The sequence below is a fragment of the Ochlerotatus camptorhynchus genome, unplaced genomic scaffold, assembly GCF_037179485.1.
Source record: "Ochlerotatus camptorhynchus isolate MF236.1 unplaced genomic scaffold, CSIRO-AGI_Acam_v1.1 ptg000257l, whole genome shotgun sequence".
NCBI lineage: Eukaryota > Metazoa > Arthropoda > Insecta > Diptera > Culicidae > Ochlerotatus > Ochlerotatus camptorhynchus.
In genome coordinates, this window is record NW_027040747.1 from 1,643,437 (window position 1) to 1,787,615 (window position 144,179).

The 144,179-nt window shown below is 39.3% G+C and overlaps 4 protein-coding genes, 1 non-coding gene and 1 pseudogene across 7 annotated transcripts; 5 read left to right on the plus strand and 1 right to left on the minus strand.

Moving 5' to 3' along the window:
* Window positions 1-1,339: 1,339 nt before the first annotated feature.
* Window positions 1,340-1,411, plus strand: LOC135705124 (U4 spliceosomal RNA; annotated as a pseudogene).
* Window positions 1,412-7,881: 6,470 nt separating this feature from the next.
* Window positions 7,882-8,959, minus strand: LOC135705100 (clavesin-2-like). Its single transcript, XM_065226674.1, has 2 exons — window positions 8,240-8,959; window positions 7,882-8,169 (listed from the first exon to the last, which is right to left on the minus strand). Exons 1-2 carry the CDS (start codon window positions 8,957-8,959, stop codon window positions 7,915-7,917), a joined length of 975 nt encoding a protein of 324 aa, XP_065082746.1. The 3' UTR covers window positions 7,882-7,914.
* A 1,012-nt stretch (window positions 8,960-9,971) lies between these two features.
* On the plus strand, window positions 9,972-11,117 carry LOC135705042 (retinaldehyde-binding protein 1-like). The gene is made up of 2 exons (XM_065226595.1): window positions 9,972-10,736; window positions 10,809-11,117. Exons 1-2 carry the CDS (start codon window positions 9,996-9,998, stop codon window positions 11,061-11,063), a joined length of 996 nt encoding a protein of 331 aa, XP_065082667.1. The 5' UTR covers window positions 9,972-9,995; the 3' UTR covers window positions 11,064-11,117.
* Window positions 11,118-33,425: 22,308 nt separating this feature from the next.
* LOC135705081 (clavesin-2-like) lies at window positions 33,426-62,646 on the plus strand. Of its 3 annotated transcripts, none has more exons than XM_065226653.1 (3): window positions 33,426-33,514; window positions 53,391-54,133; window positions 62,155-62,646. In XM_065226653.1, exons 2-3 carry the CDS (start codon window positions 53,405-53,407, stop codon window positions 62,410-62,412), a joined length of 987 nt encoding a protein of 328 aa, XP_065082725.1. In that variant the 5' UTR covers window positions 33,426-33,514; window positions 53,391-53,404; the 3' UTR covers window positions 62,413-62,646. The 3 variants fall into 3 exon arrangements, with proteins under 3 accessions (XP_065082725.1, XP_065082728.1, XP_065082727.1); XM_065226656.1 differs by lacking the exon at window positions 33,426-33,514 and adding an exon at window positions 34,216-34,225; XM_065226655.1 differs by lacking the exon at window positions 33,426-33,514 and adding an exon at window positions 34,257-34,307.
* Window positions 62,647-91,024: 28,378 nt separating this feature from the next.
* LOC135705082 (clavesin-1-like) lies at window positions 91,025-116,106 on the plus strand. The gene is made up of 2 exons (XM_065226657.1): window positions 91,025-91,265; window positions 114,501-116,106. Coding segments are annotated over exons 1-2 (972 nt in total). The 5' UTR covers window positions 91,025-91,264; the 3' UTR covers window positions 115,472-116,106.
* On the plus strand, window positions 108,996-109,069 carry TRNAN-GUU (transfer RNA asparagine (anticodon GUU)). Its single transcript has one exon. It is a non-coding gene; the product is annotated as a tRNA-Asn (tRNA).
* Window positions 116,107-144,179: the final 28,073 nt, after the last annotated feature.

The following is a 144,179-nucleotide window of genomic DNA, read 5'->3' on the forward strand; positions in this document are numbered from 1 at the left end:
TTCCGTGAGTTTACCATAAATTTAGTTTAAATTTCATCTACTTATACTTCAACCACCTGTTTAGAGAATGCAAATATTCATTCAAGTGCAAAACGGCATCATCTAAATCCTTAGCTGCAATGAATAACACCGTACCATCTGCAAAAAGCTTTATATCGCCAACTCGTAAAACACGTCGCATGTCCAGCGAATCCAAACACATAAAGTAACCAACGATACAGACAAAACGCTTGCTACGACTACCACGAGTGGTAGAAGGATAATGATATACTGCTTGCCTGCTTTGTTGCAATATACATGGTTGAGGACATAGCTTGATCAGAATCGTGAAAAGACATAACAAAAATATTCCCATTAATACACGTGTATCATCCTCGGCCTTGCTTCGTGAAGCAGCTTGCCATCAATTTGGTCGTTGACTTCTACCGACCCGAGCGAGCTGTGATGCAGGGGCTGTTTGTCATGAAGAAAACATAAGAAGATTATATCATTATTGCTTTCCACTGCTTACAAAGCGTTATCGTTCAGCTCGTTGATCGCTTGTCATTTTGTCATTTGGAGATATTTTTAATTCCTTGCGCATGTCATTATTATACATAATATATAAAAGGGGCCCTAATACACTTCCCTGGCCAGTCCATTTATTCCCCACGGGACAGAATCATAAGAACAAATAGCTTTCAAACCATTTAGGGTAGGTGAGCCTAGCTCCAATACTTGGCCCACGTCGGAATTATAGACGATAATAACATAGAGGTAACTCTAAGACTAGAAGGTCCCGAAATAACGTGCTCAACTTTTTGGCTCAGCTCTGGTACTCTCTTCGGTCCCAAGCTAATCGATCGAAACAAAGGAAAAACCAATAACCCCTCATCTTATCTGTCAAACTTTCATAGCTAATCAAAACAAACATTGCGTAGTACTAGAATTTCGACTAGAATGGGATACGTTAATCATTTACTTGGGACCAATAGGCTAGTCAAGTAGTGAGCCAAATTAAAATCGTTAGTTTCGTATTGATTGTTGATAATAAGCTAACATAGATCATGATATCATGATAGATGTATTGGGCTTTGGGCATCTCTATTTCTGCACAGAAACATGTATTGAGTTGAAAGGCAATACTTCAGTTAATAATAGCATTAAATTGACTTCATAATATTACTTCTCTATGAAGATCGCTTTCTAAAAATCGGACATCCTGTTTCGTGATATTTTTAACAAAATATGCAAAATGTTTTTGATATTTATGCTCTAACGAGAAGTAAAAAGTTCAATTATTATCACAAAATACGAAGTAATACGATTTTCTACTCTTTGATTGTATAGTGCTGAGTGTAACTTTGCGCAGTGACGATATCGTAACCAATGAGGTACAACCGAGGTGCGATTATTGCTAGTTGAAAAAAGTGCTGAGTGTGACGTTTTTGACAGTGCCTGTTTGTTTTATTCTACACTTGTTTCCCCAAATTAAATTTGCAGGTGACCATACCACACCATCCTGAGCTGAGAGGGACCATACCAGGTGACTCATTGCATAGTTGAACATCTTCAAAACAAAACTTGATCAACCAGAAGCCTAAAAAACAATGATTTCTAATCACCTGATCTTTGGAATATTTTCAGAGTCACCTTGCATCATGAGAGAATTTTCGAGAGATGTGATTTGAGTTGGTTGAATAGTTTGAGATCTTCCGTACAATATTACCTGATCAACCATAAGTCTTAAAAAAATACCCAGACTTTATGGTGATCTGAAAACACATGAAGAACTTTGGAATAATTTCCAAGCTGCCGGGTTTTATTTGACAGAAAATCTGACAGATGCGATATGGATTTTGGAATACTTAGATATCTTTATAATGATAACTGATTAATCTGAAATCTTGAAAAAACCTGAGGTGTTCTATGTGATCTCTTATTGTTTTTTTTTTTAAATAATTTATGATTCTAGAGAATATCTTGGAAATGTGATTTGAGTTGTTGGATTGATGAAGATCTTCAGAATAATGCCTGATGAAGCTCTGATCAATCTTAAACAAATATCTTGAGGATATTTTGGAGATCTACGCACTTAGTTTTTTCTACCGGGCTCGGCGGTGCAAATCTCGGCAAAAAAAGTTTTACAGAGATTTCAGCTAACATATCATTTGTTTGCTGATATTCAGCTAAGCATTATCCGAGACTCAGCAATCAAACGTCACTTTTGCTGAGATCTCAGTAAAACTTTTGCCGAGATTTGCACAGCCGAGCTCGGTAGAAAAAAAAACTAAGTGTGTATGATCACAGGTCTTTGCAATAATTTCTGAGCAATCTGCTATTGGAGAAAATATCTGAGAGATGTGATTTGAAATCTTGGACAGAATAAGATCTTCAAAATCATACATGATCAAACTGAAGCCTTGATCACATATCTTGAGAATTTTGTTGTAAATGTCTAATCACTTGGCAGTCTTTGAAATAATTTCTGAGTAACCTGGTATTTGAGAGAATAGCCTGATCTAACTGAAGCCTTGAACAAATAGTTTGAGATATTTTTGAGAATCTATAATCACCTGGGGATCTTTGGAATAATTTCTGAGCAACCTGGTGTTTGAGAGAATAACTGGGAAATGTGATATGAATTGTTAAAGATCTTCAGAATCATACATGATTAAGCTGAAATCTGGGTGGTCTAGATTTTTCTGAAGGCTTGAACTTGGTCAGGATTTTTTCTGAAGAATTTGAGCTGTTCATCATGCCACGTTGGAAGATCAAAGTTCTCCATCAAATTGATTGGATATCGCTAATCCTTGAATCAGGTCTATGAATGTTCTGTTCAGAAAATTCTGTTCTGAAAATTTGCTTAAATATTCTCACATGTTACCAGAATTCTCATAAACTTTTCCAGATAATCAATAATCTTCGTAAGGTCCTCTGATTTTTTCATATTTTTAAAGATTTCTGGTTTATCAGGATTTATTAGATCATAAATTGTCCAAATCAGTCAAATTCAGTAATCAAACATCTCAACAGAATCCTCTGGACATACAGTGAACTCTCGGGTACTCGATTTTTCCCTAACTCGATGGAAATCCAGGCTACTCGGACCATTCTCCCCATACACATTACAAAGTTTATCTTCCTATCTCGATATCCTCCCTGACTCAAAGGTCCATTCAATATCGAATTAGGCAGAAGTGACTGTATAATCATTTGAATAAGATTTGCATTAAGCCCTCTATTGGTTCAAGACTTCTAGTTCACCAGGTAGTTTATGAAGATCGGAATATGAAGAAATCCAAATCTGTAAGGTATTTTTTGCAATACCTAGCAATAAGAAATTATTGCAGGGTAATTAGATATTTTTCTGTAGATCTCAAATAGATCATCATTTGAAATAAAATTTATTGGACATTTATAATGCCATGTGGCTAATTTAATATTGCGATATTGCGCTTTAATTTACACGAAATATCGTGTAAATTTATGCCAAATCTAGCGTTAATTTTATGTGCGCTATATCTCGCAAATATTTACAGTGTATACGTCGTCCTCGTTCCAGAAATACCTAGATTGTTGTGTATTTGATAGTTTTTCTGAAACTGATGGCCACCATCTGGAATTCAAAGTGGCGACCAACATCAATTTTTGACCTCTGAACGTAGTTTCCGTTCCGGAAATAGCCATATTGTAGGGTATTTGACAAAATTTTCAAAACCAACGGCTGCCATCTTTGATACAAACATGACGACCAACATAGAGGGTATTTTAAAGTATTTCTAACACATATGACCGCCATCTTGGATTCAAAAATGGCAGCGGATATCAAATTTTGATATTTAAAAGCCGTCCTCGTTCCGAAAATACTTATATTGTTGGGAATTTGACAGTTTTTTAAACAGATTGGTTTTATAAATCCAGAACAACATGTGAAAAGGGCATACAAGCTTTTTGTAAACAAACATTTGTAGGCCCTTTTCTCACCAACCGAGGGTCGCCCACGCAAACCAGCAATATCATCGGGAAGGGGAAAGTGTCCCCTACCCGGTGATGTTAAAGGTTTGCGTTGGTGTCATATGGGTGGCGAGAAAAGGGCATAAGAAGGTTTGTTTACAAAAAGCTTGTATGCCCTTTTCACATGTTGTTCTGGAAATGGCGTCCAATATAACGTCAACCTCTACACTTCATCCCCATTCAGGAGTCACCTATATTGTAGGGTATTTGACAGCTGTTTGCGAATTTTGACATCTACACGTCGGCCGCGTTCCGAAAATACTCATATTGTAGGGTATTTAACAGTATTACTTAAACCGAAAGCGGTTAACTTGGATTCCAAAATGGTGTTTGACAGTATTTCTTAAACAAATGGGCTCCATCTTGGATCCCAACATGGCGTCTTGCATCGATATCCATCCTCTAGACGGCCCCTTGTTCCGGAAATACACACATTGCACAGCAACATCCTATATGGGCAGGCTTACGATACATAACATATTCAGGAAGTTCATGTGCACACTAGCGCCACATAGTGAGAGAGTTCTGAACTAATATGAACACCATCTGGAAGACCGTGCTCATCTGAACAACTTTGCGTAAGATACTAACCTTCTATATGGCCACGATCCTGATATACAGGTTATACAGGTTGCCTAATGGTGCCTAGTAGTGTAAGAGTTCTAAACTAATATACCACCATCCGAAAGGAATTTGTTCACCTGAACAACTTTGCTCAAAACAGCAACTTTCTATATGGCCAGGATCAAGAGATATTCTATGTTGGACCAAAATTCCATATAATATAGCGTCCGTCGTAAGTAATATGAAAATGAAGCACCACTAGCGGCGTAGTTCTCAATTTAACCCTAAACCGAATGGCACAGGCTTGTTGGTCTACCCCAGTACAACAACTTTGTCGTAGCAGTAGTAAAATTACGTTTATTTCTTTTGATTAGACTGTTTAGGATCATCCTAAAGATCTTCTTCTGGATCCTTTGGAGTTTGAGGTGATGGCATTTGGCGCGACTCCCCCAGATTGGCATACCGAACTCGATTACGAGAAGGATGATTTGCTTGTAATAGCAAGCCTATTTTTCAGGGACAGGGTGGACTTCCTGTTGATAAGTGGATACAATGGTGTTATCAAGATGTTGCACTTGGTTTTCATTTTGATGATGGCGATATCGATGTTTCGTTCATTGAAGGATTCAACGAACTTGATGCTCTTGCTCCTGAGTGAGCAAGCCTTCCAATTGGCAATGTTGATGGATTCACGGTCCATACTTATTGATGAGGGATACTGCAGCATGAAGCTGTTCTGTTCAGGTCCTGCAGGTGCGCTGGATCAAGTTCAGCCGTTATAAGCAGAGTGTCTGCGTTATCAATCGTTGGTGAAGGGAGAGCACCATCATGAGGCGGAGAGGTGCTTCGAGATGCAGCGGTTGCCGCATATGACTGTTGAGTTGAGTTTACCGGAGTGTTATGCACCACAGTTGTTGGCGGGACCGATCCAGCAGCAGCAAAACGGTTGTTGACTGGAAGTGGCGGAACCACTGCAATTTGGCGCCGTTGCAGGATGGCAGGAAAGATATGCCCGTTATTTTCTGGCACTCTTCTGCGGCCAGATTGATTCTTCGTAGAGGCTAATAGAGGGTAATGAGTTCCGCTCGCTTCAGGCATGTCTTGTTTGTTGCCCGATGTGCTGCACCGCAATTGGCACATTTGGGGTCTGCTTCCTCCAATAATTCGCAGGCATTAGGTGCGTGAGGCAGTTTCTCGTTCCATGCACTTCACGCTTGAATTACTTTCCAGGTGGACCAGATACAGCTGGTCACGGTACTTACGTGAAGCGTCATGACGATTCATCTTAAAGATTTGGATCGGCTTGAGTCCATGTTGCTTCAATTCATCCGACAGTGTGACTGTTTCCATGTCGGGAAGGCCGCGCAAGACCACCTTGAGCGGCTTGGTCGCCTCAATATCGTGGGAGAAATACTGCACGTTTTTCTGGACCAGCCACGTCTCGACGGCCTTGTAGTGGTTCATCGCTGGAACCATCAGCTTGATGCCTTTCCCAATGTAAAAGTCTAGTTTCCCCGCAAGCCTTCCGGGAATCCTTTTACGAAGAACGGTGGAACTTTCTCCTTCTTTTCCACCTTCGGTTCATCGCCGTTTTCCAGGATGGCGAAACAATTGTTGGCCAACAGCTTCTTCGATGCCAATGATGTGCACTGGTGGTGTCCGATCGGGATCGTTTCCCGGCCGAAATAGCAGTCGCGTCAACACGCTGTGGTTTCCCCATGCTAGGATCGTACGATGCTTCATCAAATACCGCGAAAAAAGAAGCACGAAAACAATCGCAATGAACTAGCGAACAACTCGAGAGAGTGAGTAAAACCGAACTGTACGGGTTGAAGGTCAAACAGAGAATGGAGGACAACTTTGTCTTGACTCTGAAATTTCGTTTATTTAAATTTGATTATGGTAGTTACATTATTTGTACAGGTTAATTGATTAGCTTCTAGGCTAGGGATTTAACCAAATTTGGTGATTAGGTTTTTCAACTAATCTACAGTATTCCTCCTTTTGGGGTGAGTTGGATTAGAAAAATATAATAACCTACCTAACTACTTAAACTAGGTTGCCTAATCACTACCCAAGTAACATTGCAAGTTTTATAGAGGTTTTATAGCATTCTACAAGTCTGAATCGTGGTCTACAGAACCCTCATAAAACCAAAATTGTTACTTGGGTAACGATCTGGTGGTTTGATCGCAGACAGGCGACTCTGAACCTTTCCAGCGTGAAAGTCTTTCGCTCCTCGAGTGTTTGAAGACCGGCCAGGTGGTGAATCTCAGAATTACGAGATTGCGGTGGACTGTTAAGGATCATTCTGAGGATCTTGTTTTGGATCCTCTGAAGCTTTAGGTGATGGCACTTAGCACAACTCTTCCAGATTGGCATACCATACTCAATCCGGTCGGCAGAATGATCTGCTTGTGGACAGCAAGCTTGTTTTTTGAGGAACAGGGTGGACATCCTGTTTATCAGAGGGTAGAGCGACCTGATCAAGATGTTACACTTGGTGGATGTCTTGTCCACATGAGATCGGAACAGCAATTTGCTATCGATGGTGAGACCAAGGTAGACTACTTCACTCGACCATTCAATGGGAGTGCTATCAAGGTGGACCTTGACGTTAGCAGGCGGAACAAGCCAAGGTGAATTTGAGTGTGGAAACTGAATGGTTTGTGTTTTAGCTGCATTGATACAAATCTTTCAGCTCTTGAAATAGTCGGACAGAACATCGAGGCCTGATTGCAGTTTACTCGTCAGAGCACGAATCACTCGACTCTCATAGATGATGGAGGTGTCATCTGCGAACATTGACAGGATACCACCACCCGGCATGGGAGGAACGTCTGACGTGAAAATTTTGAATAGGATATACCCAAGCAGGCTACCCTGAGGGACCCCTACATCAACGTTGAACGTATCAGAGGGGACATTGTTCAAGTAGACCTGGAATGATCCCGACAAGTAATTATTGATGATCTTCACGAGGTAGATCGGAAAGTTGTATCAATGCAGCTTGCACACTAGGCCATCATGCCAGACATTGTCAAACGCCTTCTCAAGGACATCTTTGTCGAAGACAGTATAGCTTTATATATTGAAACAAATGGGATAATCCACCACAACCCCTAATAGAAAAAATTCCATAAGCTGTGGGTATCCTTATTCGTGGATAGCCCGGCAATAAGTGATACCGTCTATAAGGATTCCTGACTCTATAAGCAATGCAATGAAGGATGAAGCATGTTTTTAAGACAAACTTCCGTGGACAATACATAATAAGACATCATTTATTGATTTATAGATTTAAAACACTGATCCATTTAAAAATTAGCAGTCTCCACACATAACAGACGACAATCAATCAACTTGCAATTTCCGGAACGTTCCAATCACTCCCGGTTCCAATTCAACTTCATCACGCTCGGCACTGTATTCAGAGTCTTTGGAAATTTCTATATCCATCTCATCATACGCCAGCAGAAGTGGGCGCATTTCCTTGCAGCGACTTTTAAAGGACTCGATCAACTCCGCTTGAGGTATCCTGCCACCGTACTCCTTCGGTAGAAGATTCTTGTCCACTTTCTTATGCAGCTCTTCCCAATTTCGATGACACTATTGTGTTTGAAGATAAAAATAAATCAATCAAAATGTGACTCAGATCCACACACGGAGGAACACTTACAAAGATTCTGCTCCTAAGTTTTTCATTTGCCAACTGCAGAGCAAAATTCGCTATCGTCAAAACCGCACTCGGAGTATTGACAAAATGGATCTCCTGGGCTCGCAACGCCAGTGAATTGTTTATTACCTTTGATAGCAACCGAATATCATTGAAAGACACAATATTCAGATGCGCAAGTGTTATAGTTGAAAAGTCATACACCAGAATAAACCCACCGCACTGGAACTCGTTCGATTCGCCACAAAGTTCAGCTGTCAGCATGTGCAGACGGGATACTTGCTGCCCGGTGTACCTAGTCGGATCCATTCCGGACGTTACGCTGAAGACCAGCGTTCTTCCTTTGCTGTCCCGTTCCGGCAGGGGAAACAGATAGCCGGAGTCCACCAAAGCGGCAAGTACCGGGTCTTCAATGTCCAACCGTCCGAACCATTCCCGGTGCAGCACTTTCGTCGCCAGATTACGTTCCAGCAGCTTTGCAGCGTTGATAAAATTGAACTTCTTCGCTCGAAGGAACTTCAGCAGGAAGATGGCGTCGGTGCGGATCTGCCTGATGTGAGGATGCTTAGCAATCCAGTCTCTAAGCTGATCCAGCATCTGCTGGCGAAGTTCCGGATCCTCGCGGAGGTACTCCTTGGCGTGCTGCTGTAACTGCTGGTCCATTTCAGCCAGGCAATCATCGTACTTGTCGGGGGATTTGTCTAGGCACGGGGCGGCGGACATTGTCACTGATTTGCGTGGAATTGGTCTGATCGCACACTATGCTCTTGGTGGGCACCGGACAATGACTGGGTTCTGTCAACGCATAATTCGTTTTATTTAACACTTTACAACACAGAACATTCGCTAGGTAATACTTACGTTTTTGCATGGTTAACAAGACAGCAATTAAATCTTCTAAAAACAAGTCAAATAAAATTGTGCGCACTGCTCAAGTTGATTCAAGATTTGTCCCTTCGTGTTCAAGCTATACATCTTTTAACATGGTATTTGTAATCATGTAACGTATGTAATCCTTTTCGTTGCAACTTCCAATTTCAGTTTATAAACGTGAATCGATTTGGGTCGATTACAAGTGATATTGTGCAATTAAACTTTGCAATCAGCGCAGTGTAGAAAATTAACAACCTGAAACCAACCCCAAACAGACCGATTAACGAACCTATGATGCTGCGCTTTGTAACCGCCATGTCCAACAAGACCCCACCAGCTGCTTAATCCAATTGTTGACGAGTAATGCAAAAAGTGTCCCCCATAAAAATCTTACGTCAAACACTGGAACCACTTCAAATTTCCCACTTTATCCATTAAATTCTTGTTCTATATGCAGACGTTAGTTCTCAAGAGCGAATAAAACATCGGGTCATACAATTCGCGGCATCACTAACTGCTATCACATTACGCACTTTTTTCATCTATTAATTTGCGGTCCTCTCCATTACATAGCCTTCCCGCTCGACCCGCTGGTGCAATGTCACGCTAGTCGAAAGTAGTAATAATGTAACTAACCTCGGTCACAACTGTGTGTGTCCATCATCGACACGCGCGCGTGATTCACAGATGCCATCAACCGAAAAATCATCAAAATTCAAGCAGACCACACAAAAAGAAATGCTGACCCAAGGCACCTAAATAATAAATACTAATTCCGAGGCTTGACCAGCAGTCAGTTGGCCGTAAGCTCTCACCCCAAACAGTCACCAGTGATAAGCTCGTTTTGACCGTTAGTCTCCTAATCAAAGTGTCAAAGTTTAGGAAAATGTGCGCCGAAAATAGTTACCTGTTCTCGGTTCCCAGTGTTGAGAAGGCTCCGGAGAAGTACGATGACCGTGTCGGCGAGTTGAACGATTTCTATCGGAACATTGCTGTGGAGCAGTTGCGTGAAGATGACACACTGCGGGCACAGGGCCTGGAGCAACTTCGCGACTGGATCGCCAAGCACCCTCATATCCAAAAGTGTCGTACGGATGCGCCATTCCTATTGCGGTTCCTTCGAGGCAAGAAGTACTTGATCAACACCGCTACTGAAACGTTGGAACGATACCTGGTGGCTCGAGTGATGTACCCGCAGTGGTTTACCAAACTGGACATCGAAGAACCGCAACTCGCCGGTCTGGTTGATACGGGTTATCTTTTCCCACTACCAGAGCGAGATAGCCAGGGACGCGCACTGGTCTTCAACGAAACGGGTCAACTGGATCCGAGCAAGTTTACCGCTTCGGATGTGGCCCGTATCCACATGATGGTCAACGAATCCTTCTTCGATACCAACGAAGTGCAATGCGCTGGTCTGGTACTGGTGTATGATCTCTCCGGAATGACGATGGGCCAACTGAGTCTGGTGACGTTGAACGAAATACGAGTTTTGGCCTCGTTCATGAACAAAGCCTTCCCACTGAGAATTCAGGAGATCCACTTTGTGAACACTCCCGGAGCGACACTTCAAATTGCAAACTTCGCCCTAGCTCTACTCAGCGAGAAACTCCGTGAGCGCGTCTTCGTAAGTATAGCTCTGCCCAAACTCCAACCAGATTTTTGAATGTTCCTTTTATTTGCTTTCCCCCAAAATTAGTGTCATAAAAATTGGGACGAATGCTACACCAAGGTGGACAAGAACCTTCTACCGAAGGAATTTGGCGGTAAGATCCCGAAGGCGGACATGATCGATGCTTTCAAGAAGCGCTGCCAGAAGATGCGTGGTCGTATGCTGTTGGTCGACGAAATGGACATCGAAGTCACCAAGGACTCCAAATATTGGCAGGAAAATTCCGATATCGAACTGGAGAGTGGGGCGGTTGGAAGCTTCCGCCAGCTGACGGTGGATTGATTGATGGAATCACGATCGGTGGTTATTGTTATTTGCGTTTTTGTGTGTTTGTGTGTGTAGTCAAATAAGGTGTGTTTCCACTCTGGCAGGTGTAGTGAAGTATGTAACGGAGATTAGGTTCTGTAGACAAATGCAAATAGAACAAAATTGTTACAGCAAAGGTTATTTATCAGCAATTTTCAGTGATCCCGAAAATAGCCCATCGAATCCCAAAATAGTTCCATTAAACAAAACTAGTCATTTGCCGGGGAAACTGTTGCTTGAATCGCGTAGGACATCGATTTTGGTAACTAACTGTTTTTCTTCCGGTGTGGTTCTGTGATGTTCTCATGATAAATTTATCCTGCTTTAACTAATCATGTTTGTATTACTTCATGCGTGAAGTAAACGATTTACATAGTTGGAGATGCTTAACGTCAACTGCCATTGGTCATTTATATCCCTTACCCGTGTAAGCTTAAAGATCTGTAATGGTAAGCTCCGATAAATTAAGGACAGTTTAATTGCATTCTGTTCAAATTTGAAAACCCTGGATTTATTGGAAAGTCCACAGAACTCCAATGAACGGAAGGAGACATCAAAAATATTTTGGAAACTTCACAAGTCCAATGAACTTCAGGAAAATTGAATGGTTTTCAGGATAGATCCATTTGTTTCAGCATAATCGAGATAACTTCAGAGAACCTCTGAGAATCTCAGGATAGATCAATCAACTTCAAGGAAATTACTGAAACTTTTAAGGAGTTCCGAGAAACTCAGGGAATTTCCGAAATCTTCAGTAAAGTCCAGAAAGGTTCCAAAGCCGTAAGGGAAGTTACATGATCAGCTATGGCAGATTATGCATGAGTACGGATTTCCAGATAAACTAACGCGATTGGTCAAGGCGACGATGGATCGAGTGATGTGCGTTGTTCGAGTATCGTGGACACTCTCGAGTCCCTTTGAATCTCGAAGGGGGTTACGGCAAGGTGATGGACTTTCGTGTCTGCTATTCAACATCGCGTTAGAAGGTGTGATCAGAAGAGCTGGGATAGGCACGAGTGGCACGATCTTCAGGAAATCCATCCAGCTTCTTGACTTCGCCGATGACATTGACATCATGGCACGGAACTTTGAGACGATGGCGGAAACGTTCATCAGACTGAAGGCTGAAGCTAGGCGGATTGGACTTGCCATCAACACATCAAAGACAAAATACATTAAAGGAAGAGGTTCTAGGGAAGACAATGTTAGCCTCCTACCCCGAGTTCAGAATGACGGAGACGAAATCGAGGTGGTCGATGATTTCGTGTATTTGAGCTCACTGATGACCGCCGAAAATGATACCAGCAGAGAAATTCAAAGACGCATTATGGCAGGGAATCGTACCTACTTTGGACTCCGCAGGACGCTCCGGTCGAATAAAATTCGCCACCGCACGAAGTTGACTGTCTACAAGACGCTGATTAGACCGGTGGTCCTCTACGGCCACGAGATCTGGACTATGCTCGTGGAGGACCAACCTTGGTGTTTTCGAACGGAAGGTGTTGCGTACCATCTACGGTGGAGGAGGCGAATGAACCACGAATTGCACCAGCTGCTGGGAGAACCATCCATCGTCCACATTGCAAAAATTGGGCGACTACGGTGGACTGGGCACGTCGTAAGAATGCCGCACGACGATCCAGTGAAAATGGTTCTAGAAAGCGACCCACAGGAACAAGAAGAAGAGGCGCGCAGGTTGATCGACCAAGTAGAAGGCGACCTGCGGACCCATGACCGGAGTGTGGCCATGGATCGAGTATAGTGGAGACCACTTCTTCGGACAGCAGAGGACAATAAAGTGGACCCTACACGATTGCTTTTATTGACAATAATCGTGTTGTCAATACATTCTATATTGACGTCAATACATCGAGATTGACAATATTTCTGAATTCACATCATCAATATTATTGTCAATAATTCCCCTTCGCGTCAATATATTGATGCGTGTGGGGTTTGCTTAAGGCCTTAGCCTGATTGGTAAGTAAGGTAAGGTAAGGTAAGGTTGACACGCTGGAAAACCTTCCGACACCAAAAAACACCAAAGAAACACAATCAGCACAGGCACAAGGTGGTGAGAGAATTACCTCCTGGATGCGATCTTTTAATTTTTAAAGCATGGTAAGCACGTGATGCGACCCCATCAACTCACTAATGTAAAGTAGCTTGGGCGTAGCTAGAATCTTATAAGGCACAATGACAACTCTCATAATTGGCGTTGACGAGAGCTCTGTAACTCTTTACTCCTATGGAAAAATCTCATATGTAACTGTCAGTCTATGTGTGCAACATGGCGGACTTTTTCTTATTCTCTCTCTCCAACGCAAAACCCCATAAAGAACTGTCAAAATGTGTGTGAAGCAACGTCACTTCGGGACTGGTGTCAAGGCGAATAACAAATTGGTTGGGTGAAGATCAATATCATAATGATAATGAACCTACTACCAGTTGATTTGTCTCATGCAGCTGGAGATCCAGAGCCAAAGTGCGGAATGCTCACTATGCCCCAGCTGTTCACTATGCCCCTCCTTCCCCTACCTATTCCTCTATAGACGCCAACATTCATTAGGATGCATTCAGCAACTAGCATTACGATACGCAGCAGCATAACTTAAGTGAATCATATACTGACTACAAAATCACTCATCGGGAAGAATTCGCCTTCATGTATGTAGAAATAAATGCCCAAATACACGGCCGCTGAGATTAACGCAAAATTGTGTTGATTTTCCCTTATTTTGGAGGAAATGAAACAGCTGTTGCACTTGCACTGAGTAAACAGCACTCAAGAATTGGGTAAGCTTTACTGAGATTCAGCCATTTTTGAGTTACGTTTACTACATTTGTCCGCACGGTTACTCAGTACATATCCCTTGTATTTAAGCAACGATAACCTGAATGGTACAATTCTTCCATGAATATGGATGAACATAGGATGATGGCCCGAACACGTTGATAAGTACTTTTTATGGTTCCTTTTTTATTGATGGAGTAAACTCGGTGATTGATATTCTACTCAATATTGAATAGCCTCAGCATACGTGTAGGACTGCGAATGAATCATAATGATACCGATAGTTTTGCTTACCTAGTTGGAAAAATTGGGTCGGTTGGGAGTGAATTTGAAAAGATAAACGTTGAATAGACTGTCGATGAATAGCTGCTTATTAAATTTTCTTCTAATACATTTGAATATACTATGACATATTCAATTCTCCATATAACTTCTGTGCTATAAGAACTAGAAAATGGAAGGAATACATTCAAATTCAATTCAAAATCAATTCAAATTCGAGAAGCGCCGGTGGTGCAATGGTAAGCATGATTGACTCACTCTGAAAGGCCTGGGTTCAATCTACAAAATCTTTGATTACGCCTTCCTATGGAAGGAAAGTAAAGTCGTTGGTCCCCGGTCCATGAGTTGATGGGTCGAAAGGTAGGGTCGAGGTGTGGGAGCATTGATACTCAGTTCAGAAAACAAGATCAACGGAAAACAAATCAAGGAACACAAATCAAATTCAATTCAAATTCAATTCAAATTCAATTCAAATTCAATTCAAATTCAATTCAAATTCAATTCAAATTCAATTCAAATTCAATTCAAATTCAATTCAAATTCAATTCAAATTCAATTCAAATTCAATTCAAATTCAATTCAAATTCAATTCAAATTCAATTCAAATTCAATTCAAATTCAATTCAAATTCAATTCAAATTCAATTCAAATTCAATTCAAATTCAATTCAAATTCAATTCAAATTCAATTCAAATTCAATTCAAATTCAATTCAAATTCAATTCAAATTCAATTCAAATTCAATTCAAATTCAATTCAAATTCAATTCAAATTCAATTCAAATTCAATTCAAATTCAATTCAAATTCAATTCAAATTCAATTCAAATTCAATTCAAATTCAATTCAAATTCAATTCAAATTCAATTCAAATTCAATTCAAATTCAATTCAAATTCAATTCAAATTCAATTCAAATTCAATTCAAATTCAATTCAAATTCAATTCAAATTCAATTCAAATGCAATTCAAATTCAATTCAAATTCAAGTCAAATTCAATTCAAATTCAATTCAAATTCAATTCAAATTCAATTCAAATTCAATTCAAATTCAATTCAAAGAGGGGTATAGGCGAGCAGCACGCAATACAAAGAACCGGTGCGTTGAAGTTAAAAGACAATCAAAAGTACTTAAAGTAATTAATGCGTTTTGAAGTAGTTCTGACGGTAATTAAAATTATCTATCCGTAATTTATGTAATTAAAAGTATAAAAAATGTAATTAATGTACTTTAAGGTGATATTCTAAGAATGCCTTAGCGTTAAACTTCAAAGGTACAAATGACAGCTTCCACAAAACATACAAATTTGAAATTGCTACTCTCTGTTTGTAGTAGCACAGCAAACAAGGAGTAGCAATTTCAAATTTGTATGTTTTGTGGAAGCTGACATTTGTGCCTTTAAAGTTTCACGCTAAGGCATTCTTAGTTCATAAACGTTAGAACTTTGTTGTTGATTTGATATCGTAATTGCTTAATTTGCAGGAACAAATTTCAAATATTATTTCTTGATATTTTTCCTCTTATATGGATCTAATGCATATATTGTTTTGATATTAAGATCATAATTTTTAATGACTGAGATACTTCCATCTACCCGGAAGCACAGCTCTTTTGCATAATAATGTTTTTATGGCTTATTACACTGGGTATTAGGATCAAACAATAGGATAACTATTATTTTTCTTTTTTTTTCATGACTGCTATATAATTCTTTCCTATAGGCTCTGGTTGAATACTTCGGAATAGTATTAGTATTGGAAGGATTTTATTATGTTTTTCTTTTACAAGCTGATGATGAATCAATCAGTTTACAAGTTTATTGCAGATTGTATGTATAGATTTTTTTTGCTATCCGGAATATCTTAAGTTCAATCATCCAAATTTAGTGTTCATGAAACATCCAAAGTGTTTCAAAAGTTTTCAAGATGATTAACCTTAAATATCTAAAGTTGGATGATCAGGATCTCTCATTCATAATGTTTCACGAAACAATCAAACTGTTTCAAAAGTTCTCGAATTTGTCAAATTCCCAAAATTCAAATAAGATAATTAGAATTCATCAATTTATCAATTTACACCACGCAATTTATTTAAGACTACAGAGATGAACCATTCGATGGCTGAAAGTCTCTTTAATAAAGAAAGATAAAATAAGATATTTAAGACTAGATTCATTCAGTTTAATCTCCGAACAACACTCAGCAACTAATGCATTGAGCTTAATAGGCTCTTAGTGCAAAGTTAAAATCCAAGACTTATTGAAATCATCAAATCCGAATAATAAATCTAATTTATTTAATATGCAAGTCGCAGCAGTCGGCCAGAAAAGCAGCTGAATAATCAGCAAGAACATGCCCCCATGTTCACGTTTTCTGGTATTGTGGATAGCTTCTTCAGTATATTCAATATCTCTGACTCAACGAGGAGCATTATTAATTTAGTGCTGCCAATGGTGAAAACTCTTTTGAAGCAACTAGCTTCTAGGTGGTCCTTCCTTGCATCGATCATATCCTTCGATGGATAATTCTCCGAATGAGGTCGGGGATATGATCTCTGTTCTTCAGTGGAACTGTTGAAGTCTTATGCCAAAACTTGACACATTTAAATTTTTAGTTAACAACTCTCTTTCTGATGCATTTGTTCTTTGTGAAACATGGCTCTCTTCAGACAACGATCTTGCTTTCCACGATTTCAACATTATTCGCCTTGATCGGGCAGATTCGTATGGAGGGGTGCTTCTGGGGATCAACAAGCTCCATTCCTTCTACAGAATCGATCTGCCTTCGGTGACAGGCATTGAAGTTGTTGCATGTCAGGTTAATATTCGAGGTAAATGCCTCAGTATTGCCTCAGTATATCTTCCACCGCGAACTGCGATTTCTCGTCAAAGTTTCTCGGATATCTGCACGGCTATGCCGGAGCCACGGTTGATCTTGGGAGATTTTAACTCTCACGGTACACGCTGGAGGGAACTGTACGACGACAACCGCTCAACCTTGATATATTTACAACATGTGCGACTTCTTCAAAATGACAATTCTGAACACCGGGGAGGCAACAAGAGTAGTCAAACCTCCAGCAAAAATAAGTAGATTAGACCTCTCACTTTGTTCGAGTTCACTATCGTTGGATTGCTCGTGGAAAGTAATTCAAGATCCCTACGGTAGTGACCACTTGCCAATCAAAATTTCTATTACCAATGGTTCATCTTCCACTCGCTCGGTTGACATCACGTACGACCTCACGAAAAACATCGACTGGCAAAAATTTGCGTCCGCGGTTCTCGGTGGTACTGATTCGGTTGAGATACTCCCTCCGCTGGATGAGTACTCCTTTTTATCGCGACTTATCGTTGACTGTGCTCTTCAAGCACAGACGAAACGCGTTCCGGGTGTTTTCGTTCGCAAACGACCTCTCACTCCGTGGTGGGATAAGGATTGCACCGACGCGAACAGCGAGAAGTCCGCCGCTTCCGCAAACACGGCAAGGTCGGGGATTTCGAGCGGTATACCGACCTCGAGAACACTTTTAAGGGCTTGATTAAAGCCAAAAAACGCGGTTACTGGCGTCGGTTCGTCGATGGTTTGTCGCGCGAGACTTCCATGAGAACGCTCTGGAATGTCGGCAGGAGAATGCGAAACGCGTCATCACCGGTCAACGAAGACAAGGAGTACTCAGACAGTTGGATATTCAGCTTCGCGCGGAAAGTTTGCCCGGATTCGGTGTCGGTTCAAACCAACGTTCGTGATCGTCCGTCGGGTAGTAACGAAATAGATTCCCCGTTTTCGATGGTGGATTTCTCACTTGCTCTCCTCTCATGTAACAACTCAGCTCCAGGAATGGATAGAATCAAGTTCAACTTGCTCAAAAATCTCCCAGACGTCACGAAGAGACGCTTGTTGAACTTATTCAATCAATTTCTGGAGCACAACATTGTTCCGGATGACTGGAGGCAAGTAAGAGTTATCGCCATTCGAAAACCCGGTAAACCCGCGTCGGATTATAACTCGTACCGTCCCATCGCGATGCTGTCCTGTATATGGAAATTGTTGGAGAAAATGATTCTTTTTCGTCTAGACAAATGGGTCGAGTCAAATGGTTTACTTTCAGATACGTAATTTGGATTTCGGAGAGGCAAGGGAACGAGCGACTGTCTTGCGTTGCTTTCAACTGAAATTCAACTGGCCTATGCGCAAAAACAGCAAATGGGTTCAGTTTTCTTGGACATTAAGGGGGCTTTTGATTCTGTTTGTATCGTCGTCCTTTCGGATAAACTCCACGATAGTGGGCTTTCACCAATTATGAACAACTATTTGAGCAACTTGTTGTCTGAGAAATATATGAGCTTTTCTCATGGAAACTCGACAACTTCACGAATTAGTTACATGGGTCTCCCCCAGGGCTCATGTTTAAGCCCCCTTCTTTATAATTTTTATGTAAAAGGCATTGATGGTTGTCTTGATGAAAATTGCTCGCTAAGGCAGCTTGCAGATGACGGGGTTGTGTCTGTTATAGGGCCAAGTGCACCGGACCTGCAAGGACCATTGCAAGATACCTTAGACAATTTGTCTACTTGGGCTATGAAGCTGGGTATCGAATTCTCTCCGGAGAAAACTGAGTTGGTTGTTTTTTCTAGGAAGCATCATCCTGCACAGTTACAGCTTCAACTAAAGGGTATAACAATCACTCAAAGTATATCTTTCAAGTATTTAGGTGTCTGGTTCGATTCCAAAAGCACGTGGGGAAAACATATTGCGTATGTGAAACAAAAATGCCAACAAAGAATCAATTTTCTTCGTACAATTACCGGAACTTGGTGGGGAGCACACCCGGAAGATCTGATCAGGTTGTATCGAACAACCATCTTGTCGGTTCTAGAGTACGGTAGCTTCTGCTTTCAATTCGCGACGAAAACACATATCTTGAAGCTGCAACGAGTTCAATACCGTTGCCTCCGAATCGCGATTGGCTGTATGCACTCGACGCATACGATGAGCCTCGAAGTACTCGCGGGTGCTCTGCCACTGACAGATTGTTTCGCGGAACTGTCCTTTCGGTTTCTTATCCGTTGTGAAGTAATGAACCCATTGGTAATAGAAAACTTTGAGAAGCTGCTCGACAGAAATCATCAAACAAGATTCATGAGTCTCTATTACGAGTACATGACGCTGGAGATTGGCCCTTCTTCATTCAATTCCTCTCGTGTTTGCCTCCAAGACTTTTATAGTTCCTCTGTAAATTTTGATCTGACCATGTTGCAAGAAATCCGTGGAATACCAGATCACCATCGGTCGATGGTTGTTCCCTTAATTTTTGCAAACAAGTACCACCATGTTAGTAACAATAAGAGTTTTTTCACAGATGGGTCAACTATAAACGCTTCCACTGGATTTGGAGTATTCAACGAATTTCATAGCGCCTCATATCAACTGCAAAAACCCTGTTCCGTATACGTTGCGGAACTAGCAGCCATATTTTACGCAGTAGAGCAAATTGCCTCACTACCATCTGATCACTATTTTATTTTTACTGATAGCCTCAGCTCGTTGGAGGCTATTCGATCAATGAGGCCGATGAAGCACTCCTCGAATTTCCTGACCGAAATCCGAGCTAAATTGAGTACTTTATCTAACTGCTCCTATATTATTATTATTATTATTATTATTTAGCTTTACTAAGGAGGCTTTCAGCCTTGGGCTGGTTCGCCTCCACACTGCTCCTATACTATCACCTTAGTTTGGGTCCCATCTCATTGCTCAATTCCGGGTAATGAGAAAGCGGACTCGCTAGCTAAGGTGGGCGCTATGGAAGGCGGTATTTTTGATCGACAAATCGCCTTTGCGGAATTTTTTTCAATTACCCGTCAGCACGGTTCAAAGGATTGGACATGAGCCGTAACTTTATACGTGTCATGTCAAGGCTCATGTCTAATCACTACTCGTTAGACTCGCATTTCTTCCGAATCGGGCTCGCAGGCAGCAATTTGTGCGCTTGTGGTAGTGGTTATCACGATATCGACCACGTGCTTTGGTCATGCACCCTACATTGTGTTGCTAGATCCGAGTTATCCGCATCCCTCAGGGCCCGAGGAAAACAACCTATGCGACCCGTTAGAGACATCTTGGCGAGCCGAGATCTCGAATATTTTAATTTAATTTATGTGTTTTTAAAACGGATCGATCTGAGGATTTAGTAGTTAGTGTCATCTTGTGTTCTCTCAAGTTGCTAGGTCTCCATCGGTGTACCCCCATGTTTGTCTAAAAAACCTTGTGTTCTCAATCCCTACCCTGCCACCCGTTGGTTACAATTTGTTACCCCTAACCTCGAGAAAGCCGCGAGTAATCGGCCCCCGCTTTACTAACGTTAGTTTTAAGTAATTTTGTACCCAAACGATGAATATCGGCTCCGCAAAGCTACGGCAAATGAGCCTGGAAAAATAAACGCATTTAAAAAAAAAAAAAAAAAGTCGCAGCAGCTTTCTCATTCATGAAACAATCGAAGTGTTTCAAAAGTTTTCTAATTTGATTTAATTTATTTTGTTATTGGATGATGGGAATCTCTCTTTCATATTCTTTCATGAAACAATTAAACTGTTTCAAAAGCTCTCCAATTTGTCATCTTTTCAAATCTTAAATAAGATAATCAGAATCCATATATTGAGCAATTTTCAGCACGCAATTCAATTATGACGGTTCGTTCAATATCCAAAATCTCAAATCTCAAATAAGATAATAATAATCCTTTGATTGAGCTATTGCCAGCTTACTATTCACTTACGACTTGATACATATATAATGATATGATATAATGATATATAATCTCCAAAACACACTGAGCAACTAATTCATTGAGCTTATCAGGATCTTAGCGCAAAGTAAAGATCCAAGACTTATTGATATAATCATATCAGAATATTAAATCAAATTTATTTATTTTTAGAAACTTATAGCTCTCTTGTTCATGAAAAATTCGAAGAGTTTCCAAAAATTTCAAATTTATTTATGAACAGAATCTCTCATTCATAATCTTTCATGACACAAGTAAACGGTCTCAAAAGTTCTCCAATTTTTCTACTTTTTATAGCTCAAATATGATAACTGTTACCGTTTTGGTTCCTGTACCCTATAAATTCACTTCGAGCGAGAAAAATCAGGAGATAGCTTGAGCGAGGAATAAGGTATATGTGTATTAGACTGATGCAAAATTTGACTTTTTCGCTCCACAGTGCTTAAATGGTTTCAAATCGGGTCCTGATTAGCTTGAGAGGCAACTCATTTGGTTAGAAACAGACTTCGCACAAGCCATTTGAAGTTTACATGTAAATTACTATGAGAAATCTCAACTTTTTGTTCATTGCCTTCCAGTCTTTTTTCCATATTGAGCTGCGAAACAGTTCGATAACTATTCTTATAGAAAATTTTCTCAGCTACAACTTTGTTGAAAATTGTTCACAAATTGTTTGACAGAAAAAAGTTATTAATTATTTAAGAGATTGGTGAACTTATGCCAAGATCAAGCAACTGCTCTGTAGGCAACACTGTATTTTGCAGTGTGACATAGTAGCCATAATTTTTGTGTCCTTTTCAACGCCCCAGAAACAGCAATGTTGCCTGCTGAGCAGTTGATTGAGCATGATCATAAGACATCAGTGCATTGAGCCATTAATAACTTTCGATCCTTGCATTTAATCAAAAAGTGGTCTTGAGCAAAGTTGTAGCTGGGACAATTTCCTACAAGTAAAGTTGAAAGTTTTTGAAGCGAACCGATATGATGAATTATTAGATAGACATGAACAAAAATCTTGGTTTTACCATAGTAATTTCCATACAAACTTCAAATGGTTTGTGCCATCTCAGTTTCTCACCAAATGGGTTCAAATTTTGAGAGGTTAGTCAGGATCCGATTTGGAATCGTTTAAGTATTGTGGAGCGAACATTTCAAATTTTGCATCACTCTAAAGTGTATTCATAATGAATTCGCGGGAGCTAAGCTTTGTATGTCAGTTTCTTGTATTGTTTTTGAAAGTAAATATATAAGGGAAACCCACTTCCACATCAACGGCCAAAATAAATAATTGTAGCCCAGTCACACCAACAACACATAACACAGAAAGAACACGGTACGGGAAGGAGAAAGGATGAAGTTGGGCGTTGTAAACATGAGAATGATATGGACAAGAGGTGGTGGAAAAGTGGGAGGTAAGTGGAAATGGGCTTAGGTCAAGGCGGGAGCTACTGAGTCAAACTGAAGGGAAGGTTCTCTTCTACTTCAGCCATTGCGCAAGATAGTTCTTATAAATTACAAAAGAGTTTCATAGTGAAGAGCTACCAACAAATACCGGCTAATACCGCCGAATACGAAGTCAGGACCCATTAAATACAGGCTAAAAAGGCATTGCGATCAAAACGAGACAAGTCTTTTAAATAGACCACTACGGCACTACACTGCGACACAACACAAAACGATAAACAAAATCAACAAAAGGCGCATGTTTCTAAATATATTCGCAAATAAACACAAACAATCTTCGCATATCTGCAAACAGCACAGGCATACAACTAAACAAATGGATCAGGAATTATGGGTCAACGGCTTCACTGTTCGTCAAATATCATTATCGATAAAAAGCGGAAGACGCTGACTATATGGCGTGGCGTGGGTGTGGCCGGTGACCAAATCTCCGAGACTATCACCACCGTGAAGCAATCGGTTGCATGGCTAGATCATGAATGAGCAAAACACGATGACACTGACCTTCCCCTGCCCGTATAGCAAAACGAATATACAAATGGTGAAGGTAACGAATTCAAAATGTGTAGGTATGTATAATTTGGTTTCGGTTTCCCTGCGTGAAACTCGAGCTCGAAGAAGTTGGTGCTTCATAGGCCAAAAATGCGAGCATCTGTTTCATGTTCACCAAAACGGTAATCGATGTGAATGAATCACACGGTAGCATAAGTTGTAGAAAACCATTAGATACATGCGTTCCACTATTGGCTGGGCCTTCGCATTTCCGAGATCTATTCAGTGTGGATCGTAAATCTTCCACAGAAAGGTCGCGGTTTATGGAGTGCATAGTTTTTTTTTAGCACCTTGTCTTGGAAGAAACGAACACTAATTTGTGTTTGCAAACAAAGTTTCTCTCTCACTTTGACGATTCCGAATTGTTATTGTCCATTAAGAGAAACAACAACAGCAACAATCACGTAAACAAACGACGAAGTAATGTGGCGTTACATTATGTTGTTGTTAGGGTTTATTGTTGAGATTGTTTATATGCACAATTTCATTTTGTTTTCCACCTTCGGGTGAAATTCCGATTGGGGTGCGTAGAATGGACGACGCACGAATATTACACCGAAAAGTCTAAAATGTGTGAATCACGCTGAATTATTCATTATTGTGGTAAATGCAGAGGCGTGCGATGAACGTCAGTTTTCCTACCGAATATGGCCCGGAATGTTAATTATGGCAGGGCGCAATATGTTTTTGTAATAAAACAGCAAAAACGGTTATCTTCCTTTTGATTTCACCTAATTAATTTCGGTATCCATGGCCGATACGTATCTCGACTACAATGTGCAGTTTTCAGCAGTGTCATATTTTTTTCTAGAATATTTAGGATTTTTGCACAACATATAAAAAATCAGCGATGGGATTTTTTTTTTCGTTTATGAGTTATATTTTTTTGAAGTTTTCAAGTTTTGGGTTTTCGCTCAATACTCCTATGAGACCAAACTTGGTTTCTTGGTATCTCCTAAATTGATTTTGCTACGTTAAAATGTATGTGAAATAGTCTGCTGAACACTTTGGCGCCATAATATTTGTTAAACAAAATAGGGAGACTTTGAAATATTTGCATTTAAAAATTTTAAATTAAAAACTATCACTGTTGACAACACTGTAAAAAACAAACGGTCCCAAAATTTGAGTGAACGTTCAAAATGCTTTACAAATGGTACCCAATGTTTTTTTAGATTAAAAAAAATGTCAGCAATATGTAAAAACTAAACTTTATGTTTATTGAAAATCGGTAGAAAGCTTTGGATTTTTTGCTGGGACCTAAAATAAGTAGACCCACCAATTTATGTTCAAATCGGGGAGGGTCGATGAAATTGTTCGGTCACTTGAGACGGAACTAATATGATAAAACAATGGAAATGTTCATCCAACATAAAGTCAACTCTCCACCAGTCGATGCCCAATTACTCGATATCGAATAATAGAACCATAGTAAAAATGAATTTCATGGCTACTTCTGATGTTTAATGATTTTCTATGGGATTTGTTCTATAACTCGATGGTCCGTTCAATATCGAGTTTTAGATAGTTCTTTTAATTATTATGTTACCAAGTGGATGTAATATTTAATTAAAAATGAAGACTAACTTCATGATAGCCTGGTCCCAAAATGGATGGAGTGGTTGAGCGAAACTGCTAAACTGGATGAAATACGTGTTGCGAGGTGCTACTTCCTGGAAGTATCGTCCTTTGCCGATGCTGAGCTACATGCTTTCTGCGACGCAAGCGATAAGGCTTTCCATGTGTGATTTACATGGTTCATCGTCGAAACGGTAAGTCACACGTTGCATTGGTGTATGCCAAGGCAAGAGTTGCTCCACTCAAATCATCGACGGTACCACGACTTGAACTTCAAGGGTGTGTTCTTGCAAGTCAAATGATGAAGGTAGTTCAAGACGAATTAAAAATAGAATTGAATATGCAGTACTTCTGGACCGATTCTAAAATCTGCTTGAGTTGGTTGAAGATGAGTCAGAAGCTCACGGCTTATGTTGGTTCTCGTGTCATGAAAATTAAGAAGAACGGTTATGGAGTTGATCTGTGGCATTGGGTTCCATCGCAGCTGAACGTAGCTGATTTGGCTACGAAGTCCTCCAAGTTTGGTTGTATGCAGGAATGGTTGAAAGGTGCTGACTTTCTGTGTCGGGATAGTGCCCATTTGCTAGAGATGTCCTCTTCTGAGTTGGTAAATTTCCATACCGAAGTGATTGCTGATGTTTTCGTGGATCCGATGTGCTGTACCGTGGTTGAAGTTGGTTGACCTTCCCGATATTGAGAGGTTCTCTGATTTCAATCGCATGATTCGATCTACTGCGTACTACCTGAAAATGTGAAAGATTTTAGCACTGCCAAAATGTGAAAAGCATAGGGTGCCTGGTACAGGAAGGTACAGTCGGAAGTTTTCTGTGAAGAGTTGCGCAGTCTGAAGCAAACCGGATTCGTGAAAAGCAATAGTCGTTTGAAAACATATTCGACGTTTCTGGATAACAGAATCATCCGTATGCGAGGTCGTGTGCAGGATGATGGAAAGTCGCTTGAAGTGAACAATCCTGTGATTCTTCCTGACAACCACCAGTTTTCAACTCTACTGATTCGCATGTACCATATCGCCAACGCACATCAAGGAATGGAGACCGTTGTTGACAACATCAAGGAATGGCACCGTATCCTGAAGATTCGCTCACAGGTGAAGAAGTACACGATGTCCTGTGTCAAGTGTTGTGAGCATAGAGCAAAACCGACCGTTCCGCAGAAACCTATAATCGGAAAGAACAACCCCGTTCGTGTTCCCGTTTACTTATACGGGTATTGATTATTTTGTCTGTAAAAGTTGGTCGTCGTGTTGAAAAGAGTTGGGTACTATTATTCACGTGTATGACATCTTATTTTTTTTTTCATTTGTTTATTTATTTATGTCCATCCGGGGCTTACCACAGTGCATCATGACCGACACTGCTTTGTGAGAGGCAATGAACACAGTAAACAACAGACCTTTGACACAAGTTCCGAATGACCCCCTGGACCCTGAACCGATAACACCAAACATGTTGCTGCTTGGTTGAAACAATTCAATCCAGTTCGACCATAACTTTGATGAACGAGATCTTAACTGTCGTGCTGCCTACAAGCATTCTCAAATCTACGAGGATCATTTCTGGCGCAGGTGGATAGCTTAGTTCCGCCCTGAGTTGATCTGAAGCCGCAAGTGGACGGACTACAGGAATTACCACGATTATCACGTCGTTGATCTAGTGATGATAGTGGACGAATCGCTACACCGAGGAAGCTGGCCGAAAAGAGTTGAAGAGAAGATCTACCAAGGGCCGGATGGAAAGGTGAGAACAGTTGCGGTGCGGACATCAAAGTCAACCTACAAAAGACCTGTAAGCAAGGTTGTCCTGCTCCAGGCCATCAGCTAGGTTCCTGGCCCGGAGAATGTTGCTAACACTGCCAGTCCGAACCTTTCTACTCTATTATCGCAGTCGTCGTGCCGTCAACCGTCAGGCCACCCCTGAGCGTAACCATAGCAACGAAATAAAAATCGTAGCAAGCGGGTGTGAAAAAGAAAACGAGAGTGAAAAAAAAAAGTTAGTTGATTTGTCTCCAAATTTGTAAGAAGTTATACTCAATAAATAAAATAGTTAATCTCGTTGAAATTATTGTGCCAAAAAGTGGTCAGTTCGTCTCGTCTTTTGCTGAGGGAACTCCTGGCGAATAAACTGAAATTCCTTCCCCAACAAATAGCCTGGACACGAACTTCTGCAGATAGGTGAGCAAACACCCGGCCGTCAACGACCAGGACGATTGCTACATAAACTTTAGACTAAAAGTGCATAATTGGAGGTGAACATTTTGCATAAGAATTTTTCCCTTTGGTACCCCCTTTTGTAAAATTGAAGGTGGAAATTTTTCATTGGTTCCCCCGTTGTATAGAGGTGAAAATCTTCATATTGATTTATTCCATTATTGGAGGAGAACATTTGTCATATGATTTTTTTTTCAATTTGCATTTGCAGTCCCCCCATAATTGAAGGTCAAATTATATCATATTAATTTATCCCTTTGGACTCTCGTTGCATAATTGGAGAAGAATATTTTTCATATGAAATTTTCCCTTTGGTTCCCCTTTGCATAATCGGATGTGAAGAGATGAAATTATTTCATTTGAATTTTTCCTTTTAGTCATCCCCTTTGTATAATTGGAGGTGAAACATTTTCATTTACCTTTTTCGTCGATTATCCCTTTTAATTCTACTACTTTTGTATCTCTTTCACTTTCACTAATTCACTTTGAACTATAACAGATACGTATTTCGTTTTCTACTTGCAAACTTCTTCAGTGTCCAGTATAGTCTAGTTAGTGTCTAGACACTGAAGAAGTTTGAAAGTAGTACGTATATGTTGTAATTCAAAGTCATAGTGAAAGTTAATTAGTGAAAGTGAATGTGATACAAAAGTAGTTGAATTAAAAGGAAAAATCGACGAAAAAGGTATACATTTTTTATACCAAAACGCTCATCAATCCATTTACATTTTCATTTTATTTTGACGTAGGACTACGTCTGTGATTTCTATATGGGGGTACACTTTGTGAAAACCGAAAATGGAACATGTAACAAATTATGAAAGATTTTGAACGTTAATAACTCAACTGCCCCTGACCCAATTTCAAAAATTTTATCACCAATCGATCATAAATATGGCTACGCATCGATAACAATGCTTTCGAATGTTGATTTTCAACAAGAAACTATTGAAATACTGGTAAATGTCCAGCATTGTCCAAAAGCGTCGAATTAACTAACAAATCCACCAATCACCTACATGCATTTGCTGCTTCCCCAGCACAGTCGTCAGAGAGTTGTAAGTAGACGAAACAAGTCGAAGTGGCATTCGTCTTCGATCTTCGGGCGCGTGCGAATAGGGAGGATGGAATTGCGTAATATTTTGCGCCAGCTCTGCCGGTACTATATTTTCTCACTTCTCTTTGGTTACTGTGTATAGCCAATAGGAAGCGAGAAAATATGGTACCAGCAGAGCTGGTTGTCTATATAACAGGTATCTAGCTGCGCCTTTGCATTAGTTGCGATTCACCCATTCAACGGTAAACAACCAGGAGGCATGACTGGTCGTGGCAAGGGTGGCAAAGGATTTGGTAAAGGAGTCGCCAAGTGTCATCGTGTGATAACATCTAGGGCCTGCCATTCGTCGTCTGGCTCGATGTGGTGGTGTGAAGCTCATCTCCGGTCTGATGTACGAGGAAACCCGAGATGTGCCAAGAAAATGTGATCCGTGATGCCGTCTCTGAATACGCAGCTGCCTACACGTCATCATCATCTTCCAAAGCCTGTACTACCATCGGCCCATTTCAGGGCCACCAACATTTTCCAAAAGAGTTAATTTTCTGAACATGTCCCAACTAAAATTCATATCAAAAGGTTCTTTTCAGGGCAATCATAGTCATACATAAACAAATATAAATAGAGAGAACCCCGCTAAAATTCCTACTCCTACACAAAACACAACCTCTTGTTGCAGTAAACAAAAATATTTATTATATCATACCACGTAGTCCTACGTCATCATTGCGTACAACCCCATTGGGTTGTCCCTTGTAGTTTTTTTCCCTGTGGTCCCATTGCATAATTGGAGGCAAAAATTATCATATGAACTTTTCCATGTCCTCCTCCCTTTGCATAATTGAACATCTCGCAACCTGTGACCCACCAGGAGCTGAGTTCGGACCATTATCCGAACCTATTCCATGCTTCCCGACCCAACTACCATCGCGTCAGCTAGGATCAATTCCAACACTGTGTTGACTCCACTGTCGACTACGGAGTCCTTCCGGAGACGCCCGAAGACGTTGACCGGTGTTTGCGTTCCATCGAGGAGGCGATATCCCAGGCCAGAGAACAACACGTGCCAGTATCCAGACAGGTGAGCAATACTCTGAACTTTGATAGAATTACCAAAAATCTCATTAGACTCCGTAGCTCCATTCAAAGGCAACACCAGCGTTCTGGCTTGCCTGTCTTGAAGACCCACTGTAATCGCCTAACAAAAACCATCCAAGCCAGGATGGTGGACCTCAGAAATCAGAACTTTGCCAACAAGATCCACTCTCTCCCAGATTATGCAAAACCCTTTTGGAAAATAACCAAAATCCTTTAAAATAAGCCAAGACCCATTCCACCACTGACCCCACAGTCCCGGCGACCCAGTGGTTCATCTGATAACTCCTGAAGAGAAGGCTGCCACGATAGGTTAACACTTCGTCAGCTCCCATAATCTCGGACAAAACATCGTCAGCCCTCACGAAGCTGAGGTTGCTGGAAAAGCTACCAACCTCCATCAGATTCCTAATATTTTTCCCGAGGAATCCGAGATTACGGCTGACGAGGTGTTGGCCTATATCAAATCATGTAAAAACATGAAGGCCCCAGGTTTCGACAACATCCTGAATCTGGAACTCAAACACTTGAGTTCCACATTCTACAACCATCTGGCACTGATTTTGAAGCTGTGCCTCCGACTTGGCTACTTCCCCTCGTGTTGGAAGTCAGCTAAAGTCATACCCATCCGGAAACCTGGGAAGGATCCGTCCTCTCCTTCAAGTTATCGACCAATCACCCTTCTCTCAGGGTTATCAAAACTGTTCGAAAGGTCTATCGTCTACCACCCACCGGCTCCTAACATCTGCCGAAGAAAACAACTTGTTACTCGAGGAACAGTTTGGTTTTTGGAAAGGTCGTTCAACCGTCTACCAGCTGACTCGAGTAACAAACATTCTCAGGCGGAACAAATCTGTTTCGAAAACATCTGCCATGGCGTTGTTGGACGTTGAAAAAGCGTTCGACAATGTCTGGCATGATGACCTGGTGTTCAAATTGCAGCAGTACGGTCTTCCAATCTTCCTAAAGAAGATAATAAATAACTATCTATCTGAATGGCATCACATCGGATGCTTTCAACATCGGTGCTGGGGTTCCACAAGGATGCATCCTTGGCCCCATTCTATTCAACCTGTTCACCTCCGATATGCTGGCTCTCTTTGATGGTGGATCATTGTTCCTGTTCGCAGATGACACATCCATCGTCTACAAGGGTAGGGTCATCGGAGCTCTGACTGCCAAACTTCAGAGAGGCCTGGACGTCCTGTATGAATATTTCAACAGCTGGAAGATCCATATCAACGCGGCAAAGACCCAGGTCATCATCTTTCCACACTCTAAATCTCCCAGACTTGTTCCGTCGGAGAATTATAAGATCTGCCTGAACAGCAAAGTGTGCAACGGTCGAAAGAGGTAGTCTACCTAGGCTTAACACTAGACAGCAAACTGATTTTCAGGGAGCACGTTGATAAAACGAAAACCAAGTGTAAAATCCTAATAAGATCCCTGTAAACACTCATCAACAGGAGGTCTACCCTATCCCTGAAAAATAAGCTTGCTGTCTACAAAAAAAATCATCCTTCCCGTAATCGAGTACGGTATGCCAATCTGGGATAGTTGCTCCAAATGCCATCACCTCAAACTCCAAAGGATTCAGAACAAGATCGTTAGGATGGTCCTAAACAGTCCCCCACAGACTAGAAATTCTGAGATCCACCGCCTGACTGGAATTTATACAACGGAAGAACGGAGAGTTTTTATTCTGGAAAGGTTCAGAGACACCTGTCTGAGTTCAACTCATCAGATCATACGTGATCTAGCAAATAGAATCACCATGACCTGATGGATGGTAAATAGAATTGCCATGAGCTGATGGATGGTAGATATGAATTACCATGAACTGATGGATGGTAGATATGAATTGCCATGACCTGATGGATGGTAAATAGAATTACCATGACCTGATGGATGGTAGATAGAATTACCATGACCTGATGGATGATAGATATGAATTGCCATGACCTGATGGATGGTAGATAAGAAGTGCCATGACCTGATGAATGGTAGATAGAATTACCATGATCTGATGGATGGTAGATGCATACCCATTACCTAATAGATGGTGATAGAATAACCATGACCTGATGAATGGTAGATAGAATTACCTTGACCTGATGGATGATGATGGATAGAATTACCATGACCTGATGGATGGTAGATAGAATTGCCATGATCTGATGGATGGTAGATATGAATTGCCATGACTTGATGGATGGTAGATAGAATTACCATGACCTGATGGATGATAGATATTAATTTTCATGACCTGATGGATGGTAGATATGAATTGTGAGAACCTGATGGATGGTGGATAGAATCACCATGACCTGATGGATGGTAAATAGAATTGCCATGAGCTGATGAATGGTAGATATGAATTACCATGAACTGATGGATGGTAGATATGAATTGCCATGACCTGATGGATGGTAAATAGAATTACCATGACCTGATGGATGGTAGATAGAATTACCATGACCTGATGGATGATAGATATGAATTGCCATGACCTGATGGATGGTAGATAAGAAGTGCCATGACCTGATGAATGGTAGATAGAATTACCATGACCTGATGGATGATAGATATGAATTGCCATGACCTGATGGATGGTAGATAAGAAGTGCCATGACCTGATGAATGGTAGATAGAATTACCTTGACCTGATGGATGATGATGGATAGAATTACCATGACCTGATGGATGGTAGATAGAATTGCCATGATCTGATGAATGGTAGATAGAACTACCATGATCAGATGGATGGTAGATAGAATTACCATGACCTGATGGATGGTAGATATTAATTTTCATGACCTGATGGATGGTATATATGAATTGTGAGAACCTGATGGATGGTGGATAGAATTACCATGACCTGATGGATGGCAGATATGAATTGCCATGATCTGATGGATGGTAGATAGGAATTGTGATAATCTGATGGATGGTAGATAAAATTACTATGACCTGATGGATGATGGTGGATAGAATTACCATGACCTGATGGATGATAGATAGAATTGCCATGACCTGATGAATGGTAGATAGAACTACCATGATCAGATGGATGGTAGATAGAATTACCATGACCTGATGGATGGTGGATTAAACTACTGCACATTGTAGTCGAAATACGTATCTGTCATAGATATCAAAATTAATTAAGTGGAATTAATTGGCAGATAACCTTTTCTGCTGCTTTATAACATTAATTAAATAACCAAAACGACCAAAAAGACTATAATAGAAACCTTTGTACCCGAGCAGACCCAACAGAGATTTTTGGTTCATTAGTACTTCATTTCAAGATAGATCAAACAACGTTAGTTTTGGCTGTCAGAAACTACCATTTTCAGAGAAATCTTAAATGCAAAATTGCTATACAAATCAAATGAATCAATTTACAATATTACTGTCTCCAGAAAAGTGCATCTTAATGCTATTGAAAAATTTGTAGGACATGCCAAATCATTGAGATAAGATTTATGATTCAAAAAAGTAAAAGGTAGTCCTGACGAAAATCTATTTACATCTCACTAAACTTATGATGTAGCAGCTTAGTGGTCGCAGGAACCTTTCATCAATTCAAAGCTCTACAACTTTACCAAAGACATAAACCTATTATCTTGTGATTACAAAAAGTTAGTTTTTCTAGGCGTAATACCACCTTAAAACAATTGTATATGCCGATTTCAAAAGATGCAAAATAACAATTCAAAAAATTCCTTGCAAGGCACCTAAACGCTAAAACATCGGGAAAGGTGGGTTCTTACCGTCTTTTTCCCCACTGTGCTCCGTGAAAATTTCCTTGCAAATTATTTTTCGTATATTAAAGTTCATGATGTCCGGGAAAATCAGTTTTATGAACTAAAATTTTCCGGGAAAATTAACCATGACGAATTTCAATTTTTTTTTTTTTTTTTTTTTTCGTCCATAAAATCATTAACTATGAGACCCTTCGGCCCAAACCTGTCCGATAATAATACAAATCCCTTATTGTCACCTGTTTCTGGTGCCTATAAATTCTGAAAGGTAAATGTGACTAACATCAAAGAAACCACCTACGTCTGAAAATGCCAATCGAAATAGTTTCAGAATTTTGGAATACTCCTTCCCGAACAAGATCCACTTTTTCCCAATCAACCTTTCCCCAGTCGCCGTTTTCCATTTCAACCATTCTCGGATCAATTGTTTTTATTTTTCCACCAAAATTTCCATCCCCAGAAGAATGCTAATTGTCTTCCAGTGGAGGCGAACCAGCCCAAGGCTGAAAGCCTCCCTAATAAAGTTAAATAATAATAATTGTCTTCCAAAATCTCCTAATTTCGCCTATGATCCCCGGAGCATAAACGTCACTCTCGCTGAGCTTAGGACGAGCTCTGCTCGACAGAAAATTCGCGATCAATATTTTCCCACCTCCCAGCCCGGAGCAGAGCGAAGCAACCATTCATAGTAGGGGGACAACCGAATCCAAACAATCACCAGTCGCAAGCGGTACCTCGCAGCGATCGGAAGCTCGTTTCAGTTCAATCACACACAGTTTGATCGTCGAAGGACCTTACTGTTCCTAGCAAATATCAAACGGAGCGCAACAAGTGAGTGTTATAATCAATGTTTCAAAGGGGGTCACGACCCTCATCAACGGTTTTCGGTTACGGTGATTCATTGGTACTGGACGGTCAGTTTGGTCATGTCGTCGCTCCGAAATGTCTCTATCGATAGTCATGTGCCGAAAAGGGGATCAATATTGGAACAAGTGAAGCAACACTCATACCACACCAAGACCGCCGTCGCCGTCGTCGTTTTAAGCGACAACGAAGACGGTGGTGGCTGTTAGATAACCAAGGTTCCAGGTAAAAGTGATTAACTTCACTTTTATTGCACAGCGAGTGTGTGCACACAAAACTCTCCGACCGAAGAGTGGTGTGTTGTGTGAGTGTGTGATCAGTGATCCAGTTCGATGATGAAGTTTTGTGTTCACAGCGCGAGTGACCCCAATCGGTGTTCTGTCAACGGTTCATTGACTTTGTTGAACGTGAAGAAAATGAGAGTGGCAATTGATTGGGAAACCTCAATACGGAGTCTGTGTCGATGAGATAGAGGCCCCTCCGCGCCACGGCCCCATGGTGACCACTTGCAATGTGCTCGTTTAGTGCTTCCTTCGAACTTTATGACGCGAACATGGAGTGGTTGGAGCATGCGTGGTGACGACGGACGGCGACGTCCCTCATAGTCTAGCATAGCTAATACTACGAACAACTGCCTGTAGTAGGTCTGGGTTGATCTGGGTGGAAAACAGTGCTTTCGTGAGTGTTGGCTGCTGCTGCCTGATGCTGTTGGTGGTGCTGCCGCTCGATGTTTGCAAATAGATTGCATAATTTCATAAGAGTAAGCCGTACACGCGTCCGTACAATACAGCAAGTCGAACTGTTTGTGTGCTGTAACCTTCGATTCGAAACTAAATGACTGAATCGGTAGAGCGTTGAGAAAAGTGTACACTATTTATGTCCAAAGGAAATGATGTTGATCCAGTCTTGCAGTGTTCATGGCAATTGCCGGAGGATGTGTGACATTTGGTTGGTGAAGGGTGAATGCCGTTTTTATTGTCGTTGGATTTCGAAAAAAAAAATAACAAGTGAAGAATTAATTACATCGGTCATGACTGCCACATTTTTATGTGAACTTAATTGACCGGCAATATCAAATTCAATTTACAATTTTCTCTGGCTAATCTTTTTGAACAGGCTAGGATCGGCACACGAAATCAGTGCAATTACCGAAGGAACATTTTATTCACCAATCGATTTAAACACTGGATTCAGCAGGAAACCAAATATAGAAGAATAAGTGATAAGATTCAGATAAAATTTGATTGTAAAACAATACTTTAGATGACCATTAGGGTGGTTCAAAATATTGATTTTCCTCCAGGTCCTGATCATTCTTCCGAAATTTGAGCTCATTTGGTTGCGGGCTATGGGAATTACTATGGAAAAAGAGAACTTTTTGTTCACCTCGTTCTAACCTTTCACCATAATGATTGATGGATAAACTTGCTATACCTAGGGGAGATGGGGGTAAGCCACACACCTGAAGGATATTTATTGATTTTTGACTATACCATTACACATCTTTAATAAAGAGTGGATCAAACCCTGATTATTAAATAGTTAAACCTTCAAACAATCAGGTGCCCGTATTACCTCCACTGTCCGTCTTACCCTAAATATATCTACACATAGGAAAGTTTGTCAGCTACTACTTTGTTGAAGACCGCTTTACAGTTGAACGTCAGGATAATCAGTTATTAATTATTAATTTAGATAGATGATATTCTCCATTTGGCAACATTGGCCTACTTGATGCAAAGGATAGAGCAAACAAATTCAGGCTACCATGTCATGCTGCAAGATGCAGTGTTGCCCTGAAAGCAGTCGATTGCAGGGGGCTATTGCTGAGGCTCATTTTGAAACTTTCATGTTTCGGACAGTGTATTTTCATGTTGTTTTTTAAACGCATCGTTGCAGTATATTTATGACTATTTCAAGGTTTTATAACTCGGCCCGATTTCTACATCTCGGTTTGAACCTTTTTTTTTTCAACTCTGTTCGAGACAAAGCGGCCATTTGTGGATTCGATTCTATCAATCTTGTCCTTAAAGATATATTAGTAGAAGTAGTGCCGAACTAATGTCAAACTGTTCAAACGTATATTTTATGATTTTATAATTTTTAAACATTTTCATTGACTATATTTTCCCGTTAACTATACCTGATCGAGTTTGTATTAGAAATTTCACGAAATGTTGTTGAAAATTGAACTATAAGAAATTTTTTTTGTAGGTGCAGATCTGGTACCGAGTCACTTTTTAGTGACTTGGTCACGTTTTTCAAGCCAGTCACTAAAAAATCTCTTTTTTAAGGCCAAGTCACTCAAGTCACTTTTTCTTGTAATCAGTCACTATTTTCAACTTTTTTAGGGTGAATTTATTTTAAGATTGATCATTCTTTGCTTTGTGACGTCTTTCTTTTTCTACAGGGTGTGTACTCATCTTTCTTAATAAAATTACCTGAGTTTTCTATAACGGATAAATTCTAGTCTTTTGATAAGAAAGCTATTTTAAATTTGCTATTTTTTAAAAACATGTCTTTTTTTTGTAGATCAAAACAATAGCAATGTACCCAAACGTTTTTAAGACGTGGCAATCAGTTTTAAAGAAACAGCTTTACAATCAAATCCATTGAATGTTGAATTTAACACTTACTTAATTTCTCACTTTATAAAGTTAAAAAAAAAGTCCAAGATCTAAAAATATTCAATGTCTTGAAATTTCGTATTCCATGTACAAGTTGTAGATATTGAAAATTTTCAAAGTGTCAGAATTAATGAAAAAACAAAGATTTATTAGTAAGTAACATTATGAAAGATTACAAATCTTCATTGCAGTCCATTAACTTCACAACAATTGTAGGAACTTTGGAGAAGTTCTGAGGAATGAAAGGAAATGCTGAGAATTTCAGTAAAGTTCCATAAACAAACTGCGGGAGCATAAAGGAAGTTAACACGCTAAAAATATGTAGAACTTACTGGTAGCTTTAAGACCCTCAAAGCGGTTCTTTAGCGTCCAAAAATTTTCAGGAACTTTTATGAAGTTCGTAAAATTTCAGAGAACTTCACAAATGTCAAGCGAACTTGAGAAATATAGAAAACTTGAAGGTTATTGTACAAATTTTTAAAAAGTTCTAAGCACCTCAGAAAAGCTAGATCTAGAGATCTTTGCGGAGTTTCAGATTTTAAGAGCAGTTCCCGTCTTTTGGAGCAGTATAAAGATCTATAATTGTAAATTTGTAAATTCAGGATAGTTCCATAATGTGCAAAAAAAAATCTAGAACCCTTAAGATGTTCCGTTTCAGGGATGTACAGAGGCCTTCAGAAAAATTATGAAAGCTTCAGAAAGATTACAGGAACTTCACAGAAGCCCAAAGATTTTCAGAGAAATTTAAAGGTGATTACGGGTAATCCATTTATTTTCGAGCAGAACTGAGATCCTCAATAGAATTTAGAGCTTTAGGGAAGCTTCGGGAACATCAAGACACATTAGAGAATCAAAGGGCAGTTCAAATAATTTCAAGGAATTGTAGAAACCTTAAAGAATTTTCGAGAAACTCATAGAATCCCGGAAACTTTAGCAACTTTGAGGAAATTCAATATTGGTTTAGGCAGTTTTAATACCACCAAAAAAGTCTAGACTATTGAAAAAAAAATTTAATTAGAGCCAATAATTTACGCGAAGTTTCATGAACTTCAGAAAGATCGTGAGAACTTCAGAGAAAATCATAGAACTATATTAATTATGTCGTTCTAATTCCATGGAAATTTCAGGGGGAGGTCAGTTCCATTAGTTTCAGAAAATTATTGAAAATTTAAGGCAGTTCCCAGATTTTCAGATAACTTCAGATACGTTAAAAATATAATTCTTCCCATGAGTTTAGAAGTTCAGTGGAGCTTAAACATTGATATGATGATTCAATTAAATTCAGCGCAGTACAACAAGCTTCATGAACTGCAAAAACCTTAGAGAAGTTTTGAGAATTTCATAAAAGAACAGAGAACCTCAGAGCAGTTTGGTTAACACTAGGGAATTCACATAAATTTTAAAGAAGTTTAGATAACTTCAGCGTAAACCTTTAGAAGAGCTCTATGATCGTTAGAAAAATTGAGGAAACTTTAGGAAGTCCTGTAAAATTCAGATTCTAGGGCTAGTTTCTCAAACAAAAAAAAAACTGCAAACCAGTTTCATTAACTTCAGGACAAATTTGAGAACTTTCAAGTAGTTCTGAAGACCTCAAAATAGTCCATTCTGATTTCCATTGAAATATACCTCAACATTTAGATGAAGCTTCGAATTCAATTTTCTTTTAGTTTTCCGCGGATATATCTTGAAATTCACCGCAATCAGAAACCCTTTGGAAAGATTCACCGAATATTCATTAAATTCATTTCATATTTCTGTTGGAATCTCACTCCTTTCCTTGGAATTCTACTCACATTGAAAGTCTCCTAAGAATTCATTGGCATTTCTCCTCACGAATTCTTTAGATTTCTTCTCATAATTTGTTTGGCAAACTCTCCTGAATTTATTTACGAATTCCTTTGAAGATGTTCTGGAGTTATTCTCAGATTTAATTTTAATCATCCTTTTAGTGTTTTCAAAAATATATCAAGGACTTATGCCCCAGATTCATTTTCTCGCACAAACTTTATGACATTATCCTCAGAAGACCCTTGGAATTTTCCTCTGAAGGAGTTGCTCCTCAGAAATTACTAAGAGTTTTCATTATAAGTTGCTTTCAATTCAATTCAGGGTTTCTTGAAATTCTACTCAAAACTATTAGGCTTCACAAGAAATCTTGAATTCCCCAGAACTACCTTGAAAGCAGATTGCATTTGATGTTTTTCTGGAAGATTTTTTTCCCAGAACTCGAAATGAGGTCCTAAGAAATTATAAACTGTGCATAGAATTTGACTCCAGATTTTTGAAAATTTCCTGAAGTATTATCGCTTTTAAGTCCAGAACTAGTCACAGTTGGTCACTTATTTCTTCAAAATGGTCACTAAAATCACTATTTTTTGACAGCAGTGATCGCTACCAGCCCTGTAGTTGCGAATTTGAATCCTTTTGACATGGCTGCTCATAAAACTTGCGACATGTTCCTTAAGCCCATGTTAACAATATTTTTTTTCAATAATTTTCTGAAAAGTATCCCAGAACTTCCTAGATAAATTTATAAATAAATAAATGAAAATCACTTTAATAATCTTTCAAACAAACCCCTGAAATTAACTCCATAACCCCGTGCAGTGCAGAACACTCTAGATTCTCTTAATATAAATCTTGGCATTTATTTTACAATTTTATAAAAATTTTCAAAATTCTTGAATTTGCTAAAATTTATTTTCATAGCTTTCTTTAGCGTCTCCTTGAATTATTCAACTCAATTTTTTTCAAAATACGTCCCCAAATATCACCAGAGTTCGTTCCCGAGGGGTTTTCTCTAGGGTGCCCTTGAGAGTTCTCTAGTGTGCCCACTTTTTAGTATTTCTTCATGGAACACTGTACAAAATTTAAGTTTAAATTTTCTAGAAATATTCATTAATATATCTTGGTAAATACCGTAAAATTGCCTTGCACTAATTCTTAGAGTTTTCCTGAAATTCTCGGTAGAAATGTTCAAGCCCTCTAGGCGGATAAATATACCCCTGAGGCTGATATTTTGGATTTCACATTAACATTTCAAACACTAATTGTTCTATATTACAAACCAACGCATGTTAAACCACACGCACAGCCAACTCACGTTTACACTCCTTAACATCAATTGGCGTTGATATTTTGCTAATCGGGAAAAAAATATAATCACTCAGCACGATTGTAGATCGCAGATATTGTTTGACTAGTAGCTCCAAAAATATCCTCTTATTTGAAACAATTTAAGCACGTCTCATCTAAAATCTAATCTAATCTAATCTAATCTAACACCAACACAGATAGATAAGATAGATATATATCCATCACTTTTCTTTTCTATTTGGTATATGTTGCATTTCAAAGGTGCGCAAAATATATCAAAACGGCCAGGCTTGCTGTGCACCATTTAAGGGGCAAGATGATTTAGAAACATCGGGCCTGTTTAAATCCAAGATTTAAACACGATGCTTCAGAATCCAATAAATGGATCAAACGTGGACATCTCGTACCGTACGTTCCGTTGTATTGTTATTTATGAATCATTTGTCGTTGGGAGCATCTAGTCTAAAAAGGTTAAGTGATGCTCCATTTTCTTCTAGCGGTTGGAACCTGAGCACTAACGCTTGTCCTAGCCCTATATGGCATATGGTTATAGCGCTATTACTCGCTTTCTGAAAAGAGAAGAAGGGAAGGGAAGGAGAGGAAAAGGACTTGGGAAAAGGAAATGTGGAACTCCTTTCCTTATTAGTATTGGTATCGTTAAGTTTTATAAAAACCATATAAATCATTTTGCCTTGGTCGGAGGTATTATTACGACATTTGAATAAGATTGTGTTATCATTTTATCAGGCTATCATAAGCCATGACCAAAGGGACGACTGTTTAAGCCCTGGTTAAATAAGTTAAATCACGTTCCCGAAAGCAGTCAACAATGTATCCCGAACTGGATCAAACGTGCGCCCTATTTTTTTAAACATTCCGACGCGTTCCACCCAATATCTATCAATTACGATTTTCTACAATAGTAGCCTGGGATAAATCCTAATGTCTCCCCCCAACAAGACTCAACTATGTTCTTGCACTCGCAAAATAGATCACGCGAAATTAAGGTTATCCCGGCAGGAAACACAACACGAAAAGGTGATCTACCAGCGTTACTGGATTGAAAAGTTAAAATGAACAAAAAGAAACGAACTCACCAAGTTTAGCCAATTGAACCTAAAGGCAGCTTGTGATGTGTTGATGGTGGTCACATTGCACACAGATACATCAACACAATAAAAACACTATTTGCTTCGTTTCCTTGGCTGTGGGTAAAGGACTTCTCTTCTTCCTGCTTGATCCGGATCTGTTCGCCGTTCAAGGGAGCTCCACTGCGCGGACGGGAAGCTGGAAATATCCTCCTCCTCCTCCTCCAGCGTTAGTCCTCTGATTCCGGCTGCAGTTTTTCACCCGGTGATGCTACTGCTGCCGGCTGACCATCGGAACGCGTTTTGCACCCTTCGCTCGCGGTCGGCCCAAATTCGGAATTTAATTATTTCAACACTCCATAAACCGCGCATCCGACCCGTTGCACATGCAAGTCCGTAGTTGAAAATCACTCGAGTCAAAATGTAGAAAAATTTCACATTGAACAAAATTGAAAAAAATGACGGGAGGACACAAAAATCGCGTCCGTTCACGAGCACACTTCGATGAAGCACGCCTCATTCACAATAACTTTCAAACACAACGATAGTGTCGGCAAGGTATCTTTAGAAATTAAAATTTAGAGCATTTCACGTACGTTCCTATTAGGAATATTTTTGGACTTCAGTTCTGCATGAAGCACATATTGATACAGGGGCCTCCCTTAGCTCAGTCGGTAAAGGCGCAGCTACAAAGCAAGACCATGCTGGAGGTGGCTGGGTTCGATTCCCGGTCCGGTCTAGGAATTTTTCGGATTGGAAAATTTCTCGACTTCCCTGGGCATAGAAGTATGATTGGACTTGCCACACAATTATACCAATGCAAAAATGGTACAGGCATCGAAAGCTCTCAATTAATAACTGTGGAAGTGCATCTAGAACACTAAGTTGAGAGCACGCAATAAGCTAATATGCGATATGCAATAAGCTTGAAATGCGAAGAAGAAGAAGAAGAAGAAGAAGAAGAAGAAGAAGACGACATATTGATACAAAATATTGATATCTTGATTTATAAACCATGTTTCGGAAAATATTCATTAAATTAGGACAATCTTTTAAATTTGTCGAACCTCTTAACGGAATCCCTTTATGAAGAGCTTTTGTGTGTTGGTTTATTTCCTTTTAATTCCGTTATAATTGCTTATTTTTTGACAGATACTACTTGCAGACTTCATCAGTGCCAAGTACTCAACACCGCTGAAGAATCCATCTTTTATCTACGAGTTATATACTAATCAATAGATACTAAAAATCAGCAGGTGTCCACTGCCATGTTACAATTTTATAACATGAAATCACACAGTTCAGTTAACACAGCTGTGGTTCAATCCGTCTAAGGTTTTGTGCTCGACGCAGCAGTTCTCAGAAGAACAATTGACGCTTCTCAAAAAGGCATGAGGATATGCGATCTCCTCAAAACCTGACGTGCAAGAGGCCATCGTTGACATGGAGACTGCAATCACTCACACATTTCCTATTCAATTACACGAGACTGCCAGGAATATTAATTCAGAGACAATACAAAACGGAAAGGGACATTCACTTAGTAAAACCGAAAAAGAGGAAATACGAATTCTCGATGAATTAAAGCAAAGCCGGTATTATATACAAAAGCGGACAAAGGTAATGACGGAAAAAAATACTAATGGCCCATACAGGCAGTTGAGGATTGACCCTCTCCCATCTATGGTTTTTTTTTTTATAATTACTTTATATGTACAGGCTCAATCGAAAAAACTTTACAGAGCCGAGTTATCATTTCCGTTATGCATTATTACTGTCTTATATTTAAGGTTAAATGAACTGGACCGAGTACTCGCGGTTGTCTCGAAGTTAGTGGAGATTTACATTTTTTTTGGATTGGAAAAGGGAAGAAGGAGGTTTGAAATGTGGTTTACGATACAAATATTTAATTAATCCTAAAACTTGAAATTATTTCTATTCATCTTGAAAACAAACATTGAAAAAAAACCACACGTACAAAATACAAACTAAGCACAAGGTTAATCAAACTTACAATCTAAGGTTAATATTCTTAAAGTAAACAAATATGAGTTTCATAAACGCCAGATCGCGTCTAGCCAAAATATCCCGAACTGGAACATTAGGTTGTCTACCTCGAGCCCGACGGGAATCATAAAAATGTGATCTAACTCCACGATACTCCGCACAAGATCAAAGGATGTGATCAGCGTCCTGGTAACCTTGTCCACATTCACAGAGATTGCTGTCTCCCAACCCCACACGGAACAAGTGAGCATTTAGAAAATAGTGATTGGACATGAGACGAGACATCACGCGTATGAAGTCTCGACCCAAGTCCAACCCTTTGAACCATGCAAACTTCGACACCTTAGGGATAATTGAATCTAGCCATCGTCCCAAGCTTCCATCACTCCATTGATGTTGCCAGCTAACGAGCGACTGCTGACGATAAATAGAGAAAAAATTACTATAGGCGATTTGTCGATCATAAATGTCGCCTTCCATAGCGCCCACCTTCGCAAGTGAATCCGCCTTATCATTGTCCATAATTGAGCAATGCGAAGGGACCCACGCGAAGTTGATGATGAAAGAGCGCACGGATAAAGCACTAAGCAGCTCTCGTATTTTCAAGAGAAAATACGAGAAGTGCTCTACCGGCCTAATGGAACGGATAGCCTCGACAGAACTGAGACTATCCGTAAAAATAAAGTAGTGGTCTGGAAGAAGTGAAGCAATAGTTTCCAAAGTGTAGTGAATTGCTGCCAGTTCAGCCACATACACAGAACCGGCAGCTTCAAGTTTTCGAGAGGCGCTATGAAATTCATTAAATACACCAAAACCAGCGGACTCCTTGTAGAATCAACATGGCCAAACTTTGCAGAGTATAATGACGGAGCAATCATAGGACGATGATGCTCTGGAATTCCGCGGATTTCCTACGTCATAGATAAATCAAAATTCACTGAATTGTCGAAATCGAAGAAGACTACACGATTGGGAATATTTCTTGAAGGGCCGACATCCTGTGTTAAATATAGGCAGTACAAAGTCATAAAACATGTTTGAGGATTTAGCTCCAGAAGCTTCTCAAAGTTTTCAATCACCAGGTGGGTTCATTACTTCGCAACGGGTGAGGAGCCTCAGAGATAACTCTGAAAAACGGACACGGTTAGTGGCAACATGCGCGCCAGCACTTCGAGACTCATAGATGAGTCGAGCGCATGCATCCTAACGCGATACGAAAACAACGATACTGGATCCGTTCCAGCTTGATGATGTGCGGTTTAGCTACCGACTGGAAACAAAAACTATCATATTCTAAGAACCGATAAAATCGTTGTCCGGTACAAAGTCAGAAAATCTTGTGGATGGGCTCCCCACCACGTTCCGGTAATTGATCGAAGGAAATTGATCCTTAGTTGGCATTTTCATCTCAGATACTCAATGTTGGATCTCCAGGTGCATTTGGAATCGAAACAGACCCCGAGATATTTGAAAGACATGGAATGAGTGATCGGCTTACCCAAAAGTTGAAGCTTCGGTTGTGCTGGGCTATGCTTCCTAGAAAAAACGACCAACGCATTTTTCTCCGTGGAGAATTCGATACCTAGCTGAATAGCCCAAGTAGACAAATTTTCCAAGGTATCCTGTAAGGGTCCTTGCAGGTCAACCTCTTTTGGCCCTGTGATAGACACTACGCCATCATCTGCAAGTTGTCTCAACGTGCAATTGTCACTAAGGCAGTCATCAATTTCTCTAACGTAGAAATTGTATAAAAGGGGGACCCATGCATCTAAATCGAAAAGCTGTAGAGGTTCCATGAGAAAAGCTCATATGTTTTCTGACAGCAAATTGTACAAAAAAATATTCATTAATGGAGACAATCCACAAGCGTGGAGTTTCTCTGAAAGAACTTCAACGGATACTGAATCAAAAGCCCCCTTGATATCCAAGAACACAGAAGCCATTTGCTCTTTCTTAGCAAAAGCCAACTGAATTCCCGAGGAAAGCAACGCGAGACAGTCGTTCGTTCCCTTACCCCTACGGAAACCAAATTGAGTATCTGAATGAAGGTGATTCGTCTCAACCCATTTGTCGAGGCTAAAAAGGATCATCTTCTCCATCAATTTCCGAATGCACGACAGCATCGCGATGGGCCGATACGAATTGTGGTCCGACGCGGGTTTATCAGGCTTTTTAATGGCTATCACCCTCACTCGTCTCCAATCGTCGGGAACAATATTGAGCTCCAAGAACTGATTGTACAAGTTCAACATGTGCCTCTTAGCGACGTCTGGGAGGTTTTTCAGCAAGTTGAACTTGATTCTATAAGATCCCGGGGCAGAATTGCCACACGAAAGGAGAGCGAGTGAAATTTCGACCATTGAAAAAGGCTGACTGATTTCGTCTACCGAATTCGCGGTTTCGCGAGGAATCAACTGCGACGGCACGGAATCCGGACACATTTTTCGCGCGAATTTAAGAATCCATCTATCCAAGTATTCCTCGCTTTCGTTGTTAGTAGACCGGTTACGCATTCTTCGCGCCGTACTCCAAAGCGTATCGATAGACGTTTCGCGCGACAATCCGTCTACAAACTGCCGCCAGTAACCCCGTTTTTTGGCCTTGATGAGGCTCTTGAGTTCGCGTTCAAGAGATGTGTATGCGTCGAAATGCTTGCGTGTTCCGCGTTTCCGAAAAAGTTTAAACGCATTGGACTTTTTACGGTAAACCTCTGTGCATTGTTGATCCCACCAGAGCGATGGTGTTTTCTTACGAATTGACGATCACGGTCGTGTTTGAGCTTGAAGTGCGCTGTCGACGATGAGATCAGAGAAGTTCCAACGGCGGAAGCTCTTGCACTGACGATACTGTACTGAACTTAGTCCAATCGATGCATCGGGTTAGATGTTACGGGTTAGATCATACGCGACGTTAACGGATTCTGACGAGTTGAACCCACTGGCAATCGAAATTTTGATCGGCAGATGATCACTACCGTGCGGATCCTGGATTACATGCCAAGTGAAAGGTGAGGAGTTGGAGCAAAAGGTGAGGTCTAATCTGCTACCATTCGAGGATGGACCAGCCTAACGTGTTACTTCTCCATTGTTAAGTATTGTCATGTTGAAGTTGTCGCAGAGATCATAAATCAAAGTAGAACGATTATCATCGTACAGCTCCCCCCCAGCCTGTACCGTGGGAGTTAAAATCTCCCATGATTAACCATGGAGCGGGAAGTACCGCACATGTGTCGAAAAGTTGTTTGCGAATAACAGAGACTCTAGGAGCAATATATACAGAAGCAATACAAAGGCTATTATCTTTAATGGTAGCCTGACATGCGACAATTTCAATACCGGGGAATTTGGGAGTAGATTACTCTATAGAAGGAATGGCACTTTTTTATCCCCAAAAGTACCCCTCCTCCACGTGAATCCTCGCTTGATTTTCGTAGACAAAAATCAAAAAAACAAACAACTGTGGTTGATTTAGCAAGCTGTGATATCGCAGCTCGGAATATCAAGCTAACAAAACTCACCAACTGCAAATCTCACCAAACTGTGGTGAGATTGAGTTTAATGATTTTTGCTTTACAATCGAATGCAACCGAAACTTCCATAACGGCTTGCAGCAGTCCCTTCGCGTCTACCATCGGTAAAGATTAAAAATAGATAGCAAACTATGCTTTCTCTTTCTAAGAAAACGATGTGCAATGGAATCATTTTTGTGTCGAGTCTACTCTCAGCTTGATTTCTGCACGTTGTGAATAGTCTCGCAATATCAAAGGAGCTTGTAAAATCAATATCAAGCATGATATTTTGTTCCAATATCACGCGTGATATTGTGAGCGCATGAGAGCGGAAAAATATCAATTGATTTCTGATTTTTCCAACACTGGTTAAAATCATAAAAAGGGAGATCAATTTCTGAAGAGAGCCATGTTTCACAGACGGCAAATGCATCGCAATTATTGTTATGGACTAGATACTTGAACGAATCTAATTTTGGAATAAGGCTTCGACAATTCCACTGTAGAACAGTGAACAAATCCCCGACCTCGTTTGGAAAATTATCCATCGAAGGAGATGATAGCTGCAAGAAGGGGCCATTTTGAAGTCAATTGCTTCAAGAAGGATTTCACAGTGGGAAGCAATGTGAGGACAATGCTTTTCAGAGGATCAGAAATGTTGAGGTATTTGAGAATACCGTCCACTAAAAGGAAAATTATTTCATTTTCAGAGAAATTTTTTATAAACAAACTAAAGGTACTCCTATGGGCAATCCGCTTTCTCCATTTTTATATGAATTGTTCATGGCTAATAGTACCGTGCCGATTCAAATTTCGGACACTTAAACTCGAATTTCGGACACTTTTAAAAGTTGATTATCTCGGTCGAATATGATCCACATGTCTTGTAAATTTTAAATCATCTAACATTATTACTTTGTTTCTAACTGGATGTAATATTTAATTAAAAATGAAAGTGTCCGAAATTTGAATCGTCCGAAATTTGAATCGGAACGGTACTTTCAGACTACATGGTGGTTTCTGTGTTGCAACTATTTGACAACCGTTTGATCCGAAGGTTTCTACTAAGGAATTGTGGAAAAATCTCAGGGCACTTGGATTCGGTCAAGCAAACAGCTTTACGGCTGATGAAATAAACCGTAACTTTAGCAATTATTTTTCCGACAATAATATTCGAAGTTTTAGTTCTACGGGTTCCAATGGGTTTAACCACGATGCTTTCTATTTTGTTAGAATAAACCAAGTAGATGTCATAAATGCCATGTACTCCATCAAATCAAATGCTCTTGGAGTCGACATGCTACCAATGAAATTCTTAATGGCTATTTGTCCTCTATTAATTGAGCCTATAACACACTTATTTAACACTGTTGTAACTACAAGTGTATTTCCAGATGCTTGGATGAAATCAAAAATTATACCAATTGAGAAAAAGGCTAATTTGAACACGTTAGAGAACTTGCGACCTATTAGCATCCTTTGCGCATTATCAAAAGTATTTGAAAAAATTGTTAAGATGAACATTTGCGATCACATCAATAGACACAATCTTCTGAATCAATTTCAATCAGGTTACCGTTCGAAACATAGTACTAAAACAGCTATGCTCAAAATAATTGATGATATAGGTCTAGTAGTAGACAAGGGTCGCCCGGTTGTTCTAATACTATTAGATTTTTCTAAAGCGTTTGATATTGTGTCGCATAAAATTTTATGTCAAAAACTCAGATCAAATTTTGGTTTTTTCCGATCATTCCGCAAACTTGATTAATTCTTATTTAAGTATGCGAACACAGGCTGTATATAATAATGGAGTTTTTTCTCAATTTATTTCCATAACATCTGGGATTCCCCAGGGTTCTATTTTGGAGCCAATCTTATTCTCATTGTACATTAATGATCTGCCTGAAGTAATAAAGCATTGTAAATTTCATCTGTTTGCCGATGATGCTCAGGTATACTTTGACTGTGCAAGTAATTCTGATGCTGAAATTTCTCAGAAAATTAATGAAGACTTGAAGAGGATCCTAGATTGATCTGTAAAGAATATGCTTAGCTTAGCTTAGCTCCAAGAAAACAAACGCAATTTTTATTACAAATAGTTCTTTTCAAAATATATTAAAACCTTCATTGCGTTTAGACAGTGAAACAATTGAATACGTCGATAATGCTACTAGCTTGGGTATCCGTATTCAATCCAATTATGGATGGGATAAATATGTGTTGTCACAATGTGGAAAAATTTATGCTTGTTTACGTTCACTTCACATAACATCATCACTTCTTAGAACTGATGTTAAAATTAAACTATTCAAAAGCCTCCTTCTTCCTTATTTTTTGGCATGTGATTTTCTCCTCGATGATGTATCTGCTGGTACGTTCAATAAACTTAAGGTGGCTCTTAATTCATGTGTTCGATATGTTTTTAAATTAAGTAGATATTCTAGAGTTTCTCACCTGCAACATCATCTAATAGGATGCCCTTAGGTAAACTTTGGCAAGCTACGCTGTTGTTTATTTTTGCATAGTCTGTCGAGAACAAAACAACCCGGTTATCTACACACAAAATTGCAAACTTCACAACGCAATCGGTCCATTAAATATATTTTGCCAAGACATCGCACGTCAAAGTACGGCATTTTTCGTGCGAGGTGTAGTTCACTGGAATTCTTTACCCAATAGTCTAACCAATGTAAATTCGTTAACAGCATTTAAGGGGGTAGTACACTTTGAACGTCCAAAAAGTAAGGCATTTTCGTTAATTTTTTTTTAGCAATAAAACACTCAGGGAGGGCAAATATGTTATAACCCATTTATTAGTCATCCTTTGAACTACAATTTGTATTTTTTTGAACTCGATTGGCGTCTCCCCGTGGCCGGTGCACCAGGTCGCGCGGGCGTCCTTGCGCGGAAGTCGGAAAACGGCGTGGGAAAATACTCCTTTCCATGTGATCCTGCGACATAAATCGAACAAAAATCCTGATTAGTAATGAAATTTGGGTTAAAAATACGTATTCCGATTTTTTTTTTAATTATTTTTTTCAAAAGTTGTGGCCTTAGGAAAAAAAATGTCCATTTTTTCACCCTAAAAATGCTTACAAAATCGTAGATTAAAAATCCATTTTTGACAAAATCGAAAATGTGGATACGTATTTCTAAGCAGAATTTAATTCTGAACACGAAAACCTAGACGATACCTAAATTTGATGATAACTGGTTAGAGTTATTTCCCACGCCAGTTTGAAAAACCCCGTTTCGAGATAAACGCGTTTAAAGATAAAAATGCTCTCTTAGCGCGCTGGTACATGTTTTAGGAAATCGCTTCGTAAAACGGTAACGAATATTCTGGCGCGCTTGGAGTCTTTTCTAAATTAAAGTATACATCCCAAGAAACATTTTAAGCCAAAAAAAATGCATTTTTTTTTTTTGAAAAATCAAAGTGTACTCCCCCCTTAAGAGAGGATGGATTGAGCATTTTAGTTGAGTAGTAAATGTAGTTCAGTTTGTGTTACGTATCAATTTTTTTTTTTTTTTGTAATATACTTGTGGCGCTTGTTTTACTTTAATATAATCGATGTAACAGAAGAAAAACATAAGTCCTAAGCTACAAAATATAAGTCAATAAATAAATAAATAATTAACATGTTATAACTGCTCAGTCTGGCCAGTGCTTAACCAAGAAAATACTCTGGAGGATAGGAATTTGTTGCCCAAATGTTAGGGAAGATTTATCAAAAATTTTGGAGCAATAAGCCATAGAGAATCAAATTTGGGAACTTAAAAATATAGGCACGATCTACAGCTTGAGCTTGAGCTTGAGCTTGATTGACCGCCCACGGTTGCCACTCTGTTACTGCCAGATCAGCTGTAATTACACAGAGAACCAATAGACGATGCTTGGGACTAGCAATCATCCTCAATGTGTAAAAACTGGTGATCTTAAATTAGGCAATACCAGCGCCGGCCGCGCCCGAACACAGGTCAAGAAAGGAATGGGAAGAATTGTGTTGACATGACACTCGCTTTGATGGAAGCCGAGAACACCTCTGCACTTCCACGAGGAATCACTGGGATGTTGGATAAGAGGGTTGGATTTGCAGCAGGGTTCGTTTTGGTAAACGATAAGCTGAATTGATGTCCTAACGATCATATAACGCGAAGGAGCTTGGGACTAAACCCACGGTCTTCTGCTCAGTAAGCAAAAACGTTTGCCACTAGGCAGACGAGCACCTTTTTAATCACCGAGTTGCTGTTATTACCATGTAGTCATATTAACAAATAAAACGATTGACGAATCTTGAATGTGGATGGGCCTGAGATTAGACTCATGATGTTCTGCTCAGTAAGCAAAAACGGTTGCTCCAAGGCCACCGAGCCCCTCATATCACATAACACCGTTGCTCAAATTTTTGTATCCATTCAAACCCGGAACCAACGACAACAACGAGTTTCGCACAATACACGATACACAAGCGATTTTACCATAAATCGCTTTGATATGTTAGGACCTGGGACCGCGTTTTTCTGCTCAGTAAGCAGGCCACTGTAACCGACGATCTTTCAAATCCGAAAACTAAGAACTACGAAAAAGTACTTAGGCCTTCATTAAGTTCCACTTTCACGCGACGTTCAATGACAGGGTCCTATCCAGGATTACATCTGAAAAATCCAAATCTGGCCAACGCCCACCCTAAACCTAAACCTGTTCTAATCCACCTGAAATGACTATATAATAATACAATTACCTAGAAATAAAAAAGACATACCGGAATGAAAAATTCATTAAATGAGACGCCCCCCCCCCCCCCCCCCCCCGGGTGTATTTTAGAGCATTACGTAATTAATGGACACCGCCCAACAATGTTAACCAAAGATCACAGCTCCAGTGCAGAAAACAGTTCCGTACCCAATAGGTCAAAAGTGCACAGTATGAGGAACGGGTGGTGGCAATGGATCACTAGGTTCCGGTTAATATTCCCAGATATATTTGGACGGGAATTTGATTCACAATATTCTCGCACAGAAATTCCATCAGCCGGTGGGTGTCTTCCTTCACCATTAGCTCTTTCTTCTCCAGATCCTTGACCAGCAGCAGCAACTAATAAAACTTGGACCGATTGGAAAAATGACCTGAATTCCTTCTCCACCTGCTTGTCGTAACTTCCATGCTACAACACACAGACACCTGGGCTCTTATCCGTCGAATTCGATCGGTTTAAGTCCGGGAAATGGATGTTCGTTACCGTCTTCTCCGTGATGCACTTGATGTTGTCCCGCGAACGATTTTAGACGAGTGGTCCGTCAGCTTTTTTAAGTTTTCCGATTTTTAACCGGCATAGTCAGCTGACATACATGGTGTTTGTTTTGGAGATTGTTGAAAAATGACAGTGAGTATGGCAGAGTGCTTCACGGTCGACCTGAAAACTTCGAGAAACTGCCCTTAAAAATATAGGCACGATCTACAAATTAGATAAAGGGGAAATGGATGTAATGTCGGCCTAAATGCCCCTAATTTGGACCCAATCGACTAAATTTTCAATAGCGACCCAAAATATCCATTAGTACCGTCCCGATGACGTGTTCATCTAGATAAAATTGATAAATAGTAGATTTTTAGCGATGGGCTCAATCTTAAATCCATAGGTCAACATTAGAGCCATTTCCACCAATATTGTTCATGGTTTGGACACTTTTTTTTTAAATTTGAGCCATAAGCCTTGGAAAACTGCTCCATTACTGCGTAGCTACTCAGGTTTACTGTTCTGCTCGTATTTTTTGTCAGAAGAGAGGAGTGATGGGCGATCATCTAGAATCAGCACCTAAAAGGAAGCTTCTTAAGAGGATTATGTTAGAAACTTTTTTTGTGATGAAAACTTCGAAAACTGGATGAGACAGTGGCTCCATTAGGCCCTTTCGCTATAGTTCTACCAGAATTTGTATAATAGTCCTGCTGACGACATTCTGCGTGTTGATGATAATGGCTACGAGTCAAGGGCACAAGACACACAACGTCAGATATGACAAATATTAACCTAAACTATCTTATAATTCATAACCATTAAATGCGTGCTAAATATTCGGAAAATTCCAGTAATTAGCAATACCAATAATTATCGTTTGCGATGAATCAGTACCAGAAAATCATCGCGTTAATTAAAATGAATTTGAATTAGCTCGTGCCAGTACCGAGCGACTTTATCCCAGTCTACCATCATCATATGTCCGGGTCTTGGACACTGGTCTTGCAGAGCCGTTCTAGTTTGCAACAAGAATCTAAATTTCAAGCATCCACCCTCGTACGTCCTTGTTTTGTTACCATGCATAACATTGACGGTAAGTGGTTGCTATGAAGTATAAAACACCTCATTCGAGCGAACCAAACAAGCTGAAAATAGGACACAGTGTCGTCAACAGCCCTCGTACCCCAACATCTTACAACTTACAATGACGCCGAAAACCAATAAAATAACGCAACCACCAAACACGTGCCAATTTGCAAATTTCCCGCATCGGCCCCACACATCACAATGCCCAATCTTCCAGTCCTAAGCCGTGCATTGTCAATTCGACTCACATTTCAACGCACCATAAAAATGTTTGCTACATAGGTAGCTGAATGAGAATGCCCGTCGCCGGCCGCAATTCTATTATTGCTCGCCACTTTTCTCGCCATTAATCTCGACGCCAAACGGTTCAGGTGGGTACGGTGAAATATGTGCTGCTGGGGAGGAAAAAGCACCTATTCCACGTTAATTACCGACGACAGTCACCTTCCTCCATTTTCGCGCGCAATTACACGCTATGAATTATTTATCCCGTGATTCTACCCAAATCCAAATCCAAAATTGTTATCTACGCCTCCAGCTTTTGATTGATCGCTCGCTGACGCTGACTGTTGACTCCTGCGGGATTGACGTCTGCAGAAAATGGGCCGCGCGAATCACATCTCCATCTACGCCGCGCATCTCCAGCTTAATACATACCAGAGAAGCAAGACTCAATTAGCACAACAAGCCGATCTTCTCGTGGGATGCCACCACCGCTCACCGAGCAGCCGGTGCGGTGGCGATGGACAAATAAATAATCCCTCCGGACGACGGAATCGTGATTTCACGAAGAAGAAAAAATCGAGACTATAAATACTCTTGTTTATGATTTCGGAATCTTCGGCGGGTAGCTACATGTGCATCTGTGTATTTTCCAACTGCGCCCGGCTGTTCGGCTCTGAATTGGGATGTGCCAGCTCGGTGATTGATGCGATTGTAGAATTAACGCTAACTGGATCGGATCACTAATAACTGGGTGGTAATAAGTGTCAACTATGGCAAATTTGTTATCAAAATACGCTAAATGTAGAACCACACCTCAAAGCACTTATGAGAGGAGTAAATGGCGTCATGGAAAATTTTGCACGCTCTATTTGAAAACAAGACATGTGATAACGAGCATTGCCAATACAACGTGCCGTTTTCTTGAAACATCTCATTTGTTGAAACCATTTCCCATTTTCGTTTCAGACTCCAATCGCAACATGGACGTTGACAGTGTCGTCTACAGCAACTGTAAGAACCCCTCGAAATACGAACCGTACCGATGCAACCTTAGCGATAAGCTGCGAAAAATCGCCAAAACAGAACTTCGAGAAAATGACAGCATCCGCGAGCAGTCTCTGGCCCAGATGCGGGAATGGATCGCCAAGAATCCAAACATCAAAAAATGTCGCACAGATCCGCTGTTTCTGCTGCGATTTCTCCGTACCAAAAAATACTCCATCACACAATCGTGTGAAATGCTGGAGAAGTACCTCTCCATCCGGCAGACCTATCCCAAGTGGTTCCGCAGCTGTGATATCGAAGATCCGGAACTGGAGGCCCTCATCGACGGGGGATACATCCTACCGATTCCACAGCGGGATGCAAATGGACAGCAGCTAATCCTCTCGATAGCCGCCAATCTAGAATTGAATCGAGTGAACTCGGCCCTGCTAGCCCGGGCGCACTTCCTGGTGCAAGAAGTCCTGGCTGACGATGAGGAGGCACAGATCTGTGGCTATGTCCAGTGTGTCGACGAGCGTCAGCTATCGATGAAGCTGATGGGCCTGTGGTCCCTGGTCGACATCAAGAAGGTGGCCGAAAGTATACAGGATGGCATTCCCACCAGAATCCGGTCGTTCAACTTCGTCGGGCTACCGTCGTCGGCGGTGACGTTACTGGAGTTCTGCATGTCGTTGCTGAGTGACAAGCTGAAGAAGCGAATCAATGTAAGTGTCGATGAATGGAATGGACATGACATGATTATTATGACAATGCCTAAAAAATCTATAAATTCTCAATTTTCTTTGAACGGCGCCGGTGGTGTAGTGGTAAGCGTGATTACCTCTCACCCCAGCAGGCCTGGGTTCAATCCCAGTCGGCGCCGCCGGGATGTTCTGAGGCATAACATCTCTGAATACGCCTTCCTTCGGATGGGAAGTAAAGCCGTTGGTCCCCGGTTCATGAGTTGATGGGTCGATAGGTAGGGTCCAGGTGTGGGAGCTGCCTTCCTGGCACGTCGGTAGCATTGGTGCTCAGCACGGAAAACAAGATCGACGGAAAAAACAAACCAAGGAAAAAAAAAATTCTTTGCTTTCTTTGAGGAAAATATATGTGTCTTGATCAGAGGTGGTAAATGTCATCAAAATATTATGGGGAAAAATGTGGTGAGATTAGTTTTCCCCATACAATTTAGTGGTGACATCTCTGCAGTCAAAATTTACATTTCCCACCTCTGATCTTGAAGCATATGGTTTCAATCAACGATCATAATACAGCATAAGATGCCAAACATGTATTCCGCATTTTGCACCACTTTAGAATCTTGTGCAAAAAATAATGGCAGAGTAATATTTTCGCACAGGTCATGAAATTGCAAAACCGACTAATTTGACAGCAGTAACAGCTTTAGAACAGCACTGGCAAGCTACACTACTGAACTGGAGGTCTAGAAAATATTAAGAAGGTCAATATTTAAATTTAATTGCCAGTGCGGAAATAGTACTGTGTACTTATTATGAGCGCAAGGGTCTAATGAGGTGCGCAATCAACAATGAATAACATGAAATATTGCTGACACATGGCCAAAATAGTTGCCTTTCCTCTATGCAAATATCAAGGCATACTGTTGGCAAACAAATTTTAACGCTATGTTTGCTTATAATTTTATTACAATTTTATGTAGTATTTGTTAAGCGTGATATTGTTTATTTTGTGTGCGACAGTTGTCACCTATTGAAAAATACAGTTATTTTTCGAAGAGCGCTCCTAATAGAAACCTAATTGACTTAACCTTAGATATCATATACGATATGCATAAAGGACGTTATGCATGCGGTTAATAATGATTTACATATACAATATATACAATATGCAACTTTAAACATAGATCTGGAAATTCAGCTTACATTGCATACTGGTCTCGGATAGAAATTTAGTAAGACGGAGTCCTGGGGCTTTTGTCTTAAGTTTTAGAGGTTTAGTGTCTTCTGTAAACTTTTCAGCTTAAAAAGTTTCTTCTCATTTTTTTTTAATTAGGGTGGTTCTCAAATTATTGATGTAGATAATCTAACTTTTTTCTTGTTTAAAATAAAGTCGCATGTTTTTCAGCAAAGTTGTAGCTGAGATGATATCAAGCTACTTGCTTTAGGAACATTTTTTTTCTATCTCATAAAGTTGCTCTAAAATTTTAAATACAGCCAAAGTCAATTGAGAAAAAAATGCTCTTAAATTAGAAGAAAAAAGTTTTTTTCAGTAAAGTTGCTTGAAACCATCTCAGCTACAATTTTGCTGAAGAACATGTGTCTTTATTTTCAAAAAAAAAATGTTATACCATTTGAGGGCCACTTTAACTATAAAAAAAATACCATAAGAAGAATCTTTTTAAGAAAAAAAAAAGTTCACAAAATACACAAATCCTCTAAAACTTAAGACAAAAGCACTAAGACTTTTGTCTTACTAAATTTCCATCTTGTACTTTCGTGAACGGGTTGTATCTCGTAAATTATAAGAAAAAGTGCTCCAAAATTAAATCGGTGCGAGATAGATTTTCTTTTTGTTCAGCAAAGTACTTTTAAATATTTAAGCAACAACTTTTCTGAAAAACATGCGATTTTATTGTCCAAAATAAAAAAGTTTGTTTTCCTATAACAATCATTTGAGGACCACCCTCATTTTAAAAAACGACAAAAGAAGGAGGTTGTTATGCTGAAAAAGATTACAAAAGACACTACAACTCTCAAACTTAAGATAAATGCACTAAGACTTTTGACTTGCTAAATTTTCATCCTAGACCACTGTGCACTGTAATTATTAATTAGGCTGATGCATATTTTAATTTAAATAATCCCCCCTTCCTAAATTACAAAATATTGTAAGGGTAAAAAAAATCAACCCTATTCAAAATCGTCACTCGCTCTGCGTTAATTTTTATGGTACGCCTTGTTATTTATTTTTGGGATTTTCCACAAACTAAGTAGACAATCATTGTTTTTTCCCTGATTTTTTTTTCCGTCGATCTTGTTTTCCATGCTGAGCACCAATGCTACCGACGCCAGGGAGGCAGCTCCCAGATCTAGACTTTACCTATCGACACATCAACTCATGAACCGGGGTCCAACGGCTTAACTTTCCTTGAACAGAGTAATCAGCGGCTGAACAGAGTGAACAGTCGTTTAATTATATTTAAAAGGATGGTCCATGGATAGCCTGAATTTAGAAATTTTCTCAGAGCTTCAACAATTATTATTAGTTCAAGAAGTAAAATGCTCCTCAAAGCAAAGAGTCAAACAATTTTAGAAATCATTATTTTGAAAATTTTTGAAAATTCTGACATTGACGAAAGTTATCTCAAAGCGTATATGAAGCTGGCAGCACCCTCCGGTGAAACATCCTCGGTGTAAAGACCTAGCGTACTTAAGAAGTATTACATACTTGTATTTCTAGGAAAACATCTAGACTACCATTTGAAAAGGGCTGAACTTGATTTCAACTTTTAATTCCAAAAATGTTTAACTCAATTTGTGTAAGACTGGAAGTGGACACACTACACCCGCATTTTGCGCAAAAAAAAAAATCTCAGTGTGCCTCAAGTGTGCCGGCAGCGCCGACAGCTCGGCCAACAGTACCAGTCGTCGAGCTACCATTGTTTGTTTGTGAATAATTACATGCTTGGCAATACGGTATTTTGACAGCTTGAATGTTTTGTTTTGCTCGCTGAAATCGAGAATAATACGCGAAGCGAAACACGATTTGATCTTAAACAGCGGGATGAATTTTCCTAGATTTGCAAAACGTTGCAAATTTCTATGCTGTACGTTGGAAAGGTCGGTGCAGTAGCAGTAGGGAAGCAATCAGGTGAACAATAACAGCTCAGAATCACGACGAGCAGCTTCAGTTGGAAAGTAATTCTGGCTGCTCCAATGTTTTGGTTTGGCCATTGACCTTCTGGAAATTATTCCAAAATCAGTTGTTCGTAATGTACGGAACGGATAGAGCTCAAATGAGGAAATGTGGACGGTTCTGGGCTACGATTTTGATTACGGAACGGGAGGGTGTCAAGAATCCGGAAGGGATAAGATAGTTGCCGAGGATTAGGTCGAGTAGATTTCTAGAAAGATTTTTTTTTTTCAAACCGCAACCAGTGCTGTTTGGAATGTTTCTATCGTTGTTACACGTGCGATTTAGATAATGTTCAACACATTAGCGATTGTCCTGGTTTTGGTATGCGTGGTGATCCGAATGTGTCAACGCAAAGTCTCGCGCGGAATGATGTACGGCTTCGGAGAAGGTAAGGTAAAGTTTACAGCTCCAAAAAAAAAATAATTACGTTTTGATTTTTCTATAAAATATTGGAAAAAGATATCAAAAATCTAAATAAATCTCATTGTTTTCTAATTTTTCAAAGAAAGTTCACATGCAAAAAAAGTCATCATGGCATAAAGTTGGACTCATAAAAAAACACAAAACCTCGACTTTTCAGTTTTGCTGAAGGTCCAATTTATATTTAGATGTAAATTTTCCCAGGAATCTAAGGAAAAAATTTATTTTGTTGGATTTTTGATCATTTTAGATATGTTAGATGATATGTTTAGAAAAATAATAACGTGCTGAAAAATAAATTTTTTTCTCGGGGTGGTAAACTTCCCCTTAGACCACCCGCACAGGTGCGTTGCTATTCAGGCAGCTAGTTTGACAACTTTAGCCGTTGCTATTTTAGTTAGCAACCAGGTTTCGCACCGGTCGTTGCTAGCACGATTGTTAATTTATGTTTTTAACTTTCGCACCGGTAGTTGCTAAATCTATCGTCGAACTTCGAGCTAAAACTGATCGCAGAGCTTTGCGATTATAGTGATTATGATATCCAGAACATCCGTAAAAGTGGTTAATTCGTAAAAATTATTCAAAATCTTCGCGATTTTTTTTAAATCACTTGTTGTGAATGAATTTGGATTTGGTTGATGGGTCGATAGATAGGGTCCAAGTGTGGGAGCTGCCTCCCTGGTGTCGGTAGCATTGGTGCTCAGCCCGGAAAACAAGATCGACGGAAAAAAAAATCAAAGGAAAAAAGAGACTAGCATGTGCACTCTGCTGGCCACGGAACGGTCGGCCGGAAGATCTGGAATATCCTTAAAATTGGTCAATTCGTTAAAAAGATTCAAAGCTCCACTGTTTTTTTAATGCACTCGTGATGCGCATTTTGCTGGCCTCCGGAATATTAAGAATATCCGTAATAGTGGTAAATTCGTAACAAATGATGCTCAGAGCTCGGCAAATTTTTAGTAATTTTTTGTGATGATGCTACATTAATGAATTTTAAATGATTTCATATTTTTTTTTCAATCAGATTTACTTCCATATCGATTGTTAAATCAAGATTTAAAGCTTAATAACCACTTCACTGTTTGTCACAAAACTAACAAATTGACGTCCCATAGCCACCAGTGCACATCCTGATCTCAAATCCAAATTCATCCATGCAGCATCACAACAAATTGTTTCAAAAAATCGCGGACCTCTAGATTCTTTTTTACAACTTGACTACTTTTATCGCTTCACTGTCCCTGGGCCCAGATTATACCCCGTTTACATTACAGCGTATATCACGTGATATACGCTGTCTTGCAAGGAGCACTCATACATCTAGTTTTCACTGGAAATCCTACGTATGAGTGCTCATTGCAAGACAGCCTATATTACGTGATATAGGCTATAATGTGAACGGGGTATTAAACTCATTCATATATCATCATTGCAAGTGATTTTTTAACAATTTTCAAATGTAAAACAAAAATGACATTTCACAAATAGCAACACTTGGGTCGGTCGCTATCGCGTTACCAAATTTGAAAATCCGCTGTTCACCGAGAGACAGATTGTTATTTTCCGCACTTGAATAGCAACCCCCGGTTGCTGCGTTATGGTGGGCGTTGCTAAAATAGCTTTAGCAACGCATTGGTTGCATCACGGAAAAAAACCGTTGTAGAAAAATACCCATTGGGTATTTTCTCTTAAAAATTTGGGTAGAAGTAGTTTAGAGTGTATTGTTTACACTGTATTTTTATCGCTGTCAGTTTGTAAAAATGGCGTCACCCGAAAAGCAACGTCTGCGAATTGATTTTGCGCAAGCACCTGGAAAATCCTCAACTCTCTCATCGGGACAACGGAAAACAACTCAAAATCGTGCAGTCAACGGTGAGTCGTGTGATTAAACGTTACTACGAAACTCTGAGAATCGAACGGAAGGAGAAATGCGGTCAGAATGGATATTCTATTAGTGATCAGAATCACAAGCGTGTCGTGAAAGCGTTTAAGCGGAATCCCAATGCTTCGGTCAGGGATGTGGCCAAAAAGTCTTTTGTTCAGAGAGCCAAGGATCGGGAGGTACTGCATACGTACAAAGTGCAGAAGTCTCCAAATCTGTACACCCAGATGCTGACGAAGCCTCATTGTCTCATCATGGATGATGAGACTTACGTCAAGGCGGACTTCCTGCAGCTTCCGGGGCTACTGTTATTCACCGCCCAGCACAAGTTTGATGTTCCGGAGGAAGTAAGGAAGCAGAAACTTTCAAAGTTTGCCAAGAAATACATGATTTGGCAAGCGATCTGCTCATGTGGCAAACGGAGTGTGCCATTAGTGACTACCGGGACTGTAAACGGGGAGATCTACCTTAAGGAGTGTCTACAGAAACGTCTGCTTCCTCTGTTGAAGGAGCACGAGGGTCCTACGATCTTCTGGCCTGATCTAGCTTCGTGCCATTATTCAAATGTTGTCCTGGAGTGGTACGAAGACAACGGGCTACTTTCGTACCCAAGGACATGAACGCCTCAACGGACCGGAACTAAAACCCATCGAAAAATACTGGGCTTTTATGAAGCAGGCACTACGGAAGCATCCCAAGGAGGTCAAATCTGAGGAAGACATGAAGAAAAAGTGGGTTTCCGTACAGAATAAGCTGCAGCCAGATGTTGCACAGAACCTAATGAGTGGAGTTAAGCGTAAGGTGTGAGCGTACTAATGGGTTATATTTTATAGTCTGAAAGTTCGGTCAACTAGGTAATTTTCTACAGCGTTTTTTTTCCGTGATGCAATTTGATGTGAGACCCTTTAAGCGTTTAAAATGGCCATATCAACCTTATCATTACTTCATTACGATGGCTACCAAGCCTTTGGAAATTTTCATTATTAGAAATTTGTATCGATTTTTCTCCTTTAGTTTACTTAAATCTTTGGTTTTTTAGTTAGGTTGGTTCCTATTCTACACATTGTATTTTCTTTTTTATACCTGTGATCTTGATATTTTTACCTAGGGGATGAGTAGGGTTAACTACCCCATTTCCGGCCTATTAAGCACAACCCGCACTTAGTTTTTCTTAGTCTAGCGCAGCTAAGCACCAAACAGAATGTTATTATCACTGATGGCTTTCAAATGTATTTACCTTTCCGTACGTATCGTAAGATTTGATAAAGAGAAATCAATCGTTAAGATATTGTCAAAAGTCTAACACTGCTTCTTGACGCCAAACTCGGCCTACGGATTCTAAACTCGGCCTAACGCATTGCAACGCCATTGAAACGCTAATGAATTCACTTCGGCCTATCGGATGAAGATAAAAATTGATTCGATCGGCGTGCTTCTTTTGTTTGTGGGAATAATGGGTGCAAGCCTTCATATCACGCGTTGTCATTGACTTCGTTTGGTAGCTTATTAACTAAAGTATCGTACCAAACCCATAATTGACTTGTTAACTCTGAAATCATGGATTTATTTGAAGTTGTCTGCTCGAGTAATAATAAAATTATGCAAAGTTGCTTAACAAGCCACAATTTTCACGCCTGGAATCTGAAGGGCTTCTGCCAACTCCATGAAATAAGTCTGCCATTATTATTATTTTAGGTGTAGACATAAAACAGTTGTTGTTAGAAAATCCATTTTTTTTTCTATCAAAGTGCCCATCTTGCAATATATGGATGACTTGTAGATAATTAAGTGATATTTCCAGATTATTTATTAAAAATTTTTAAAATTTATTATTTGAGGAAAATAAAACATTTTTTGGTGTAGATATGAGTTTTTTTTATCAAATTTTAGACAATTTTATTCAATTCACTTTTGGATCGAAATTGTGAAAATTTTATAATTAATTAGACATATATAAATTTGATAAAAAGTTCAGCCTTTTCAAATGGTAGTTAGTCTAGACCAGTTCCAGGCCAAATAGGATAAAAAATAAATAACGCAAACATAATTATCAGTCATGCTCTGAAAACCCACCAGTTGTATCAGTCGATAGATCGTACTAAATAAGTACGATAGATAAATGAACATCAGTATTACTATTTTAAACATGCAATACAAGCACGACGACCAGTAGCAATCACCTACTTGCAGCTAACAACGATGCAATACGTTAATGAGGAAATTGAGTCAATGGTTGAATATCATTATCATTTCAATTCTTGAAGATAGCAATCTATTTACATGATTTCATAAGGTTTCCTATGATCAGAAGCTGGTGATTGATCATTTCAGAGTGGGTGAGATGAATGAAAAAGTGATCCAAATTATCATTCCAATCAGCTGCTAGCTCGGACCACAAATCGATTGAGCTGTCATTGTTCGAGATGATTTCCCGCTATGATCATGTTTACATGAAAGTCGGCACTCTTCCTACATGCAGTTACAATTGAATCAATTATTTCATAGCACCAATTTAAATGAACATATTCCCCCTCTCTTTTTTTGCAGCTCTTCCGCACCGTGAACGACTTCGCCTCCAAGGTGGACAAGAGTATCCTCCCGAACGAGTACGGTGGTACTGCCGGTCCCCTGGCCGATATGATTGCCCAGTTCAAGGAACGCTGCCGAGCCAAACGGGCCCAACTGCTCGCCATGGACGAGATGCACATCGAAATCACCAAATCTTCCTCCTTCTATGCTGATACGTGCCGCGGCGATTTAGACAGTGGCATGATTGGTAGTTTCCGGAAGCTTGAGGTCGATTAGGCCCATGGACATACGCAACGTACACGTGATGGGGAAGAGGCTGATGGGGTTTTTCCTATAAGCAATTAATTTCGTTTGTGAACAATAAAAGTGATATTTTTTTCTGTAACCACGCGATTGTAGATATATTTTGCGAGGCGATGCACACGAAATAATGATTTTTTGTATACTAGCATGGATTAAGGTGACGCTCTATGGTAAGGAAACACGTTAGAAGTAAGCATAAGAAAATTAATAAAAATTATTACGCACCACCAGTTGGTTGGCTTTGATTACTATGCAATAGAGAAAATCGAGATAAATTTTCCAATGCCACACGCAATCACGTATGTATGTCATCGAATTGAATATCCGTTCGACAACCACGCTAGTTAACTGATCTACCCCAAACAAAGTAGTTTTCGCAAAAACTAGTTTTCATAATGAATGGGTCTAAATTGACGCCAAGTAATTGATGGAACAGCAGCTAATATGTGCCTAGCAGAGTGGAAAAATAAATAATTCCACCTTTCAAACTACACTCTTGACAACTCCTCCCCCTTTTAACCCTCCATTATTGCCAAAAGAGACAAGTTGGTGGTCTTGATCTCAAATCGACGGTCAAACGAGGAGACCACTGCCGGCGGATTGCTCTTTTAGAATGCACATTAGGGTGGTTCTAATCATCTACTTAGCTACACATGAACTATGTGCTCATTTGGTTGAAGTAGGTAATCGATTGGGCTGTGTGGAGCATAGCCGAACATTTGAACCACCCTAACCGCGGCATGGATCCTAACCAAAAAAAATCATGCAGCAAAGCACACACGCAAATGCTTACGAGCAAAGTTGAATACGGCAACACGAGCACATCAGGTGTGTTTCTTTGCATTAAGAATGCATCTGTGGTTTGTGATGCTGTGGTGGTCGATAGATCTATTACGTTATAATAGATTCGGTTTTTTGCCGTTGTTCAAGGTTTGATTTTAATATGCGTGTTTGTCCCAAAAAGTTGAAAACGAGCAGAAAAGCAGCTTCTTCTAACGACTTATACACCGGCGTCTCATTGTGACTGTTTGAAATTTGTCAAGAATATTATTAAACCATTATTAAAGCCTTCCTCATTCAGTGGCCTTAAACGGTACTAGATTTGAGTAGGGGCAACTTGAGCCGATGAATTGATGAATTTCAACAAATGATATTAAGTATCGCGTAGCCGTACCTAGTACCTTTTCTGCTGTTTTGCTAGCGCCCCCGGGCCTTGCCGACACTCGTGCGCACTTGAACGTTATGGTTACGCCAGCTCCGAAAACCGATATCTCGATAACTTTTTCAAAGGGACGTATCAGCTTTTGTAAACAACGCATTTGATAGTCGATTTGGCGTAACTGGTAGCTTGCCCACGCATGCTAATACTACCATCAGATAGGGGAAATTTTCCCCTACCTGTTAGTGGTGTTAGTAAGCGTGTACGAGCTACATATTACGCCAAATCGACGATCAAATGCATTGTTTGCAAAAGTTGATACGTCCCTTTGTAAAAGTTATCAAGATATGTTTTTGTCATCAGAGTGCACCAGAAAAAAATCACGTGTTTATTATGAATGTGAAATAATTCGGGCATTAATGAGTTAAAATATTACTAGCTCAAAAACAACCGCTTGAACAATATTCCACTTACAAATGTGCTATTAAAAATGTTCTACTTTTGTCTGATATAAAATTTGTTGCGCACATCAATTATAATGAATTTTATTTTATTTTAGTTGCTTTATAAATGCTCATTTGCTCCTGTGAAGACGAGTACTACTTCACGGAATAAACTTCACAGAAGTTAACAAAACTCCAGTAGAAATTTGGAGCTTGAGGGAAGTTACAGTTCAGAACAGAGAGGACTCGAGGGAGGCGTACCGATCGCTTGCGCATCTAGCTAGCTCCGGGTCTGGTGTGTGATACTTTAAGTAAATTTGTGGACTTTAAGTTGATCGGTTGTTTTTGTGAAACTATGATCGAACTTTATTAGGTACAAACCCTGTGGCGATACTTTGATCTAATACAATAAGAAATTTGCAAACGCTTTGTTCTTGAATTTCTGCTGTGCGAGACGAGAAAAAATGAATTAATAGATTAAATGTCTCTAATGTTGGCCTATGGATCTAAGATTGGGTCCATCGCTAAAAATCTGCTATTTATCAATTTTAACTAGACGAACGCGTCATTGGGACGATACTAATGGATATTTTTGTCACTATTTAAAATTTAGAAGATTGCTGAATTTATGTATGGGCCCAAATTTGGGGCATTTAGGCCGACATTACATCCATCTCCCCTATGGAAGAAAAGTTTACTCTGCCTAATTATCGCGCAGCTTTAGATTTGGTATTAGACAGTCTGTGATCGGAATACATATATTGATTTGGTGAGTATGTTCCACTTGAAATTTGAATTATATCATGATTTTCGTTTGCTTCCCGGCACGTTGTATTCGATTGGTTTGTAAGGTTGGATATGTGTGATGTCACGATCGCCATCAAACATGCAGATTTTGCACTCGGTCGATTTTCGGTACAATATGACTTTTTCTCGAATTCCTGCGCTTTGTCTTCATTCCTTTATTTAACGTCGGTCTCTGTTCCGCAATCTAGTGCCAATCACCGACGGACATCGATTGCCATCCATTGACGGCAATCGAATATGCAGGAAGGCAGCTTCCACACCTGTGTCGGATATCGCACCCATTCAACACACATGGACCGGGACCAGAGATTTTTATGTCTCAGAAAAATCCCACCGACCTCGACTCGGATTGAACCCAGACCCATTGGGGTGAGAAAGCAGTGACGCTTACCACTACAACACCGACGCCGGCTTCCCTGCGCTGTGGTCAGAGAGCAAATAGGGCATTTTTGTGCCAATTTGGTCGTGGCACATTTCGAGTATGAGAGAGTGATTGCAGTTAGATCAAAAGTGCCTGAGAAAAATGCAAGTACTTTCGCGGATTACCCGAAGTTACAATAGTGAAGATTTTTTTTAACTGGTTCGTTTATTTACCAGGCTCAATCAAATAGTGAAGATATGATAACGGACAAGCAGATATAACACTCTTAAAATGTTAATTGAAATCGCTTTTAACGGTAAATTTAAATCTCCCATACCAGTGTATACGGCAGATGGCGGTAGTGTATACAATGAGAAATGTTTAATGTGTTGTATCTGTTTGTCTGTGATATAATATAGAGGTAACGTTACACGCTCCTTCAAAGTTACTCAAAAGTGAGTAAAAATCTACTCTCTTTCAGTAAAACTGGAACTACTATAAAGTGAGTAAACCTATAGCTACTCACTTTTGAGTAATGCTAGCATTTGTCAAAATCAGAGTTACTTGTACTTAGTTCTGATTTGCGGTAAAAAAGCATATCTGAGTAAATGTTTCTCAGTTCTTGTTAAATTGAGCGTTTTTCAAAATGAGTAATTAACTCATTTTATAATGATAAAATATGAAAATTAAAGCTATAACAATTTTATCAAAAGATTAAAGAGAAGACGTACATTTATATTAAAAAAAAATCAATGTTTTCGGCGTCTTTGTGGCTTCTCTAAATGCAACGACGAGGCTGGTGACGGACGCTCTTCAGCTATGACTAAAAATGTTGCATGGCATTATTATGGCAATATGAGTGAGCACAGGGATCCCAATGCTCTTCGGAAAACGATGATGTTTCATCTGCATTTCTATGCTGTCCACTACGTCCGATGTAACATCACACATCAACATTTTCTACAAAATCCTATTGTTTTTCATCCGATTCCGGAGGATGGTTCTTAAAGATGTGTCGCTGTTTTGTACCGGGTGTGTAAACACCAACATTTGGAGTATTTACACGGCAAATCAGCACTACTGGTATTCAAATAATTTTGATGTGAGATTTTAGTTAAGCCACATATCCTGGAACATATCTTTGTTTTACGGGGGCAACCAAAACCTTGTTAAAGGATTTAATTAGGTGCCTTTATTTTCAAATGCTTCATTTTTCTTATCTTACGGAACGATTCCTAATCTACCTCTGCAGCCACTTGATTCATTCCTTTATTCTAAATTTTCAAAACTTCAAAGGGAAATCGGAAGTTGAATCACCGACAAGATTTTTCACTTTTGTCACAAGTATTTGACATAAGCATGGTAAGTAAAATTTGTGCATGATTACTCAGAAATGAGTAAACAATGTTTTTAGACAAACAGAGAAGTTACAAGTTGGCACATTAGAACAGTCAGAACAAGTAATTGCAGCTAAGTTTAGTGATTATTTTGTAGACAGTGTTTCATTGATTAATAAATCAATTTAATTGGTCGATGAACCTGACGAAATAAAACAGCCAGTTAATAGTAGTTGTAGATTTGAAGTTTTTCACCCAATTACATTAGATGAACTTAGAGTTTTTTTGTTTTTCATTAGGAAAATCGGCTGGAGTAGATAATGTTAATGCTAGAGTTATTCAAGATTGCTTTCATGTCATTGGCCACATCTTGCTGGACCTTATTAATGAATCATTGCAAACTGGACATGTGCCACCAATTTGGAAGGAATCCTTAGTGGTTCCTATTCAAAAAGTTGCTGGAACGATTAAAGCCGACGAGTTTTGTCCCATCAACATGTTGCACACATTAGAGAAAATCTTAGAACTTGTTGTTAAAGGCCAGCTGTTGGAGTATTTAAATAGTAATAGTTTGTTGATACCAGAACAATCGGGATATCGGGAAGGTCATTCTTGTGAAACCACGTTGAATTTGGTATTAGCGAAGTAGAAAAATAACATGGAGTGTAAAGATACGATTGTTGCTGTTTTTTTGGATCTTAAACGCGCTTTTGAAACAATTTCTAGGCCCTTATTGTTGAGATCAATCAAGCGCTTTGAAATTACGAGTACTGCATATAAATGGCTTGAAAGCTATTTGTCTGACAGAACTCAACGGACTGTTTTTAATGATTCTGTTTCCAGTCCCGTGGGGAATAACCTTGGAGTACCCCAGGGAAGTGTATTAGGGCCCCTGTTATTTATTATGTATATTGATGACTTGCGACGTGTTTTACAATTTTGCGGCATTAACCTTTTTGCAGATGATACTGTGTTATTCATTGCAGCTAAGGATTTAGATGATGCCGTTTTACACTTGAATGAAAATTTGCGTTCTCTAAGTAGATGGTTGAAGTATAAGCAGTTGAAATTGAATACAAGTAAAACTAAATTTATGGTAATTTCGCGGAATCGAGTAAATGAGAACGTCTCTGTTGTAATTGATGATGAGACTATTGATCGCGTTCACGAGATTAAATATCTTGGCGTGATTATTGATGACAAACTTAAGTTCAACTATCACATTGACAATGTCATCAAGAAAATTGCCAAGAAGTATGGAATTCTATGTCGACTGAAAAACGATTTAACTATTGCCAGTAAAATACAGCTATACAAATCAATCATCTCTCCTCATCTAGACTTTTGCCCTTCCATTTTATTTCTGGCCAATGAAACACAAATATCGAGATTACAGCGCTTGCAGAATAAAATAATGCGTTTGATTTTGAGATGTAATAGATTCACTTCCTCAACTTTGATGCTAGACGCCTTACAATGGTTGTCGGTGAAGCAAAGAATTGTATATTTGACTATGGTGTTCATTTTCAAAGTAGTTAACGGTTTGCTGCCTCGATATTTGTGTGATCGAATTGAAAGAGGAAGTGACTTTCATAATTATAATACTAGAAACGCGGTTGAAATAAGAACACCACATTTCTTGACTTGTGCTTCACAAAATTCATTATATCATAAAGGAATAAATGTTTTCAATTCGATGCCTAGATATATCAAACGTTCAGCAACAGTTACAGAATTTAAAAGACACTGCATTTCACACGTTAAAGCTGTCTTTTGAACAGTTATCCAGTGATTTTTTTATGAATCGACAAATTATGTTTCTTGACGAAGTTATCTCTAACGAATTATTTTATATGGATAGCTGTCATAACGACTTTTTAATAATTATTGTAGCACTGCAAAAACTATTTCTATTCGCCACGATGGTGATGATGGATTTTTAATATTTTATTTAATAGTAGATTAATTAAAAAAAAAAAGTAGTCTACAAAGGTTTGAGCCTCGCGCGCGTATTACGGATATAGAGGACTGAATTTAACATTTGATAAAAAAAAACAAATGCAATTTTGAAGCTATTTTGATTGCTTGTAATACTTATGAATATTTTAGGTGGACAAAAAGGCGGGTGCCTGGGTGCCTGAGCTTTTCCACATTCATATCGCTGTGAAGCAACTGTAAACTCTAGAGGGAATTTATATCTGTAACTGAAACCAGTTCGATTTAGTTTTGCAAACCTGGTTAAATTGTCATATTATCTTAAAGATAAATCGTCCAGCTCAAACCTTTGTAGGGGTAAGAGGTGGGACCATCATCATCACCATCAATACTCACTTTGCTAAATCAATGTTACTCAGATTTTGACATTTTGTACAAAAATACCAAGTGAGTAGAATTTACTCACTTTTGAGTAACATTTAGCGAGCGTGTAGGATAAAATCAAAACATGGAGAAATATCACGCATCAGTTTCAGAAATACTTCACTTCGCAACCGATGAACCATTTTGACGGCCATATGAACCCAAGTAACCATATAGGTCGCAATATAGCTTGTATATACTTGCTTGAGTATGGTTAGTTGGCGAATCCTATGAACCTGTCACTTCTTGAAACTATCCCTTTTTGCATTTCTTTCATTCTCTTTTCGCACTTTGCTTATAACACCATCTCATACTAATCTCTACATCGATTCAATGATGTACGGACCACGCGTTCCGAGTGCTCGGTGGACCAGCTACTACCAGATGACCTTGGCAATGCAAGAAATTTTGTTTTCGTTGAAGAAGGTATCACAACACAGGTAATTGCTAGTAGGTATTTTTACAGACAGTGACAGAAGGTAAACATGAAGATCTACTGAAGGTGACGGGCAAAGGTGTTAAAGATTGTACTCGAAAAAAAAATGCCAGACCTTCTTTTGTGTATAACTTTTGATGAAATTGAAAATTGATGAAATTTTTTAGTAAAACTAGTTTAAAGTGTAATGTTTACATGTGCAAAATCTCGTCATAATCTGTCAAGTGGCTATCGAGATGACTTCCAAGCAAGAAGTGCTTCGACAAAAAAATATGGGAGAGGTTGTGGAAAATCTAGACCAATCCCACAAGTGGATCGCGAAACAGTTTGCAATCCACAATTTGACCGTGTTCCGTGTCGTAAAATCGTTTAAGGAGACCCAGACGACCCAGCGGCGAGCTGGCAGCGGAAGAAAAGCGAAGACGGATGTTCCGGAAAAGTTCCGGAAGAAGAAGGTCAACAAGTTTTCCAAGAAGTACTTAGTGTGGCAGGCGATCTGAGGGTGTGGAAAATCCAGCAAGCCGTACATAACGACCGGCACCATAAACGGCCAAATATATAAAGAAGAATGCCTCCACAAGCTCCTGCTGTCCTTTCTCCTGTCCCACGAAGGTGACACTCTGTTTTGGAGTTGTACGAAGCCAAAGATTTTGTTTTTGTGCCGAATTTGCCTCGTCAAACTCGCCAGAACTTTTCCCGATAGATAAATTCTGGGCGATTATGAAGGGCAAGCTCCGGAAAACAGAGGAGGTCTTCAAAAACGACAAGGATTTGAAGAAAGTGTTGATGAAAGTGTGTATTTAAGAAAGATGTGTAAGGTTATTATTTTTCATGTCTTTCTTTCTCTAATGACAACTGCTAGTCCAGTTGAGTGTACAAATCAGAGTGAGAGTTTATTCAAATTATTGCATTACAATAACTTCCTACTGGAGGTTCCTGGAGTCACCATGTACTCGATCACCAATCAGCGATCAATACATAAGTAGAGAATAGGAGAGAATAGGAGAAGGCAATTAACGAAAAGAGAGAATGACGATAGCATGTTGCGCCACTGGTGGCTTAACAACAGCCAGATCGAAATGTGACACTTTAAGAATGCTTAACGCTCATCGAACGATTGCCTCATGCTGATGCAGTAGTTCGATGGCCGTTGCAGTTTACTGGAAATTGACTCTTCACAGCTTGACACAGCAGAAGTGGTCTGCTAGAAGCGTCGTGGGAAATATTGAATTTATGACATGAGGGATGCACATGTTACACCATCCCCCTACAGGAAAATGATTGAATTGGGATGAGATCATTTTACTTATGCAAATATATCGTAACTCCAAAAACCTCTCACAAAATTTGTTAACATGTTCTATGATAGTTGCTGTCTGGGTATTGATGAAATTTCTGTTGTCGTTTTATCTGTTTCTCTTAACTATGAATCCTTCCCCCTCAAGGGAGATTAGTTTTTGTATAAAATTTGTTTTGTTTATAATTTCAGTAATCTAGATTTATGTACTTCGACTATTTTTCTATCGTTTTGTATTGTTGCATTAGAATCTGTTAAATTTATGATTTTGTAGGGTCCTGAATGAACTTGATCTAGTTTGTAGTTGTTTTCTGATTTTAAATAAACTGTATCTCCTTCATTTACTAGTGTATCTATTATGTTATTGTTAATTTTGATTGTTCTATTATTTTTTGTTTTGATAATTTCCCGTAATACTTTTGAATGGGCAATTTGCATTCTATATTTTAGTTCTTTTTCATATGAATCATGGTTATATAATGGACTTGTTTTGTTGTTGTTTAAGAAGTTGACGTCGTTGCAACGTTTGCCAAAGACTAGTTCAAAAGGTGTGTAATTATGGTCTGCACTCGGCGTTGTATTATATGAAAAGCTATAGAACGGGATCCATTCGTCCCAATCTGTTTTTGAGTCATTGCAGAAGATCCGTAGGTATTCATTCAAACACCTATGGTTCCTCTCCAATGCTCCTATGGTTTGCGGATGATATGCCGTTGAGCATGTATGATTGATTTTTAGAAGATTACAAACCTCATCAAAGACTCCTTTATACTCGGTTCCCTGATCAGTTTTAATGCTCTTCATTGGTCCAAAATTAAGAATGCAATATTGAACAACTGCTTTAGCCAATGTAGAAGAAGATTTATTTGGTATAGGGACATTTATTACAAACTTTGTAAAGTCACACTGCATGGTTACTGCATAACGGTTCCCATTTTCAGTGATTGAAAACGGACCAATCGTGTCTATTGATACAACGTCAAATGGCCTTGTTGGAGTTGTTGTAATAACTGCTTTAGTTTTTATGGTAGGGAAATGTTTGCTTAGTTTACATTCTGCACATTGCTTAATGTAGTCTGAAATTGTTTTTTTCATATTTTGCCATTTATAAAAGGATTTCACTTTGCGATATAACCGGTTAATACCCAAGTGTCCTCCTGTAGGCGAATTATGATATTGTTTTAATATATCATTAACCTGTTCTTGACTTGTCAATACTTTAGGCTTCTCGAATAATAATATGGTCGTATTCCTTAGAATATCATTACCAATTTGCTTTAAAGAATCAATGTCTACATATTTGAATATTAAATCATTCATAGCTAAGGCTATTTTGCTGGGTATTCTTCTTCCAGTTATTTTTCTAGTACTATTTGTATTTATTTTGGGGGCCCCTTTCTCTATTTCGAGAAATATCTTTCCTATCTGGTTTATAATATTCGAATTATTTTTGTTGATTGGAATTTTCAACCCTAAGGCTGTTCCTCTTGAATAGTTTTTATTGTAAATAACTATATCTAGTGATTTATCAGTATTATGTACAAAAGTAAGTTTTGGCAGAATGAATGCTTCCTCATTACTAACGGGTTCATACACATTAGGTTGATCAGACTTTTGTGGTTGAACGTTAGAAGGAGAAGCATTAACCTGCTCTTTATGCATGGAACGTGTTGTCACATACATTTGTTTGAGAGTATCAGTGCTAATCTGAATTCTCGAAAGTGCGTCAGATATAATGTTAGTTTTTCCCTTTATGTATTCTACATTGAAGTCAAATTCTTCCAAGTCTAATCTCATTCGAGTAAGCTTGGATGAAGGCTCCTTCATTGAGAATAAATAAATGAGAGGTCGATGATCGGTTCGTATTCTAAATTTACGCCCATAAAGATATGGTCGAAAATGTTGAACTGCCCAATGTATGGCAGTTAATTCTTGCTCAATGGTTGATTTGTTAGATTCGCCTTTTGTAAATGCTTTGCTGGCGAATGAAACAGGTAATTCAACACCGTCATGTAACTGGGCAAGTACTGCTCCACATGCTACCTTTGAGGCGTCTGTGGTCAAAATAAATTCTTTTTTAAAATCAGGAAATTGAAGGATGGTTGGTGATAACAAATATCTTTTAAGTAATTCGAAAGCATTTTGACATTCTGTGTCCCAAATAAATGATACGTTTTTCCTGAGAAGTTTATTTAGTGGGTTTGTAATGTCAGCAAAATTCGGAATGAAACGTCGATAGTAGTTGCAAAAGGCTACAAATCGGCGCGTTTCATCAGAATGTTTTGGTATTGGATAGTTCTCGATAACTGAATATTTATTTCTATCAGGTTGAATCCCTTTTGCAGATATGTGATGTCCTAAATAAGTTACATCACTTTTGAAAAAATTACACTTCGCAGGGTTTAGTTTGAGATTATATTTTCTCAAACGCTGAAAAACTTCTCTAAGGTTTGTTATGTGGTGACTTATCGAGCACCCGATGACGATAATGTCATCGATGTATAAGAAAGCAATCTCAGGAGGAAGACCGCTCAAGGCAATAGTCATCATCCTTTGAAAGCTGTTGGGGCTAATATTTAGCCCAAACGGTAGCCTGTTAAATTCAAAATGACCTGAACTTGATGAAAAAGCTGTAAATTTTTTGCTTTCTTCCAACGGAATTTGATGGAATCCAGACTTAAGGTCAAGCGTTGAAAAATATTTCGCTCTTCCTAATTGATCAAGGATTTCATCTATTCTCGGTAATGGGAATTTGTCAAGACTAATTTTTTTGTTTAATTGACGAAAATCTACTACTAAACGCCATTTTTTATCGTCTGTAGTAGTTTTCTTAGGTACCAAAAGAATCGGGTTGTTATATGGAGAAGTAGAGTTTTGAATTATTTTGCTATCGAGCATAATTTGTATTTGCATATCCATTTCATGTTTTTGCGATTCGGGTATCCTATAATTTTTAATGTATGTCGGATTTGAATCGCTTAGGTGAATTTTTTGTGTGTAAAAATTGTTTTCGGTGAGAATATCGTTATCCAATGAAAATATGTCGTTGAATTCTTCACAAAGTTTTTGTATTTTTCCTTTTATATTTGGGTCTACTGCTTCCAAATTCAACTCATTTGTCAATGCTTCGTTTCTTAAGTTAGATTGTGTTGATTTGTTTATGTTAAACATTTCATAATTTGAGAGTAATTCCATCTTAGGTTTGAAATTTTTTGAAATTTGAACCATTTTATCTGTAGTATTAATTATTCTAATAAAAGGGTAATTATTATTTATTATGCTATTCGCACAGAAAACGCCATCTTGAATTTCTTCTGCAATGGATACGCTTTCTCCTAAATTATTTACATTTAATTTTTTACAACCTCACAGCGTGGAGGAATTATGAATTTTCCGTTCACATGCCCAGTTATTGGTATGTCTATTTTGTTTTCTTTTGTTTTAATGGATAAAATCCAGCTGTCATAATTTATATTGCATTTCCAAGCAGTCAGGAAGTCTCTTCCCAAAATACCATCCGTTGGTATTGGAAAGTTATCTTCCACTATATGGAAATGTTGTTCTAAAGTTTGGTTACTTGTAACAATTTTTGCCTTGATATCACCAAGGGTACTAGTTCTTCCATCTCCAATGCCAGTTATACTACATTTATTTGAAGGATAGTATATGTGGCTAGGCTTTACTTTGTGTGCTTTTATAACTGATATATCGGAACCACTGTCTACCATAAGGCAACATGGTGTTTCTGATGCATCAATTTTTATGCATACAAAATTCGAGGCAGATACGTTTATTGCGTATGCTGCCCGAACGGTACTCCTAAAGGGTGTAACTGAACTCCTAAAGGGTGTGCTTGTGACTGTTGTAGCTGTTGTTGTTGTTGATGTTGTATTTGTTGTTGCATCTGTTGTTGCATTGGTTGTTGGAATTGTTGCGCCATGAACATTCCATAATGAGGGTTAAAATTACCACGTTGCGACCAATTTCCCCGCTGATGGTATCCCCTGGGTTGGAAATTTCCACGATTATTCTGAAAATTTCCACGGGTGTTGGATTGAAAATTTCGAGGATGATAGTTACCTCGAGAATTTCCTCGAGTATTATTACGCGTTTGTTGGAAACGTCCGCGTCCTCGATTATTACCTCTTTGGGAGTAAAAAATTTGGGCATTATTTTGATTAATTTCGCTATTATTTTGGGTCACTTGAGTGTTTTCTTGCAATTTTTGAATTGCATCATTAATGTTTAGAAATGTCCCAAGTGTTGCACAGGATTCGATGGGTAGCGCTAAGGTAGCGCAGACACTATATGAATTATCTCGTATCATATTTTGTATAATCATATAAATTTCATATACATACACATATTTTCATTATACCATATAAATTAATTCGGTAGGATGGGATCATGAGGGCGTCTGATTGAAGCGATTTGGATGGGAAGAGTGGAATTGCCAATTCCCTGTTGTTAATATTTCGTGAATTGAAGGTGAGTTCTTCTCCCCACTCATTGGAACATCCCCTCATATGATGGCTTGTTCTGTTTCGGATTGGAACATTTTTATCATTGGAAGGAGAGTCTTCTTGGTCCGTGGATCACGCGTAAGTGTCTCTGCTTATGGGTCCACCCACCGTTTTTGGCCCTTCATACAGTGGTAAATTGAATACAAGGTATCGTACTTGATCAAGTCATACGAGGTGGACAGTCCACTGTCTAATGGCTGTGTCCTGCAACAATGCGTGGTATCCTTTACATACATACATACTTACAATATGACTTTTTCTCGACCAAGGTTCAAACACACATATGTTTGAGTCTTGCTGGGAAAAAGATATTAACATCTATCTCAGGCCACTGTTGTATAAAATCGTACCAGATACAACTCGGACATAATGGTACGGAAAAAGTATATTCAAATTTGACGTATGCTTGATATGGTTTGAAAAACATTATTAATGGCTTTCGGGGACGTCATTTTATTTGAATAGCTTTTAACCGGTTTTTGATATATCTAGATAGAGCTGGAATTAGGGCGTCACAGCCTTTGTAAACAATGACTTCTCTCGATGATTTCTAGAAACTCTTGGCACGCTCAGGCAAACCAACATAAACATTATTTCGATGATTTCTAGAAAGTTAAGGCACGCCAACGTAAATCAACAGAACCATCGGGTAGGGCAAGATGTCCCCTACCCGATGGTTCTGTTGATTTACGTTGGCGAGTCTTAACTTTCTAGAAATCATCGAAAGAAGTCATTGTTACAAAAGCTGTTTCGCCCTTATTCCAGCTCTATCTAGATATCGTCGGTTGTAGCTTGTTATGATGTAAATGCTTACTGAGCAGAAGATCATGGGTTATCATTGTTTGGCTGTTTGGCTGCCATGAGTTTGAATCATGAGTTGATTCTAGAAAAGCGCTTAAAAGCTTTGATAAAACTTTCAATGTTACTTGGGTACCTTCTGTGATTCTATTAACTGAAAAAGCAATTCGTGAAGCGTTTTGTACAATGGTTTGAATTAGATTGGCATAGATTACGTTGGACTCTTATGACCGGCATACCCGAATACCTTTATTCCTGAAAATAAAAAAGTTATGTTTTTCATTTCAATGATAATAAGAACCACTCTAGTTTTAATTGACTCTTGAATGAGGGCGTAACTGTAAAGAACACCGTTGTAGAAGACAGCTTTTTCTTAAATTTCTAGGTCAGGCTCTAAATGCACCTTTCCTGCTAAATTCCCACTCTGGACCACTGTGCACAGATGGGAAAAAGATTTCACGAAATTACACACAATTTAAAGGTTCAAATTACTTTGATGCATTTTTTAAAAATTCAAAGGCAGTTTTTTTCGACGCATTATTTTAGATTGCAAAAAGCTCGCGTCATTTTGTATAAAATATCAAAAGGAATCGAATAGTGCAAGCTTTTTGCAATCTGAAATAATACGTCGAAAAAACTGCTTTTGAAATTTTCTTAAAAGCATCAAAGTAAATTGAACCTTAATCTATATCATTGACGAGAAAATGAATTAGATTTTGGCGAAGATTTCTGTGAGAGTCAATTCCTTCGGAAACAATGTCAAAAATGACAAATCTCTGCACTCGAACCTGTGACGTTTCTCATAATCTTTAAACAGACACCAAAGATCATGAATGAGGAAAACTACCTTAGTGCTGTGAGTTCTGCTGACTGCTATCGCCATAATGCAAAACTTGCACGAAGCATACCCAAAGGCGAAGCAGCCAACAAAGATGTTATTTTGTTTCACGGCCTTTGAAAAATAACCAAAAATGGTTCAAATTTAATGAGTTCCGTATAAAGTGCACGGACGATGAAAGCAGCTCGCAAACTGAGTAAAAGTTGATTGCTATCTCTTTTTTTCGACACTGAGGCAAGTAAACTAAACTTTTCTATTTTGCGAGTTAAATTTGCAATAGCAATAGAATTTTACTCAGTCCGTGAGTTAATTTAATTGTTCGTGTAAAGTTACTCATCTTACTTCAACTTACTGATGGATTGTAACGCTCTTATACAGAAACTCCATAGAAAAAAGTTAGAGTTGTTTCTTATCGAAAAATATTAGACACATATTTTTATTTTATTCTGCCATTAAGGTTTCATTGATTTTCATCGATTTTCACGATTTTCATGGCCTCGGACCAAAGGCACCATTACCTGTTATATTTTTTCATAAACATTTGGACTGTTTTCTCATCTTATTAATTTAAAAAAAATATTATTTTAAACCCTTTATCACCGATGTATGTATGTACCACTCTGTTTCCAATTGAAGCAAAAATTGTGTAAACATGGATTCAAACTGTGAGGAGTCGCTTCTATCAATGTTAACATGACGTGCATTTGACATGGCGAAGCTTATATGGTATCAACGGTATGAATCCGCGCTGTAGTGTAAAAATCTTGCCAGAACCCGCATGCATACTCGTATACGTAAAACATAAGCCAGCATTGCCTTAGTAATTTAATTGCCCCCGTTTAAGTTTGATTAACGTAACGCGGGTAGATCACCTCTTCGTGTGCGTAGCGGTGTAAGATCTACTAGCGGAGTCCAATCATGACTACTTCAAACTAGGGGAACAGGATTTTTCAGTAGTCAATGGAACTCATCTTAGTCCTTGTTACTTTGTATATCTTTTTAATCTTGATCTTGTATTAAGGAAAATAGTCAGTTATCTTCATTAATGTGATTCCTAATCTACTATTCGTTGTTCTCTAGCTTAAAGTGGAACTAGCGTTCTGCAGTATGGTCAATGTCGGTGTCATTGCTTGATTTTGTTGTTACGGAATCCAATTTTGACTGACGAAGAGGCGTGCCTCTAACTCTTCGAAGGGTATTAATAGTGGAGCCTTTCAATTAGAACAGATTCCTTGCGATGAAGACAACTGTTTCAAAACCGAATGCTTCTTCATTATTTTACAATAGTCATGGAGCTATACGACACGCACTTAACTAATGACTACAAATCAAATTACGAGCCACAGTGTATTTATGTTTCGAAGAAAGAGAAAAAATGTGGTGCACGAAAAAGAAATTAACAAATATTGCCATTTTCAAATCGGTAAATTTAAAGAACAAAGTCATATATGCAAGTACTTACGTTTGATATGTATTTATAATAATTATGAACATAACTTGCAATCAGCAGTGAATTGCTAAAAAAAAACAGACAAAGCTATAGCAAGCAATAATTACACTACAAATGTATACAAACTAACCCTTTCTTTCTATGATATAATAATCAAAACCAAAAGTGCTGCTCAAGAGCTGACGAAAATTAACCGTAACGAACATGTGTCTTATTACCAAAGCACAAACCCATGTCTATAAAATTAGTTGGGCAAGGTTTGAATCGTGTTCGCAGTCAACGTTCCATGTCGAAAGTGTTCATGAAAAATGGCACACATGTTGAGTAGTCTTCAATTGAGGATGGATTTGTTTGTAATATGGTCACGCCGCAAGTTGTCTGTCTCCAGCGATGATCCCAGAAAAGCAAGCCACTGCCCTGGAAGTTCATCGAACTTTCACTCAACAAGTAGGAAAAACATCCATAAAGGTATTATGTTGCGCTGTGGTAGCATAACAAGCCAGATACCTCTTCCTAGACGTTGTCACCGTCGTCACCATCATCATCGCCCGGCGAATGACTCGCGTCAAACCAGTTTCCCGTTTGACGACACACTTTTCCCGGCAGTGCAGTGAATTGTTGTAAGTCTCAAGCAGTGTGCGCGAGACAAAAAAAAAGTTTCATGAAAGTGAAATTTTCCAGCCATCGGCTCAAACTCCACACAAACACACACTAGTAGTAGGCAAACAGTAGCATGACTAAGATTTTGAAAGGGCGGGAGGTGAGTTTATAGCCTTGGAAAGATGCAAATCTGCATTTATATTTGATCAAAGTTGGCGTTGTTGGGTTTTCGCTGCTCGATTTCAATCATATTGCTTAGAGTCGAACACTTTTTCCACATGGCCATCGTGGAAAGGAAAACGTTTTCGTCTTGCGGAACACGGCCAATGAGAGTATTCAAATTTCTAAAAGTGGAGTTACTCAGTGGATGAGTAAGATTTTCGAAAAAATCGAAAGATATTTCAATCAGTCCATTAGCATACTACTAGACTGAGTAAAATTTTGGTTGAATGTCCTCATATTCAAGCAGTTTTTTTTAGGAAAAGTGAGCAAAATTTTACTCATTCACTGAGGAAGCCCACTTTTTTGCAATTTCGAGATGAATTCGACTCAGTTACTGAGCTACTCTCAACGGCCGTATGGTGATGGTCAACCATCGCTGATGGTCCAATTGCTACGGCAAGGAAAGAGGAAACTTACGTTTCCTGAGTTGTGGAAGTTCCCCTAACATGATCTTCATGTACCTATGCCCAACTGCGCGTGGCTTGGATAGGAAGCGGTTTGCGAAGTTGAAAATGCTCGATTTTAATCAGCCGCTTGGTTCGATCTACCACGCCATCACCGCAAGATCATTCACTTTCTTTTCCAACCAACCAACCAACAAACGATGAACCGTTGTTACATGCTCATTTTCTTGCCATCAGGCAAGATTCACTTTCCTTCGAGCCCTAAACTAGTTCCATTACGATTACCATGACGACGAGCTGCTGAATCTGGTGTTTGGCTGATGGAAGAGAGCTATATAATGCTTAATTACAAGCATTTACGAGCGGGATGATGGGAGACCGTTGACTTATGTAGGAAATGTCGCAGTTGGGTATTACGCCGATGAGGTAAAAGTTGTTGTAGTTATGTGGCGGCAGTACGCGCCTACAATAAAAGATGTGCACTGGTTTCCTGTAAAGAGACTGTATTTGGTAAAGAGTAGAAATACTCAGAGGGAGAGATAGGCGGACAAAACAAAATACAATTCGGCAGCAGGGATTTGATCCTAAATTATCTTGCAACCCTTGCTAGAAGCCAGGATTTCACATGACTTTTAGTTTTGATTCGATTTACGTGCAAAATAATAATTGATTGCATCGCAATATTTTGCATATTTCTTGATGCCATTAACTAACCAACTAAGACCAATTAATCAATAGAGTTCGAATATTGTTTTTGATTCCAAAAACTAGTTGAATTTGAGAAGCACACGAAACATAAAGGGGATTGAATTTCTGTTCGATTGCAATACTCTCATATTTAATCTTGTAAGAATAAGAAATCATCGGACAAATTCTAATAAAAATGTTCGATTGGCTAAGATTTTGGCAGTTCATTTGGCTCAATACATTCTCTCCCTCTGAGTATTTCTAGTAAAGAGGCGACATCTTATCAATTTGACAAGTCTTCTGCTCGATTGCACAGTGGTCCAGAATGCAGATTTAGGTGAAATGATATGTTTTGAGCCTGAATTTGAAACTTTAGACTAAAAGTCTCTTCTACAAAGTTGTTCCTTATAGTAAGGCCCTCATTTTTATGACAATGAATTCTAGGGTGGTAGGGGAAATGTCTCTAATGTTGGCCTATGGATCTAAGATTGGGCCCATCGCTAAAAATCTGCTATTTATCAATTTTATCTAGATGAACGCGTTATTGGGACGTTACTAATGGATATTTTTGGTTTCTATTGAAAATTCAGACGATTGCTGAATTTATTTATGGGCCCAAATTAGGGACACTTAGGCCGACAATACCTGCATTTCCACTACCTATTATCATTAAAATCAGAAGTCTAACTTTCTTGTTTGAATAATTTAAGGTATACATTCTTGGGCAAAGTTATAGCTGAGCTAATTTCAAGCAACTTCATTCAAGACAACTTTTTTGTATCTCTTAAATTGGCAGATTTAGAGCTATTTTCTTGAATTGAATTTGGGGTGGCTCTAAAAAAACAGTTGTTTTGCTCTAGTTTTCTTATTTCGAATTTCTCAGCAAAGGTGTCTTCTAGAGTCGGTGTATAATGAGTCACGCCAAGAGTGAAGCCAAGTCTACCTATTGAACTGTCAAAGCGGCTACCTATCGTGCAAAGTAAATAAACATTACGATGCTATGAAAGGTTCACGAAAGGTATTGCAATAAAATATAAAATATAATCGAAGAAATGAGCATAAACACGCAGTGAGCGTTAAATTGTCATGGGATACGCTCGGTAATGATTAGTAATGAGAATTTCTACTATTTTTTGTTAAAATAATTTGACAAAATCACTGATATAATGACTTACTACAGCCGCAGTATTTTTTCTCTCGCTAGAAGTCATTTGAAGTTGTTGTAGAAGTCCTCTGTTGCCAAGTGAAAAGAATTGGAATCTTTCGAAAACCGTGATGCGAGTTCAACTGTTTTTCTCTTGGCGAGACTCATTATACACTCTAGTGTCTTCAAATAACTTTTAGATCTATAGATGGCGTAAATGATGGAGCAAAACAACTGTTTTTTTTTAGAGCCACCCTAACTCAATTCAAGAAAATAGCTCAAAATCGGCCAATTTAAGAGATACAAAAAAGTTGTTTTTAACAAAGTAGCTTGAAATTAGCTCAGCTATAAGAATGTATACCTTAATTTATTCGAACAAAAAAGTTAGATTTTTGATTTTAATGATAATAGGAACCACCCTAGAATTCATTGTCATAAAAATGAGGGCCGAAATATAAGGAACAACTTTGTAGAAGAGACTTTTAGTCTAAAGTTTCAATTTCAGACTCAAAACATATCATTTCACCTAAATCTGCATTGGATTGGAATATTTTTTCCTATGAATTGGACAGATAATCCATTGTTCAAATTTTGACATGTCGTCTCTTTATAAATTCAGGCTCTTTAGTTTCCTGAAGTTTTATTGATCCTAAAGGCCAGCGCGCAATGGATAAGTTTTCAGGGTTTTTGGCAGTTAGCCCATGTATTATCTGTCAAAAAACCCGGAAACTTATGCACTGTGCGCCAGCCTTAAGAGAAGAGGAGATAATACGGGGGCGAAAACGAACCAGTTTTCTGTCAAACGCGAACCAGCTCGTGATTGGCCGATTTGAAGTAGAGAGATAGAGATAGAAATAGAGATAGATAGAGATAGATATAGAGATAAAAGAGGAAGAAGCCAGTTGTCTCCTCTTCCTCTTAGCTTGGGTCTGTTAGTGACGTTTATAAACATTTACACTTTTAGATTTCTTAGGCCGTTCGCAATGCTGAGTTTAAAAATTATTTCAAACTACTCGATAGTTCTCGCGTCACTTTTGAAATAGACCAATGTAAAATATCAACAAATTTTTGAGAAAATCGAAGCTGAACTTCGACAGATTATTATTTTAACTGTTTAGAAACAATACATTTTGCAATACTATTTTTAATGTAGTCAGTGAATAACAACATGGAAAATTCAGTAGAAACGGTAAAATCACAATTTTGCCTTGAATTTCCTGCTACAATATAGAAAAAAAGCCACATAGGATGTTTTGACTAATCAAGTTGTATACAGTACTTGTTCGCTAATTGGGCGTTCTTTAAGTGGGCTGCTTTTTAACTTGCGTTCGTTAACTGGGCTGTAGCCCAGTTAAAAAGCAGTTATACGTCAATAATAGACGTCACATTTAGTTTGAAATTTTGTTGTCACAATAGGTGAGGGGCATTCGAGTGGAAATTTAAATGTTAATATAAATAAATTTGAAAATATTTTCATTTCACACTGAAATCTAGACTTGAAAGCGTTTTTAGCGAAAGTGTTGAGCCTTTTTAAATTCGCGAGTATGAATGCTGTGAAAATAGCAATAACAAACTTTACACTGCTTCAATTCAATGCACGTGAATTTTTTTTAACGTCGACCAAACAATCCATTTAAGTTTCCCTCTTTGTTTTTTGACATTTGACAAGCTAGCCCAGTTAGTGAGTGGAATTCGCTACCTGGTATGTGCTTTTAGCCCAGTTAGCGAACAAGTACTGTATCGGACATGTTACATTGGACCATTTTTCTCAATGACATAATCAATGAGTGTTACATTGGACGTTTTGTTCAACATGGTACTAGATTCCCTTTCACAGATTTCAGAGTACACGGAGAACAAATTATAGCAGACGTAATTATTTTTCCGGTCAAAATAACTATATTGTTCAATTGTTTTAGAGATAACCCGAAACTATAGTTGATTTGACTATATAGAGAGGGCAACAACTATAGTTCATAGTTGGCTCCTCGGTTGGCTCAACTATATTTTTCAGTAGATGGACAAACGTCAAACTTCAAAATACAACTTTTAGTTAATCAAGAAAACTATTTTTAGGAAAGCAAAATTTTATAATGTCTATTAAACGAACTGCTCTTCATTATCGACATATTAAGGAAGTTTGTTTTGCTTCTTTATCGATCTCAAAAACACAACTGCAAAATCATAAAAAAAGTGAACAAGAACATTCAACTTAGATTTGAACCGTGTTCATCTGCGTGAGAGCCAGCTATCTTATCCCTTGCTCTACGCATCACAAATTAAAAGTATGTGGATTTATGATGATCACTTGAAACCGAATTATATAAATAAATTACATTTGACGGTTGTTATAATTGATCAAAGTTATAGTTGAATTGAGTATAAGATGAACAGTTGAATCTATTAGGTAGATATGATTGAGTTGACGGTCAACTTAATGTTGGAATAACTATAGGTTGAGGATAGTTGAAGATCTTTAGAATAATACCTGATCAAATATATAATAACATTGGGGACCTAGAAATGGTGATTAGACAACATGAAACACTGGTTCTGGCCCTCCAAGAGATCCACCGTGCTGATCCAACCCACTTGAACCGATCCTTCTCGAACAAATACTCCTGGATCATCAAGATTAACCACAACGTATACCAATCCGTCGGTTTAGGTGTTGCCAGAGAGATTCCTTTCACCGCAATACCAATCGACACCGACCTGCCTGCAGTTGGGGTAAGATTAGAGGCACCGTTCCCGATCTCGATCGTCTGCGTTTACCTTCCCAACGGGAAAATCAACGGCTTAGCAAACAAACTGACCAACATCCTCAGTTCAATCAAGGAACCGATCCTTGTCTTAGGCGACGTAAACGGACATCATTCAACATGGGGAAGCCCTAAGAACAACACCCGAGGATCCATAGTTGCGAACACAGCCGAACAATTTGACCTCACCATTCTCAACGACGGATCAAACACCTTCATTCGACCCCCAATAGAATCGGCTGTAGATATCTCGGCTGTGAGTGGGGATATCGCCCACCGAATGTCATGGAGAGTGGCTGACGACCCAGGAGGCAGCGATCACTTCCCCATCTTCATCACGGTGAACGATAGCCCTCCGGAAACCTCCCGTCGCCCGAGATGGCTATACGGTCGCGCCGACTGGGAGCGCTACGACGAATCCATCAGAAACATTTACCAAGAGAACCCCCCACATAGCCTGGAGGAATTCACATCAAATATTATTAGAGCAGCGAATCTGGCCATCCCCAAATCCCGGTCAAATCCCGGGCCTAGACCCTTGCATTGGTGGTCGCCTGAGACAAAAGCGGCAATTAAAGCCAGGCGCAAGGCCCTTCGCACGGCCAAACGCCTACCGCACGGACATTCCGAAAAGGAGGCAGCCATTGAAGCCTACCGAGCTCCCAGAAACCAATGCCGTTAAACCATCCGTGAAGCAAAGGAAGCGAGTTGGAAAAGCTTCCTGGACGAAATTAACCCAAATCAGTCATGCACCGAAATCTGACAGAGGATCAACGCTATCCGAGGAAACCGACGTGCCCGAGGTTTTGCCCTCCGGGGCCCGGATGGACTCTCCCGAGACCCAGAGACAATTGCAAACCTCCTCGGCGACTACTTTGAGTCGCTGTCCTGCATTGAGGCCTACAACGATGATTTCAGGAACCGTAACGGCGTCTCCACCTCCAGCATCGAGAACGTGATCATACCCGATGACGAAGATACACTCACAATTAACAGGCCCTTCACCATGGATGAATTAAACTTTGCCCTCAAAAACGCCAAAGGCAACTCCTCCGGACCGGATGAGGTTGGATACCCGATGCTGCGGAACCTCCCACCCACGCACAAAGGAACCCTTCTTGAGCTTCTCAACCAGGCATGGACGGGTCGTCGGCTGCCTGACTCCTGGAAGCATAGCCTTATCGTTCCCATCCCGAAAAACCTCGGTCCAGCACTAATACCGAAGGATTTCCGGCCGATCTCCTTGACCAGCTGTTGCAGCAAAATAATGGAGCGTCTAGTCAACCGGAGATTAGCGAGATTCCTTGAGGGGAACAACCTACTAGACCACCGACAGCATGCTTTCCGTCCGGGGCACGGAACTGGTACATACTTTAACAGTCTTGGCCAGATAGTACATGAGGCACTCCGTAAGGACCAGCACGTCGAGGTGGCCTCCCTGGATCTGGCCAAAGCTTACAACAGAGCCTGGACACCCCAAGTACTACAGCAGCTAGCCAGATGGGGCCTCGGAGGAAATATCCTCTACTTTTTAAAGAATTTCCTACAGGACAGAACCTTCCAGGTGACCGTCGGGAACCACCGCTCTAGCACCAGACGGGAAGAAACCGGGGTTCCCCAGGGTTCCGTAATTGCAGTGACCATCTTCCTGGTGGCAATGAACGGAATCTTTATGGGGCTCCCCAAGGAGATTTACATTCTCGTCTATGCGGACGACATTTTGCTACTGATCATAGGGAAGACCCTGAAGGCCATGAGGATAAAGCTCCAAGCTGCGGTCTCCGCTGTTTGCCGATGGGTCACTAGGACCGGCTTTGAGATATCTGCTGAAAAGAGCTCAATCTCCCACGTCTGCCGCCTTGGCCACCGACCACTTCCGACACCAATCAAAATTAACAGCCACACTATCCCTAGAAAGAAGACCATATCCATCCTCGGGGTCACGATTGACCGTAACTTTCGGTTCGGCACCCACCTTAATGATGTCAGGACTAATTGTCGAACACGATTGAACATCCTCCGCTCCCTCTCCGGGCAGCATAAAACGAGCAACAGGATCATCGTACTCAATACCGCCAGAGCCATTGTTCATAGCCGACTGACCTACGGAATTGAGCTTCTCTGTGCGTCCAGCGATTCGGTCGTCACCCGACTAGCACCGATATATAACCAGGCAACACGAATTGCGGCTGGACTTCTGCCCTCAACACCAGCCGATACCGCCTGTATTGAAATCGGAGTGCTCCCTTTCCGATATTACATTGCGGAAACAATCTGTACCAGAGCCGTGGGCCTCGACGAAAAATTAAGCGGAGACGGAGAATTGTATCTCCTCACAGAAGGGAAACGAATCCTCCAGGAAATCGCTCACCAGGAGCTCCCCCCGGTGGCCCAGCTTCACTGGAACGGAGCCAGAGAGTGGGATTCTTCCCCCATCCGAGTAGACAAATCCATGGCCAAGCAGTTCCGAGCAGGAGACAACTCTACGGCAATGAGATCCTGTCTCACCGAATTATTACAAACACGGTACCACAACTATGAACTCCGTTTCACCGACGGCTCCAAGGCAGGAGGCAGGGTCGGCTTTGGAGTAACTGATGGACAGACCTCACACTTCTGGAGACTTCCCGATCAATGCTCGGTCTTCTCGGCCGAGACTGCAGCCCTCCATTACGCAGCTTCCCTACCATCCTCCTCCCCGCTATGTGTACTAACCGACTCTGCTAGCGCCGTCGCGGCACTGGAATCCGCCACTGCCCGCCACCCCTGGATTCAGGCCATACAAAACCACACCCCCCCTGGCACCACTTTCATGTGGATACCGGGACACTGCGGAATTGCCGGAAACACAGAAGCAGACCACCTCGCTGCCATTGGACGAAATGACCGACTCGCCAACACTTCGGTCCCCAGACAGGACCTGAAAAGTTGGATCAAGTCAACCCTCGGGACGGCATGGGACCGCGAATGGTTCGCCAGGAGAGACCTCTTCATCCGGAAGACCAAAGGGGTAACCCTTCCCTGGACGGATGCCCCAAGGTTTAACGACCAGAGATTCCTGTCCCGGTTAAGAAGCGGCCACACCCGCATCACCCACAACATGGGGAGCAGCAGTGGCAGAAACTTCCGCCAAAGATGCGACACCTGCAGAACAATAATGACGGTCGAGCACATTCTTATAAACTGCCCTTGTTTCCACGGACCACGAGAACTTTACGGGATCCCGGGCAACATCCGAGACGCCCTTCAGAACGACCCGGTAGCAGAGGCACAACTGATATGTTTCGCGAAGGAGGCCGGAATCTACAAGAGGGTTTAACCCATATACATTATGACAGTAGGCCCGGCATTCCCTGCCGGTAGTGGGTGCCAGGTCTCTCCTGGCAGCTGCTACCGGTGGGGCTCTGCTGGGGTCCTCAAAACAAAACAGAAAACACAAAAGATGACAGCAACATAGGACAGTAAGGCAAAATAAGTTCCCCTCTGGAACCGCAACCATCATTCAACTCCGCAAAATAAAAACTCTGTACCTTCTCTCCCTTTGGGATACCCCCTTCTGGGGTGTCCGGAGACGAACCAGCCCAGGGCTGAAAGTCTCCTTAATAAAGATAATTAAAAAAAAAAATACCTGATCAACCTGAAGTCTTTAAAAAAATGTCAACAGAACTTCATGGAGATCTTAAAACACCTGAAAATTTATGAGCAGCCTTGTATCACATGATATAATATTTGTTTGATGTAAGAGACTCAAGCGCTTTCATGCAATTCAGTGAAGATCCATGCATTTTCATGAAGTTCTTTAATATACTATGAAATTCAAACAACTTCAATGATTTTCCCCGGTCTTTTATGAAATTACCTGAATTTCAATGATTTTCCCTGATTTTTTTAATTGCAAAAAAATATTCAAACGTTAATTTGTGGAAACTCTTAGCTCGTTCATGCAAACTAACATTAACATCAGGTAGGGAAAAGTTTCCCCGACATTTTGGTGGTTTAAGTCTGGATGGGCGAGTTAAGAGTTTCAACTTATTGACGTTTGAATCTATGTTTAAAAAAGCAGATATGGCTATTTAAAAATTAACGCTTGAAACATAAAGACAATTCATACATCGATCTGTACCAGACAAGCCAGAGCGTTAGAGTGGATCTTAATGAAAGATTAATTTAGGTAATGTATCAATTTTTGGACCTACACCGGTGTTGTAGTGGTAAGCGTGACTGCTTTCTCATCCCCAATGGGTCTGGGTTCAATCCCAGCCGAGGTCGGTGGGATTTTTCTGAGGCATAAAAATCTCTGGTTCCGGCCCATGTGTGTTGAATGAGTGCGATATCCTACGCAGGTGTGGAAGCTGCCTTCCTGTACATTCGATTGCCGTCAATGGATGGCAATCGATGTCCGTCGGTGATTGGCACTAGATTGCGGAACACGTTTATTTATAGTTATAGTTTAGTCTTATATAAGCTTCAATCACAGGCAAACAGCAATAACACATTGAATATTTCTCACTGTAAAATATCGTCGCTAAAACACTACCGCCATCTGTTGAGTTCACTGTGAAGGGCAGTGTCCTCAATAGATGGCGGTAATGTATAAACGTCGAACGCAAAACAATTGACTACGCACGCCACAGGTGGCGGTACCACCAACTAAGAAACATTTAAATTAATCGGTAAATTCGTGTTCGATGAACAACTTACGAGAGATATGTCTGTTTGTCTGTGCTTCTATATAAACTGTCATTAACGATTGCCTCATTGTTGAGAAGTGAGCTTGTTCACAGCATCGACACGCGTTTTGCTGGTTCGCTATTAAAACTGTTAATAAAATTTAATTAGAATCTTCTAAAGAACAAGCTTCTTATGAAGTTTTGAATCGACCTTCTACGAGTTGTATGAAACTTTAGGTAATTGTTTGTTATGGGATGTTGAGAGCATTCGATGCCTGTACCATTTTTGCATTAGGATAATTGTATGCCAAGTACAATCATTCTCTACGCCCAGGGAAGTCTAAACATTTTGAAACCCGAAAATATCCTAGACCGGATCGGGAATCGAACTCATCCACCTCCAGCATGATTTTGCTTTGTAGCCGCGCCGTTACCGACTGAGCTAAGATAGGCTGTTTATGATTATACCATTATCAAATTTTGCCAGTTCTAATCTCATTTTATTTTTCATCGAAATAAACATTGCTGAAGGCACCATATCAATCGAACAAACCGTTTCGACAATATTTTAACTCATTAGTACTATTTTTACACAGGCCCAGTTGGAAAAGTACTTCTTTCTTATTATAGAGACTTTCAGCCTTTATCTGGTGTAGTTGTGGAAAATTAGTCGTGACCCAATATTAGGAATTGATAACATAAAATGGCATCTTTACTAAAAAGGACCAACTGTGCAAAACGTCAGCAAAATCGGAGCTAACAAATAAATTTTTTTTTTAAATCGTCATTTGAATGTAATTACTCAAAATGTAGCCATGAAGTAGGATATGTCGATGTAAGAGATGCTCAGAATTTACTCACCTGGCGGCGCGCGTTAATGTACCATTCATTTTTAATTTGCCTTAACTTAACATCTTACTACTAGTTAGAAGGTTCCTGTCTTCTACAAAGTTGTTCAGATGGATATCTCACTTCATGAGAACATTTTCCGACACCAAAATTTACCTGTATTTTTCGAACTGTGTATTTTTTTTTTATTATGGTTAACTACCTCATTCCCGGCCTATTAAGCACAACCCGCATTTAGTCTTTCTTAATCTAGCGCATTTTAACACCAAACGAAATGTCATTATTACTTATGGCTTCCTTATTTATTTACCTTTCCGTAAGTACCGTAAGATTTGATAAAGAGAAACCAATCGTTGAGATATTGTCAAAAGTCTAACACTACTTCTTGACGCCAAACTCGGCCTACGGATTTTAAACTCGGCCTAACGCATTGAAACGCCAATGAATTCACTTCGGCCTATCGGATGAAGATAAAAATTGATTCGGTCGCAGCGCTTCTTTTGTTTTTGGGAATTATGGGTGCAAACCTTGACTTCGTTCCGGAGCTTATTAACTAAAGTATCGTACCAAACGCATAATTGACTTATTAACTGCTTGATAGACCCAAAATGGGCGATTGGGCCGAAGCAGTTCTCTACCCTATTAATTTATTCATTTTATACATTTTTTGTTGTATAATATTCTAGAAGAAGTGTTCCAACATTCTTTCAAGTTGCCTCCTTTAACACCTGCACGATATCCTAAAAACCACGTTCTAGACCACTTTCAACTTTTAGCGCATCCACGCAACATTAGCACCAAAATGTCAGTCCCGAAGAAAAATTATCACCGAAAACTAACAAAACTACACACACCGCCCGATATGCAAATCATCTGGCAGTTCATAACTCGTTTTTCAAGTCCCCAAAATTTGCCAGAGAAACGCCAAATTCAATGCCTTCCAATCTGCCTCGTTCTCATCCCCAAAACCGATGTCAATGTTGACTGCAGATCAGCCCTAGTAGTATGTAGTAGTAGTGACGGACGGTGGTTCAGTAATTCCAAGTTCAACCATCCACCGTCGTCGTATTCGTCATAGATATGATAATAGGCCCACAGCAAGCACCGCACGCAATCGAGTCAATTTTGGGGGTCACACCACTCGACTACTATGCCGCCAAACGACGAACCTCACCTACTCCGCTGCAATCATAAGCTGGTGGTCGTGGCCCGATAATACTACCTACTATTCACACATAAATATTGGCTCTTCTCCCTTTCCATTTCAAATACAAAGTGAAAGACCACGTGCCAATCGACCAAGCACCAACACACAACACGGCGCGGCCCGCTGGAAGAGCGAGACGGCGAGCAGAGCACGAAACTCGCGCAACGGTGGGGAGTTTAGCGTGGCTCGATCGATCGAAAGCTTGCCAAGTCCACTCTATCCGTCGAAGTCAGTTTGGATTTATCCATCTCGGAATTCGGAAGTGCTAGAGAGCCTCGCGACCCGTCAGAGTGTGTGTTTTCTCTTTTCTATTCCCCCTCGTGTGGTTTGGAATTCTTCTCGGAGGATCCAGCATCCCCAGTGGCAGCAGCAGCAGCAAGAGCAGGATCAGAAACGACCCAGAGGATTCCCAACGACGCACACACACACGCACCCTTCCACATCCCCGTCGCAACAAGGATTCGTAGTTGAAAAGTGAGTGCATTTTACCCAGCTGTTGTGAAATGGACATAGAAAGAGAGAGTGATTTTGACCGTTGTTTGAAACATAAAGAAAGAGCTTGAAAGATGAAAGTTAGGGGGCCATGCGGGAACGGAAATTAGCCACCCCATGTGGAGAAATGTGGGCACGAAATGGAAAACGACGGACTCTTTGATGGAAGAAGTGGGCAAATGAACCGGAACTAGACATATTTTTGGATCAGTGTTGAACTGTTTTTTTGGTAGTTTGGGAAATTGAAGTGCGTGCTGAGATCGATGCAGATGATTCAGATTGATGTATATGGGGCAGCCAAATGGAATGGATTGGGTAGTTTTTTTTTTTTTGATAATTGCATCTCTCGTGTTTCGCGAGCAGATGTTTCGTCGAACAACTGTAAACGGATTGAGCAAATGTTGTGGTCGTAAAAGTGCATTTATGGATTTATGGTTTTTGGATGGTTTATGAATACAGTATAAACTGATTCAGTTTTCAATTAGGTTCATTTAATTATCGGCGATTGAATAGAGTAATGAAACGCTATTGGCGAATGGTTTGGAATGAATATTTTTGTAGCAACTTTGCTGAAGACATAAATGTTCTATCTCTAACGGTAACTTAGGGTGACTCATGAAAAATCTTGTTATACCTTGATGGCTCGCAAAAGAATTAGGGTAAATGATGGCTTCGGCACCCATTGACTGTTTTCGGCAACTAAAATGTAAACGTTAATTTCACTGTATTCGTTCACCAAAACAGTTAGCTGAATGTATTTGAATGATTCTGTAGTCTTTCAGATTATGTAGTTATGCCAGGTTTTTCTTCAAATGAAATATACGCACCATAAAATACGGCTGATTTAGAACTGCCTATAATAGAACAGCAGGTTAACACGCAGTTCAAATGGAAATGTTGCCGAAGAAAAAGAGGCTGCCGACAATAGTCACACTCACCTGAGAAGTTTGTAGCGTAGTAAAAACGGTTTCAAATGTTTTGGACAATTTTGTCGATTGACAAGGATAGAATGCAATTTGAACTAAATAGCCCATAATGCTAATTTTAGAAAATCCGTAAAATATTTGATACATTTGAATGCAAAATGAGGATTCAGGTTTACGGGATACCCCTCACCATCCTTCTCCAACTGGGGAGTTTGGTAAAAAGAGACGATCAACTCGATTCGTACCTTCCTCAACGTTGTCCTTGCTCGCTTTCTACTCTCTATATAAAATTTTCACACTACCGTACACGGTAAAAAGTTATCACATCTAATCCAAATGCTTTTGCAGTCGACTTAGTCTGCTATGCGGCACTACGAATCGAAGTAATTTATCATTGATTTTCAAGTTATTTGAGTTTTGAAACAGTGATTTGTCGTTGAAAAATATATACTGTATAACACATTTAAATCAAAATGATTATCATTTGAATCGGCACCACTGCTTTCATCCATTGAATTTGATAAGTTTTGCTTTTGGAAGCAAATGTCAAAATCGCACATGACAAACATTACTCGCGAAGCTGGCAAGTCAACAACAAATGAAGTCAAGCGATAGAAGCGATAATTGTCCATATCCACCCGAAATAATTTGCGTTCTAGAGCGTATTATTAAGAAAAGTTCGATTACTGAACATTGTCAAACTTATCAAATTTATTGCTCAATGTCTCGTCTTGATTCTACTGAAAGCCTTGCGATGTTGTTCAATATCACTTGGAAACATGTAGTCTGGTAATATGATATGGTCATATTCTGAATAAAATATATCAAGGCTTGCAAGGTTATATATTTATTTAAACCCATTTTCAGCAAAAATTAAATCCAAGGATAAATTATTTAAACTTAAAGTGATAGATTGTCAATATCAGTATGGTTGACATTTCGAGTTTAAATCACAGCACATCAACTACGATGAGAAATAAAATATAAAATTAAGTGATTTGTTGTTGATTTCATCGTGCGTCGATACGATCTCTTCCAAGGGATTTGCACAACGGAATACAATGTTTGGCAAGTAGTGCAAATTCAACAGCAAATCACTTTACATGAACATGATGTTTTTGTACCGTGTACTTCAACGGAACTATAAACTCTATACTTTCATCTCCTCCATCTATCGTATAAAATTACCACTTTAAGTCTATTATTTGACGCTTAGCATCTTCAACTATGTAAATCGTTAACCTCACGCAGAAGTAATACAAACAAAATAGTTAAAATAGGCTAAGTTTGAAAAATATTAATCAGCAATAATTGATGTATTTTAAATCTATTGATATTGAATAAATCTAAATATGTTGTCTCAAATGGTGCAAATAGATTTTAAATTAGCCAATAAATTATGATGAGTTAAGATTTTTCAAACATTGCAAGTTTGCCTTTACACATTTCATTTGAGGCATCGTGTTCGAAGCAGTGCTGAGATTTGTCATTGTCATTGACAGACTTTTGCGCGATATTGACAAAATTGCTTTTCTCATAGTGACTTGATCCTCAAAAAAAAACCTTTGACAAAATCTCATTCATTTTTCGTCAATGACATAGATTAACCTGGCAACAAAAAGTGTAATTTCGTGCGTTATGAGTCTCATTTCCATATGAGTTTTGAATTGCATGTTGCTGGTTTTAAAGCATTTAATGCTGCTTGACTATCAGACATAATGCAGATATTCTAATGTTTATAATTTCTACACAAGCACATTACAGAGCATTCAAGAATTGCTTGAATTTCTGCTTGGAACACAGTTGGCCAGTAACCCATAGATATTGAGATATCCATCCCTGGACCAGTTACCCTTGCTCCCACACGATTGTTCAATCTTGAACCGTGTGTATAAAAACGGTTGAACCTGGACTGTGTTCGTCACATGTTCGTCACTGTTCGTCGCTGAAAGAATTGTCACTGATAATTGACGTGGTTTGCCTTGACGTAAGACTGTTAGCTCAAATGAGTGACCAAAGCAGAATTTTGAATATCGCCGTGTATTGTTGAGATTTTGCAGCACTGTCAATCTGACATTTTCCGGATTATCGAGTCGTCAGATAAGTGAGTGTCGGATGAGCGGGAGAATACTGTATATTATGGCGACGACAACATATCGAGAAGACTGGCAACTTTGCCTGACAGACACAGTAGCGCTGTGCTCGAGCGAAGGTGGAAGCAGCGCATAGAAAAATGAGCAAATACACACCTTTCTTCTGAGGATGGAGCCTTTGCTATCCAATTCTGTAAGAGCATTTACCTTTGAGTGGCAGATGACTAATACCGGTTGTATGAGAAAATGGAAAAGTTGCCAGTCTTCTTGATATGTTGTCTTCGATTTTGGGCAATCGTTCACATTTTTGCTAAAATTCGGCCTTTTTCGATCTTGATTTTTTTTTTCAAAATAGCGTCTTTGACATTTTTCATTTTTCGCACGTCTGCTTTACTTCTGATCGAAATGACTCTTAAGACAAAGTTGTGAAGAAAAAAATGTATTTTTGGAAAGAATATCAAAGGAAATTTAATTTAGTAATTTATGGTAAAAATACAATAAATTGTTAAATGCCTAAATACTTGAAAACTACCTTAATAAATTTTTGGATTTTTTATTTAAAAAAAAATAACATTGCACATTTTTCGAAAGTTCAAAACTATGCACATTTGAACATTTGCAAAACTCGTAGAACAAGAACTTTTTGTCAAATTTGTGATACTAAGATACTTTTTTGGGTTATATTTTCACAGGAAACGGTTTAAAATAGCTCAAATTGTGTTTCCTGTGTATAAATTGAATCTATGACAAAAGGTTGAAAGACAAAAGGTCGAAAGAGAAAAGATCGAAAGACGAAAGGTTGAAAGACAAAAGGTCAAAAGACAAAAGGTTGAAAGACAAAAGGTCGAAAGACAAAAGGTCGAAAGACAAAAGGTCGAAAGACAAAAGGTCGAAAAACAAAAGGTCGAAACGCAAAAGGTCGAAAGACAAAAGGTCGAAAGACAAAAGGTCGAAAGACAAAAGGTCGAAAAACAAAAGGTCGAAAGACAAAAGTTTGAAAGGACAAAAGGTCAAAAGGACAAAAGGTCAAAAGGACAAAAGATCGAAAGAGACAAAAGGGTTAAAAGGTCGAAAGCAAAAAAGGTGTAACTTAAATAAGAGTAAATTGTGTTGATATGTTATGTATTAAAGCAGTGCTCGCGTATAAAAGAAGGAGAAACCTCTGGAAATTATGAAATTCTAATATCTCATCATCTTAATTTTTCGAAATTTTTGGAAAAAAAACTGATCATATATAAAACAAGGAAAAATCTAAGAGGTATAAGATTCTGAATTATCATCAATTTTTCAAATCCTACAACTTACAAGTTTTCCAAAGTTTGAAGGGCTCATTTTTAAAATTTAAAGTTTTAGATTCATATTTCAATCAATGTTGCAAATATCCACACCAATGAACACTCAGTACCAGTATTTGAGAGATACAACTCACAATGTTCATTTTTCTACCAGGCTCTCACTACGAATAGGACAGATGCAATAACAAAAATATTCTGAGTCAACACAGCGGGAGAACAGGCAAATGCTGAGAATGTGTTCATCTAACCAGACTCTCTCTCTCTCAGTCATTGAGCTTAGTCGTTCTGATTCACCATGAATCTAACTCGAGGTCTGAGTCAGAGTGTGCTGATTGAGACAAATTGGGTTAGAGTGAGTCTACCTGTTCGGTGAAGCAGTTGTGTCTTCGTTAGGTGAGCATTGAAGACCGAGGTAAAGACAGCAAATCTGCATTTTAAAAGAATAACAAAAATATTATAACTTCACCAATGAAACAGACGGCTGACAGCTGCAGGCAGAGCGAAAAAAGCTACAAAAGACAGCTCTATCGGGTTATACGCAATGGTGACGTAGAACTACGTGGTCTTATATAATAAATGATTTATTAAATGCAGCAGAAACTTGTGTTTTGTGTTGGAATAAGATTTTGAGCGGGATTCTCTCTGTTTATACTCTTTAGTATGACTATGATTGCCCTGAAAAGAATCTTTAGATATGAATTTTAGTTGGGACACTCTTTTGGAAAATCTTGGTGGCCGAAGGCGAATGCCACGTCTACTTGTTTCGTCAACTAACGACTTTCTGATGAATGTGTTGGGGAAGCAGCATATGCATGTACGTAATTGGTGAATTTGTTAGTTATTTCTACGCTTTTGGGCAATGCTTGATATTCAACACTTTTTCAATAGTTTATTTAAAAAACAACAACAGTCGACAGCATTGCTATTGATGCGTAGACATATTTCTGATCGATTGGTGATAAATTATTGAAATTGGTCCAAGGGCAGCTGAGATATTAACGGTCAAAATCTTTCATTATTTCGTTACATGTTGCATTTTTGGTTTTCACAAAGTGTACACCCCTATAGAAATCACAGACGTAGTCCTACGTCAAAAAACTCTCTTTCTCTCGCTTAGTCGTGACTCTATATCCGTACATAATAACCAGTAAAATCTTGCTCAACCATTGACGCAGTCACTTAGTGATTTAAGTCGCCTGAAACTCGAGTGACACTCATTCAGTTCCAGAGCTTCCTTGGTACCGACTTGGATTTGTTCATTTCATAGAATGAACGGATAAAGGCGTAAACGTAAAGGGCACTCTTTCGCTTTGTAGTTCTCTCCCGTGGAGATTATTGTCGGTTTCAAATCGCGGCTTTGCTCATTTATTACTAGCAACACATGAATTACTGTGATTGAAAGTAATTCATAATTCTCATGATTTAACTTTCTTAGAAGGATGTATTGAATGAATAATATTTTTTATTATATCATTCACATTACATCAATGAAAACCATTTTTTAAAGAACGAGCAGCTTTCAAAGAAGGAACAATAGTATTAAATCATATTTTACTTTTAAGCATTTGTTTGAAGTCATTACAAATCAGTTTCAGAATATTTATATCAGCTATCGGCCTTTCGACCTTTTGTCCTTTCGGCATTTTGTCCCATTCGACCTTTTGTCTCTCGACCTTTTGTCTCTCGACCTTTTGTCTCTCGACCTTTTGTCTCTCGACCTTTTGTCTCTCGACCTTTTGTCTCTCGACCTTTTGTCTCTCGACCTTTTGTCTTTTCGACCATCTGTCTCTCGACCATCTGTCTTTGACCATCTGTCTCTCGACCTTTTGTCTCTCGACCATCTGTCTTTAGACTTTCTGTCTTTAGACCTTCTGTCTTAGACCTTCTGTCTTTCGACCTTTTGTCTCTAAATCGTATTAATTACTTATTAAAATGATCAAATCTTGTCATTGATTTTGAATTTTTCGTTTTTTTTTGTAGCTTTAAAACAATTAAAATTAACAGCCTTTCTTACCAAACAGTGTTAAAATTTCAGTGAAAATTGTCCTAGTCGTTGATGCCATTTTTAAATAGAAGAGCAATACGTTTTTGAAAATGTCTACAGGCATACAAAAGTTTGAACACACTTTTATATGGATAGAGGGTTACACGCGATATTTGTGATCATAGCTAAGCGTACTCCTAAGAGCTGCGTTACATTTACATATTTTAAGATATTTTAACCGAATTTATTTTTTGGACCATTGACAGATGTGATAACTAAAAATTACACGAATTACAAAAATTACAAAATATATAAGATTGGACAAAAACCGATTCCAGTGTATTTATATTTTAAGATTCTAGCGGGTGGCAACTAAAATTTTGGAATTTCTTTCTCAAGCTGCCAAAAAAAGACAAACATACTTGAAGAAGACCTGATTTATTGAAATTAAAGATACATTGTCCATTGTTGAAAAAAAAATAGTGAACATTTGAAAACGGTCCGTAATCGGATGTTCGGCGAAGCTTCCGTTTGATGTCAGAACAGGAGCGTTGTACGGCCTTCATGTCAACTTTGCGAATGCATCTCTTGATTCTACCAATCAACTGTTTGCAATTCGTGGCTCTCCAGTTATTTTTGTACACCAAGGAACTCAAAACCCCGAAGAAATCTTCGATTGGGCGACACTGAGGCAGATTTGCCGGGTTGTGGTTTTTGGGTACAAATGGGATCGAATGGGTATTCAGGAACGATTGTGTTTTTTTGGCGTAATGCGATGACGCTTTATCCGGCCAAAACACGTATTGTCCATCAGCATGATGTTTTCGTAGAAACGGGATCAAATTTTCTTCAAACATTCGTTCTGGTACACATATTGATTGATTGCCAAACCAGAAGGCTTGAACCATGGCACGAGAAAGAGAACGAAGTCCTTTTGCGTCCATAATTTTGGCTGGTCTTCCACTACCTTGCTTGCGAGCAGTTGTTGGGGATCTTAGGATATGGTAAACAGTCGAAGCCGCAACATTTTCGCTTTTAAAATGTTGTACCGTATACTTTTTGCCGAGATTTCTGTGCAGTTCGTAGAACTGTACAACGCGCTCGCGAAACACTTTTTGTTTCGACGGCATTTTGAGCAAAACTGAGCAAGCATAAACAAAACAGAAAATACTAGCAGAAAGAGGAGAGAGAGAGCTAACACATACATACTCTTATTTCTCTCTGAGCTCGTTTGTTGTTGAGCATAGAGGACTCGAAAAAATTCCAAAATTTTAGTTGCCACCCGTTAGAAGCTTCAAGAATTTAATTTTTCAGATCCTGGAGGAATCAGAAAAATTTTCGAGATCTCAGACATGGACAATTCTTAAAGTTATGGATTATGATCAAAACATTTAAAACCTCATCAAGAATTTTCAATTATGATAAATGATTGACCTAGATAGATTTTCCAAATAAATTAGATACAAAATAGGTATACAAAGTATGATAAAGGATGCAATCAAATTCCCTGTTAACTTCCAGTTCTCACTGTTTTCCGGTACAGACGCAAAATGTTGAAAAATTGAATGTGAATTGACGGTTGGATTGAAATTCTACATTGGGATAGCAGCTTTTACAGACAAGCCCATTTTTTTTATCATTGCGTGGTTTTATACTTTATGGCAAAATTTGAGAAATGTATGAAAATTAAAAGGGGTGGTGTTCCAAAACGATACTTTATTTCTTTTGAAAATTATTGAGAAGGCAAACAAAAAATGACAACAGAACATAAAATGCATTAAACTGGAATAGATGAGCGAATGTTTGGTTTAGAGATTCTATATCTGATTTATAACTTTTAACACAACTTGAAGTGTGAGGTTAATATTGATATGGAGAAAACTATATTTTTACTGAGAAATAAATAATCTTGAAATGAAATGTATTACTGAGTCCAAAACGGCACACTCGCTGATTCTAGAGATCAGTTCAGTTCATTAAGCTTGGTTTAGACTAGGCAAGTCAAATGATCAACTCAGTTGAATTCAATTGGCTTGAAAAGTTGAGCCTGGTTCAACTTTTTTCAATTCAAGTGAGTTGATCAAGTCAGTTGAATGGCATGGTTTATACGTTCAATTCGCGTTCAAGTCAGTTGAATTCAACTAACTTGATCAATTGACTTGCCCTGTCTAAACCCAGCTTTACAGTTTTGACACTTTCAATCGGCTTTGCACGTGACAAAGAACATTTTCACATTCTCTCAGTTTCTCGCCAATTTCGTTCTCTACTGCTGCATGGTCCGAGACTATGTGCAGAGCAGAGTCAATTTCTTGGAAGAATTCACCGTTGCTTGGTAATCTTTTAGCATCCGAAAATAGATGGATCTCTTCTGTTATCGCACTAGTGAATAGTACATCCCTCGTTGGGATGCTTTTTAACGAAGGGATCACTAATTGGGTGATTCCCAACTAAAAATCAGCTGTCTATCTGAAAATTCCATCAAACTAGCCTTAAAAAATAATGCATTTGGATTTGATTCCAGTTCATAATTCCACATGTTTGCTACGAGTTTGTTTTCTCAGTAGTTAATTTTCAAACATGAGATTTCTAGCGAAACCTCTTCAGGCATAGCAATCAGTCAATTGAGCAAATCAACACCGGCACCACAACAGTTCGAAGGCAAACACAGGTGTGAAAATTGACAAACCCAATCACGTTAGCAGTCAAACACACGCACACACACACACACACTACCTTGAATCAACGGAACTCGTTTGGCTCGCTATTTGTTGGACATTCCAAACAATCCGGCTTTGACGTCACAAAAGTCGCGAACCGCCGCTATTAGTTTCCACCCCTTTTATGACATTGAAACTTAATCAAATACTTCGTAACGATTTACCCATCCCGATGATGACCTGGCAAAAGCCCCGCTCCCTGGATCACTAGCGGACACCGTTTTGTTGCAAATTGCGTAAATGCTGAACTACCAGCAGCATCCTCTTAGCTCACCGAGTGGATGGTTGTTGCTGCCATCTGAGAAACATGGAACCGGTTTTTGGTCCGCGCGCATGAAAGACGCGAATGAAAGTACCTTCACTTTCAATTAGGACCCGCCAAAAAAAAAAAGTAAAGACAGAAACATCAACATGAATATAAGTTTCCCTTTTTTTTTGTTCGGCTCGCTAAGTTGGGGCTTTCTGCCCACTTAGTCCGGTCTTAGTCTCGCGTGCGCTTTTTCTTTAGCTTTGACTTCGAGGCTCCGAGACTTTGCCAACAGTATCAGCTGCAAAGTGGCATGGCGTCGTCGGTGCACGGTAAATGGGAAGAGGAAACTTTCTCTTTTACCACAATCCCAGCCAGAGATGCAACCACATGGGTACTAGAGTTATCATGTTGCTTTTACTTAAACGTGACTGTTGCGAAATCTCACGGCAGAAGGTTGTTGAACCTACTCTAAGGGAAGTACATCAACCTTGATATTGAACCTGCATCAAACATCTGCGCGAAGCCCTTCTCCAAAGGACCGATTTGAAAATTGGAAAGTATGGTAAACAGCTATCGCTCCTAAATTGCATCTCTCGCTGCCCACTCGACATGATGTTCCCATTTTCCTACCGCTTTTCAAACCAAAACCCCGAAAAAATGAAAAGAAGATCCAATATAGGTCAGTCCAATTATTTGGTTTATTGACCTCTTCCGCTTGCACTGACTGACCGGTATGGACCGTGACACAGAGACTTTCTTACGCGCAGTCTGTCAGTTGGTCAGCAACCGAAAGTCTTCACTCTCTTATTCTTTTTTTCTTTTGTGTTGACTGACGGAATGGCATGGAAGCTGCCGATGTAGCCATTGCTTTGTTTTGCATCTACATGGACGGTAATTTAATGCATGCCGTTGAATAACGTGCACGAACTGCGTGATTCGAATAGGCAGATGAAAGTAGCGTAGATGAAAAAAAACTGAACGTAATGGAGGAACAATACTTTTTTTGATTGATTTCTAAACAAGATTAGCTAGGTTTAATGTCCCTAAGACCTTGTACAGACATACAAAATACACCGTTGTAATACCGTTGTACCAACCGGTGGAAACTACCGACTTTAAATTGGCTCACTACTTGACTAGCCTATTGGTCCCAAGCAAATCGATAAACGTACCCCATTCTAGTCGAAATTCTAGTACTACACTATGTTTGTTTTGATTCACTATGAAAGTTTGACAGATAAAATGAGGGGTTCGTGGATTTTCGTATGTTTCAAGGGGTGCAGGGTTTTTCTTAGTCCCACGGAAGCTGGGGGGGGGGGGGGGTGACTGTCAAATACGAACAATCGTTGCTTACCTCGTATAACTGGTTCCAAACGATAACAAAGCCATAAGCAACGATGGTTTGTTGATGTTTGGAGCCAAATTCACATAGGGGAAATCAATGAGCGTAAACAGGTGAGGCCCAGTAAATTTGTCGTCTCTTTCGTTCTCCGGCTGATTAAATGGATGACAAAGTTTGACGTCCCACTCCTTCAACCGTTTGAACACCGGAAGAACGAAAGAGATGACAAACTCAATGAACCATACACATTTTCAGTAGGCCGATTTGACTGCACATCCCGCCCCTGACGGAAGCCACATATTGAGTGAAAATGAACTAAATTTTGGGTACTTTTTTTCTTACTGTGCAGATTTTAGTTCAGCAGAACGTTCTCCAGCAACATGTGAAAAGGCATACAAACCAAACCTAAACAATGCATTTAAACGTTGGTTGTTCACGAATTACAACACGCCCACTCAAACTAACTATATCATCTGATAGAGCAAATTATCTCTCAAATGCTGGTGTCGGTTTGCCAGAATGTATAGACTAATTCACGAGAAATCAACGTTTAAAGCCATTGTTTACATTTGGTACATAGTGTTGCACTAGTTACTAGCTTCATCTATCATACGTCAAAACCATCATATTCCAAAAAAAACGATAAAGTTTATTGTTGTTGACCGGACTGTGGAGTCCGTTTTTATGCAATCGTAGGAAAAAGCAGTGTATGATGTTGTCCGCCACGCTGAATAATTTATAGTAGTCGTAAATACTAGATACTATAGAGATTTAATAGAGAACTAATGTTACAGATATTTTTCAGTTACTCCCGGATTTGGAAAATACTTCTTCTGCAGCGGGACTCAGCTTTCCATATATATTAAAATGGCTAAAGTTTACCCAGAGAGAAAACTTTAACACCTGAGTAAACTTTATCCAATTTCCTTTAAAAGTATGTCAATCCATATCTGGGTAAATGCATGTTAACCCATTTTTTGACCGAACTGGGTAGAATCTACCCAATTTCGAGTAGTTTCCAAATTGCGTATAGGCAGGTACTTTTTCACAATACTGAACCATATTGTTAATTAATAATATTTGGTAAAATTTGACTCAACTGTGAGTTGATTTTGATAGCTTTGTTGATATTGAGCTGTCAATTTCTAAGCGCTCAATTTACAGTGTACTAGTCTCCTTTCGTTGTGTCGGAAAATAAAATCGTGTCTGGGGGTATTAGGAGTGAACCATATTGTTGGGGTATAAGAAGAGTGAAACATATTGTTAATTTTAGTAGGGGAAATGACGGCTTCGGCATGACAGACTATTTTCGGCAACACAAATTGAAACACTATTTTCACTGGATTTTCTTACGAAAACACTTCGTTGAATGCATGCAAACGATTCTTTATGCTTTCAGCTTCAATTTGACTATATTTTTACCACTTAGAAAAAGCAATCTAGCAACGTTTTCTTGAAATGCAACACCCGCACTACAAATTGTAGCTGATTTCGAGTTGCCGATAATAGAACAGCAGAAGAATGGAGCTTTGTAAAAGCGTTTCAAAACAGTTTTTGACAATTCTTTCGACTGAAATTGTTAGAGCAGCTGGCAGCAAAAGATTGTAAACAAACCAATACTGCATATGTGTGCGTTCCTTAGAGAAAAAGGCTATAGAAAGATGGTCGCTGCTTAGGTTGCCGAGAATACGTAAATTCCCCTATTTGTTAACATGCGCATCGTAAAATAGTATCAATTTTCTCAACATAGATATGTATATTGATAAGTCCATCAAGATGAGAGCAAACAAAAGTATTGGGAAACCAATCATTAAAATTAGCACGTTTACATTCACATCCGTTCGGTATTCGTGTTCCACATAAAATGATTCAAGAATTTAACTATTTTTAATAAAAAAGGTCCAACAGGCAGTTAGAATGTTGGTTTTAAAGGTATAGATAGATTTGATACAAAACTATATGGCCGAGTACACAGGGGTCGAATATATTCGATTTATTACTACCAAAAATGACCCCCTTCCATGCTGTTCGATTTGGATTTGAAAATCGTATCTCAACCGTTTCTATGCATTCTAAAGATAATGGTAAAGGTTGTCACAAATGTAAGCTTCGATAAACTAATTTTGTGTATTACATTGCATTCCCCAAAAGATTCCCAAAAGCATAAATCATCCGAGTTGAAATCATGAGCTAAATTCATGAATTTAACTTTTAGCTTTTAAACCAAAACATGTATAAAAAAAATAAAACAAAGCATCAGATCAGACTGGAGTCGAACCAAGAACCTTATGGTCAGGCATGGAAAATTATTTGCATTCATTTAGTGCACTTTTTAAGTTAACTTTTTTCATCAACAGAATTCCGCAAAATGATGTATTAAACTTTTGTAGGTTTTGTTATTAGCTACAACTTTTGTTAACAAGTCAAATCCGTATCTCTTATGCATGACGAACCAGAGCAAACAGAATCCACTACTGTTTTTCAGTGAATGTATTTTACATTCACTGAAAAACAGTAACGAGTTCTGCCCGCTCTAATTCGTGATGCATAAGAGATACAAATTTGAGTTACTGGCAAAAGTTTGAGCTAATAACAAAACCTACCAAAGCTCAATAAGTCATTTTGCGGAATTCTGTTGATGAATAAAGTTAGCGGCAAATTAATGTAAATGAATGCATGAAATGAATGTAAATGATTTTCCATGCCTGCTTATGGTCATTAAAACCCATATTTGACCACTAAACTATCAGTAATTGTATAAGGCGGAAGGTGAAAGACGTACAGGAGATACCTATGTAGTGCGTTTTATGAACCCGGTCTACCTGGTACGTGTAACGCTTGTAGCGGTCATGATTCCGCTGCATTATGAAGTTATGAATTTCAATCACGAAATCATGAACCATTGTTATGATTTCATGAGATGGCAAGTTTTTTCATTTCATGATTTTTTTATTCATGAAAATGCACACCAATCACGAATAAGCGAAAGTTTAAATAAAGAGAGAGAGAATGATTAGTAATTTCTATTTAATTCCACTACCTTATTTGCTTATCCTTGACAGATGCGCGTATTTCAAGCTAAACATCTCATTAGGTCCTAAGTAACATTGACAAATTCTCTTCGTCGATTTTCTCTTTGTATCCCCACAGCCATGTAAAGACATTCCCATGTTTTTTCAGCAGGCAGATCGATAAAAGAAGCTTTTATCTAGCATCTAATACTACAAACGCAACAAGAAACGGTTATGCGCTCAAGTTATTAACGAAAAAGAAAGTCGGCGAAGAGAATTGATCAATGTCACTTAGGACCTAAAGCAATGTTCAGCTTAATTTCATCTACAATGCGCAGACGAAATAAGCAAATAAGGTAGTGGAATTAAATGGAAATTACCAATCCTCATTGGCGTAGCTAATGGGGGTGCCAAGGAGGACCAGGCCCCCCTCCAGAATGATGTAGCCCCCAAGAAGTTTTGGGTGTTTTTTTAAACACAGGTATTTTGTCAAGCAGTTTTAGGTTACCTTTAATTTTTGTTGATTTTTATGAATGTCTACTGTTCTTAATATTCTAGACTACAAGAATCAATGTCGAGGGAGCTCTACAAGTTGGCCAAGAGTTCAGGAATTTTTCTCTAACCTCAGGGAAAACCTCAAATAGAAGTATTTGAAGAAGAAGTACAAGAAAAATCGTAAAAATTAACGAAACTTAGTAGAAATTCTGGGAACTTCATAGAGCTTCAGGAAAATTCGTTGAAACTCAGGGATCTTTGGAATAGTTCAGAAAATGTTAGATTTAGAATCTTCGTAGAAGATAAACATTATTTAATTTCTGGGAACCTTACTATTGGGCCGTATGAATAAAAAGAGTTTACTTTACTTTCCCGTGCTTTTCTTACGGGGAAAGTAAAGTAAACGCTTTTATTCATACGACCCATTGTTCGGGGCACTTCATTTAATTTCAGGATACTTTTTTTGAAGCCTTATGAGCTTCAAATAGTTCGAGGAATTACATAAAAGTTCAAGAAATTCCATACGTTGAACTTCGCGGAAAATCGTTGAACTTCGATCTTACTTCAAAAAAGCTCAATGAACTTCGTCAAATTTCAAGGCATTTTCCAGATGTTCAGAAGTATTAGTAGATGATGAGGTCTTTTCAGAACATGTTCAGATATCTTTGTAGAATAAAAATATAGAATTTTGAATAAATTCAGAGAACTTCGTAGAAGATGAAGAATTTTTTCAAACTTAAGGTCTGAAGAAAATTAAATTATAACCTGATTTTTCATAATTTTTCTATGACTGAGATTCGAAATTTTAAAATCCAAATTTGTCTACTTTCTAATTTCGAAGAATTTTCCTCTTGAAATGAATCTAGGTTAGTATTCGAATGCCTTAAATTACGATTTTATTTTGAATTCCAAATGGTCCATGAGCTCAAAACTTTTGGTTGTTTGGTATTTTTCTATATTGAAAAACATTTGATCGATTTTTTTATGGCGTATTTATTAAACTTGGCGGAAGTTTGAAAAATTGTTAAAATTCTCATTTCTTTTTTTTTAAATATTCATGTGCTGGAATTAAAAAAAATACAGTCTAAGAAGGAGCTTCCCATGATAATTGAAAAAAAATCGTGAACTTTTATTAACATTTAAATTCGAAGAATTTATGCTAACAACCGGTATCAAAGATATTTATTTTGTAATTACAAAATCTTGAAAACATATCGACTTAAAATCTGAAATATATATTATTAAATATTAACAAAACTACGAATTTTCTAAAATAATCATGAAAATTTAATTTTTCTTAGAAAATCATCCATCCCATCCATATTAACATGATTTGCCTTGAGGTACGTTCAACCTGTACCCATGCACATTGTTTCTAGAACTTGTGAGAATATTTTGAGAAGATTTAATTCTCAGCATTCCTCGAAATATTCACAAAACTACGAATTTTCTAAAATAATCATGAAAATTAAATTTTTCTTAGAAAATCATTCATCCCATCCATATTAACATGATTTGCCTTGAGGTACGTTCAACTTGTACCCATACAGATTGATAATGTTTTTTTAAAGATATTAAAAGTTACTTCTCCCATGTTTGATCGATATCTACTTTCAGGGGTAAACAGAATGTTTAGCTGGATGTAGATATTCAAGGGTATTTCGATATACTTGTTTTGAAATCACGTTTTTGGTCATTAAGTAGCGTATAATACACTTAAGTAATATGTTTTTTGAGTCAAATCGGGCTAAAATTTTCCGAGAAATCCAAATCCGAAGTCAGATTTTACATATAATGTATTTTAAAGAGTTTTATATGAGTAAGTATAGTAAATTTTTAAGTACGCTAAAAATGAACCTCAGATTCGGAAGGTACGCTATTGGTACACTACATTGGTGTAGGTTTTTGAAGGTTTAATGAAGGTTTTCGAAAAATCACCCGTCTATTCAGCAGGACACTCTAAAACAAGGAATTTGCGAGGTACGTTCAAAATCCTTGAAGGTACGCTATGGTACGCAGTTGGTACACTACGAAAAACATAATTTTATCAACTTTTGGGAAAAAGGGCCTGCTGGATAGATTGACATGAAAAAAGCCAACAGATCGTGCACATTTTGATCACCTTTCCCAATGTGCCACTCAGGAAATTGGCGGAAATTAAATATTTTTTTTTTATATTATAAGCCCTTGAGTTTAATTTAGGTACCTATGTCTGTGATTTAATTGATGATTGAATAAAGAAGACCTGAAAAAAATCTTGTCACAAAATTCATGGAATTATCTAACTCGCAGAATTACCTAACAAAAGAATTTTCTTAAAATTACAGATCCCTAAAACCATTATGAGATCTAGACAATATGCTTATTTTTGTAAGCCTCGCCATGATAGGTTATATTATTTTATGAAGTGAAAATGTATCCAACAGAAAGATTAACTAACAAATAGCCTTGACGCCTTTTGATTGAATAACAGCTAAAAGATTAAATTTAACCGTAGTTTAACAAAACAAAACAAAATGCCACAGGCCCCGCTAGGCCCCATCCAGTAAAATTTTCTAGCTACGCCAATGCCAATCCTTCTCTCTCTTTATACAGGTACCGTAAAATGGGGTATCTTTGATAATGCGGGTAACTTTGATAGTATAATATAAAGAATAAATTTACTCGCTGTGCTTTTACCAAATAAGAAAAATTGGTTCTATATTGTAGCTTTTTGAAAAAGCACTCAAACCATCACTTATGAAATGTATTTACGATATAGCCATCACAAATTCAATGTTGTATTCTTATTGCTTATGAGTTTTCTGATTATATACTCATTCAAAGTTTCATATTTAAAGAAATAAATCGAGCATTATCAAAGTAACCCCAAATCAAAATACTGAAGTTCGGTCACATAACTAAAAAAAATAGTGCAAATGCTTTAATTTTTGTTCAACATATTACTAACGAATTAACTCTTGGATCCTCAGTACTTGTTTTTAAAATATAGAATTTGGAAAAGCAGTCATTGCTGTAAAAAATATTTAGAATATACTTTAAAAAACTATCAATGTTACCCCGTTTTACGGTACTAAGATGCCCACATTCATCAGGAAGAGAAAGTCATTTTTCGACTAGTGGCCTCCTGAATCCCCATAGTGCTCTGGATGTGTGTTGTCTATTGTCTAGTGTCAAATGTTCAGTTTGTGCAATCTCTGGTTGAAGACTGTGTCCAAGGAATGTTTGAGTTTTGCAGCAGATGTCGCTATTAAAAATTCACTTACATTTTAATATGTTTGGCATATGTGCTGACTTCCATGGTTGCATATTGTATGCCAACGCAATCAGTATACTCGTATTGATAAGCGACTTTTTAATTATAAATTGTAGCTCAGTGAAGCAGCATTCATCAACTAAATTGATTACTTCCACACCCGATTCTGCCACTCTGCTAGCTTACTGCTACATGCAGGGGCTGGTGGGAGACTACTGGTGTAGAAGCGTAGGATTAGAAGTGTCCTATACACATCTCCTACCACGCTAGCGTGTTCCAAACGCTTCGTTACTGCTAGCTGCTGCAACAATCGTTGTTCCATAAATGGAATAACACACACAGGGCCTCCGTGGCGCAATTGGTTAGCGCGTTCGGCTGTTAACCGAAAGGTTGGTGGTTCGAGTCCACCCGGGGGCGCTATATTTTTTACCCTTTTATACCAAAGTAAGGGATGCTTGGCTAGTTACCAGTTTTGCAAACTCCCCTCACCCCTAAAATCCTACGTCATTTAAGTATGATCCCTGAATTGAATGATTTCTCGGGTTAACTGCGCGAACTTTTGAAGCACATCTAAGCGAACCGCTTTCATCGAACAAACGTCATCCCACGTTGTTCACTAAACATTAGCATTCTTCGCAACAGCACCAGCAGTCTAAGCTGCAGTATTGGATGGAGACAATTGCAGTCAACAATTGAATTTATGGACACGCATCGTCGTCGTCGTTCAAGGTTTACCGCTATCGAAGTGTTGAAGCGAAACCGTTATGTAAACAGCAATACACGACTAGATATAGACTGAAACAGATGCAAAACCTCACGGGTGTCTTTCTCCCTGATGTCGTCGCAACGTGGTTTCAGCGCGGAAAAATTTCGCCGGATGATGACACGCGATTCAAGGCGACGACAACGCAATTTCATAACCTCCTTGTCATCAGCGAAATCCGGAAAGCCAAAATCGACCGACCGATCGCGTTCGGCTGGCAGTTATCCGCTCCAGTGGGCGCCGTATCAGACGATGGCCATCACGAAATCAGAGATTATACAATCCTAATACCAATAGGTACGACGCGGTTTTTGATTAGCATACTGCCGTCGCCAGTCGAGTGGGTGACCATGATGCTTGAAATGGCGACAATTTTCCCTTTGACTACCACCACTAACAACAAGCACCAATTATCAATATGTGTAATCAGTGCGGGTGAAGTCGAACCAGATTATTAGCCGGCGTCGTCGTTGGTCGAGATTAGTGTGATTTCGTGCTCATTTCGTTTTATGGATTTACGGGTCAGGGTAAGTGGCGTCGAGGCAGCCGCGTTAAGTTTTGCAAATCGCGCGCGAACTCTATGCTTGCTTTTGGCACAAGATACAGATATGCAGCATCTATTATGAGGGTGAGCGAGTGCATTATGCACTGTGCATCTATAACTCGTCGAATCAGCTTGCAACGTTACACTGAAAACAGTTTTCACATGGTTTCTATTAGGAACACCCATCATATTTTTCCAATAACGAAATTAATTATTATTATTTGAATATCACATAACTTAATAAATTAAATGTGAGTAATCATATAGATTTCATTGGACCCATAAGGTTCATATGATTTAGTGCTGTTGTTTCTAATTATAGGCTCACATGAAAGTTCGCATGGATATTTTCTACTGGTTATGTTATTTATTTTATGCGTGTACGATACCCCGACTAGGCCGGTAGGCAATGTTATATCATATGGAGCTTCTGAACGCATGGCGAGAAAAAAAGTGAGCGAATAAGGGAAGGCGCGAATGTTATGCGTAAATCGAAACAGGTTTTGCGTGTTGCAGATGTTGTTGATTACATCTACCATACTAGAGTTTTCTGCTAAATGGCTGGGAGGCCAGTTTCACTTTCTGTCTTGCAACAATATGAATGAAGCCAGGTAGGTACCTGCTACGAGCGAGTAATTAAGTAGTTTCTAGATTGTGTGTGTGGTCAGTGGTCTTATTTCACCAAAGTAGACCTTAAACAACCATATTGAAGATTTGGAATTAAGATTGAAACAGGTACAATATGACGCGAATCTTTCCCACTTAAATTAAACTTTGTCTGTGTTTTCAACACGAGGGAATATGAATCTTCCATCGATATTATGACTAGAGTCGGTGTATAATGAGTCACGCCAAGAGTGAAGCCAAGTCTACCTATTGAACTGTCAAACCGGCTACCTATCGTGCAAAGTAAATAAACATTACGATCCAATGAAAGGTCCAAGAAAGGTATTGCAATAAAATATAAAATATAATCGAAAAAATGAGCATAAACACGCAGTGAGCGTTAAATTGTCATGGGATACGCTCGGTAATGATTAGTAATGAGAATTTCTACTATTTTTTGTTAAGATAATTTGACAAAATCACTTATATAATGATTTGCTACAGCCGCAATATTTTTTCTCTCGCTAGAAGTCATTTGAAGTTGTTGTAAAAGTCCTCTGTTGCCAAGTGAAAAGAATGGGAATCTTCCGAAAACCCTGATGCGAGTTCAACTGTTTTTCTCTTGGCGTGACTCATTGTACACCGACTCTAATAGAGTTCTCTACCACCGTTAGTATTAGTGATCAGTTTCACTAATACATGTATTTTACTGGTTGAAAATAGAAAATAAACCGCTGTCAAGTCGAACACTTTGACAGCTGATTTCGTGGTTGAAAATAATAAACAAATCGATTTTACACGGCTACACTAGCTAGGTTGTATTAGTGAGATCTTGTATCGAGAAGTCAATTATGACCATTTCGACTCAAGCGTAATATTTTAAAAGCCTGGAGTGGTGAACATTTCACTAGAAGTTGGAATGGCGGATGTAACTGATCTATACACGATAGTGGTTCGGGAGGATCAGAAACGTCACAAAGTGATCTGTTGTCGGCGTTACCGAATAAAATGTCTAAGGTTCTGTTCCTACATTCTTTATCGGAATCAACTGCTTTAAACATAACACTTCCGTACCGTCAAGTACTTGATTGGGGAAACGAAAATTCGTGAGGATCCGTTTAAACAAACCCTCCCAAGACTGTATGCCTCATAAAGGGAAGGCTGATTAAAATCCCCAAATGTCATGTGGAAGTCCACCTCTTGAGCCGAGCTCAGAACTCTGTCAGCTGATTCGACAAACTTACTAATATTGTTCACGTTCTCTGCTGGATCAGGAGGAATATAAGCGCCTCCAACGTAAATATGTCGTACTCCTGCATCGATAACTACCCAAATTTGTTCTGTATCTTCATCTACCACCACAGGGCAACTACTGGAAAATAACCGAGTATGCACAGCTACTAGTACCCCTTCACCTTTTGTCTTACCAGATCGTATGGGGTCGCGATCCTTACGGTACACTTGGGCTGCGTTCCATTTGGTGAATTTTCACTTAAATATGACACTTCGAAAATAAAATATAATGTTAGAAAATTCCTCTGTTGATTTTCGAGAAGGTGATTGTCAAAATTGAATCCTTGTCTGTCAGAAATATGTCTGGTACAATAACAGGTTTATTTGAAAATTTTCCATGTGTCAAATATAAGTGAAAATTCACCAAATGGAACACAGCCTTGACACTGCGGCCCGAAGATTTGAGACGATGAGATCTCAATTTTCAACCTGGCTTCTGAGAGAACTACGATGTCATACTTTGAGAACCCTAACGTTCTGGTAGTAGAAGCTGACGATATCATCTGTACGGGTAGGACAGTATGAAGGTGTGGCTTCGCCAGTTTTATCGTCCCAGGTAATAGGCTGAAGGAAAGTGATGATCTGAGGTGGTGTAGGGGTAGGATGGTGCAAAATGTACCATTTAAGCAAAATCGTTAATTGCTTGCGTATGGGAGCTAAAATCGAGGAGAGTAGTTGAGTATATTTCTACTAAAATCGAGTGATTTCGAACCATAAACGAACGATAACTCACATGATAGAACTATTCCACATATGGTTTGGATGATACCCCGAACATGTCTTTAAGCAAAATAACAATACAAATTTTATTAGGCAAGTTATCGTTGTTTGTTTTTCTACAAGTGGGATTTTTACCCTAGGGGTGCATAATGGGGCCGCCCTTAGCTCAGTCGGTAAAGGTACAGCTACAATGCAAGCCCATGCTGGATGTTGCTGGGTTCGATTCCCGGTTCATTCTAGGATTTTTTCGGGTTGGAACATTTCTCAACTTGCCTGGGCATATAGTATGATTGTACTTGCCACACAATTATTCTAATGCAAAAATGGTACAGGCATCGAAAGCTTCCAATTAATAACTGTGGAAGTGCATCTAGAACACTAAGTTGAGAGCACGCAATAAGCAAATATGCGATAAGCAATAAGCTTGAAATGCCAAGAAGAAGAAGAAGAAGTGAATTATGGGCTGTTCTCCCCTACTGCTATTATTACCCGTGGAGGCAGCAATGTTGTCGTCTGTCAGTGATTCATTAATGGCAGTGTCAGTTACGTTATGAGTAAATGTCACTCATATTCGAGAAAAAATCTGCTCGAATATGAGGAACATTGAGGAAAATTGTACTCACTACGGATTTATCAACTATCATGTACCTCGGATTTTTCTTCAACTGAAGTTAATTTGGGTGCTAATATTCCTAAATCGGTGGGTTTTAAAATATTCTATCTTAGAAAATCGTTGGTGTAATTTATTTTAACATAAGAATGTATTGGCTCTTCAGAGCCGTCCCCTAATATCTGTATAAAAAAATATCGGTAGACTCGTGAACGTTTATCATAAGATTTATAGTATATGCAAAATCAAATGTTGGCAGGCCAATAAAAACACATTTTGTGTGATCAACATTTCACAAGTAACGGCCGGCCTTTAAACGACAATGGAAATAAGGTTGGAAGCAAATGATAAGTTCCAGTTGATACGTAATAGCTATGAAGAATAACTATAATCAAGATTTCGAATTGAAGAATCAGACTTACACACTTAGACATACCTAATTTTACACGTGACGGAATCCGTCTTTGACATAAAAGATGAGACGTAAACAAACATGTCATGTAATATTATTTAAGTGCTACGAGACTGAAAAGTTCGTTGCTCGACGAAAAGTACGTTTGATTGAGCTATAATTTATGTCAAAATTGACGCTCGTATATGTCACTCTCAGAGCACCTAAATTTACATGATTTTTTTCTAAGTGTGTAGTCTATCCAATAGGACTTGTCCACCTGGACAGCTTTGCCACAGACAGCAACTTTCTGCATATCAAAAGTGTGCAGACTATCGTTGCCTTTTGAGGGAATTCTGAGCTGATGATGACCATTCAATAGCCAGGCTTAATGGAGCCTTGCTCGCGAGTTTGAAATGAGCCGAGCGTAGTATTTTTCTGAGGAGTAGAATGCCTACTGCCAAATAATTCCACTGAGCTTCAGAGCTTGTGAGCGAAGGGGGATAAAATGACATTGAGGTTTGCTGCCATTCATGTTCATGTTTTCTATCACACGCTCTTACTCTCACTCTGGGTGAACTCTGAGCTTCTTGCGTCGAACAAAAGAGTCATCCGGAGTCTCCTCACGTCAAATCATCCTCTCGCTCAAGTTCACTCTCCCTGTCTCTCGAGGAGTTTTTGTTTACTTCTTCCATCTTCCAGCCGCCACTCACTCGAAGTGAGGGCTGGCGAAACTCGCAGGACAAGAGTGTTTTAAAACCTCCAGTGAGTTTGAGGAGTTTAAGCAAGCCAGGTCATGTCCGTCCGAAAAATTGGACTGAAAACAACAACCTTAGATGCTAGTACTTAGAAGTTACAATCGAAATTAAAAAAAATAATTTCCTAAAAATAATCTCATTATTTTCACTATTTTCTCCGCAGTGGCCGCTCTGAACCTGTGCAAAGCACCCGAGTCATACGAGGTATACGCCTTCAACCTGCCGGACAAATTCAAACTGGCCGCCCAGGATGAGCTCCGCGAGGACGACGACATCCGGGAGAATGGCCTGAAGCAGTTCCGCGAATGGATCGCCAAACATCCGCTGATCAAAAAGTGCCGCACCGATGCCCCGTTCCTGCTGCGGTTCCTCCGGACCAAAAAATTCTCCATCCCAGCCGCCACGGAAATGCTGGAAAAGTACCTCTCCATCCGTCAGATCTACCCCAACTGGTTCCACAAGCTGGACATCAACGATCCCGAGCTGGAGGCCATCATCGACACGGGATACCTGTTTGCCCTGCCAGAACGTGACGAACGTGGTCGAAAGATTGTCTTCTCCAATGCTGGCAAGTTCGACACCAGTCGCTTCACAGCCGCCCAGCTCATCCGGGTGCACTCGCTGGTAGTCGAAGCTCTCTTGGACGAGGAAGAATCTCAGATCGCCGGATACGTTCACGTCATCGACGATTCCGATCTATCGATGGGATTCCTTGGAATTTGGTCGTTCACCGACATCAAGAATCTGGCTAACTGCGTCCAAAACTCACTTCCCATGCGTCAGAAGGAGAACCACTTTGTCAACCTGCCATCGTTCGCCAACAAACTGTCCGATTTCATCCTGTCCGTTCTGAGCGACAAACTGAAGAACCGTGTCTTTGTGCACAAAAGCATGGAAGAACTCAAGGCCAAGGTCAACCCGAAACTACTTCCCAAAGAATACGGTGGCACCATCCCAATGGCCGAATGCGTTGCGCAGTTCAAGACTTTCTTGAAGGCGAAACGAGACCAGCTGGTGGCTCTCGACGAAATGCAGATTGAGATCAACAAAAATTCGGCATACTGGGCTGACAGTACCGATGCTGACATCGCGGCCGGAGTGATCGGTAGCTTCCGGAAGCTGGAGGTCGATTAATTTATTTTTTAATCTTGTAAGCAGAGAATCTCACCGTCATAATCACTTCCTTCCCCATGAGAGTCCCTTAACTTTTTTTTTAACTCTAACTTTAACATAATTTAAATCAACACTCGCTGAGTACTTCGGTGACTTTTTACCCTAGACAAATGTACTACTACTTTAGATAAATCGAACATAACTAATTAAATCCGGAAGAGAAGATTTCAAATAAAACGATCCTCTTTCCCCAAACAGGTGGAACAAAGTTACCAAAACTCAACTGTATCACTATTAAATGTTATCGAAATGTCGGGTTAGGGTAAAGCTAGCCCGAACAATAAATGTAGGGTAGCTTGTGTTTAGGTGGTACTACTTATTTCGGACAGCAAAACTCTTCTCTGTGATGATGGTTTCTAAAACTGACACAGATTAGGTGAGGTAGAAGAAAAACAAAACCGCAACTTTTATATCTATAATTTATTGCTATCTAGCGAGCTATTTGACTAATCAGTACATATGCACAGAAAATGTAATCCAAGTGTTTAGAGAATAGAATAAGACGACCTCCACTTTTATTCTGAATAATATCAAACATTCTATATGTATTCGATTGTCTATGTATGTTTTATGCGAAAATAAAGTTTAGGAAAACTCACGCAAATATGACATTTCCCGGAAATCCGAATTAATTTGTCCAATGTTCGTAATCGCATTCAGGCTGATCATTAAGGCCCAAGCGCAATGACAGCGGAAGCAGAACGACAGTGGCTGCAGAAAAGCCCAATCTGAGTAAGCCTACTTGTAGGATTGAAAACTAGTTAGAACTAGAGAGGGTCTAGTATAAGAGAGGAGTGGATTGAAAACAAACTGCCTTGGCAACATGTGCCTAGGTGATTTCTAGCAACACTGTCAATGCAATCAAGATTAGCTCTGGCTTTGACAGTTCGTTTGGCTCAAAACCAGCCAGTCCACTCCTCTCTTATACTAGACCCTCTCTAGTTGGACCCAAATAGACTTCGGTTAGTCATGTTCATGTCATTTGTGTCAACTGTCAAATTTGCCGTTTGCGTTTCGCTTCCGCCCATATCGCGTTTGGGCCTTTACTCCTGCTTATACCTATACTCAAAAAATTCCACACTTCATCATCATGTGTCTCACACTTAATTGAGCACTCATTGTGAAACACATCCATTTCATGTGTGAATCTTAGGCTGTGAACCATGCGTCAACACTATTGGTTCGAATTGTGACACACTTGGAGTCTATGTGCCTCAAATGGTGAAATCAATACCTTTGCACATAATAGTTCAATGTTTTATAATATTCTACTTTATCGACTTCTACTTTACCGACTCCAAAATTTAATCAACAAATATATAAGGAAAGCTGCTAGAGAGCAGTGCTTACAAAAGCCTTTTTTTAATGAGTTTAATTCGGGAATTGCCCAACTAACATTTTCAGCTTTATAAGCCAACTTTTCCAGCGTTGTGCTGTAAAGTAGCTGAAACAAAGCTGCAGATACAGCAACAAGCAGATAGCAAAATTGTTTTGGAGATCGTTTACTCAACTTTTTCACAACCATTATTCAATTTGTCAGTCGCATTGAATAACATCACCCAATAAACGCTAATGTCACTTCTATGCAATTATTAATCAGCTTTCAACTTTAAGCTTTAAAACAAAGCTAATAAAGCGAATATATTACTCATTTGATGGCTTCTACACAACCAACCACTCTTGCTGAATAACATAAATATCAAAAGTGCTTTTTCAAAAACTAAACAACTTGTAGTCAACTTGTAAACTGTGTTAGCGCTACTTTGAAAGTTATTTTACAGTCAACTAGGGTTATTTTTAGATTTGTGTAGTTTTACAGCTTTTACTCTGCTCCTTTACAAAGCTTAAGTAACTAGTCGAGAAAAGTGATTCATGTGCACTATTATAAAGCCTCTACTCAGCAATCTTTTTGTAGAAGGGCATGAAAATGTGTTTACGTCAGTTCAAAGTGTTGGCGTAGCGAAGTTGGTAGCATCAAGGTTCGCTAATGCGGTCGTCTCGAGTTCGATTCCAGGTACCTGTAAAACGTATATAATTAATTTGGTGGTGTGCTTCGATTAATTTGATTTCGCAGTAAAATAAACATGATAAATTCCTCCAACAAAAAAAACCGTAAACAATATTTACCTCTTTCGTCAAGAGAAAGCTTTGTGTAGTGAATATTGGATAATCTGGTTTCACACACACAACTAAACAGCAGGATTAACAGCTGTGAATAGAAGCGTAAGTAGATATGCAATAAGAGCTTGTCCCCCAACCGTCGCAACAGTCATTAGTAGAAGACTAAGTTCGTCAGATTTGCTTGTATAGAGGTGTGTTGAGTATCGTATCGTATATGCAAATGAAAAATCAAGTGTCTAAACACTTCGATCAGACGTGTGTGGACTTATTTGATTGTAGTGCGGTTCTGAAAGAACTTTAAATCGTCTTTAAACAGATTGATCTTGCTCCAAGGGAAGCTTGCCAAACCGTTCAGTCTTCTTGTAGTTGAAGCTTCAGATAGCCTAGTCGGTAAAGGCACGGTATTACGAAACCAGAGGCGGTGGGATCGATTCCCGGTCCGGTCAAGATTATTTTTCGGGTTGAAAGTTTTCTCGATTTCCCTGATGGGCATGAGTGCCATTGTTCTTGGCAAATAGCATACAAATTCATGCATTGGTTTGCATATAAAACGGCTAATTAATAACTGGAAGTGTACTTAGAACATCAAGTTGAGAGCCAACAAGCAACAGAAGCGTTGAAATCCTAGAAGCATTCATTTTGCATAAAAAAAATGATTAATGGTATTATAGAATCGTGATGATTTTTGTATTTCTTTGTTACACAAAGGAATTATAAGAAATGTGTTGTGTACATTTACTTTAATTTTGCTGGTCCGGCGTCCCTCAGGATTTGATCTGCATAACAATGTTGTGCCAACTAAATCGATCCCTGGCTGCTTATCTCCAATTCCTCGAGCGTCCCAAATTTCCTAGATCTTGCTCCACTTGGTCCAACCACCTAGCACGCTGCGCTCTTCTGCGTCTGGTTCCAGCCGGATATGAGGTAAACACCATTTTTGCGGGAATATTATCCGACATTCTGTCTCACCCATTGTACCCTTCCAGCTGTAGCGACTTTCTGGATACTGGGTTCAGCATAGAGTTGCGGCAGTTCGTGGTTCATTCTTCTCCTCCTCGAAAACTCCCAGTGCTTTCAGGACCTCATCGAGCATCGTCCATGTTTCATGCCCGTAGAGTACTACCGGTCTTATCAGCGTCTTGTACATGGGACACTTACTGCGGATATGGGACCTTAGGGTCTTGTGGAATTTCGTAGTAGGCACGACTTCCGACAATAATGCGTCTCCTAATTTCTATACAGCAGCTGTTATTTGACGTCACCAATAATCCGAGGTACACAAATTCATCCACTACTTCGAACTCATGTCCGTCTATTTTCACACTTCTGCCAATGCGAGCCCTATCGCGCTCTGTTCCTGCAGCCAACAGATACTTTGTCTTCGACGTATTCACCTTTAATCCAACCTTTTCTGCTTCACGTTTCAGCCTGGTATACTACTGGTCCGCCACCGCCTGAAACGTTCTTCCGACAATGTCCACGTCGTCAACACCTTCTAGCGCAATGTTAAACAGGAGACAAGAAAGGCCATCGCCTTGTCGAAGTCCTTTGCGTGTTTCAAATGGGTCAGATAGCGCACCCGCTATCTTCACGCAGCATTGTACACCATCCATCGTAGCCTTAATCAGTCTCATCAGTTTCCCGGCACCGTTGCCGTCCATTATATTCCATAGCTGTTCACGGTCTATACTATCGTAAGCGGCTTTCAAATCGATAAATAGGTGGTGTGTAGGAACTTGATATTCGCGACTTTTTTGGAGGATCTGCCGCAACATGAAGATTTGGTCTGTTGTCGATCGCCCGTCCACAAAACCGGCTTGATAACTTCCCACAAACCTACTTGCTAGCGGCGATAGACGACGGAAGATGATCTGGGAAAGCACTTTGTAGGCCGCGTTGAGAATGTTGATTGCTCGATAGTTCTCACATTCTAACTTGTCACCCTTCTTGTATATTTGGCATATTACTCCCTCTTTCCACTCCTCCAGTAGCTGTTCTGTATCCCAGATCCTGACTATCAGTCGGTGCAGACAAGTTGCCAACTTTTCCCGGCCCATTTTCATAAGTTCCTCTCCGATACCATCATTCCCAAATGCCTTGTTGTTCTTTAGCTGTTTGATAGCATCCTTAACTTCACCTATCGTGGAAGTTGTTGCTTGTACGTCCGCCGCACCGATGAAGCCGTTCCTCCTGCTGTCTTGGCTCTCCGCTTCTGTGTCATTAAGGTGCTCATCGTAGTGCTGCTTCCACCTTTCGTTCACCTCACGTTCGTCCGTCAAGATACCTCCATCTTTATTCCGACACATTTTGGCTCGTGGCACAAAGCCTTTGCGGGATCCGTTGAGTTTCTTGTAGAACTTGTGGGTCTGTTGTGAACGATAAAGCTGTTCCATTTCTTCACAAGCTGTCTCTTCCAGGCGATGCTTCTTATCCCGGAAAAGGTGAGTTTGCTGTCTTCGCTTCTGTTTATATCGCATCACATTTTGGCGGGTACCTTGCTGCACCATTATCACCCGCGCTGCATTCTTCTCGTCTAAAATCTTCTGACACTTCTCGTCGAACCAAACGTTTCGTCGATTCCGTTCCACAAACCCAATGGTACTTTCTGCTGCACTGTTAATGGCTGCTTTGACACTATCCCAGCAGTCCTCAAGAGGGGCTTCGGTCAGCTAACCCTCATCCGGCGTCGGTACCGAATGTTGCTAACAACGGAAAGTCTTTGGCGCACTTTTACCAACAATCAATACGAAACTAACGATTTTAAATTGGCTCACCACTTTAGTAGCCTATTGGTCCCAAGCAAACGATTAACGTACCCTATTCTAGTTGAAATTCTATTACTACACTATGTTTGTTTTGATTCGCTATGAAAGTTTGACAGATAACATCAGGGGTGTGTGGATTCATGCAGAACATGCAGGGGTGAGTGAAATAGCTTGGGACTGCTTGGGACCGTTGTTCTGGTACTGAGTGAGCCAAAAATAATAATGATTTTCTTCGGGACCCAGTGGTCTTGGAGTTACCTCTATGCTTTTACCATAGAGGTAACTCTAAGACTAGAAGGTCCCGAAATAACGTGCTCAACTTTTTCGGCTCAGTTCTGCTACTCTCTTCGGTCCCAAGCTAATCGATTCACCCCTCGAAACATAGGAAAATCTACGAACCCCTCATTTTATCTGTCAAATTTTCATAGCGAATCAAAACAAACATAGTGTAGTACTAGAATTTCGATTAGAATGGGGTACGTTGATCGATTTGCTTGGGACCAATTGGCTGTCAAGTAGTGACTCAATTTAAAATCGTTGGTTTCCACCGGTTTTTCTTTTACCGTTACAAGGTAATCGTCCGAATCGATGTTTGCGCCGCGATAGGTCCTGACGTCGATGATATCCGAGAAGTGTCTTCCATCAATCAAAACGTGGTCGATTTGTGATTCTGTCTGTAGTGCTGGAAATAGGTGCTACGTATGACCATATTCTTGGAGGCGGCGAAATATATGAGTCTGAGGCCGTTGTCGTTCGTAAACTGGTGAACGCTGAACTTTCCGATAACCGGTCTAAATTCCTCCTCTTGGCCAAACTGAGCGATTAGATCTCCGATAACGATGTTGATGTCATGGTTTGAGCAGCTGTCGTATACTCCTTCCAGCTGCGCGTAAAAAGCGTCTTTATCATCATCGTCACTTCCTAGGTGAGGGCTATGCACGTTTATTATGCTGACATTGAAGAAACGGCCTTTGATCCTCAACTTGCACATTCTGTTGTCGATTGGCCACCACCCAATCACACGCTTTTGCATTTCACCCATCACGATAACCAGCTCATGTGTGGTAGATGGTATAACCATAGAGGTAACTCTAAGACCACTGGGTCCCGAAGAAAATCATTATTATTTTTGGCTCACTCAGTACCAGAACAACGGCCCCAAGCAGTCCCAAGCTATTTCACTCACCCCTGCATGTTCTGCATGAATCCACACACCCCTGATGTTATCTGTCAAACTTTCATAGCGAATCAAAACAAACATAGTGTAGTAATCTGGGGGCAAGACAGCTTTTGATCATGAGTAATATTTGAGTTAATTTTGAGCAACTCTGAGTAACTCGAGTTGCTCAACATGGGATGCACGGCAACACAGCAACCTTGTTGTGTTTATTCCCCAACTGTCAAAGAAAGACGTGCAACGGTGATAAATATTTCTAAAATCTGCAGCTTCTTATTATCGAAAGGTGAATCCTGATGAATGTGGGCATCGTAGTGGAATAGCTATATAAATAAAGAGAGAAAATGGTGGTTTACACTGGATAACCATCCATAGATAGATCCCATGACCTTCCTACTGCTTCGTGCCAATGCTTTGTTAGCCATTTTCATCCGAATCTAGTGCAGGCTGTTATTGGTCGACGTTGACCATAGCATTTGCAGATTCAAAATATGATAATTTTTTGTCGAAGTACATTTGGTTAAATTAACCACAGTTTGAATCTTCGAAAGGCATCAAAGTTACTACTTTGTAATAGTATTCTCTGACTTTTGTCTGAATGACCAAGAATTAATGCAGAAGTTTGAGGCAGTAACCGAGGGGCTGTCAACTTGTGTATTTTCGATTCATCTACCAGACTTGAAAATGTGTCTGGTTATTTATTTTTAAGTTTTGTGTATTTTTGTATTAAGGTATATTAAATTCATTATGAAATGTATTTTTCGTGTACAAAGTATTTTCGATGTATTTTTGAGTATTTTTATTAGGGTATTTTAGTTTCAGCTTGTACGCATTTACGTATTTTTTTTGTGTATTTTCCGAAGTGTGTATTTACAATTCAGCTGATTTATGAAGTTGATCGCCCCTCGGCAGTAACCTCATAGTTCTGCAATAGTACTTGGGCATTCAGAGAAGCCTAGAAAAATAATGCTGGTTGTCATGATTTTCTGAAAAAAAATATCTATAGGCATTTCTATTTGCCACTTAGTCAGACCCGAGATTAATAGAAAAGCAATACATTGCCATCGTTTAGCCATATTTAAAATTTTATGTTTCCATAAAACTAAATCAAGCTCTCATCCATCTTGAATTCTCAACTTATTCATTCTTATTTGAAATGATGCAATTTGCAATTGTAGACATGCAGAACCTCTGATTTGCCAAGCGCATTAAGGCCTCATAAAGCACGTCTTGCCGGATGATACGGATACATTTTTCATGTTAGGCCCGAGGTTTGGCCATCTTAGGATATGGCATTTTTACTTTATTTCCCTTCAAAGCAAAGTTTTTAGATTTCGCTTAGATTTCATGCTGTGAATGAATTCAATTGATTAAATAACGATTTGTATCAAGAAATTAATAAAATAATTCGAATTCTCCTTCTCCTGTGACACATAATGTTTGCATCACACTGTGATTTGTATTTGTTGATGTATATAAGGCCAGACTAAACTTTGATCATTGTTGAGTAATTATGAGTTACTCAAATTTACTCGGAGCAAAAATATTAGCTTTGAGTACAGCTGGCTTGCCCCTAGGATCAGATTATAGAACTGCCCTAATAAAAAACTTCCATAAATGAACGATAACCCACATGATAGAACTATTCCACAAATGGTTTGGATGATACTCTGAACACGTCATTTAGCAAAATAACCATACAAATTTGATTAGGGTGGATATGCTCTTTAACGTAAAGTATCCCCCCCGTTCATCCGACACTCACTAATCCGACGAATCGATAATCCGGACTCCGTTAATCCGCAGAATGCTGGTTTAACAAGTTTAAACTCATATTTGAATACATTGTGCTGTCAATTTTCAGATTTTTACTGTATGGATTTGACAGTCGGATTAGTGAGTCGAACCCCGATAGTCCAGCCAGTATTTTGTCGGATGAGCAGGGGGATACTGTAATTTGATTTTTTATCACTTGATCAAGGAGGCCAGATTTGAAGACATTTGAATTTCTGTGAAGACATTTTGTTTTCGCAGACATTTTGAAGACGTTTCACGTTTTGTGAAGACTTTTGAAAACTATTTTCTGCATACACTCGATGAATTGTCTACAAAATCTATTATTTCCCCTTCGAACTCTTCTGGCAACCCTCTTTGGAATTTTCGTCAGTATTTTATAAGTATTACCCAAAAACTTCAATGCCATTATTTTTTCAATCACTTTTGATTTGTGCTCAGGAATTCTTTCTCAGAACTCTCATGTAACTCTCATTTGAGTACCATTTAAATTCGTATAGGAAGTACGATAAAATGCTCCGCCTGTTTTCAATAAAGTCCTTCTTTTCTTTTCTTTAAAATACTTAGGAGCTCTTATTTTAATTTTTTGGGAATACTCATTAGTGCGGAATTTAGGAATCAATCAGTCCTCTAGAGAGTCACGACTTACACGAACTATGGCATCTTGTAGAGGGAAGAGGTCTTATTTCTCGCTGTGGTGCGTTTTCCCCACCGAAGGTGGTTCAGTTGCTAAGTTCGTCGTTATGTTCATTAGCTCGTTTGACTTATCAACGGGGGATAAGATATTTGACTATCGCTGTAAAGCATTACGGTATATCACACACTTAGATTTCTCTTGAAATTATACTCAACATTTCCATCGAGTTCTTCTCAGATTTTTCGTGGCATTTTTTTCTGAACTACCTTGAACTTCTCTTTAGAACATTCTCGGATATCTTTTTTTTTATTTTAATTCGAATTTTCCTCTTATTTAACTAGCCCGAAAATCATAATTCCCACTGAATTTTCCGTAGCATTTCCAAAATGTTCTTTATTCAGAAATTCCCGTCAAACCGTGCTTCATACTCTCGCGGTATTTTGTTTCTGTGCATATTAATACTCCTGAGAATTCTTTATATTTATCATTAGAATTCCCTTTATGTTCGGGAGGTATATAAGAACGACTTCTTCTTCTTCTTCTTCTTTCCTTTATTTAACGTCGGTCTCTGTTCCGCAATCTAGTTCCAATCACCGACGGACATCGATTGCCATCCATTGACGGCAATCGAATGTGCAGGAAGGCAGCTTCCACACCTGCGTAGGATATCGCACCCATTCAACACACATGGGCCGGGACCAACGGCTTTACTTCCCTTCCGAAGGAAGACGTGACCAGCGATTTTTATGCCTCAGAAAAATCCCAGCGACCTCGGCTGGGATTGAACCCAGACTCATCGGGGAGTTAGAAAGCAGTCACGCTTACCACTACACCACCGGCGCCGGCAAGAACGACTTCAAGAGAAAAAGAGTGGAACTCGCATCACGGTTTTTGAAAGATTCCCTTCCCTTTCCCTTGGAAACAGAGGACTACTGCATCAACTTAAAATGACTTTTATCGAGAAAACAAATAAGTAGCTGCAGTAAATCATTATTCAGTGATTTTGTCGAATTATCTTAGCCACAAATATTCTAAATTAATTGAAGAGAGTTTTAGTAGAATAATAGTATACCTTGTTACGTTGTTTTCCCTTTTAATTCTACTACAATTGTATCACTTTCACTTTCACTAATTTACTATTCACTTTCACTATCTTTATAAAAATAAACTACATCTAACAGATGTGCATTTCGTTTACTACTTAAGTCTATGACTAGACACTGATGAAGTTTGCAAGTAGTAAACGAAACACGTATCTGTTAAAGTTTTTTTTTAAAGTGATAGTGGAATTAAATAGTGAAAGTGAATAGTGAATTAGTAAAAGTGAAAGTGATACAATAGTAGTAGAATTAAAAGGAAAGACAACGTAGTAAGGTAAATAAATATTACAAATTCTCATTACAACGTATCCCATGACAATTTAAAGGTCACTGCGTCTCTATGACCATTTCTTCGATTATATTTTATATTTTACTGCAATACCTTTCGTGGAGTTTTCATAGCATCGTAATGAAATCGTAATTATTCTACAAGGCAATGGAAAACTGCTTTTAAAATTGTTCAAGTGCTGCCAAAACTATTTTGCGACAAGGTGATACTAGGTCAGGGAACAGATATTTTATGTCTAACACTTATCTGTGACATGTGTGTTACGAGACAAGCATTTGCGTTTTATGGAAATGAGCGATTCATACACGCTTATTCTGGTCAACTCAAAATTGAGTCGAATGTACTCATCTCAGCGGCAAGTATGGCTACTCAAAATTGAGTAGCCTTATGTTGACTCACTTTTGAGTAAACTACGTTCTCACGTAGACTGAGTCAAATCCACTCGCCGGTATTTTCAGTTGCAGGGAGAGTTTTTGTTTCGATTTTTATTCAAGGAAATGGAAATTGCCTGCTCCGGATTCATTCTACCGTTTCCCTAAGCAATTCGTACTTACCTGAAGGCATTTCAGCCGGTTTTGAGTTACATTTTCTATGAGGTTTCCTCCGACATGACTGGCATTTTTTCCAAGTCTAGGATTTTGCTGACTGAGTGGCTTTTACTCAGTTTGACATTTCTCGTTTACTCAATTTTTGACAACTCGATACATCGGACGAAAGTGAGTACGATCGACTCACCTGGTGAGTAAGCAGAAGTTAGCGTGTACTAATTTCGAGTTGTTTTAAAAATTTCACCACGGTACAAAACTCACAATTACAGTCGCCTGCAGCTAGGCAACACACATTGTAAATAGACTTACTGACCACTTTCTTAACTGTTAACGGCAGTTCAATCTTCTCAAAGCTAGAGTAACTTTTACTCAAATGAAAGTGAGATTTTTCAACACGTACACTGTAAACGAATCTTACTCAGAGAGTGAGTCACTTTTACTCATTCGTACGGTGACATTTCTACAAGCGTACACATTTCTATCAGCGTCCAAAAATATCCATTAGTACCCAATAGACTGATGCAAAATTTGAAATTTCCGCTCCACAGTGCTCAAACTGTTTCAAATCAGGTCCTGATTAGCCACACAAAATTTAAACTCATTTGGTAAGAAACTGACTTGGCACAAACTATTCGAAGCTTATATGGAAATTACTATGGGAAAACCAATCTTTTTGTTCATTGTCTTCTACCAAATTTTCCATATGGCTTTTTCGAAAATTACAATAACTATTCTTATGGGAAATTTTCTAAGCTACAGAATATCGTTTTTCAGCCAAATGTCAAATTAAATTGTTATTAATTGTTTAAGAGATTAATAATCTTATGACATGATCAAGCAGCTGTTCTGTGGGAAACACTGTATTCTGCAGTGTGACATAGCAGCCATGATATTTGTGCTCTATTATTCGCACCAGAAACACCAATGCATGTTGCCTGCTGAACAGTTGAATGAGCATAATCATAAGACATCAGTGACTTGAATCATTAATAACTTTTATTCTTGACATTTGATTGAAAAGTGGTTATGAACAAAGTTGTAGCTGAGAAAATTGGCTACAATCACTGCTATCATTTTCAAAAGCATAGTGATGTGGTGAATTGTTAGATAGATATGAACAAAAACATAAGTTTTCCCATAGTAATTCCCATATAAACTTGAAATGGTTTGTGCCAAGTCACTTTCTTACTAAAGTAGTTCAAATTTTGGAAGGCTAAGCAGGACCCAATTTGGGACCGTTTAAGCACTGTGGAGCGAAAATTTCAAATGTTGCATCAGTCTAGTACCCAATGACGCGTTCATCTAGATAAAATTGATAAATAGCAGATTTTTAACGTTGGCCCCAATCTTAGATCCATAGGCCAACATTAGAGCCATTTCTCCTTTTACTTGCCAAAAAGGACAAAATTATCATTTAAACAATGCATGAACTGCATTACGCTGCTTTTACTGCATTTGTTTATTTTTGTGGCCATACAAATTACATGAGATTTTCGACATGATTGAAGTGCATACTCTCGGATGTTATATTAAAATTATTTTTTTGCTGTGTAGGTTACTCATGTTCTAAGTGACCAACGCTTTTAGAAAATTTCTCCATACGAATTAGTTAAAGTGACTCACACCCTTAGTTAGTTTCGTTTTTAGTGTAGGTTACTCTGCGCTGAGTAACCTACGGTTTTGAAATATCTCTTTCGTCACCGCGGTGCTGGCTGGGGTACGAGTAACCTTGGGGACCTTGGTCGTATGCTATCAGGTAAGGAGAGGGGGGGGGGCTTCTCTCTCCGGAGGGCGTTGCCTAACCGAGCGTCTGTTCTCCATTTTAGGGGCAGCTCAAAACGGCGTTTGTTCTCCATGTTAGGAGCGGCTGATCACTGTCCTAGCGCCAGCTTGGGACTCTAAACTGAGCTGTGCACGATGCTCCTCCGTAGCCTCCAAACCAACCGTAAAACTCAAAAAGTACAGGACGAAAACAATGTAAATACGGACCGGAACATTCGACATAGACCCAGGCAACGAATACGGACTAGCGATTGGAAACTCGGAACATGGAACTGTAAGTCTCTTCATTTCTTGGGAAGTAACCGCATTCTTTCCGACTTATTGACGGTCCGCAAGTTGCAGCAGGTTTGCTGGAAGGGATCGTCGGTACATACGTATAAGGATGGTTATACCAACAATCAATACGAAACTAACGATTTTAAATTGGCTCACCACTTTAGTAGCCTATTGGTCCCAAGCAAACGATTAACGTACCCTATTCTAGTTGAAATTCTATTACTACCTAGGGGCAAGACGGCTGTACTCAGAGTTAATATTTTCAATTTGAGTAACTCATATTTACTCAAAAGTGATCAAAGTAGTCTCACATTCGTCAAGAAATTAAAAATTAAATCAGCATAAACATACATTATCTGTCAGAGTGTCAGGGTAATCCTATCCGTATTTTATTTTTTGTATTCTTGCATCAAATACTCATTAATCCGTGTGTTCTTCTTTTCAGTATGAATTTCTCTTATATGCGTGATCTCTACTATCGTGGGCAATAAAGTTGACAAATCAGGAAAATATATTTCCGATATGATCCCGAGAAATGAACCCGTTAGTTGGCGTGCTTTATTACGAATTGCCAAGGGTGTGTTCTTTCGATGGTTAATTTAGCATTCTATTAGCAGTTTTGGCATTGACTCTTATAATGATCATGCATTGGAAAGTGTTGATTAGACCTCTTTTTAGTTTTAAGCCTGTTCAAGATTTGACCAATCAAGCAAAATCGGTGAAGATTAAGAATCTTAACCGCTTCAAATGTATGATTTAATTTCAGCATCTTATATAAATAAGTTAACACGAGTTGCGAATTCTAGTTTGAATTGTTCTGATAGAGCAGTAAATTTTTATATTTGACTAGTCAATGATCTTTCCAATCATCTCGGTTTAAACTTTGTGAAAACTGTAACTCCTCAATGATTGTTTCTCTCCAAAGTCGCAAGTGAAACGCGATACAAAGGAAGAGAAAAACTACCATCAAAAACTTCAGTTTTCATTCGTGAGCAATACAGTCCTGGAATGATAAAGCCGTAGTCTTTGAAACCTCTGCCAAAATGTGGATCATCAATACGTTAAATTATTTCAACTCCATATTCACTTGAAAATCCCATTATTACCATCGTAAATCAATGATAAGCATACACAGATTTTGCAGGCTGCAACACAGATTTTGTGGATGGCAATCCGGTATGTAATATTGTTAAAATATGAACGTAGATTTTCCTCGTCAAACGTCTCTGCTTGACAATCGTGGAATGCAGTCAAAACTAACAGGTTGCTATGTCACAGTGCATTGAATATTGAGCAAATCGAGTTACTCAGAGTTACTCAAAATTTACTCCAATATTACTCATTATCAAAAGCTGTCTCACCCCCAGGGGATGCCTCTAGGTTTACGCGTTGGTTAAAATTCAATTTTTTTTTTCTAGGTAGAGATCCAAGCAACACGAGTACGTTGACAGTGCTTTGTCCATCAGTGGTCTAGAATATCTGGCGGGAACGTCTGGAATTCTCTATCGTGAACGTCTAAAAGCACCTTCGGGAACATTTGAACTTTACAAAGTGAACATCTGGAATCATCTGCAGAAGCGTCTGGAACGTCTGTAATATTTCGAATCTAAGTCACGAAGGTTTCGAATAACCGGCGGGAACGTCTGGAATTATTGTCGAAAACGTTTGGAATCTCCATCTGGAACGTCTCAAATCGGCCACGTCTGGAATATAAGCTGGGAAGGTTTCGAATCTCGGGAACACCCGATATCTCTGTCGTGATCGTCTGGAATCTCTGTTGGGGATATCTCGTATCTCCTTTGAAAACCGCTACTTAGAATTCGCACCAGATACATTTGTAAATCACGTTAGGAAAGTCCGAAATCTTCGTCGGGAACGTCTGGAATCCCCATGCGAATTGTCCGCATTTACCACTATCCAGGATAATTCACTTAAGGCTTCTGAAGAACTTTTCCTGGACGCAACAACGTGTTGGTTTTGCTCTGAAAAATGCTAACGGTTTGTGATTAACAACATCACTCTTTTTAAGAATGAGTGCGGAGTATTTTCAATGTAAAAAATATTGAAACATACTGAAAGAAAACGCTGTTTTGAACAATATTTAATTATTCATAGATATTTAACTAAACTTGGGGGTTTGAAGTAATAACAGAATCGAATTCAAACTATATTTTAAACATATAATGAAATCCATTTAATCATGAAATCATTATTTCTCAAGTCCCACAAAAGTTCCACGGCGCACTTGTAAAGGCTTGCCAAAGCATCAAGTACTTCGCGGTGCACGATCTGAAAAACCACGATTTTAAGTGGGTGGATTCTCTCAATCAGTGGGTGTCCATTCCTGCAATTTCTAACAGAGGAGGTTCCGGACGATTTGAACGGAAATTCCAAACGATTGCAACGAAAATTTTAGATCATTTCGACGGAGATTCAACGAAAACACTAGGCAATTTTGACGGATTTTCAAACGCTGGAGGTTCCACACGATTACGTCGATTATTCAAGAGATTTCGGTAGAGTTTCCTGACGTTTCCGATGTAAGAGATACCAGACGATTGTAACAAAAATTCCAACAGAGTTTCGTGACGTTCCCTGTGGAGGAGGATGCAGACGATTTCGACGGAGGTTCTTGATGATTTCAAGGAAAATTCAACAAATACAAAAACAAGATGCTGATCTAAATTAGTCAAGTATCTCTGACTACATGTTTCACAACAAGATCCACCCCCGAAGGAGTGGCCAGATTCAAACTAGGTCCATTATGCGGCACATCAAATTCACTCTAAAATAAGCTAAGTGCTGGTCACATGTTACCGTTCTATTACACCACGTGATTGAGCCTTCTGGTAGCACATTGTAGCACAAATACGGTGGCTTATTCGCGTGCCGAGATGAATGTACACAAGATTCTCCACCGCTGAATATCACAAGTGTGCAAACTTTTCACGATGTTGTATATTTGAAGACCAATTCAATGAATCTTATCAATTTGACTACTTCAGTTAACACTATCATCTTTACTATATAAACCATTCCAACGGCCCTCACCTTCATAGTTTTCTCCGGAAAAGTGCATTGGAAGTCTAACGATGAAACAGTACAGATCAGTTGTGGCCATCCTGGCACTAATTTTTGGCACTGTACTAGCTTATCCAGAACAAGGACCACCGGAAACCATCGTGGACTTGAACGCCACTGTGGACAAAGCAGTACGTCAACAAACCGCTGAATACATAGCTATCATTTACGACGCTGTGAAGGAACCGAAACCGGATGGGAATTTGGTTATTGAAGAGTTGATCGCCGCTTCTTTACCGGAATCCCTACGCCAGGATGTTGCCAGTGAATTGAGTGATAAAGCCAACGATGGAACCTTGTCTACTGGTTTGAAGGAACGCATTCGTCAGCACATTCTTGATTGGATGCTGCAGTACGTTCCGGAAGATTTGCGTGTGGACATTGCAACGGTTTTGGATGAATATCGCACTACCGGGCAGGTTATCGGGAACAACGAACAACTGATTGTGAGAATCCGTCAATATGTTGCAAGTTTGGAATCCGATGTCAAACGAAACAAGCGAGGATTTTGGAGCGGTCTTTTGAAAGCTACAATCAAGTATTTGGCAAATTTTCTTTTCGATAATTAGATAAAATATTAAGTTAATCTACATGAGACACCTATTGTTTAGGTCAGTTCAGATTTGAATGGAAAAAAAGTATTTGATTTTTTTTTTTCTTTGATTTGTTTTCCGTCGATCTTGTTTTCCGTGCTGAACACCAATGCTACCGACGCCAGGAAGACAGCTCCCACACCTAGACCCTATCTATCGACCCATCAGCTCATGAACCGGGGACCAACGGCTTTACTTCCCTTCCGAAGGAAGGCGTGATCAGAGATGTGCCTCAGAACATCCCGGCGGCGCCGACTGGGATTGAACCTAGGCCTTCTAGGGTGAGAGGTAATCACGCTTACCACTACACCACCGGCACCGCTATATTTTGCAAATGGATTTTTACTGGAAAAATAACTTTATTTATCCGTCCGAAAATTCCGTGAAAATCGTCTGTATCCTGCTCCGTCTGAAACGTCCGTCAAAATCATCTGGAATTGTTGTTGAAATCGTCTGGAGTATCCGTCGAAGTCAGAATTATGAAAATTGACAAAAGCGACAAGAGAAAAATCTTCCATCCTTGCTACAATCATTAGAAGGTTTAAAAAATTTGGATTGGAATATTTTAATTTCAAGTTTTTGTTCATGATTTAGCCATAATTTGCTTTTTGGGATACTGAATTAAAAAAAAGAAAAAAACATTGCATCATAGAGACATTAAAAAAAAAATTGAACTTGACGAAATCGAAAAATTGGTCAGAATTGAAAACAATCAATTGAGCCTTGGAAACCATTTTTTATGGGATGAATGAGCGAGGCTCCTTTCCTTATTCCCCCGGCGAAGAAAGTGACAAAGCATTGGACCAACTATTCGCCGTAGATGGTCCCGGTAGTCACCGCAGTGAACTACCCAGGCGAACACTCCTTCGGTTCGGCCTGCCTCGTCCCTCCTTGGTTCTCAACTGCGGTGGTGAGACTGGCTCTACCATCAGTTCCAATGATATAGGATTTAGACATATAATATGAGCCCAGGCTTGTAATTGCTCATTAGAGCAGTGAACGCTCAACTTCCGAGCTGAACAGACGCGCTTTTGTTAACGTTCTGTGGAAGTCGAACACAAGCTAGTTACCAGTGCCAACTGTGTTTTTTTTTTCTTTTCTTTTTCTGCTCATCGCTGAGCCGTTCCGTGTCGCTCCGCGATGGCCCATCGAGAAAACACCTTTCGCATAGATTTTGCGAACGTGCCGAAGAAACCGGATAATGCCAAAGTGCACAAGTTCTGTGCGACCATATTAGGTCTGAAGCAAGGTGAAGTGCTACGGATCCAAAACAGTGGAGCCCTCAGTGTTTCCTTCGTAAAAGTTGTCGACCTAGCTTTGGCGCAACGGGTCCTTTGGCGACGGGAAAAAGGACGGAGGTGAGGACGTGTCGGACCTAAAAATCTCCGATTTCCTAGGAACATACGGTGACGTCATCGCAGTACGAGAGCAGCGAAATGGAACCGAAGTCGATTTTCCTGGCATCTCAACCGGTGTTCGTATGGTGAAAATGGTCGTTGAAAGGAACATTGGGTCGTGGATCACGATAGACGGGGAGATGACACAAGTGTCGTATTTCGGGCTACGTCAAACTTGCCGACACTGTGCCGCGAATACATCCACGTAGGAGCTAACTGTGTGCAGAATAAAAAAAACTGCTCGTGCAGAAGACGTATGCTGATGCCGCAAAGCAGATGAGTCCATCACCTAAGTCTTCACAAACAACGAAGCAAACCGCATCCACTGCGAACCCAACGAACACAAGTATTAAACTTCGTCACTCCTGGTGCCAACCAAACCAACACAAACTTGGCAAGTATGCAGCCGCCGAAACAAATTCCCCAACGAAAACAACAGAGGTTGTTACCACCACCGGTCGTCACTGATGAAATTTTTCCTACGTTAGCCTCTACCTCGGCTTCGCTTCACCCATCGGATAGCGGGCCGTTGATCCCCTCTACAGGTCAACAGGCCCATGCTAGTGGCGGAGTGGATCGCAAAACTGCTAGTGGTAAGTCCGATGGAAACGAGACAGATTCATCTGTCGGCTCATACAGCTTCAAAAGGCTTGCAATTCTTGCATGTCGAGAAAAGCCTGGATGGCCGCCTCATTGCATTGAGGTTGCAAAATACGACTCTCTGCAACGTCTACGCACCATCGGGGACAGCTTTTCGTGCAGAAAGAGAGAGCTTTTACAACGGCACAATCGCATACTACCTTCGCTTCAACAGACGTTTATGAGTGGTTTCGAAAAATCCGCGGAGCTCTAGGATCAGTTTCATGAATTGACCACTTTTACGGATGTTCCGGATCTTCCGGTGAACTATCCCGTGGTCCCCAGGGCCCATTTTCTAGTCACAACTCCGAATTCATTCTGATAAGACGTCTATGAGTGGTTTCAAAAAAAAAACCGCGGAACTCTAGGATCAGTTTCATGAATTGACCACTTTTACGGATATTCCGGATGTTCTGGTGAACAATCCCGTGTTCCCCAGTTCCCATATTCCAGTCACAGCTCCGAATTCATGCTGATAAGATGTTTATGAGCGGTTTAAAAAAACCGTGGAGTTCTAGGATCAGTTTCATGAACTGACCACTTTTATAGATGTTCCGGATCTTCTGGTGAACAATCCCGTGGTTCCTAGTGTCCATATTCCGAATTCATTCTGATAAGACATTTATGAGTGGTTTCGAAAAATCCGTAGAGCTCTAGGATCAGTTTAATTAATTGGCCACTTTAACGGATATTCCGGATCTTCCACATAATCAGACTTGTGTCCTACCGGAAACTGAATCGTCCCAAAAGGCGGCCAAATTTTTGCTTAACAACTTCTCAGAAGACATCAGGAAATTATCTCTTCAAATTGCCGTACAATCAGTGATCGGGGGAGAGGTAGCTCATCGATTCTTCCGGTTCGCCTCCTAGCATCGTGCTATAAGGTACCAGGCGATAACCAGGGTAGTTGATCGATAGCTCGATGACGTCATTTTGTTGGCGTCTGCAATGGGAAATTATCATAGTAGGCGTTGACGATGGGACGTTGTCGAGTTGTTGAATAGCAACTATCGTGGTAACTCACCGATTACCTGTCGATCTGCCAAATTTGGAAAGACGTCTGCATTGAATTGTCTCATATAATAATATTCCACCCACTATATCACAAGAAATTACGAGTAGCTGAGTGGAATGGAGATAAGTTAAGCATTGGGTACAGGACCAAGTCTCCCCTGGGTGGTGCCAAAAGATGAGCGCAATAGAATCATCAAGTTGCCATAAGGCACGGAATGAGACTATTGCATGGCTGGGTAGTCAAAGTCTTCCATTCGTTAGTCGTTTCAGGTGGATTAGAACAGGTTTAGGTGGGCGTTGGCCAGATTTGGATTTTTCAGATGTAATCCTGGATAGGACCCTGTCATTGAACGTCGCGTGAAAGTGGAACTTAATGAACACCTAAGTACTTTTTCGTAGTTTTTAGTTTTCGGATTTGAAAGATCGTCGGTTACAGTGGCCTGCTTACTGAGCTTAAAAACGCGGTCCCAGGTCCTTACATATCAAAGAGATTTATGGTTAAATCGCTTGTGTATCGTGTATTTTGCGAAACTCGTTGTTGTCGTTGGTTCCGGGTTTGAATGGATACACAAATTTGAGCAACGGTATTATGTGATATGAGGGGCTCGGTGGCCTTAGAGCAACCGTTTTTGCTTACTGAGCAGAACATCATGAGTCTAATCTCAGGCCCATCCACATTCAAGATTCGTCAATCGTTTTATTTGTTAATATGACAACATGGTAATAACAGCAACTCGGTGATTAAAAAGGTGCTCGTCTACCTAGTGGCAAACTTTTTTGCTTACTGAGCAGAAGACCGTGGGTTTAGTCCCAAGCTCCTTCGCGTTATATGATCGTTAGGACATCAATTCAGCTTATCGTTTACCAAAACGAACCCTGCTGCAAAACCAACCCTCTTATCCAACATCCCAGTGATTACTCGTGGAAGTGCAGAGGTGTTCTCGGCTTCCATCAAACCGAGTGTCATGACAACACAATCCTTCCCATTCCTTTCTTGACCTGTGTTCGGGTGCGGCCGGCGCTGGTATTGCCTAATTTAAGATCACCAGTTTTTACACATTGAGGATGATTGCTAGACCCAAGCATCGTCTATTGGTTCTCTGTGTAATTACAGCTGATCTGGCAGTAACAGAGTAGCAACCGTGGGCGGTCAATCAAGCTCAAGCAAGCAAGCTCAAATTGCCGTACAATCAGTGTTTGGTCCCAATTAGCTCTAATCCCATATGCTACGTGTATTCGTTAATGCCGGATCGACCGTACTATAGGAATCCAGTGGAAACCGTACTATAGGAATCCGACAAGAACGAATCCGTACTATAGGAATCCTGACTGTACAACTGTGTCTCGTGTGATAAGAACCTTCAATGAGCGTCTGAAGGCCCAAAGAAAGGAAGGGAATGGTCGTAAAAGTGGTCCAATGGACAGTAAAATCATAGAGGTAACTCTAAGAAAATCATTATTATTTTTGGCTCACTCAGTACCAGAACAACGGTCCCAAGCAGTCTCAAGCTATTTCACTCACCCCTGCATGTTCTGCATGAATCCACACACCCCTGATGTTATCTGTCAAACTTTCATAGCGAATCAAAACAAACATAGTGTAGTAATAGAATTTCAACTAGAATAGGGTACGTTAATCGTTTGCTTGGGACCAATAGGCTACTAAAGTGGTGAGCCAATGGATCATTTGGCGCTACTGTATACGGACGAACCAATGTAAAATACTGTGGTAGCCACAGTACGGTGCTGTCAAAACCTCAGCATCTTCAATGATCCATTTAAAATCGTTAGTTTCGTATTGATTGTTGGTAAAATGGCCAGGAAAGTGGTGCAACAGTTCAAGAACTGTACAAACATGTTAATTTGATATTTCGCTAAAAAGTCCAAGATCTCAGTCGGTTTTGTGCAGAAAACCATGAAGCGTGCTGGGTTACATGTTTACAAGGTGCAAAAAGCCCCAAACCGGAATGAAAAACAAAACATCACTGCGAAAACACGCGCCCGTAAACTTTAAGCGAAATCGCTCACCAAATCGTGTTGCATCGTGTTGAATGACGGAACTTACGTCAACGCCGACTTCCGTCAACTTCCTGGGCAAGAATATTTCGCTGTTTGAGTGATGTTCCGGAGAATGTTCGAAAGAAGAAATTATTGCATTAATTATGTCACTCTAAATCGAGCAAAAAATTCCCCCTCCCCGCCCCCCTATCATGACGTTTTTCCTATACCTAATGCATTGCTTGTCAGAAATCTTAGACCCCCCTCCCCCCTTAGAGCGTGACATAATATATGCATCAACCCCTAGGCGAGTAAGAGAGATGACACAGTCGGAAGAAGTGTTAGTTTGTTTACTAAAATGAACCATGCCCATTTTGCTATGGCAAGTTTGCTATAGACGAGTGCACGGATGAATTTGAGTTCACTCACTCGACAAAAAGTGACACAACAACGGGGCCCTGTTTACTAAAAATGAACACATATGTGTTCATTTTTAGTAAACAGGGCCTCGCAGTTGTGTCACGTTTTGTCGAGTGAGTGAACTCAAATCCATCCGTGCACTCGTCTATAAGAAATGCTCCTCGTGTTTATTAGCGAAATTCACATCAAAGATTGATTAATTGCGTAGGAAATCAATTTGGCACGGCATTTGTGACCAGCATACACGTTTCGGTCGTATAAAACAGGTCAAAAACTGTCCAAATCCACAGATAAAAAATTTTGTTTTGAATTTCTGTATGGCAAAATAGTGAACTTTTCGTGAACATTAACGGCAAAGAACTCACCAACACTGGGAGACCGTGAGTTCCTGCCAGCCTGTCATTTCCCATCTCGCATCAACCCTATGAACGCACCGGAACTTCACGCAATTGAAAAATTCTGGGCAATTATGAAGACGAAACTTCGCAAACATCCCAAAACTTTTAAAATAGAGCTGGAGTTGAAGAAAATTTGGGTAAAAACAATAAAAACACGGGTCAAATCGGTTGAACAAAATTTGATTTGTGGAGTGAAAAGAAAGGTCGGGCATTCAGGATGGGAGACGAAATAGAATAAAACAAATTTTGTAAATCATAACTCATTAGTAGTTTATTTCTCTGAAAATTTCAAGAAAATCCGATTAACTGTTTAATTTTGCTTAGTAAAAATGTGTGTGCCATTTTTATCGAATCTACCCTTGTAATAAGCAATTGCAATCCTGATTATGAATCTTATTATTACAATCAATATTAAACTAATAATTAACTTAATTAACGAACGCGTACATCTACAAAAATCACTTCGTTCAGCACTCACTACTTGGATTTCCTTGGTTACATGCCCGGCAGTGATTAACGAACGCGTACATCTAGCAATATCACTTTGTTCAGCACTCACTACTTGGATTTCCTCGGTTACATGCCCGGCAGTGCGATATTCTTCCAAAGCTATTGCAAAATCCGTTCGTAAATCTTCTTGAATGCAGTGCCGTGACCAATCCGAAAGGTGCTGGGAAATGTGTTCCTTCAAACCTTGCGACAAGGTTCCATCGGCGTCATTGCACAATTCTCTGGCGATATCCTGACGTAAGCTCCATGGAAATGAAGCGGCCATCTCTTCTTCAATAACTGCCAGCCTTTCTCTCAGGCGTGGGTTGCGCGTCGTCATATCGTTGATAATTGCTACGTTTCGGCATATTTCGGTAATTTGTTGTCGAATGACCCTGTGCACAGCGGTGTTCAAATCCACAGTAGGATTCGGTCCATCGACGAAGCTCAGACCTGGTTGGAACATCGTTGGACTTTTGGTGCACTCTTCGGAAGAATACTTACTTAGTCGGCAAGTTTTTCACTAAGGTCCAGAGCTGCCAGGTGGTTTTATAAAAAATCTGTATCCACTCTATTAAAAAATCTGTATTTTCTGTATTGACGATTTTTTTTCTTAATTAATCATGTTTTGTTGTTTTACAAATACAGTGCATACAAAATAAAAAGTGCTTAACCACCTATTCGGGCTATCGTACTAACCATACGGGATATAATTGCGCCATTTGTGATATCGTCCGTACTTATTTATAAGAGTGATATGAAGCCGTTTGAAAATGTATGGAGATTGGGGAGACGTTATTCGAAAATCATCTCAACTTATGTGGCTTTTCAAACCTCGAGTTCTCAGCGTTCACCAAAAGGTCATCCTTGTAAACACGTTCATCACTTCGAGATTGTGGTTCATGGCGTCAGTCCTCAGCATTTCCAACCAGGCAGTGGCCAGAATGACATCTCAAATTAGATCGTTCATTTGGGGGCGATATCCTTGTAGAGTAGCAATGAAAATTAATTACATCATTTGTGTGGTAGTTACACCGAAAAGTCGAGAGATGTCGCCCCGCCAGTGCTAGTAAAATAATTTTTGCAGTATGGAGAATATCAGAAAATCCGCAATTTCTTACGAAATACATTTTCAATGCAAGTAAAATGTTTACGAGTACTTGTATTTGTACCATTTTAATGTGCTCGGGCACTTTTCTTGTATTTAACATACATGCTTATATTGAAAATATTCAATTAATACTGTGAATCCCCATACAATCTCAAATCGTTTACTACCAGCTCCATATGCATCCGAAAGCGGTTGGTCCTCTGGTTGTGAATGCTGTCAAAAACACCATAACATGATTAATTATTGTCGATGGAAATTTGATAGGTTCCCGAGCAGAGGGTGAGAACAAAATGAAAACAAGAATTATGTTGTTTTCATTATTCCTGAGAACTCAAATTGATTTCATTTTGAAGGAGTTGATGGCTAACAGAACAAAAATGAGAGCTAAAAGATATGCGAAGAATATCAAAATTATAACATATATTGATATTAGTGAGAACTGCTTGATAACTTATTTTGATATAGATTTTTTTTTCTCAAGCATTTTATAAAAATCTGTATAAATCTGTATTGTAATTTAAAAATCTGTGTTAAATCTGTATTCTGTATCGGGTCTGTATTAAGATTAACAAATCTGTATAATACAGATAAATCTGTATAAATGGCAGCGCTGGCGACGAGTAAGCTTCTTCTAGTCTTTTGAGCCAAATTGGATTTTCCTTTTGTGAAGTTATATTTAGTAGAGAGTCGCGAATTTTGTGATATTCTCCATACTGCAAAAACAGTTTTCCAACCACTGGAGGGGCAAAAACTCTCGGATATTTGATAAAACTACCACTCAACCAAATATGGTTTTTAACACAACAATTCATTTTGGAGAGAAGGGGTACGCTGATAAAATCGAGCAAGTTATTTTGTTTTTATAAATTTTGAATTTTTTTCTCAAGCATTTTATAAAAATCTGTATAAATCTGTATTGTAATTTAAAAATCTGTGATAAATCTGTATTCTGTATCGAGTCTGTATTAAGATTAAAAAATCTGTATAATACAGATAAATCTGTATAAATGGCAGCGCTGATTTTAATAGCGCACAGTGCTCTCATTTTAGTTTAGTCACTCTTCTCCACACCGGTCGCTGCTATTGCGGTTATCAATTTACTCGCCTTTGTCCGTACCGGTAGTGAGCATTTTGCCATTTCTACGAATAGCAACCTTTCTCCCGTGCTGCTATCTTGCTGCTAAATTTGTTAAAGCGCTTCTCAGCGAGAAGCCGACTGCTATTTTAGTTACTCGTATGGCAACCCCCGATACGGTAGCTGCGCTATGATGAGGGCTGCTAAAATGAGTTTAGCAGCGTACCGTTACGGTTGCTCTCAGGTCCAGCAAAATAAAATGCCGTGTTGCTCGGTGGTGCCCATCTCGGCAAAAAATTCTAATGGCGGTAAGCTCCAACTCGGATTGACTTTAAATACTTTAAGTACCGATCCCGTTAGTATGATCTGAAAAATGTTTGCTCAGAGTTATGTTGATTAACTCTGATGTCGCCATCAAACCAGCCGGACATTCTTGATCAAGATTTAATCCGAGGATAATACCGGTTGGAGCTTACCACCATAAGTGTTTACCAGGGATGCCAGATGATTTTTTCAAAAGTCTGTACACGGTAACAGCAAAATACCCAATAATGACTACAAAGTAAGCATTTTCGAGGGAGACTGGGACTACCCATTATATGAGTATAAAGGTTACCCATTTATGAGTATTTGTTACTCACAAATGAATACTTACTATTTATTTTTGTAGTTGTAAATACTCATAAATGGGTAAAATTTTACTCATTTAATGGGTAGTCCCAGTTTCCCTCGCAAATGCTTACTTTGTAGTCATTATTGGGTATTTTGCGCAGCGCTGCCATTTATACAGATTTATCTGTATTATACAGATTTTTTAATCTTAATACACGCAAACCAAAAATCTATTACAATGAATGTTAGTTCCGTTTCCTATCATCCTCTGTTCATGAACATCGCAGCGAATGTTAGAAGTTGACCTTACAGGCGATGTAATGGTTTTTTGTCTTTTTCATCTCGTGTTCTATCTACGCTTTCGACTATACCAGTAAGCTTGTAGAACGACGCACATTGTATAACATTGTAGAACGACGCACACACTTGCCTCGAATCTCTCCAGCAGAAAAAGCATACGAAGTCGAGTATGCGAGAAAATGAGCGCTTCATCTTTGCTTTTAGGCTATCCATATTCAGGAGCATGGAGAGAGCAGTGGGAAAGCACAGGTCTGATAATCGAAGCGTTCTTGGTTCGAGTCCAGTCGGCAATCGGATTCATATTTTTTTCGACATAACTAATTTACCTCACTAATACACTCTACAATTTTCGGTCTCCAATTTTCTTGCATTGGACCGCAGCTAGGTATATCGCATCCTCGGTTCATGCGGTCTCCACTAACATCCTCTGATGATGAATCCCACATAATTGTAAGCGAATCTTACATCCCTCGGTTGGGTGTACAGACCCGATACAGAATACAGATCTATCACAGATTTTTAAATTACAATACAGATTTATACAGATTTTTATAAAATGCTTGAGAAAAAAAATCTATACCAAAATAAGTTATCAAGCAGTTCTCACTAATATCAATATATGTTATAATTTTGATATTCTTCGCATATCTTTTAGCTCTCATTTTTGTTCTGTTAGTTATCAACTCCATCAAAATGAAATCAATTTGAGTTATCAGGAATAATGAAAACAACATAATTCTTGTTTTCATTTTGTTCTCACCCTCTGCTCGGGAACCTATCAAATTTCCATCGACAATTAATCATGTTATGGTGTTTTTGACAGTATTCACAACCAGAGGACAAACCGCTTTTGGATGCATATGGAGCTGGTAGTAAACGATATGAGATTGTATGGGGATTTACAGTATTAATTGAATATTTCCAATATAAGCATGTGTGTTAAATACAAGAAAAGTGCCCGAGCACATTAAAATGGTACAAATACAAGTACTCGTAAACATTTTACTTGCATTGAAAATGTATTTCGTAAGAAATTGCGGATTTTCTGATATTCTCCATACTGCAAAAATAATTTTACCAGCACTGGCGGGGCGACATCTCTCGACTTTTCGGTGTAAGTACCACACAAATGATGTAATTAATTGTATTCATCTATATTAAAAATATCAAATAGTAATGAACTCGTGCACTTTTTTGCATTTAAAACTGCTTATCAGGAAGATAATGAATAGAAACTAAAATCTCCATACATTTTCAAACGGCTTCATATCACTCTTATAAATAAGTACGGACGATATCACAAATGGCGCAATTATATCCCGTATGGTTAGTACGATAGCCTGAATAGGTGGTTAAGCACTTTTTATGGTTATTTTGTATGCACTGTATTTGTAAAACAACAAAACATGATTAATTAAGAAAAAAATCGTCAATACAGAAAATACAGATTTTTTATCGTCGTGTGCTAGAAAAGAGAAGACGATTAAACGTCCGCCAGGTGCTTACACCTTTTAGGCTGTGAACCATTTGCCGAGTTAAATTTAACTCGTGGTTAAAAGTGACCTTTCGAAAGTTATTTCTTATGTTCGAAAATCCCTGTGTTACCGCTCGATCGGTTTTCGAGCAGGACTCAACCACGGTTGTCAAAATTTAACTTCTTGTCTGTCAGAAATAACCACGCTCGGATAGCAGGGTTAATAGATAACTTTCCATCTGTCAAATTTTAACCAAAAGATAAATTAATCCACCAAATGGTTCAGAGCCATAATCATAACAAGATGCTTTTACTGTAGGGCTTTAGTCTGTATTGGGTCTGTACGAGACCTAAAAAATCTGTTTAAATACAGACATATATGTATATCTGGCACCGCTGGTGTTTACGAAGGCAAATGCAGCAAGTGATATAGAGATTGCTAAAGTATGATTGTGTCAGTGATTTGTTTTCATCGGGAAAATTTTCCGCTGTGAAGTTTTTTTTTCCCCGATAAAAACATTTCATAACGTCAGCAATCTCTATGAAAGAGGCACGGCTGATGATGGTTTGCTTCAAGTACCTACACTGAAACAAATCGACACGTACGGTTTATTGGATCCTATCTTATAACATAGCAATGTCATAAGATTTATTCATTCTATGTGATGATTGATAGATTCCATTGGATTATCAGTTAAAAACTATTTCTGTGATATGGAATGATTTCCATCGTAATTTCACATACTTAGCACATGACATTCCTTTGCTTCGAACGTGGTTAGCGATGGGTAAGATGTATATGAATATTGTCTGCTAGGGGAAATGTCGACTTCGGCAATATTTTAACCTATTATCGTTAGGTGGTAAACAAAGTCCTAGAGCATTCAAATTTGACCAATAGGTGCTCTGAAACACAATGTATCCACATGCCAAAATTGAGCCCTCCAGGGCGTTGTTTATCCCCATGACGATAATAGGTTAAGGTATTGCCGAAGCCAACATTTCCCCTATATGTTATGGAGAAAAACTGTACGTCATGGGTGAGAACAGATATCTAGAAACTAATGGAAATTCTTATAAGTTTGTACTATATGAAAAACCGGTAAGACATATCTGTTTTCGTGATGAATATTGCTCACTAAAAGATATATCAAGCTGAACATTGCATTAGGTCTTAAGTAACATTCAGGCAAAACATTTGATAACGGCACAAAAGCATTTGTAAACAAACTTTCTAAGGCCCTTTACACGCGAACCAAAGTACGCCCACGCAAACCAATACCACTTTCGGAAGGGTGATAGTTGCCCCTATCCGATGATGTTGTTGTTTGCGTGGGTGTACTTTGGTTCGCGAATAAAGGGCCTTAGAAAGTTTGTTTACAAATGATTTTGTGCTGTTATCAAATGTTATGCCTGATATATATCATTTGTTTATCACATTGCAAAAATTCATGTATGGGACACATTAAAATTAGCATTGAATTTTTTTTAGTGTTGCAAGGGTTGCAAGATAATATCAAGAGCAAATTTTCATTATGTCGTAAGTAACATTCGCACCAATCCGAGAAAAATAAAGTTT

Coding starts and splice junctions, on each gene's coding strand:
- LOC135705100 (XM_065226674.1), bottom strand. CDS start 8,959: ATGTCCGCCGCCCCGTGCCTAGACAAATCCCCCGACAAGTACGATGAT. Junction 8,170..8,239: donor AACTTAGGAGCAGAATCTTT/GTAAGTGTTCCT, acceptor CAAACACAATAG/TGTCATCGAAATTGGGAAGA.
- LOC135705042 (XM_065226595.1), top strand. CDS start 9,996: ATGTGCGCCGAAAATAGTTACCTGTTCTCGGTTCCCAGTGTTGAGAAG. Junction 10,737..10,808: donor AACTCCGTGAGCGCGTCTTC/GTAAGTATAGCT, acceptor CCCCAAAATTAG/TGTCATAAAAATTGGGACGA.
- LOC135705081 (XM_065226653.1), top strand. CDS start 53,405: ATGGACGTTGACAGTGTCGTCTACAGCAACTGTAAGAACCCCTCGAAA. Junction 54,134..62,154: donor AGCTGAAGAAGCGAATCAAT/GTAAGTGTCGAT, acceptor CTTTTTTTGCAG/CTCTTCCGCACCGTGAACGA.